At 42.1% G+C, this 144,179-nt stretch overlaps 2 protein-coding genes across 8 annotated transcripts; both read left to right on the top strand.

Annotated features, from left to right (window-relative positions):
- The first annotated feature begins 31,577 nt into the window (after positions 1–31,577).
- Positions 31,578–38,398, top strand: sgk1 (serum/glucocorticoid regulated kinase 1). Of its 3 annotated transcripts, none has more exons than XM_063040424.1 (13): positions 31,578–31,725; positions 33,514–33,592; positions 33,977–34,049; positions 34,144–34,193; positions 34,283–34,340; positions 34,436–34,519; positions 34,722–34,853; positions 35,167–35,279; positions 35,472–35,595; positions 36,175–36,270; positions 36,375–36,530; positions 36,872–36,961; positions 37,119–38,398. In XM_063040424.1, exons 1-13 carry the CDS (start codon positions 31,692–31,694, stop codon positions 37,284–37,286), a joined length of 1,257 nt encoding a protein of 418 aa, XP_062896494.1. In that variant the 5' UTR covers positions 31,578–31,691; the 3' UTR covers positions 37,287–38,398. The 3 variants fall into 3 exon arrangements, with proteins under 3 accessions (XP_062896494.1, XP_062896496.1, XP_062896493.1); XM_063040426.1 differs by having other exon boundaries at positions 31,621–31,662; XM_063040423.1 differs by lacking the exon at positions 31,578–31,725 and adding an exon at positions 33,041–33,263.
- A 37,314-nt stretch (positions 38,399–75,712) lies between these two features.
- On the top strand, positions 75,713–143,014 carry slc2a12 (solute carrier family 2 member 12). Of its 5 annotated transcripts, XM_063040422.1 has the most exons (8): positions 96,261–96,403; positions 107,567–107,750; positions 113,146–113,260; positions 113,703–115,031; positions 115,292–115,414; positions 130,144–130,276; positions 136,525–136,604; positions 142,556–143,014. In XM_063040422.1, exons 3-8 carry the CDS (start codon positions 113,164–113,166, stop codon positions 142,597–142,599), a joined length of 1,806 nt encoding a protein of 601 aa, XP_062896492.1. In that variant the 5' UTR covers positions 96,261–96,403; positions 107,567–107,750; positions 113,146–113,163; the 3' UTR covers positions 142,600–143,014. The 5 variants fall into 5 exon arrangements, with proteins under 5 accessions (XP_062896489.1, XP_062896488.1, XP_062896490.1 ...); XM_063040419.1 differs by lacking the exons at positions 96,261–96,403; positions 107,567–107,750 and adding an exon at positions 75,713–75,848; XM_063040421.1 differs by lacking the exon at positions 107,567–107,750.
- Positions 143,015–144,179: the final 1,165 nt, after the last annotated feature.

Genomic DNA, 144,179 nt, shown 5'->3' with positions numbered 1-144,179 from the left:
GAAAATGCTTCCGCTGTGAGGAGCTCTATGAAATGAAAATAAAAACATTTCCAGGTTTCCATCAATAGCTTCTATAAACAACAACTTGGCAGGTCAAGTGGCATCTGTGGGAGGAAAGGGGTTGTTGACATTTAAGTTCCAGATCCTACATCAAGACTCCTCAAGTTCATTTCCTTCCACAAATGCTGCTTGACCTGCTGAATTCCTCTGGCAGATTGCTTATTGCTTCGGAATACAGCATCTCTGGTTTCTTTAGTAGCTTCCTGAGGCTTCATTCATCAACTCTCCGGGCACAGCCAATGGGTGAACCCATACCCTCAGTATCACAGTCTTCACCAAGCTCAAGTTAACCATCACCATGACGAAATGAACATGGGTGACAATCCCACCTCTCCTCAGCCACCACCACTTCAACATTTCACAGGCACAAGCAGATACAAAAACACCAACTGTGAGCAAGAGCCTGCTAACCTTTCCATAAGATCACGGCAGATCTGGGTGTAAACTCAATTCTGCACTCCTGCCTATCCACAATTTCTTTTCACTCCCTTGCCTATCAAGAAAGGGCCTTAGGTAGACTCTATTTCCATTGTTCTTTAAGGAATAGGATTCCTTAAATTCGTTGGAGCTGGGGGAGGTAGTGGGTATAAGCTCCCACTATGACTAAATGCTCCCTGTGGTATGAGTAAGACCATCTCCAGGCCTCAATGTGAGACTTATCTACTAAGCCTGGTTGAACCATTTCTACTGACAGGAGAGGGGAAACGGTGGGATAGTGGTGAAGATGGGGCTCATCGGCTGTAGTTGGCAGTTCATTTAGGAGAAGGAAGATGCTGAACTCAAACCTCCGCTGCCTTGCAGCTATCCCCACTCATGGGGAAGGGTTTGAGAGTAAATCTTGACAAAACATCCTGAATCCCTAAGGCAACCCTATTTTGATTTCAATGCTAACTGGCAACGCCTGCGACATTGCTGGTGCCAAAATGTATCTGTCCCTGCCATTCAATTGGATTCATCAACTGTGTGGAGAGGGAGAGCTTGTTGCAAGGGCAACAGCTTGCTCTCCATATCATATTGCCCTGACTTGCATATTGATTGATGGCACAACTAGGAAGCAACATCCATGGTCAACCCAAACAACAGAGGGCCTCCAAGATTTCCAAAGACTCCCATCTCAATTTTTTCTTAAACGGGGAAGCCTTTAATATTAAACTATGACCCTTGTTGATCCTCCTTTAAGCAAAGCACACTCTTCACATCCACTCTGTTAAGACCTCTCAGGATTTTGTATGTTGCTAGATGAAAGGGTGCATTATATACAACTCCATTGTCTTAAATTAGAATTGTCAATAGAATTATATTTTATTTTTTTCAATTTTTTTTGCATATTTTTAAATGGTTAGATCTTTTAGATGGAAATTCTTGCATTCTGGAACACAACCAAAACAGTTACATTCAAACCAATGGGCACCACGTTCTCAGTTTACAAATCTTTACAGAAGAAAATGATTTCTAGGAGGTCAACCCCTTCATGAATTGAGGAAACCCTGCAAATGCAGTTGGAAGAAACTCATATGGAATATGTATGGACTGGCTTGGGATTTTGTGTCACTATGTAAAACATGAACAGTATTATTTTAAATAAATTGCCAACATGATGAGAATAACAAAGAATTTGAAAATCACTCTTCCTATTATTTCAAAATTTGCAAATTCTAGGGGTAGGTAAAAAAATTCTATGGTAGTAATTGGTAGTGTAACATAAAATCTCTTTGTGCTAAAATTAGAATGTCAGTAACTTCTCCACAAAGCATCCTCAAGATAAATGAAGCTTGAATGAATATTTAAAATTAAATCAACATGAAAGTTTATACCTTGTCTTTGTAGTATTTCCAAGTGTTAACTGTTTTCATGCATTCAACTTAAATCAATAGATGAGTGATCTACTGTAAAAGATTTCAGTCATACCTCTCCAAATTAATCTTTTTCTTTTTCAATCTTTTTATTAGTATTGTAATGATAAAGATTAACATAACATAGTAATCATACAAAGTTATTGAGATTACATTGTTGTAATTATCATATACAAGTATAAACCCAGTTAATACATGGATATTAAACCTCCCAATCTTACAGCATACAAATATATATAGACAAATTAACATGAAAAAGGAAAAAAAACAAAAAAAACTAAGTTCCAAAATAGACCAACGAAACTACATTAAAAAAAAGACATGGGCTGTTGTGAAACATTAAAAAAAAAGAACCATTAGTGTTGTTGACTGTGCTCCCCTCAACATAAACTAAAAAGAAATAGAGTAGGTTTGGAAAAGGTCAAATTACATCATATGAAAGTATTGAATAAATGTCCTCCAAGTCTTTTCAAATTTAATAGAGGGATTGTAGCGATGTGCTACACACAGCGCTAGAATAACCACACGGAGTCGGTGAGTTAGAGTTGCGATGAAAGAGGATTATTCAAACTTCGCGGCCCGCTTTAAAGCCTTCCCGTTCCCGCCCTTTTTGCTGCCGGCCCTCTGCCTGCGCGCGCTGTTTCGTGAGCCGGTTCGTGGGTGTCAGGAAGTGGGTCGCCACATAACCCCCCCCCAGAACCGGCGATACCTCCCCCAATGTCCACAGTCTGGATCGGCCTCTGTTTGGGAGGTCTGCCCCTGCGGTGCCTGAGCCTGGACCGGTTGCGCCAAGTCCACATGGGCCGGTTTGAGTCAGTCCACCGTGAAAACCTCCTCTCTCCCCCCAGTGTCCAGCACGAACGTGGACCCGTTGTTCCTGATCACCTTAAACGGCCCCTCGTAGGGCCGCTGTAGCGGTGCCCGGTGTCCGCCCCATCGTACAAAAAGAAACTTACAGTTCTGCAGGTCTTTGGGTACGCAGGTTGGGCTCTGTCCGTGCTGTGAAGTGGGTATGGGGGCCAGGTTACCGAGCCTCTCCCGTAGTCTGTCCAGGACTGCTGTGGGTTCTTCCTCTTGCCCCCTTGGGGCTGGTATGAACTCTCCTGGGACGACCAGGGGCGCGCCGTACACCAACTCGGTCGACGAGGTGTGTAGATCCTCTTCGGGCGCCGTGCGGATTCCGAGCAGGACCCAGGGAAGTTCGTCCACCCAGTTAGGCCCCTCCAGGCAGGCCATGAGAGCCAATTTCAGGTGACGGTGGAAGCGCTCCGCTAGTCCGTTCGACTGTGGGTGGTAGGCAGTTGTGTGGTGTAGCTGTGTTCCTAAAAGTCTGGCCATAGCCGACCACAGGCTGGAGGTGAACTGGGCGCCCCTGTCGGAGGTAATGTGGGCCGATACCCCAAAGCGTGCTACCCAGGTTGCGATCAGTGCTCGGGCGCAGGATTCGGAGGTGGTGTCGCTGAGCGGGTCTGCCTCTGGCCATCTGGTGAACCGGTCTATCATAGTTAGGAGGTACCGCGCTCCTCGTGACACTGGCAGGGGCCCCACGATATCCACATGGATGTGGTCGAACCTCCGGCGGGTGGGTTCGAACCGCTGCGGTGGAGCCTTGGTGTGCCGCTGCACCTTGGCCGTTTGGCACTGCATACACGTTTTGGCCCATTCACTGACCTGTTTACGAAGTCCATGCCACACGAACCTGTTGGAGACCAGCCGGACAGTTGTCCTGATGGAGGGGTGTGCTAAGTTGTGAATGGATTCGAACACCCGCCGGTGCCAGGCTGCTGGGACAACGGGGCGGGGTTGGCCGGTAGCTACGTCACATAGTAGGGTCCTCTCACCTGGGCCTACGGGGAGGTCTTGAAGCTGTAAACCGGAGACTGCAGTCCTGTAACTGGGGATCTCAGCGTCTGCCTGCTGTGTCTCTGCCAGCGCTGCATAGTCCACCCCCTGGGACAGGGCCTGTATGGTAGGTCTGGAAAGTGCGTCTGCCACGACATTGTTCTTTCCAGAGACATGCCGGATGTCCGTCGTGTACTCGGAGATGTAGGACAGATGTCGCTGCTGGCGGGACGACCAGGGGTCGGACACCTTAGTGAACGCAAAGGTAAGCGGTTTGTGGTCTGTAAATGCGGTGAAGGGCCTACCTTCTAAGAAGTACCTGAAATGCCGGATTTCCAGGTATAGTGCCAATAGCTCCCGGTCGAAAGCACTGTATTTGAGTTTGGGTGGTCGTAGGTGTTTGCTGAAGAACGCCAGGGGTTGCCAGCGACCCTCGATGAGTTGTTCCAGCACTCCACTGACTGCTGTGTTGGATGCGTCCACCGTGAGGGCAGTAGGAACGTCCGTTCTGGGGTGCACTAGCATCGCAGTGTTTGCCAAGGCTTCTTTGGTTTTAACGAAAGCGGTTGTGGCCTCTTCGTTCCAGGTAATGTCCTTGCCCTTACCCGACATTAGAGTGAACAAGGGGCGCATGGTTCGGGCTGCTGAGGGGAGGAAACGGTGGTAGAAATTCACCATACCCACGAATTCCTGCAAGCCTTTGACTGTGTTGGGTCGGGGGAAGTGGCGGACTGCGTCTACCTTGGCGGGCAGCGGGGTTGCCCCGTCTTTAGTAATCCTGTGGCCCAGGAAGTCGATGGTGTCGAGTCCGAACTGGCATTTGGCTGGATTGATTGTAAGGCCGAATTCACTCAGGCGGGAGTAGAGCTGGTGGAGGTGGGACAGATGCTCCTGCCGACTACTGCTGGCTATGAGGATGTTATCCAAATAGATGAATGCAAAGTCCAGGTCGCGTCCCACCGCGTCCGTTAGCCGCTGGAAAGTCTGTGCGGCATTCTTTAGAGCAAACGGCATTCGGAGGAATTCGAAAAGTCCGAACGGGGTGATAAGTGCTGTTTTGGGGATGTCGTCCGGATGTACAGGGATTTGATGGTATCCCCGGACGAGGTCTACCTTGGAAAAGATCCTTGCGCCGTGTAGGTTTGCTGCGAAGTCTTGAATGTGCGGCACAGGGTAGCGGTCTGGCGTTGTAGCCTCGTTCAGTCTGTGGTAGTCACTGCATGGTCTCCAGCCCCCCGTTGCCTTGGGCACCATGTGAAGGGGGGAGGCCCATGGGCTGTTGGACCGTCGTATGATCCCTAATTCCTCCATCTTCTTGAACTCCTCCTTCGCCAGTCGGAGCTTGTCCGGGGGGAGCCTTCGAGCACGGGCGTGGAGGGGTGGTCCCTGGGTCGGGATGTGGTGCTGTACTCCGTGTCTGGGCATGGCTGCCGTGAACTGTGGTGTCAGTACCGATGGGAAATCCGCCAGGACCCTGGTGAATTCATCGTCGGACAGCGTGATGGAGTCCAGGTGTGGGGCTGGCAACTGTGCTTCACCCAGGGAGAACGCTTGAAAAGTCTTGGCATGGACTAATCGCTTCCCTTGCCGGTCGACCAGCAGGCTGTGGGCTCATAGAAAATCTGCCCCCAGCAGTGGTTGGGCCACGGCGGCCAGTGTGAAGTCCCATGTGAACCGGCTGGAGCTGAACTGTAGCCGCACCGTGCGGGTGCCGTAGGTTCGTATTGTGCTGCCATTAGCGGCCCTCAGGGTGGGTCCCGGTTCTCTGTTGCGGGTGTCGTAACTCGTTGGAGGTAAGACGCTGATCTCCGCTCTGGTGTCGACCAAAAAGCGGCGTCCCGCCTGCTTGTCCCAGATGTATAGGAGGCTGTCCTGATGGCCAGCCGCCGTAGCGATTGGCAGCGGCTGGGCCTTGGCGTTTCCCGGGAATTTGCAGGGCGGTCTGCAGCGGCGGGCCTCCGTGCCCCACCGCTGGTGGTAGAAACACCATTGTTCGTTGGGCTCCTCACTCCCGTCGCCGGGTTTTGTAGGCTCTGCTGCCGGGCCTGGTCTGCTCTGTCGTTGGGCACGTGGCTTGGTGATCTGTGCGACGGATGCCCCTCTCTCTTTCCTGGCATTCCACAGCACATCTGCTCGAGCCGCCACCTCCCGGGGTTTGCTGAAATCTGCGTCGGACAGCAGCAGGCATATGTCCTCGGGCAGTTGCTCTAGGAATGCCTGCTCAAACATGAGGCAGGGTTTGTGTCCTTCAGCCAGGGCCAGCATCTCGTTCATTAATGCTGACGGCAGCCTGTCTCCCAAACCATCCAGGTGCATTAAGCGGCGTGCTCGTTCGCGCCGTTAGAGTCCGAAAGTCCTTATGAGCAGGGTTTTGAATGCTGTGTATTTGCTGTCCTCCGGGGGCAACTGTATAAACTCCTCAACTTGTGCAGCAGTCTCCTGGTCGAGGGAGCTCAGCACGTAGTAGTAGCGAGTGGACTCCGAGGTTATCTGCCGAATGTGGAATTGTGCTTCTGCTTGTTCGAACCATAAATGGGGTCACAGCGTCCAGAAGCTTGGCAGTTTTAACGAAACTGCGTGAACAGATGCAGCGTCGGTCATCTCTGGTCCAAATATCGTTTGGGCCGTCGGGGTCACCAATTGTAGCGATGTGCTACACACAGCGCTAGAATAACCACACGGAGTCGGTGAGTTAGAGTTGCGATGAAAGAGGTTTATTCAAACTTTGCGGCCTGCTTTAAAGCCTTCCCGTTCCCGCCCTTTTTGCTGCCGGCCCTCTGCCTGCGCGCGCTGTTTCGTGAGCCGGTTCGTGGGTGTCAGAAAGTGGGTCGCCACAGGATCATAAATAACACTTCTAATTTTTTCTAGAGTTAAACACAACATAGATTGAGAGAACCAATGAAATGTGGTGGGGGGATTGATCTCTTTCCAATTCAGCAAAATGGATCTTCTGGCCATTAGTGTAAGAAATGCAATCATCCCACAAGCTGAAGATGTTAAAAGATTTGGTTCTATCACTGGTAAACCAAAAATTGCAGTAATAGGGTGGGGTTGTAAATCAATACTCAAAGTGGTTGAAATAATATCAAAGATATCTTTCCAGTATTTTTTTAAAAGAGGACATGACCAAAACATATGAGTTAAAGAAGATATCTCGGAATGACATCTATCACATATAGAATTTATATGAGAGTAATAACGAGCTAATTTATCCTTGCACATGTGAACCCTATGCACTACCTTAAACTGTATCAATGCATGTTTGGCACATATAGAGGATGAATTAACTAATTGAAGAATTTTTTCCTATTTTTCAATAGGTAAAGTAATCTTAAGTTCCCTTTCCCAATCGGTCTTAACTTTATTAGATATGTCTGGACATATTTTCATGATTATATTATAAATGTTTGCTATTACACCCCTCTGAAAAGGATTTAAACCTAAAAATTTTCCCAAAAATATCTGATGAATATAAATTGGGAAAGGTAGGAAATACAGTATTGAAGAAATTTCTAATCTGTAAGTATCTAAAGAAATGGGATCTATCATTGATAGGTCTGATTAATGCTATCAAGATGATGATCTAAACTAAATTTTTATATTTATTTCAAGTGGAGCCAGTTTTTATTCCAAAATCCTTTTTTGACAAGGTTGATTTTAAAATCTCTTCATATATATGGCAGAATAAAAATCCCAGGATAGGTAAAAGATACTTACAGAAATTTAAAAAGGAGGGGGATCTGGCATTTCCGAATTTTAGATTTTATTATTGAGCAATTAATATTAGATATTTAAAATTTTGGACATGGAACTTGGATACAATTTCTAGTCCACATTGGGTAAATTTTGAAAGTAACTCTTTACAAGGGTTTTCATTGGGATCTATTTTAGGGACCTCGCTTCCCTTTTCTCTTTCTGAATTGCATTAACAAATGGTTAACCCAATAGTAAAACATGCTTTATGGATATGGTTTCAATTTCAAAAATTTTTTAGGTTGAATCACTTTATTCTTGCAAGTCCTATTTTATCTAGTTTGTCTTTTCAACCCTCTATCATGGATCAAGCCTATTTGGCTTGGAAAACTAGAGGTATATCAAGATTTTGTGATCTATTTTTGGATAATTGTTTCATGTCTTTCGAACAGTTATCTAACAAATACAATTTGCCTAGATCCCATTTCTCCAAATTAATCTGAAGAAAAAATTCTTTGAATCAAATTAATTTGATTGAATTAAAGATGATGCCTGCACATTACGCTCCTTCAGTCAACATCTTCTGGATAGCTCATGAAACCATGTGTTTCACTTCTTTTAAGTCTTTTGCATTTGTTTTTCATCTTGAATGCGATTCTGGAATTGTTGGAGTTGTGATTTGCAGTTTGGAGATTGTTTGGATGTTCCAGTGCTCTGCAGTCTCCAAGAGGATTCCAGGAGGCAGAGGCAGCATGCAGGAATCTCATGCAAGAAAGCTGCGAGCCAATGTTTGACTCCATTGCATCCATTAAAGCTTCCATTGTTCACCTATTAAAGCGATGAGAGATATTGAAATGCTGGCTGCCTGCCTTTTCATCACTAGTGAGATCTCTCTGCCGCCAGAGAGGGAAGACTGCCTTTTTTTTGCTGGTGAGATGAGAGGAAGAATGTTGCCCAGGTTTTCTGCATTTTGGTTGTGGACTCGGACTGTGGACATTTTTCAGTCTTATGGGTTTTTTTTGTATTCTGTGATTTTTGCCCTATCTTTCTCATTTTTTGTGTGCAGGGTAGGAGGATTTGTGGACGAATTGAGAGGAGGGATTTGGGGGTTGATGATTGTGCTGCTGTTCGTTTCTTTCTTGGTTTCATGGCTATCTGGAGAAGAAGAATTTCGGAGTTGTATACTTTGATAATAAATGAATCTTTGAAATGCTTAAAGGCTTTTTATATCTTTCTCTATCATATCCCTGTCATGAAAGCATTTTGGTCTTTATTGAGGTGTAGTTGTTGAGGCTTTGGTCTTTTTCAGTATCTGACTTGCAGTGATTAACCGTGGGTAAAATATTCAGATGAGAACTAAAATCACTCAGTCCTACCTTCTCTAATACAACTCTCTGGGTTGCTTATTTCTTTAACGCTCCCATTTTCACTCCGTGAGCAGATGTAGTGCTGCATATTATAAAGAGCTGAAATGATTTAAGAAATTCAAAATTCAAAGTAAATTTATTATCAAAATATATACATGTCACCATATTCAACCCTGAGATTCATTTTCTTGTGGGCATACTCAGTAAATTCAAGAAGCTTAACAGAATCAATGAAAGGCTGCATCCAACAGGATGGACAAACAACCAGAGTGCAAAAGACAACAATCTGTGCAAATACCAAAGAAAAAAAAGTACTAACTATACAATAAATATCGAGAACATGAAATGAAGAGTCCTTGAAAGTGAATCCATTAGTTGTGGAAACAGTTCAGTGATGGGGCTTGTTCAAGAGCCTGACGGTTGAGGGGTAATAATTGTTTCTCAAACTGGTGGTATGGGTCCTGGGGCAGATACAACACCTTCCTGATGGTATCAGCAAGAAGAGAGCATGTGCTGGATGGTGGGGGTCCTTGATGATGGATGTTGCTTTCCTCTGACAGCACTCTGTGTAAATGTGCTCAGTGGTAGGGCGAGCTTTGCCTGTGATGGACTGAGCTGCATCCACAGCCATTCAAGGAGATTGGTGTTTCCATACCAGGCTGTGAGGCAATCAGTCAATATACTCTTCCCCACACATCTATAGAAGTTTGTCAGAATTTTAGATGACATGCCGATCATCGCAAACTTCTAAAGAAGTAGAAGTTACTTTGAACTTCTGAAGCAAAAGGAAGGCTGCCATGCTTTCTTCATAATTGTATTTGCATGCTGGGCCCAGGACAGACCCTTGAAATGATAACACTGAGGAACTTTAAGTTGCTAAGGACCTCCAAGTTCCTCCTCTTGAAGTCAATAATCAGCTCCTTGTTCTTGCAGACATTGAGAGGCTGTTGTTGAGACACCACTCAGCCAGATTTGCATCTCCCTCCTATATGCTGATTCATCGCCATCTTTGATTTAGCATACGACAGCAAACGGAAATATGGAATTGGAGCTGTGCTTAGCCTTTCAGTCGGAGGGGTGCTAAGCGCCTAGCCTGTGGTACACCTGTGCTGATGGACATTTTGGAGGAGATGGATTTTGCCAATATGAACTGACCGAGGTTTTCAAGCGAGGAAATCGAGGATCCAATTACACAAGGAGGCCAAGGTCTTGAAGCTTATTGACCAGTTTTGAGGGGATTATGGTATTGACTGCTGAGTTGTCATTGATAATGTGCATCTTGATGTATGCAGCATTGCTGTCCAGATGTTCCAGGGTTGAGTGGAGAATGAACGAGATGACATCGGCTCTGGATGTTGTGCTGGTAGGTAAATTGGAGGGGATCCGAGTCGTTTCTCAGACAGGAACGTTCAATCAGCCAACCATTCAAAGCACTTCATCACACTGGATGAAACTGCTACTGGAGAGAGACACTGAGGCAGGTTACCATATTCTTCTTAGTCACCGGTATAAATGAAGCCTGTTTGAAGCAGGTGCGTACCTCAGACTGCTTAAGCAAGAAACTAAAGATATTGGTGTGCACTCCAGACCTCACTCAAAGCATCAGCTAGGTTTTCCTGCTAATGAAGACAAAAACAGGGTTAGATATGATAGTTTTCAACCAGCTGTGCTCATTGTTTGATTTTCCACTGGGAGTCAAATGTCATCCATCTGACCTTTTCTAGTGGGAAAAAATCAAACCAGGCCACATTGAACTCAGTTCCCCTAAGCCCACCCCTTACAAACGTTGGCGCAGGTACAGGTGCTTCCAAACCATGTCAGTTCATTAGCAGTATGTCCCAGGACATCAGGAAAAAGTGGAATGGAGAAATAGGCCTTTGCAGTAGTTTCCTCTCCCTCAATAAAAATCCCATACACTTCTCGTGTTAGTCCATTTTGAACTGAAATAATACAGTCAGTGGCCACTTTATTAGGTACACCTGTACACCTGCTCACTAATCCAATTAGCCAGTCATGTGGTAGCAACTCAATGCACAAAAGCATGCACCGTCACAAAGTTCAGTTATCCAGATGGACTTTTAAAAAGGCAAATTGGAATGTGTTTGATGATTAATGTGAAAGTAGGTTTTGATCTTTTGGTTTTGGTGGATATTGAGTTGAGTAATAACACCATGTGCTCTGTACCTATCATCAGATTGTTAGGAGACAACAAAAGCAAGGCTGTTCCCTGGCGGGCAGATGAATGTAAATAAGCTGTGAAGACATGGAATAAAACTTTTCAGAAAGTTAAGCAGTGTCACTCCTATTTGTCTTCATAAAATATTAAAGAGCTTAAGCCATAGTAAGAATGTTAGTGAGAAGGAAAAAGAAAATGCATTAGAGAATGTACTGGAAAAGAGCCAGGTAGCAGAAATTAAGGGTATGATACGGAAAAGGGGGGAGTTAGAAAACTTGATGCATTACCGGTTTTGTACATTGGGTAAAAGGTAGCTGTTATTAACTCTGAAGAACAGAATTATTAGCAAAAACATATATCAGTTTGGCCAATTCAAATAAAGATCTTATGGAGAAGCAGTTTTGGCCAGCAGTCCTCAGACTGCAGAGAGAAGAGAATGTTCCTGTTCTTGCCTGGATGTTGAGTTTACATTATCTGAACTTAAGGGGCTATTACAGTGCTGGTCAGATATCACCTGGTAAAGATGATATTTGTTATAATATGCTTACATGGTTATCGGATTTGAAACTTATGTTTTTGGAATTTTTTAATATAATATGGGTTGAAGGGCGACTTCCTCCTTCCTGACAGCAGTTTTTATCCAATGTTGAAACCTGTTAAGGATCAATCAGATCCATCCAGTTATAGACCTATTTCACTAACTTCACATGCATGTAAGATAATGGAAGGAACAGTTATAGCAAGGCTTCCTTATTTTGTACAAAATTAGTTGTATTCCTATCTGGATTTTGTAAAGAGAGAACAATGACCATGGACCATAAGTTTAGAATCTGATATTCATAACACTCAAGTTAATAAAGAATCAGAGCTGGCACTTTGCTTTGATGTTAAAAAAGCTTATGATGTGTTATGGACACAAGGGTTACTGCAAAAACTCGTTATTTGTTCTTTTTCTAAAAGGAACATTACACCCACAATTGATCTCAAACTATATGGTACATCTCTTAAACAAGAGTCAGTGGTAAAGTTTTTAGTTATGTGGATGGACAGGAGACTAACACGGAAAGTGCATGTGAATAAAATTCCAGGAAGTGTAAGAAAGCCCTTAATGTGCTCAGGTGCTTAGCTGGGTATGATTGGGGATGCAAGTAGGAGGTCACTTATACAAATGTATTTTGCAATAACGAGATCTGTCTTTGAGTATGGATGTGTTGTTTATGGGTCAACCTCAGCAGCGGTCTTAAACCACCTAGATAAGGTCCAAGCTCAAGCATTGAGATTACTTTGTACAATTAGATCATCCTCAATTTCAGCATTACTGGTACAATGGGTAAATTACCTTTATATCTACACCGGTTACACCTTGCAATGTTTTATTGGGTTAATGTAAGAGGACATAAAGTTGGTAATCCAATATTAGCAACATTAGGAGAGTCCGGAGAGCAATTCATTCGTAAGATCTTCAATTTTTGTGTGGATGGGAAATGAATGGGCACAAACTTGGATTATTTAATATGGAATGTGGTCCCAGTGTATCCCTTTCTGAAACTCCTCTATGGATTTTCCTTTAGCCTGTTGTTGATTTAGGCCTTCATGAAAAGATGAAGATTGATTGTATATCAGTGGTGCAGGTAGTTCTGCCATAATATCCAAAATATCATGGCAGATGCTATGGTTTCTTGTGTATTTATATGGATGGTTCAAAAGATCCAGTGACAGGTCATTCAGCTGTTTCTCTTTATGTTCTAAAGTTTCAGTTGACTGTTAAGAAAAGAATATCAAAGTATCAGTATTCATGTCTGAAATGGTTGATATCATTTTAGCCTCGAAACGGGTCAAAAAAGTATGCCCTGATTAAGTACTTCTATGCTCTGATTCATTTTCTGTTTGACACCTATTAAAACAGGTATTTGAAATTGTAAGCCAGACATTTTTCTAGAAATTGGGCAACACTTGTTGAGGTCGCAGGGTCTAGACCTGTGTATACATTTCTGATGGGTCCCTGCCCAGGTTGGGCTTGAGGGAAATGAGGTGACAGACATTCAAGCCAAGTAATCATTAAAATTAAGGATGTAAATACATTGATCCCTTTACATAAAGAGGAGGTAAAAGCTATAATTAAAAAGTTTATTTGATTGAAGTTGGGAAAGGAAAGGACAGCAGCTATATAAAATTCAGAGGATGATAGGAGCTCAACAGGAAGATGAATATAACAGGAAGGAAGAAGTTATATTTGGATGTTTACGTACAGGGCATACTAGGTTAAATAATTCCTTGTTCAGAATTAATATGCATTATACAGGCATTTGTAGGGAATGTACTTGTCAAGAAATGGTGTAGCATGTATTATTTGAATGACAATCCTATGAGGTGCAAAGCAAACATCTAATTGCTTAATTAAGATCTTTGTTGGGATATCACTGCCATCGTAATGTATATAAGTGAGTATTTGATTTTGTGATATTATTTGAGATTTTTTGGGGGGGAGGGAATTAAAGTGAGTGTCCACCATGTCTCTACTCCACACTCCACTTCGGTAAATGGTGGTAATGCACCTTATGTTGGTCTGCCAACCACCATTGAACTTTACAACTAGGAGAAGAGGTTCAGTTGTAGTCACACCAAATATCAGGATAGGAAAGAAGTGTGAACTTAATGACTTTGACCAAAGAAAAATTGTTGGTACCAGATGGGATGGTTTGAGAATCTCAGAAACAGCTGATCTCCTGGGATTTTCACACACAGCAGTCTCTAGAGTTTACAGAGAATGGTGCAAAAAACAAAAAAAATATGCAGTGAGCGGTAGTTCTGTGGTTAAAAATACTTTGTTAATGAGAGGGGTCAAAGCAGAATGGCCAGACTGGGTCAAGCTGACAGGAAGGCAACAGTAACTCAAATAACCACACATTACAACAGCGGTGTGCAGGAAAGTATTTCTGAATGCCCAACACGTCAAACTTTGAAGTGGATAAGCTACAGCAGCAGAAGACCACAAACATACTCTAAGTGGCCACTTTATTAGGTTAAGAAGGTACCTAATAAGGTGGTCAATGAATATAGTTTTTTTGTACGGGGAATAAACTGATTGTGTGACATTGTGTTCTGAACATGGTGGGAGTGAATTGGAAAGACATGAAGTTTTTCTGATTGTTCCTTGATAATTTTTAATGCTTTATTATTGAATGGTAAACGGTACAAAATAACAACTAATGATACTTTTATTACTCCAGGCGAAGAAGCAATGTGAACTCCGAAAACATTCCTCTTGCAAAATCCACACAAACAACTGCCATCCAGGTACAGTTTACCTTAAGTATTCAGACATCCCTTAAAGTTCAAAGTAAATTTATTACTGAAGTAATATATGTCACAATGTACAACCCTGAAATTCATTTTCTTGCAGGAATCCTCAATAAATTCATAATAGAATAATAACCATAATAGAATCAATGAAAGACCACACTAACTTGGGCATTTAACCAATGTGCAAAAGACAAACTGCAAATAAAAATAGAAAGAAAGAATAAATAAAATAATAAGCAACAAATAGTGAGAATATGAAATGAAGAGACTTTGAAAGTGAGTCCATAGGTTGTAGGAACATTTCATTGAATTGGCAAGTGAAGTTATCCCCTTTGGACTGTTCTGAATCTGGTACAGTGAAAATTCAACCTTTTCTAATTGGCTGAGCTCTAAAATTGGAATTTTGCTTCGACACTACCCTTTTTGCTTCTTTAAGACATTTCTTATTTTGTCAAAATGACAAATTTTATTTACTTGTCTAGCCTGTATTTCTGTTGGATTTAGCAGGTAGTTTTGTCTGATTATGTTCCAGTGAAGGGTTAACGGCTATTTTACAATGTTAGTGCTATCTGATTGTGAAATGCTGTTGCTGGAAAAACGATGAGCAAAAGCTGTCATAAAGACGGCAAATTATTTCCATTTGTCTTCGTCCTCCAATGTATGAAACCCCTCTATGTCCATCCCATCACTTCACAGGAAGTTTACTTTGTGAAAGTCAGGATTATCATTAGAATGGATTTGCTATTGGTGGCGTTCATGTCATGTATGTAAACTTGGAACTATCTGAGGGCATCATTCAGAGCTGCAAAATCATGGCTGTAACAATTGGCAAAATAGTATAATAGTTTTCACCCATAATTCCTCAGAATTGAAAATTTAGTCTTAATGTCTTCTCACGCAGCATAATTACCAGTTTTTGTATAGCAATATCCAAGGAAAAAAGGCAAGTGAGCAATTAAGCAGCTTTGCTTGTACTACACATATGTAATAGTTGGGAAATGAATACTCATCACTTTCTTCTGATGAACAGCCTTCTTCTGTTACATGCTGTGTATTGTGATGTGGATAAAGGTTTATTAACCTTTAGTTTATTGATCTCACAATGAGATATAATTCATAGCTAACCTTATTTAATTTTATAAAGTCTAAAGGTTAAAAGTTATTGCAAACCTTTAAGCAGTCTTTGAGAAGGAGCAAGGGTTCTGCCAATGCTGCATAATTTACTTTATCATTGAGATATGAGGTGATTAGACTCTATTGGATCCAAAGTTGACTTGGTAATAGGAAACAGAGGATGAGGCAACATACTGCTTCAATACTTGTAAGACCGTTATCAGGCCTGTACCACAGGGATCAGTGCTGGGGCTCTTACTATTTGTCTTATAGGTACACTGTATATTAATAACTTGGATATGAGTGTTTGATTAGTAAGTTTGCAGATGGCACCAAAATTGGTGGTGTTGATAATGGGAAGGATATTCTTGGGTTCTGAATGAATATTGATCATCTATTAGGTTGGTCCCGTGAACTGAATCCTGAGAAGTGTGAGGTGTTGCATTTCGGCAGGTCAAATAGGGTAGGACACAGTTGAGGAAATATAAGACTCAAGAGAGTATTGAGGAGCAAATCCATAGGTTTCTAAAGTTGGAAGCACACATTGATACAGGACACTGGCCTTCTCTGTCTGAGGCATGGAATAGAAGGACACGGAGATCCTGGTACAACTTTATAAATTGTTGGCCACAGCTGGAGATGTGTGCATATCTAGTGGACACACAGAAGATACAGTGTGATGCTCTTGGGAACACACAGAGCAGCTTTACCAAGATGTTACCACAGATGGAATGTTTCAGTAACAAGGACAGACTTGATAGCCTGGGTTTGCTTTTCTTTGTTTGGAGTGGGGAAAGCAGAGGGGGCTTTCACTAAAAGGTATACAAAATAATGAGAGCATAGATATATGAGTAGTGAGAAATGTTTCTCATTACATGTATGTCAAACACCACAAGTGTGTATAAGGTAGGAGTAAGAGCGCTGAAAAGATTTGAGCAATTTTGCAGGAGAGTGATATTCTTGAGGCTGGCAAAACTCTGGCTGTAAACATGCTAGATATTGCTATGTGGCTCTGCAGTGTACCTGGTCTGATCATTTACAACCTGCCAACATCCTTTCTCTTCACACTGCCTCGATGTACTTATGGCCTGGGCACTGACAAATGTGTGCAATAAAAAATGTAGTTCAGGGGGCCACTAAAACCATCTATTGTTAGGAGCTACATAAATATAAATGTCATTAGGTTCTGGTAAATTTATACCATTCCAATTCTCCTCTGTTCAATTTTTTTTTGCTTACAAAGAGCCTGTCGTGTAATGGTCAGATGGTATACATACAATATGGATCTGTCAGTGCTACTCATTCTCTCTTAACCTGCATGACAAATTCTTCACCTCTTCCATCGCCTATGTTAACTCTGTCATGGGCCTCCTGTTCACCTTCTGCATCCATGTGTTTCTTTTTATTGCAAAGCTATACAGCAACTGTGGCTCAGTTTGAGTTTTCCCATGATAAAGTACTGTGGCAGTTAGTGTAACACCGTACAGAGCCAGCAGTCCGGGTTCAATTCCTGTCACTGTCCAAAAAGAGTTCTACATTCTACCCAGGACTGTGTGGGTTTCCTCCGGGTGCTCCGGTTTCCTCCTACATTCCAAAGGCGTACAGGTTAGGGTCAGGTGGATGCTGTGTTTGTGCTGGAGGCATGGCGACACTTGCAGGCTGCTCCCAGTACATCCTCAGACAATGTTGGTCATTGAAACATTTTGCTGTTTGTTTCAATATTTTGATCTGCATGTTACAAATAAATCTAACCTTTAATCTTTGAGATTTTGGCATGTTTAGGTGGCATCTCCATTATTTAATGATGATATTTGGGTTTTGCAGCTTTATTAAAGGAAGACGTTGGAATGAGTGTAATTCCGTGTGTCCCATAAATGGTTTCTAACATGCAATTATGTATATAGGCTACACATTATTCTGATAACACGTCTGACCGCCAAGAATAATGCATAAAACAGGTGAAAACAGTGCTTTATTCGCTGAGGTCATGAATGGAACTTTGTGAGTCAAAATTGCTCTTTGCATCATCAAGAGTAGTTTTGAAATGACACGTTTGCACTACATGAATTATAAATTTCTTTCAAGTTTGACCAGATCATAGAATATTTTGCAATATAGTTATGTAAGGATGCACTTCAGGAAATGGAACCCCATCGATACAGTGGAAGTGAATCAACTGCTGATTTAAGTAGCAGCTTTGATCTGTTAGAATCCAGATACCTTTTATGATAAACCAAAACCTTCATGCAATATTTATATGATTTTGGGAGCGTACTTGTTTACAAATTTATTGGTTGCTATGGCAGCGCAGTTATCTTTGCCAGCAATTACATAAATTCATCTGAAGCTTCATTGTATATTTGCCGACCAGCAATATCGGGTTGGAGATTTTGCAAAGAAGATTCTCAGCTGAGGATTTGTATTGTTTTGGGCAGCAGGATTTTAAATTTGTCATGCTAAAAAGAGGTACTTCTCTTTTATTATTATTAATTCATAGTGGGTGTGGTCTTAATAAACATTCTTAGCAATCAGGACTGTTAGTCATGTCAATCACATGGTGACATCATTTTCTTTTGATCTCAAATGCAGAAATGAAAAATACATGAAAAGAAATGTTACTCCATACTTCTCTTGAGGATATACTTTGGGCAAGAGTGCAACTACTAGAGAAAGAGTAGCCTTTGGATTCCTACCCAAATAATTCACTATAACTTCCATTTCAACAATACCAGAGGAAAGTATTGCTAATGCAGGACATTTGAAATGAAACATGAAGATGATAAATACTTGATTTGTTAGAAAACATGTTTGGAGGAATAAAGCAATACTGCAGGTCAATGACTTATTACCAGAATGGGAAATAGTTGAAGGTATTTAGAAGCAGAGGAGAGAATGAAAGGGAAGGCCAGTCACAGGCTGAGAGGTGGCAGAGATTGAATGGCCAAAGGATTGGTGGTGTACGTTAACATAGATGATAACTGAATAAATCAAGGATCTTATGAAGAGAGTAGTTCACGGACATCAAAAATAATTCCTAGAGGAAATGCAAATGTGAATAGCAGAATCATTGTTTGAAATTATTGAAATTATTCAAGATTCCATATATTTTAATGTGCCTAGTCCAAAGCTGGAGGTGTTGTTACAGGCTTAAGTTAATAAGATAGGACGTGGTACTTTATGGTTTTCACAATTGCAAACAAGTATCTGATATGATAGATTAGATTAGATTCAACTTTATTGTCATTGTCATTGTGCTGAGTACAGATACAACGCCAATGAAATGCATTTAGCATTTGACCAGAAATGTGAAGAATAGTGTTATTTACAAAATAACTGCGAATAAAAAAAGTGCTACAGCACACAAATATAAAAGAACTGAGACAGTACAATACGGATGTAATACTGCTTAGCGCTGTGATGAGATTTTCAGCAGTGTCACAGTCTCAGGGAAGAAGCTCTTCCTGTGCCTGGTGGTGTGGGAGCGGAGGCTCCTGTAGTGCCTACCGGATGGGAGGAGAGTAAAAGGTCCATGGTTAGGGTGAGATACATCCTTGATAATGCTTTTCGCCCTGCCCAGGCAGTGCTTATGGTGGATGTGGTCAATTGGGTGCCGATAATCCACTGGGCAGTTTCCACCATACGCTGGAGTGCTTTGCGGTCCGATACGGGACAATTGCCATACCACACTGAGATGCAGTTGGTGAGTATGCTCTCAATGGTACAGTGGTAAAAGTCCGTCAGTATCCTGGGACAGAGGTGAGCTTTCTTCATGCTCTGCCGGAAATAAAGGTGCTGTTGCACCTTTTTGATTAGGCTGGAGGAGTTCAGGGACCAGGTGAGATTCTCGGAAATGTGGACACCAAGGAATTTGAAGCTTGATACACGCTCCACTACAGTTCCGTTGATGTAGATGGGGACATGAGTGTGGCTCCTAGCATGCCTGAAGTCCACAATGATCTCCTTGGTCTTCTGGATGTTAAGGGCCAGATTGTTGTCAGCACACCACACAGCCAGGTGCTGGACCTCATCCCTGTAGGCTATCTTTTTATTCCCTCTGATCAGACCAACCACTGTGGTATCGTCTGCAAACTTGATTATGGAGTTAGAACCATCTACAGGAACGCAGTCATAGGTGAAGAGGGTTACAGGGATCAGGATGAGAATGAGATAGAAGATTAAAGTGATGGTAACGTAGTGGTTAGAGAGACACTATTACACATTTTGTCATCGGAGATCAGAGTTCAGTTCCATTGTCATCTGTAATTTGTCCATACATCCTCCCCGTGGAATGCATAGGTTTTCTTCAAGTGGTCCGGTTTCTTCCCACAGTCCAAAGACATGACGGTTAGTTGGTTAATTGGTCCCATGATTAGGCTAAGGGGTTGCTGGGTAATATGTCTCAAAGGGTTGGCGGGGCCTACTCCACACTGTGTCTCAATGAATAATAAATACAAATTAGGGGTTGGAATTTTTGGCCTGTTCAGAAGAGTTAGAAATTTTAGAGATAGTTAAGGATTTTACAGAATATAAAGAAAAAAAACTTTTAAAGACTTGGAAGAGATTTGAAAACTACCTTTTAGAAATGGTGTTGAGGCTAAAAGACCTGGGAGATAAGGCACTCAAAATAGGTACAAAACACAGGCACAGATCTGCAAGCAAATCTGTTTTATCATTGAAATGTAGATTGTGAGTTTAGCTATGTGGGCAATTGCACTGCATCACCCAGAAATGTTAGCAGTGGAACATGTCCAGGAGGAGGTGGAGTCAAACTTCAGGTAATTACTTTAATTGGATTTAATGTCCTCTTTGGTGCATGTGGCTTGTCATCATTGTTGCATTGCTGGCTTGTAACATTGGGAAACGGATTCTCTTGGCTTTTCCTAAGTACAGGTAGGTGTGCTTTATAGTGGGTGTGTCTAATCAGGCAGTGCTGGTCCGTGATCACCCTGGCTTTCCTTTTCACGCATGATGTCGGTACAACAAAGCCAACTAACAATTGCGTGCCAACAAACTTTCAATATTGTGGTTAGCTTGGCAGCATGTACCCACATTTGGGGGTGTTATGTTTGTTGTGCCTTCTTTCAAGAAGTGAAGTCTCCTCTTGCTCTGTCAGTCAAAGCAAGACATGCTCACGTCTGTCTTCAGATTGAAGTTGTGTGGGTACCAGCAAGCTCACTGTATTTCTCATGCCATCTGACCTGTCTGGGATCCTCCACACTTTGTTCAAACACTGGGAAACCCACTGGTGCAAGTAATAGGGTTGCAGGCAAAAATAAACACCTAACAGAAAGGTTTAGGAGGAGCAATGGAGAGAAACTGTTTTCATAATAGCCCACATCAGCTTGCCAAGTTTTATTGTGTTATTTCTATAACTGCCCTTCACACTTTTTGTGTAGTAACCTTCGACACATATTAAGGTTCATAAATTTACCTCAGATTTTCAGGATATACAAATGTAGGGAAGGGAATTCAGGCCAATTATATTTAGGCGAACACCCAGCTGGTGCATCAAGCAGTTCCTCCACCCGACAGAAAATGTATCTCCAAATAAAGGAGGTACAATTTCTGTTGCACCTCTCACTGCTTAAATGAGTGCAATTCCCACCATATCACTTTGTAATCAGTTTACAAAATCCTGATGTTTCAATAAATGATGATTGGCATTAAGGACCCAGTTGCTTCATAGACCTAGTTTGGAAAAGGTAAGTCGATGTCACTTCCTCATCTACCATCTCTGTGGCTTTTTTTTGCCCCATTGATGTTTTGCCTGGCAAGCACCAGTTCATGAAGAAGTCCTACCTCCACAACCTTCATGTAGGATGAACAGTTTGGGTAGGGTGTAATCTGGGAGGGCACTTTGGGATCTGGGATTTGTCAGATTCGCTAGGGGCTAGAGGAATTAGAATCTGAGACTTGAAAATATGAACAAGGTCTGTCAAGGAAAGAGGGAGGATAGGAAGATCAGGGATGGGACATTTGGCAGGGGTAACATTGGAATATGAGATCAGTAGTTACTCAATGGTGATGAAGAGCATTTGTTCTGAACAATGATCTTACACACTCAGCCTAATTAGATCTGGCGACATGAATTCAGAAATCAATTACCTTGTCCTTTCTTTGACAAATTTTCCTGATAGTTTACTGTTCATTTCTGCTTCAGAACAAGAGAGGTTGCAGCTATAGGAGGACCTTCCCAAACTAGGGATTGTACAACATTTTACACCCAGGTCTGAATGAAAGGTCATTGATCTGAAACATTAATCGGTTGTTTCAGCACAGACCCTGTCCGACCTGCCGAGTATTTGCAGCATCTGTGTTTTCTTTTTTGCTTCAGCAACATTGATGTTGGGTATGAAAGCACTCGTTTAGGACTACACTTTACTCAGAGTCTGGTGGATTGAAAGAGAAGTGTGATAGTGTGGTTGTTGGTTGCAGGTATCTGCAGGTTGTACTGCTGTGAACCTGATGGTGGGGGGGGGTGGTTGCAGTTCAGAAGCACTGTTTCTATCAGGGTGGGTGTATGGAATGAAAAATGGAATGTATGTGGGGGGTTGGAAAGTTACGACGTGTGGGGAATGGGGCGACAATAAAATTATTAAAGCAAAGGGTATTGAGACAAGATCCATATGTTAACTTTCAGTCAGTTATCAAGGCACAACAAAGAAGAAGACATAGGAAAGTAGGACAATAACGTCTGGAGAGATTTACAATTGAGTTTTGAATGATTAAATACCTCCAGTACCTAATAAAATGGCCAATGAGTGTATGTTTGTTGTCTTCTGCTAATGTAGCCTATCTACTTCAAGGTTCGACATGGTGTGCATTCAGAGATACTCTTCTGCACACCACTGTTGTAACGCATGGTCATTTGAGTTACTGTCACCTTTCTGTCAGCTTGAACAAGTCTGTCCTTTCTCCTCTGACCTCTCTCATTAATAAGGCATTTTTGCCCATAGAACTGCTGCTCACTGGATATTTTAATTGTTTTTCACACTATTCTCTGTAAACTCTAGAGACTGTTGTGCATGGAAAACCCCAGGAGATCAGCAGTTTGAGATACTCAAAGCTCCCCATCTAGCACCAACAATACTTTCAAGTTCACAGTCACTTAGGTCACATTTCTTCCCCATTCTGATGTTTGGTCTGAACAACTGAACCTCTTGACCATGTCTGCATGCTTTTATGGATTGAGTTGCTGCCACATGATTGGCTGATTAGATGAGTGCATTAACGAGCAGGTGTACCTAATAAAGTTGCCACTGTGTGTATTGTGCAGCAAAAAAGGTTCTGAACTTTATTTTGAATATTTGGTTGCTGTGTTACAGAACATTGGTTAATTACTTTTAGCAAATAAAGGGATAGCTTTTTATTTAGCTGATGGTTTTAATTATCTTTTTTTTGGAGACTGAGAGATTAGAACATACCAGCATGCTTTGTGATCTGCATACACGTCAGACAGTCTTTTTCCCACAACCAGCTGACCTGCTGGACTCTTTCTCATGGCATGTGAATACGTCACTTTCCCACACTTTACATATAGTCAGACACTTTCCCATATCTCATGAGCACACTGACACTCTCCCATATCATTAGGACATGTGGTTAATGGAATTATTTTTAATATGGAATAAATTAATATAAGAAGATTGAAAACAATCTTAAATATTGTTTACAAAATGTATCAAACACTGTGAACTTGTCACACTGTTTACCTGATATTTTTAAAAAAACTCAGGGTCGGATTTCAACAGAACCTTTTGAAAGTCATGGGTACAGGCAATGATGCGGGGTATTCGACCAACATGCCAGTCATTACTTTGCACAAGAGATTTTGCAGATGTTGGAAATCTTGTGCAACACACACAAAATGCTGAAGGAACTCAGCAAGTTAGGCAAAATCTATAGAGGGAAATAAACAGTCTACATTTTGGGTCAAGACCCTTCATCAGGACAGGTAATTTCTTTGGCCTTTACAGATCATAACGCTCATCCCTGTTGCCACTGCTGACCACTAACTTTCCACAAATGTCTCTGACTGGAACTTACCTGAAAGCTTGTTGCCTCTCTATTGACCTTCCCTGTTATCTCAAAATAAGTTTGGGATTGAGAATGGGAAGAGGGCAGAACAATGAGTTGGATCACAGTTTCCATTTTCATGTTAACTTTCCTACAACCTAAACACTCAGTTAAAAATATCAACAATTGTGATGCCAGATCATAAGACATGGAACTAAAATGGAAGAATCCTGCCTTTGGTACTGGTGCATTTGTTACCAGAGTGACCATTTGCTTTAGGCCATAAACAGCTTCAAATTCTCAGGCTAGTCCCTATCCCACCTCATCCCAAAAAATCCCACTCTCCCTTCTAATCCCAAACTGATCCCACTGTTTCCTCTAATCTCCCAGCTAATTTAAAATGGATTCTCTCACAAATCCCTAAGCAATCCTATGTTCCCCTCACATATCCCAAATTTATCTCCCTGCTCCCACTAATCCTAAACTGTTTTCACTGCTCCCCTCTAATGCAGAATTTATACCTGCACTCCTCACACTTTCATGAAGCTTCCCCCCAACTCCCACACCAATCCTCTGTCTCTCCCACATCAATCCATTACACCTCCACATAGATCCTAATTTCAAGCCCTCCCCCGCCGAATGGACACCAGTGATCCTCTCCATCCATAGACACCAACTGACCTCCAGTGTTTCCCATCATCTATTCCCCACTGAACACCAATGATTCCTTAATCTATAGACCCTATGATGATCTCCAGTGACCCTCTTGATCTCTCCCCCATTGAACTCTTGTGATTCCTTGATCTATCCCCAATACTGATTTAGTGATTTCCCCCTCCATCTTCCTCCAACATCTCCAGTTTTGCTCTATATCGATCACCCCTTGATCTATTCGCCACAGATCCCTAGTGATCCTCACCATCTATTCCGCAATGGACTCCTGTGATCCACTCAATTTATAGAGTCCTTTGCTAATCTCCAGTAGTCCATCTGATTAATTCCCCCACCTCTCTGGTGATCTCCTCTATCTATCCTCCCCAGGCCGATCTGCTGATGCCTTCATCTATCCCCCACCACACTTGTTTCCAGTGCTCGCCATCATTACCCTGAGTTCAATTCTGACCCCATTCTCTAAGGACTGTCTGTAAGTCCTCGCCATGGAATGTGTGGGTTTTCCCCAGGTGCTCCTGTTTCCCCCCACAGTCCAAAGATGTATTGGGTACATTAACTGATCTTAGTAAATTGTCCTGGGATTAGATTAGAGTTAATAGGAATTGCTGGGGCAGTGTGGATCAAAGAGTCAGAAGGGCCTACTCCACCCTTTTTGGCTAAATAAAATAAATAATAATAAACCATTCCATGATCATTCTTCACCCCCAGTAATTACTAACCTTCTGATCAATAACCACATCATTCTGCACCCCAATAATCACTACCCTTCCAATCAATAACATCATTGCTGCACCCCAATAATCACACCCTTCCAATCAATAACCACATCATTCTGCAGCTCCAATAATCACTACCCTTCCAATCAATAACATCATTGCTGCACCCCAATAATCACACCCTTCCAATCAATAACTACATCATTCTGCAGCCCCAATAATCACGACCCTTCTGATAAATAACTGCATCATTGCTGCACCCCAATAATCGCTAACCTTCCGATCAATAACTACATTGTTACTGCACCCCAATAATCACTACCCTTCTGATCAATAACCACATCATTCTGCAGCCCCAATAATCACTACCCTTCTGATCAATAACCACTTGTTAATAAATGCAGCTCAAGGTGTACTTTAGGTGGTAGAGCTTCCTGAGCAAGTGCTGTACAGCGTGTGTAGGTTTCTCTATACAGAAAGCACTGCATTAGTGCACCCTGTTGTTATTTACACTGGACGGGGTTATGAGCCTGCACTCCCTCAAGTTTTCTATTCACGGCTGGGTCTTTTGCTCAATAAGACCAGAAGGTATAGGAACAAGATTAGGCCATTTGGCCCATCGAGTCTGCTCTGCCATCATGGTGGATCCAATTCCCTCTCAGTCCCTATTTCCCTGTATCCATCCTTTCACATCCTGACTAATCAAAAATCTATCAACCTGTGTCTTAAATATACCCAATGACTTGGTCTCCACAGTCACATGTGGCAACAAATTCCACAGATTCACTACTCTCTGGCTAAAGAAATTTCTCCTCATCTCCATTCTAAAAGGACACCCCTCCATTCTGAGGACGTGTCCTCTGGTTTTAGACTCCCCCACCATAGGAAACATCCTCTCCACATCCACTCTATTGAGACCTTTCAATATTCGATAGGTTTCAACGAGATCCCCCCTCATTCTTCTGAATTCCAGTGAGTACAGGCCCAGAGGCTTCAAACGCTCCTCATATAAGCTTTTCAATCCCAGAGTTATTTTCGTGAATCTCTTCAGAACACTCTCCAATGTCAGAACATCCTTTATTAAATAAGGGGCCCAAAACTGCTCACAATACTCCAAGTGAGGCCTCACCAGTGCCATATACAGCCTTAACATTACATCCGGCTTTTAAATACTAGCCCTCATATTCCCTTTCATATTGAAACAAAATGAGCACATCAGAGTCTCCCTGCTGCACACTTACACCACTCATCTGTTTGCAGCTGCAGTAGATAATATAAGTATTTCAGACTTGGGAGGTTCCTCAAAGAAAGCAGTTGATCATAGCAAATGTATTTGTAGAACACCAGCACACCGCTTGAATTGCGACCTGCTTGGATCTTACTGGCAATGTAATCTGAATCCAACTTGCCACTGAGCAAGTTAAATATAGACTCTATACTTGATCATTTCTATACATTTTCAGTTGTGCCTCATCCTGGACTGTTACACATGCAGTGTCCAGGATGTGCTGAGATATTTGAAGCCCAGGGGAGGCATTGTGCTTCCTGTGTAAGGGGTGGGAAGGATGAGGAAGTTGTTGGAAGCAAGTTTATTGTATGTGTGATAGAACTTACTTTTTATTGGAAACATTGGTTGAGGAACAGGCACAATGATTGCGTTCCAAATAAAAATGTTTCAAAATAATGCTCTTCTTTGTTAGAAATTTGACAGGATTTGGTATGGTACCAAAGACTTGCACATTTCTAAGTAGAGTAGAGAGTATTCTGAGCAGTTGCTACTCACCCCATGCACAGGGCTGCAAGAAGCCTCAATGGGTTGTAAACTCAGCCAGTTCCATTACAGGCACAACCCTCCCCACCACAGAGTACACCATCAAGGGGTGATGCCTCAACGAGGCGACTACCATCACTAAGAACTCTCACCTTCCAGGACATGCCCTCTTCTCATTACTACCTTAGGAGCCTGAATATCCATACACTCAGTGGTTCAGGAACAGCTTCTTCCCCTCTATCATCAGATTTTTGAACAGTCATTGAACCCATGAACACTACCTCATGATTTCAATTTTTTGAGCACCACTTATTTATTTTGTAGTGTATAATAGTTTTATGTTGCAAAACACAAAACTCACCCCATATTACGTGGTGATCATAAACATAATTCTGATTCTGAATGTTATGGGAGAGAACTGAAGTTGGAGAAAATGTTTAGGCAGGTTTTAGTGGATAAATATTAAAAGCGTGACTTTAAAGGGAATGATACCTCTTTCATTACATTAGGCAAAATCATTGAGAAACAGCTTAGATGGTCATGAGTTTTGATGTGGAAATGAATGATTTGCCAATCTTAATTAGAATAATAAATTCTGTTATTGTTTGGAAATTAATCTAAGGTTTCTAACTGGGTTAACCTTTTGGTAGGAAAGGGCTCAAACAGAAGAGATTATTGAGCAAATATCATGAGTTGTTCTCAAAGTTCTTCCACCTTGTATTCTCTGTGGGTATTTCAGTTTTATAAGTAGACAGCAAGTGTCACCAATTATCCAATGTCACCTCACATCAATGCCAAGCTGGTATCATGATGACACATTTAACATGTAAAATAAAAGACCAACAGCACCAACTCTGCTGCAAAAGATTCACGGATTCTAAGCTGTCATTTTAATTTTGGGTTTATGAATGACTGCAGTTTACTTTCTCGCCACGTTCCTTTACTCCTGAAAGCCACCATTTGTGCGATGGTAACATAGAAACATGGAAAACCTACAGCACAATACAGGCTCTTCAGCTCGCAATGCTGTGCCGAACATGTACTTACTTTAGAAATTACCTAGGGTTACCCATAGCCCTCTATTTTTTTAAACTCCATGTACCTTACCAAGAGTCTCTTAAAAGACCCTATTGTATCTGCCTCCACCACCATCGCCGGCAGCCCATTCCACGCACTCACCACTCTCTGCGTGAAAACTTACTCCTGACACAAGGTTACAAGTGCAACAGCACAAGTCTACTGCCAGATCTATCATCCCTCTTTACTTCCTCCTATAAAATGAGCTGCCTGGGTGTTTCTGTCCTGACTCCTCCAAGTCAGCGGGCTGTTAGATAATAATCCATTCAAAGGTATCTAAAGTATTTACCACTTGCTTTCCAAACCCATCTTCAACCTTTTGAATTGAAACCCACAATGCACTCCACTCATGCCAACTCTCCATTGGATCTAGCAAAATAGGAGGAGGAGCGTTGGGGGGTGGGGTGGTGTGTGGACGTAAAATGAAAGAGTGACCTATGGCCTGATATTCTTCCAGCCGGGACAGTATGTGGCCCTCCTGTATATAATCACTCCATCATGGAGAGTAAATACCATACAGAAACATAGACAAAGGAAGGTTAGTGGGGTAGCAAATTCAGAGATACAATCACAGTGGTTCTATGGAGTAGTTGTAGTGTGTGTCAGTCTGGAGGTGGGTATCTAGGCCTTCCCTCATTAGATGTTAGGAGTGGTATTAGTACATTCAGATCAGTTTGTTGTCATATAAACCAGGGTACAATGCAATTCCTTACAGAAGAAACTGTGTAGATGGCAATTACAAATACAGCAATAAAGATTTGTTTTATATGTCACATATACATTGAAACATACAGTGAAATGTGTCATTCATGTAAATGAGCAACACATTCTGATGATATGCTGGGTGCATATCACCACAATTCAAGCATGCCAACAACTCACCAACCCTAAACCTAACTCACCAAACTCACCCAACTCACCAACCCTAAACCTAACTCACCAAACTCACCCAGCTCACCAACTCTAAACCTAACTCACCAAACTCACCCAGCTCACCAACTCTAAACCTAACTCACCAAACTCACCCAGCTCACCAACTCTAAACCTAACTCACCAAACTCACCCAGCTCACCAACCCTAAACCTAACTCACCAAACTCACCCAGCTCACCAACTCTAAACCTAACTCACCAAACTCACCCAGCTCACCAACCCTAAACCTAACTCACCAAACTCACCCAGCTCACCAACTCTAAACCTAACTCACCAAACTCACCCAACTCACCAACTCTAAACCTAACTCACCAAACTCACCCAGCTCACCAGCCCTAACCCTAACTGTACATCTCTGGAAAGTGCAAGGAAACCGTAGTACCAGGAAGAATGCCACGAAGTCTCAGGGAGAACATTCAAACTCATTACAGACAGTGGCGGGTATTGACCCATGATCAGTGATCGCTGGTGCTGTTAAGCCTTGCGCTAACTGCTATGCTGCTGTGCCGCCCAAATACAGCGAAATACTCAAAAATAATAGAATGGTGGAAGGCACAGTAGTTCAGATGGAGGTAGTGCAAAAAGAATGCTGAAGAAACACAATGCAAGAGGCAGAGTGAAGGGTTCACCGATGTGGGAGCACCACTGGGAAGGGGATGTGAAGGAGATGATTAGTTCAGAGGTCTGATAGCAGTGGGAAGTTCTTGATTCTGCTCATCCAGACTTTTAAGCTCCTGCACTTTCTACAAGAAGGTAGAGGAGAGAAAAGGGAAAGAGTCAGTGGCAGGCATCTTTGGTTTCCTGATGCAACTTATTGTGACCATATACAGGGTGGGCAGTATGTGATCAGCCTCTGATAGACTAGCAGCATTAAGTCAGAGAAAGAATTGATTAGCATCCTGATTCTCATTTACCTCTCAACCAATATGGCTGAAAAATATCCCACAGTCACAGCTCTTCTGCAATTGGTGCTCTTATTTTGTCTTTGCCACATTTTAGTCAGAAGCTTTCAGTCCTGCTGAAGAAACCATCTAACAGAGATTACCTTTTACCTCTTTTCAGTTAAATTTGTTTGAATATAATGAGCCACATGTGTTTTGTAACCTGTGGTTTAAAACAAAATGTCAATTCAATGTAAGGCATGGTATTGGTAATTGATAATTGGTTTATTATTGTCACATATATCCAGGTATAGTGAGAGACTTTGTTTTGCAAACCATCTGTACAGAGAATTTCATTACAGCAATGTATTGAAGTAGAAGAATGGAAACCCCAAATGCAGAATAAAGTGTTATAATTACAGAGAAAGTGCAGTGCAGGCAGACAAGGAAGTTCAAGATCTAATGAGGTAGATCATGAGGTCAAGACTACGTCTTATCATACTGGGGAACAATTCACTGGTCTTATAACAGCAGGGTAGAAGCCTGTCTGGAACCTGGTGGTGGGGGCTTTCAGGCTTTTGCTTCTTCTGTCTGATGGGACATGGGAGAAAACAGAATGTCCATGGCCTTTGTTTATATTGACTGCTTTACCAAGACAGTGAAAAGTGCAGACAGAATCCATAGAGGAGAGGCTGGTTTCTGCTATAGAGACAAATTTGCTGTGTTTCATTTAATTCAATATGACAATCTGTCTTTCATTACCAAAGGACTTCATCTGTTCATGGTAAAACCCGCTACATATGGAATGAAGTGGCCTCTATTCTTGTTCTCTCCTACTCACTGTAAAATTGTAATAAATTATATAAATTAGGGGATCTTGTGAGAAAGGATGTCAAGCTACCAAAACTTTTAGTTTATTAAATCAACTTTGTTCATGTGACACATCTCTTGTGAGAATTCAATCTGTTCTAGTGCGATTTAAAAAAAATTACACTTGTTTGCAAGATTGCCAAACATATCCAATGGACAATAGCACAGTCTACAGTCTTGGAGATATCCACTTCTCTCGTTTTACACATTGCATAAAGACTTCAAGCATTTAGAATGTAATATTTTATATTCAAGATTCAGCTTGGTCCTCTGTTGATGCTGAACTGGGAATACTCATCAGAATGTTAAAAGCACCATTTCGGCCTCTTAAAAAGAGGCTGCTATTCCTTTCTTCACTCCCTATTACTGAATTAAATATTGCACAGGAGAACGTTACCATGGAATGCTAAACCCAGAAAAGAGAAAGCCGGGGAATGGCAGCGTCCCACTCTGCGTAAACCATTCATTATTCACCAAATCGAATTCAAAATAAGATGAAATGTTTTATGTTAAGGTCTTATTCCATGCTGGAGTAAGGGCAAACGATGGTTCATTGGAGAAAAATGTTGCCCGTATTCCCATTTCTGTATTTTTACTAAGAAACTATTTGGACGACATTCCTTGGTCTCGGCCGCCTAATATACGTCTTATTAAGAAGAGAAGTGTATTTACTATGATTGACTGCTCTGGCACACAGAACGATGCATGTGTATACGCTGCATTTAATTATAGAAAGTAAAAATGTGGTAAGGCAGAGCGGATAAGATGCTGCAAGTCACAAGTAGCATTGTGAACTTCGCTCAGCTCCCGGCCGACTGTCTTCCTCGGAGGAAACCTGTGGTGGAAGCCAGGAATTAGCAGGGGACGCCTCCTCCGCCCTGGAGCTATCCGGTCCTTTGCAAGCAGTCTCAACAAGTCCCTTCCACGCAATTACTTCGGTGCCTGAAGTCCCGGAACTGGACAGAGCCCAGGCGCCACCAGAGCTTCTCGTCACTGACTGGTGACGCTCAAACGCACCTCGACCATCGTTAATATACTCTTCTCCCTCTAAATTAGAATAATTGCGCCCAACTGGCACTTCGAAAATGTTGTAAAAAGTAAATAGTAAATGCGATTGACATGTCGAGGTCAAGTACATATATTACAGGAGTGCCGTTTCCAACCGTGTGACAAAGCAAACATACTCCTTACGTTGTGGAATTTATAGGCGACGGACAGTGATAAGTTATCTATATCCATTAAAATTTAATTAAAGGCACTTAGACTATATATTGAAGAACACTCCGCCCTCGGGCTCTCCGTCAGTTCTTAGAGGATCAGGTAAGGGCTGTCCACGAGTGGATTCGAACATGAAAAATTTGACAGAAAAGACTTCATTCACAGGTTAGATATCTTTCGCTGCTGGGGGGTGCACTGACTTGTAACTTTACTGTTAACATGAGAGGCGACCCTGGCAGTGCTGACTTTGAATTGGTGAAGGAGATGGGCTCGCTGAGCAAACTCACAGAGCCCTGTCTTCGACTGGCCAGTGTTCTCGGGTCTGATCTCGGTTTATGATTTACTGGCACAGAGCTGCTTGTAATTCGGCCGGATACTGGAAGCCAGTGATATCCATTCAAGGGTCCGGAATGTCAATAGTCGTAGTAAATGTTGTAGAAGGAAATCCATTTTTAAGGTGTATTGATCGTGTGTGTGTGTGTGTGTGTGTGTGTGTGTGTGTGTGAGAGAGAGAGAGAAAGAAAGATTTGCAAATAGTTCACATACTGAATTGTTGGTTTATTCGTATTTAGTCCGCAATTCTAATTTATTCAAGAGATGTATATTCGCTTCGTTACCAACATTCGGAAAGAATGGAGAATGGGAATTTTCTAACTCCCTATTAGTGAAGCATTCAGTTAATATCATCTTTCTATCACTGATATACCAGTGACGGTGCTTAATGTACAGATTATTCCCGGGGTGAATTTATCCTGATACCTATCGCTACGTAGACACATTTCCAGACTGCGAGAGTGGGAGCAGTATTGTATACACGAAGGGCGAGCCTTCATGCAGCGAGACTGGCATTGAATGCTCCCCCGATCCGGGGCCAGTGCGGTCGAAAAATGCTAATCTGAATCTACAGACTGATTCGAACTCTCTCGGACACGGGTAGTGGAAGGAGGAGCAGTCTGGTTGTAATCAGGCATACTTTTTTGCTTGATTTAGGAAAATCACTACCAAATAGTGATGAGAAACCTTTTCCTCTTGCGAAATAAAATTCTTCCATCATTACTGCCCGTGCCATGACGCATCTTGTTAAGTTTATGCCTAAATCTGCTAAAAATGAAATGCCTAAATGATGTTCCCAGAAGTTGTTTCTCTAAGGAACGGTGCCAATGAACAATTGGCACAAATACGCGTTTGCCCTCGTTTTACAAACCTGCTCGGGCACTTCTCGCCAGAGGTCTGTGCATTACGTTTGCACGGAGGTGCTAGGAGATGAACAGGTGGGGGTGTGGAGTTAGGGAGATGTTCCTGGGAGCCCCTCACGGATCGATCGATGATTTGCAGCTGCTGGCGACTGTTTCAATAGTGACGCCGAGTTCAGGGAGGAAGCGGAGGGCGAGAGTTATTGACAGGCTGAGTCAGAGCGGCCAGGACCGCCTAGTACTGTTACATTGCTCACATACCAACGCCCCCAGACAACCCTCTTGCCTGCATATATATACGTGTGTCTCCAGAAAACTCCGCTAGTCGCCAATCTCTCTCTCACACATGCATACACTGTGAAAGGATCGTACAAAGATAGTGCAGAGAAACCAAACCCAGTCTTTTAATCCCAAAATAAAGTAATCTTTTAGCCATGACTGTTAAATCCAACTCCTCGGCATCTCTTCTGACGTACTCCAAAATGAGAGGGATGGTCGCGATACTTACCGGTAATATTGGCTTTCAAATCACCAGTTTACTGGCTCTTTTATGTATAATATCATTTTTAAAAATGAAGTTGCAGAGTATTGTAAGATTACCAGGGGAAGTTTCTAAATCCACTCTGTAGGCAGCTAACTGTTAATAAATTGTCATTTAATCGCAAAAGGAAACTGCAGCAAGTTCGACTTTTGCTCATTTTTGTAACTTTCTAAATGAACCCTGTTCTTGTTAGTCTAAGTATTTTGGTTTTAATTGCAGCTTTCATGAAGCAGAAGCGAATGGGACTGAACGATCTCATCCAGAAGCTCGCTGCCTCTCACTCCTACGCTTGTAAACAGTAAGTAACTCTCGCCTTTCTTGCACTGACCACTCGTTGCAGGGATGTCGGGTACAATATGCACAGGAGCTGCCGTTAACAGGGAGCTGATCTGAGGTGTTTGTAATGGTAATGGTGGGGGTTGAAGTGAGGATATGTTTGGCCCGGGTTTGGTCAAACCCGTTCCCCAGTAAGATCTCCGCACCTGGGCCTCGGACAATAGCGCGCCTGTCTTGCACCGAGACATCTCCGGCTAATCTCTCCGGGTTGAAACAAGGCTTTGTTCTTACTGAAATCCCAGAAACTGATTTGTTCAAGAGCTTGGTGTTTGTGGGCAGGTTCTGAAGACGGCTGGCGGCCTCGGGGCCAATTTCTAACGATTTGGTAAATTGTGTCTTTGAACAGCTCAGAAGTCCCAGCCATGTTGCACGCTAGTCCAAAGGAAGCTGAAACGAATGGAAACAGCCTGTCTCCTCCGGTGAGTGTAACCGATAGCAATGAACTCGATTTGTATTTGTGGCTCGTCCTTCCAGCAATGTTTAACTTTTTCCGTGATCTGATTTCTCCCACAGCCCAGCCCAACGACAGCGCAGATCAACTTGGGGCCCTCCTCTAACCCTCAGTAAGTATCAGTATATTTATTCATTGATCTCTGCTGTTTGCCGTGGAGAACTTTAGCCTTTCCTGACGGTTTATTTTCCTGTCCTGCAGAGCCAAACCAAGTGACTTCAACTTTCTCAAAGTCATCGGCAAAGGAAGCTTCGGAAAGGTTTGTGTCCCGCCTTTCTGCTCAAAAATCAGATTGCAAACATTAAAACTTTCTTTGAAAAAAATCTCAAGCTCCCTGGTTTTCCCCTTCCACAGGTCCTGCTCGCCAAACACAAATCTGACGACCAGTTTTACGCAGTAAAAGTCTTGCAGAAAAAGGCCATACTGAAGAAGAAGGAGGTAATGGCATTGAGGCTGGTTGGGTGTTCTGCTGCCGCTTGCTGCTGAGTGGGGCTTCAAGGGGAGCATGGGGGTGGGGGAGAGATAATGCACAAAATTGGGCGCAGAATTCCCGCTTTGCTGGACAAGAACAAATGTTTATGCCCATTGTTCTTTTGAGGTTGGCACTCACTTTTTTTTTGGTGGGGATGGTCTATTTCAGGAAAAACACATCATGTCCGAGAGGAATGTCCTGCTGAAGAATGTGAAACACCCTTTCTTGGTCGGACTCCACTACTCCTTTCAGACAGCTGATAAGCTCTACTTTGTCCTGGACTACATCAATGGAGGCGAGGTAAGCCACAAGGCCGGATTTCCCATTCCAAGTACTAGCCATCTCCACCTCCAAGATAGAGCAAGGGGAGGGTGGGAGATTTATAACGCGATTGGAAGGACAGACTGAGGGACTAGTAACTCCAATTAGATGATAAAACCAATAGAATTAGGCCTCTTGGCCTTCAAATCTGCTCCATCATTTCATCATGGCCCCATTGGCTGAGAAATGTAAAATTAGTAGATGGGCAGGGTGTGCAATAAAACTTGTCTTTACTGGAAGAGCAGCTGGATTGTACTTTCATTCACACTCATCAATTTCTTTGTTTTTGCAGTTGTTTTATCACCTGCAACGTGAACGCTGCTTCCTGGAGCCGCGAGCCAGGTTTTATGCTGCTGAGATTGCCAGTGCTCTGGGATACCTCCACTCCCTCAACATTGTTTACAGGTTGGTAAAGGCTTGCATTAGGATAGCCGACCTGCTAGTTTAAGCATCTTGAGATGGGGCATCATTTAACCAGCAGAGCTTTGCTCCGTATTTTAAACAGAGATGCTATTCAAGTCACTAAACTACAAGATGTTTCATGGGATGTTGATCTGAATGGATTGTAAGCAACGCTTTTTCTTGTTTTTCTTGTAGAGATTTGAAGCCTGAGAATATCTTACTTGATCGCCAGGGCCATATTGTGTTAACTGACTTCGGACTATGCAAAGAGAACATTGAATCAAATGACACAACGTGCACTTTCTGTGGCACCCCTGAGGTAAGTGTAACATGAGGCATTTTTTATGGATTCTCTTCATACTCTTTGCTATCCCAACTCCTGTTTAGATATAACTAGTTTAGTTTCCAGGGGCAGTCGTCAGCATTGCTATCTTGGGGAGGGGAGAAGGGTGCCGAGAGATGAATGAGATGACATTGTTGCCAATGGGGTCATAGGGGTGCGAGTTTAACCCCTCCTGAGGCTGCAGTATCGCTGTTTTCCAGTTGCGTTCAAGATCAGTGCTCAGCCAGCCTTCGTTTATATTGTGCTTTTCCTACTGCTGCCAAACGCAGATCTTCCCCAGTTGCCAGGAAAGATCTGATCCAGCCTTAGCAGCTGTGTGCACACACTCACGCTCATACACACCCAACTGTATTTGTTTCTGTTGGTATCATGTAGCAGGGGACAGATAGGACTAGGATGAAAATACAGAATCGATTCTCCTAAAGTGACAATATTTAAACAAATTGTGAAAGTATCAATTAGAGAAGATTCCTCAGTCTTTACAGTATTAGATGTATTCGCTCCTCATTACAAAAATAAATAATTTCAAATTGATTTTCCTTTATTTCCTGACAGTACCTGGCTCCTGAAGTTTTACACAAGCAGCCCTATGACAGAACAGTTGACTGGTGGTGCCTGGGGGCAGTTCTCTATGAGATGTTATATGGATTGGTAAGTTCCATAAAAGCAATATTAACCAAAAATAATGATCCTTTCATTTAACCATTTTGGATAATTGGAAATAAAATATTTTTTTGCCTTGCGTTTTGATGCAGCCTCCATTCTACAGCAGGAACATGGCGGAAATGTATGACAATATTCTGAACAAACCACTACTGTTGAAACCAAATATCTCCAATGCTGCCAGGGACTTGCTGGAGGGTTTGCTGCAAAAGGACAGAACAAAGCGGATGGGTGCAAAGGAGGATTTTGTAAGTAATTGGTTATTGCTTTTGATCAAATTGTTTTCCTATTGGCTTTTGGAACTATGGGGAGGCTCTTCACTGACATTATTAAGTTTTATATGTGTATAGTTTATTTTATATTGAGGCTCTAATTCCCTTTATTCTAGGTTATTTAATTATGCTTGTCCTAAATCATATCAAATTATACTAGGCAGTTTCATTAAAACTTCTCAATTAGCAACATATTTTAAACATGACCATTCGTGCTCCTGCATTTTAAAAACCTCGCCACAGAATTAAATAACTTTAGTCAAATTAAACTTCCATTGAAGGTCCATTTGCTTGACTGTATTCTGCTCTTTCAACAGATGGATATTAAGGCTCACATCTTCTTTTCTCCAATAAACTGGACTGACTTAAATGCCAAGAAATTGACGCCCCCATTTAACCCAAATGTGGTAAGTTGCTAGATGCTCACTGAAATGCTTCACAGTAATAGTTTTGTGTGATTTTCACAAATCAGTACATATTTGTAACTTTCATTTTAAATTGTAGAACCACTTCAAGAATAACTTCTAGGATTGTAATTCTTTTTACTGTTAATTAAAATTCCAGAGTGGACCTTCTGACCTGCAGCACTTTGACCCGGAGTTCACTGAGGAGCCAGTTCCGAACTCGATTGGCCGGTCTCCTGATGCAGCTCTGATAACTGCCAGTGTGAAGGAAGCATCTGAAGCTTTTCTTGGATTTTCCTATGCTCCACCCATGGACTCCTTCCTGTAGTGACTTGTCTGATGGTCGTTTACCTTAGCTGAGATCTTGTTTGGATTTACCAAGAAATGAGACTTAACTGGAAGGAAAACTACACATCTCATTGGCAGCTGCCTGGCCTTCACTTCCATTTTGGAGATGGTGCTGAAGTCTTCAAGGAATACTTGCTACTCAGTGTGTCTGGGAGAAAGTTGTGGCAGTACTGTGTTGCTGCACACCGGAAGCGAGTTCATCAATCAAAGGGGCGGAATAAGAACTTGCTGTCATCCCATTATTTCAAGAATTTTTATTTCAACATGACTTGAATAAGGATGATGGTTGTCTGAAGACTGTTGCTTCAGCTATATGTGCCTTTTGCAATAAGCAAGGTTGTAGGCATTGGAGTGTCAAGTTCAACTGCTGTGCCGCAACAAATGGAGAGGTGAACACTGGTGAAAGTATGGTTTTGTAACAGCCATTGAACCTAATACTTGTTCTTTGGTTTAAACTTTGGCTTCAGTAATTCTGATTGACACAGCAAGGACGAGGAAGATGAGATGAACTGTAGATAGTATCCCTCTAATTTAATTTCCCTCCCCTTCCACAATACACACGAACAAAAAACACATACACAAGCACACAGGGACATGCATGAACATACACATATGCTCACACGCCAACCTGAACACAGATATGCGTGTGAGTACACAGGCACATACATGCGTACAAATGCAAACATGCACACATGCAAAATCTGAAATGGTTCACTACAATAAGCTTGAATCATTGCTGCTATAGATAGAATTGTAAATTTTGTTTCGAGGACCAAAATGCCCTAAATATGGAGTCTTGTCTTATAATTTCCAACTAGCTTATATGTGTGAGAAATCCCAGATGTGCATAAATTAATTGTTTGTCTCCATTGCATTCCAGATTTTAATGGTTGTCTCATTTCAGCTGTGCATATGTAAAGAAATCTGTATGATGTGATCTGTTGCTGCACTAGTTTTAATGTGTATATTTAAGATATTATCAATAATGTAAATGGGTTTACTGTATAATAGACTATAATTTTAATTTGTTTTGAAATGTACACATTCCTGAACTAAGGATGGGTTTGCAATAAATGTAAAACTATTTAAAAAAAAGTGTTGTTCCCCAGTTTTATAGTGAAGTATAAATGATTTATCATTGTTTCAGCATACTTCTCATCAACAAAATAACAAGTTGGCTACATCCATTCACAATCAACAAATTCACACAATCTCATGGTAACCAACTTAACTTAAGGCACTTACCTGCTTTTCCTGCATCAGAAGGCCACTCTGCTTTTGCATTCCACCAATATGTTATTGATTAAGGCAAGAGTTTTGGCTGTGGGACAGATTGCACATTCTGAAGCATAGATGATTTAGAGAAACATTGTATCACTCACCTCTAGAGGGGAAAACTAAATATGAAGTTTTAAGGATATATGAAGAGGTCTGATAAGGGGATTCCAGTACTGTACTACGATGATTGATGATAGTGCAACAGGAGTACAAAGAAGGAATCAGAGGTGCAAGTTTAAAAAATAAAAGTTATAATGATGAGCACAAAACTATTAGATTGTTACAAAGCAAGCTCTGTGGTTCATTGCCAGTTCTTTGGGGGAAAAATCTGCTCTCTTATATGTTCTGGCCTACTTGTGATTCGAGACACACCTGTGTGATTGATTCTGCATTGGCAAAGGCATTTAGGGATGGGCAAAAATGTTGGCCTGTCCAGCAGCACCCAAATCTCAGAAAATGTATAATTAAATAATTACCCCAAAATTGAACCTGTTCTGTTCAGAGGTTGTGAAGGTAAAATAATTGTCTTCAACGAGTGAAGAGACTTAGTCTTCTTCCCCTGCCCCCGCCCCACCCCAATAAAGTTAAAGCAGGGAAAAGTTAGAGATAACAGGACATTAAGAAAATCACAAATTTTGGTCTAAGTTAATCAAGAGCTTATTGTCAAATTATGTGTTGATGAGTCATATTGCACTATTTACTTCCCAAGTTGCAAGAATCCATACTGCCACATCAACCCTCATGTGAGGATAGGTTCCGATCTTGGCAACACTTAATAGCCTCGGGGATGTTGAGCTATGTTGTCTTTTGCTGAGACCAGCAAAATGTGTAAGGATAAAAGTAAAGTTGCAATCACAACTTTAAACTACTTGTCAATGTGTAACACACAGCATTCCGTAGTACTATGGAATGGTAGAATATCAAATAGAAATATCAGTGCAAATGCAGTCACCAGGAAGGGAAAGGTCTGATGAAAGACTTTGGTTATGGGTAGAATGGCTGGAACTTGGAATTTCTTAGCGGACTAACTTTGCGCAAACCCCTATAGCATCTGGCGACTCTTAACTCTGTCTGAGAGATCGACGTCAGAAAGTTCTTCAAGAGGGTGAACCCTCACAATGTCTCAGGCCTCAACAGTGTATTTGGCTGAACTGAAAACCTGTGCTGATCAACTGAATGGAGTGTTTAAGAACACCTTCAACCTCTCACTGGTGCCCAAGAAGAACAAGGTGAACTACCACAATAACTATTACCTGGTAGCACTCACATATATTGTAATGAGGTGCCTTGAGAGGTTGGTTATGGCCAGAATTAACTCCTGCTTGAGTAACAACCATGACCTGCTGTAATTTACCTACTGCCACAACAAGCCTACAGTGAATGCAATCTCTCTGGCTCTCCACTCTGCTTTGTAGAACGTAGACAACAGCTAAAGATATATCAGGCTGCTGTTTGTTGATTACTATTTGGCATTCAATACCATCATCCCCTCAATATGAATCTTAGGCCTCTGCAACTGGATCCTTGGTTCTTCCTCAGTAGACTACAAGTTGTGATGAGGAGGTATACAGGAGTGAGATAGGTCAGCTAGTTGAATGGTGTTACAACAACAACCTCTCACTCGGTATCAGAAAGATCAGGGAACTGTTTGTGGAGGTCAAGTAGGGGAAGTTCGAAAATATGTACCAGTCCCATTGAGGTGTCAGCAGTGGAAAGAGTGAGCATTTGTATCTCAGAGGATTTATCCTGGGCCCAACACATTATTGTGTTGATGAATGAGCAAGCCAGCAGATTTAGCATGTCACTAACGACTCTTGCAGCTTTCTATAAATGTACAGTGGGGAGTATTCTGACTGGTCATGTCAGAGCCCGGTATGAAGACTCTGATGTACAGGAGGCTGTAGAGGGCTGTAGACTCATCCAGCTCCATCACAGTCTCAACCTTCCCCACCACTGAGGACATCTTCAAGAGGCAACGTTTCAGGAAAGCACTACCATCTGGGCATGCCTTCTTCTCATTACTACTGTTAGAACGAGATACACAAGCTTTAAGGCCCGCACTCAATGATTCAGGGACAGCTTCCTCTCTAACCACTAGATTTCTGAACAGCCCATGAGTACTACCTCACTATTCCATTTATTTGCACTCTTTATTAATTTATAGCAATTTTATGTTTTTGTTCTGTACTGCCACAAAACAACAAACTTCATGTCATATAAGACATTGATAATAAACCTGATTCTGATTCGGAAAGGCTCGTATTCGGTTATATTTTCCAGCATCTTTGGAAGCCATGATGAACATTCCAATGAACAATATTCTGAAATGCCATCTTTGAACCACTCAAACAGTTGCAGACTACTAAATGTATCATTAATTTATGAGCTTCAGTGTTATCGACATAACATGTTCACAGCCTGATCAGGGGATTATCTACAGCTACATATAATCCATTAATCAAATTGATAAGGAAAAACCTTAACCAGAAAAACATCCAGTTGATCAGTGGGCTCCAGAATTTAAGAGTTCATTTAAAATGATTCCTCTGATCATCTTTTCTATGGATTTTGTGCTTTTTGTATCATAATTGTGTAAATATTATTTATGATACATGGGCCGAATCATCAATAAAGTGATGCTACTGGTATATAGCTGCACGGCATAGACTTGGGTGAGGCCTCTTCCTTGAGTTCTCCACATTGATCAGCTCTGTATTTGCAGATGGCACCAGAACAATTTCATTGATAAAACATGTGCATAAGTTATCATATAAATAAATTATAAAAATATCCTTTTTATGATTTCTCACTGAACATAGAAATACTCTGAAAACTACAGTTTTGTTCAACCACGAGGACAGTCACATCAAGTAAACATTTAAGGACAAAAATGTAAATAGTGGATCTTACAATAATGAAGAGTAAAATAAAGTGAAAGAAAACATGTATTGTGAGGATTTCTGGGCTAAATAGCCTGTTTTTGTAATGTGCAACTCTGTAATATATATTCAGGATGCAATCACTTAGTCTAGTTTAGTTATCTGCTAAAAAGTTTTATACTTCTTAATAATATGGTAAACAAATAACAAATATTTCTTTGAGCCAAAAACATACATTGACAGATAATTCAACTGATGGGATCTTCCATAGATTCGATGATTGCTGTGCTCCCAAAATAATAAAACATTGTGTTTTACAGTCAGTAATTTTTGCTAAATGTTTTCAGTTATTTTTGACATAGGTGACAGGGTAATAAAAGTAGTTTTTATTTCTTTTGGAACTTGACACTGCAAATACGTCTGTCCACTGAGGAAGTTCCATCTTAGCTCACCAAAAAAATACACTCAAGCAAAAAATACTTTATAGATTGGTAATTAATAATATCCAGCAATAAGGCTAGATCTATGGGATGAAAACATAATGAATTTAATTTAAATATAGATACAAAGCAAACAGTTTAAGGCTCTGCCTTAAGTAGCATATTCAAACCAGGAAAGCTCCTTAATCGGAACATACTAAAATGTAACTTCAACACTTGTTTCTGTATCTTATAATGGAAAACAGCAGCAGGTACATATCCTCCAGCAACAGCAGATTTATTATACCGATTCATTTAATGCATTTTCATTTAAGACAGGCCAAGCCAATGAGAATTTTTTTTAAATACAGTAGTATTAAATGGAAATCATATAATGATTCAGTAGCTGTCATAAATGTATAAGTAAAAGTAACAAATTTAAGCACATTTTAAATTCTGTTGGGAGTCAAACCTATATTTACAAATATATTAAAATCACCTGGGTAACATTTTCCTGAGTGCCTAATCTGCATTGAATGTCTCTAATAATTGTGATTGGAACTCCAAGCAGCAGAGTCAAATCAATTAGGTCATGGAAAAGTTAGTCCATCATGTGGCACCTGTTTGCCATTGAGTGTTCATTATTGGGCAGGCTACTAATTCATAATTGTCCATTCAGAATGGTTGCCAAAGACCAACTTCAAGTTGGGCACCCTATCCCAAAGACTGTGGCCTTTTGTCCTTGACTCACTCAAGAGTACAACAATGTGATTGAAGGTATGTTGACTTCCATCCAATACATATCAGAAATCTACATTAATTGTAATTTCCAATTGGGGATTACTATACTAACCTTATTGTCAGTCAACAATAGGATTTGATCCTTTAGTCTCACATGGAATGCACGAACCTCTCTATGTTATCACTATCTTCTCTTTTGACTGGGAAATATTTAAAACTTGAGGTAATTTATAATACAATACAAACTAAACAATCTTTACTAATAATTAACAATGCATATTTGGAGGCAGACTGTAGGTTTTCTGAGCTAATATTGCCATCTTGTGGTCTTCTGATTACTCAGCCTCCTATGAAATTTTTTTAAAAACTGTATACATTGGAAATGTCTCACACACACACCAACCCCCCCCCCATCCATCCATCTCCCACCACCCCAGCTTCCAACAGACTTATAGACTCACAGAAATTGAGCCTTTAACTTCCCCTGTGGATCTGTAAACTCTCAGATTTGCAGACCCAGGGCTTCAGCCATTGTGTCTTAAATTCTGGACTTCCAATCAACTTTCGAGCTTCAATTTCCAATATCAACCCCAGGACTTCCCAACAACAATGAATGAGGACCCCCATACTCCAGGCCTTGAACTCTGGACTTGCTGATGATGGGATCCTGAACACCAGGCTTCAAACTTCAGTCTTGCTGAAATTTGCCCCTAGGGGCTGAGCGGCTCTTGTGCCTCCTGCCCACATGGAACTCTGATCCGGGAGCCCACAGATGGCTCACTGACCTGGCGGGGTCACCAGCCGTCATCCTGTCTGATCTGCTAACTTGACATCTGACCATTGATGTCCTTTGACATACATCCACATTACAGGACTTCAAACATGGAGGCCTTATCGCCAGGCAGACCTCTAATTACCCCACAGCAGTGTCCTTAAACCCTCACCTGACTGTCAAATCCAATCTCTGTCCACAAAACCATCCATATGAACCTAAAAAACAGCAAAGTCTGAGCTACGACATTAATGGAGACCACAGTTTGGTGCCATCTTGACCAGAACTGTCAAATAAATGACAGATAGGATACTTAGTAATTGTGGACTTAGAAATATGATCCTGTTTGAAATAAAAGCAGAAAATATTGAAAACGCTCAGAAGGTCAGACAGTGTCAGTGGAAAGAGAAACATTTAACACTCAGCTATAATGAAGGTCGTAGATCTGAAACTGACTGCATTGTTTTCTGCGGTAATGTGCCTGACCCTCAGAGTTTCAGCATTTTTGGCTTTATTGCAGATTTGCAGCATCAACAGCTTTTAAATTTTAATGGCATATTTGATAATGCACTCTGAGGTAAAATGACATGAAATTTCACTAGTTCCTGGTCATTCCAATAACCCTGAAAATTTGTGGTCGTTTGCTTTTCCCATAATGTAATGTCAGTTTCAGACATGCATTCTAATCCCATTCCAGAGCACAGCTGCTTGTAGCACTCTGAGCAAGATGAATCCATGTTAACCCAAGAGTGGCCACTTCTGCTGTTCATTATTCTTCATAAGTTCCCAATTATAGCCATTTAACACTGTTGTTTTTGAAAAAGTGCTTGTGAGGATTATCAGTACTTGCAACCAAAGCTGTTTTATTAACTAGCTGGTGCTCTTGACAAGATTGATCTAATAAATAACCCCTCTCAAAATTCCACTACATGGTGAGCTTCATTGCACATGGGGCTTCACTTCACTCAGGTGCTACTGAAGGTTGCATCTGAGGTCTGTAACAGGAATGATCATTAAGTCTGGCAAGAATGAGTGTGAAGCACACCTATAATTTCTGTGCACTCTAAACTGCTTCACTAATGTATTGCTAGGATAATGGTATTATGATAGAGGCTGCATTGGGAAATTGGTTCTAATTTTAGGTGAGTTGTCACAGGCTACATTGCTATTTTGTATGTACCTACTGCTCTAGTGGCATTGACCTTGGCAGAAGAAAAGCAAACGAAGGAGAATAAATCTGTCTCCATTCGTTTGTCCATCCTGTGCCATGCCTTGTAACATGGGCGATCATGGTCTTTCTTTGACCACGATTGTTCTTAGCAATTTTTTCTACAGAAGTGGTTTGCAATTGCCTTCTGGGCAGTGCCTTTACAAGGTGGGTGACTCCAGCCATTATCAACACGCATTAGAGACTGTCTGCCTGGTGTTAGTGGTCGCAAACCCAGGACTTATGATGTGCACCAGCTGCTCTTATGACCATCCACCATCTGGTCCCATGGCTTCACATGACCCTGATCAGGGGGCAAAGCAGGTGCTACACCTTGCCCAAGGTTGGCCTGCAGGCTAATGGAGAGAAGGAGTGTTTTACACCTTTGGTAGTGATGTATCTCCACCCCACCACCATTATAAAGGACATTAAAGACTGAGAACATTAGATATCTGGACTTCTGTGGATTCAGTGGTTCTGGTGGGGAAAATGAAGCACAGATAGTACAGTTATTGAATGTCACAGTGGAAATCAAGAAGACATATGGCTTACTCCTGCTTCTATTTCTTGTACTCTGAATAGGGTGGATGATTTTGATAGCTCAATCCTGGCCATTGGTATCTCTCAAAACTGACCTGAAACATCAAAAGTGTTTCTTCTTGCATAGATGCAGGAGAATCTTGACCGACACATTTCTACGATAAGCCAGCCAGTGGTCGAGAGGCATCTGTACCGGACTTCAAGGCGAGTGGTCCCGGGTTCAAATCTGGCCAGCTCCTTGCACGCTTTCTATCTGTGCTGGGTTGAGTGTCGAGCTAGCAACTTGGTCTCAGTAAAAAAACAGAAAGGTTGCCACCTAATGTGTCACAAGACATGAAAGAAACAACAAAAAAATTTCTACTACCCTTCTGCAAGTGATATTGTCACCAACCCAAGGGTAAAGTGTTCAAGCTGCAGGAAAATAATTAATGAATATTAAGTGTTTAATTCACTCAGAATTAAACTGAGATCGGAGACTGGAAATACTCAATTTAGTGAATGCTGTATTAGCACCATCTAGTGGAAACTGTGTGGAATAAGAGGAGTGAAAGACCTTGGTAAGACCTCATTGTTCTGTTCAGTCCAGTCTCCTCTGAAGAAGTAATTTAACCCAATGTCACTCCCCTCCCTCCTTCCCTAGACTTCAGTTTTATTTTAGGGTAAGTACAGAAATGAGACAAAGATGCCCTGTTTCTATTACATTCAGCATTGTGTTCATGAATGCATAGCTCTGTGAATTCTTCCCTGTTAAATCCAAATGTTGATGGTTGGATCCCAGCTGTTATTACCAAGCATGCTGCTGTGTGGAAGATTTGTTGTCTGACACAGGTTGCGTGACTTTACAAGCCGCCCTCTCAAGCTCTTGCTTGTTCTCTACTACTAACTTTTAAAGAATTATTCATTTAGTTTCCATCCCTATTTGCCCTTGAACTGAGGAGGCAGTTAAGAGCAGATTGCACTGCTAGGTCTGGTGTTACATATTGGTTAGACCAGATCAGGACTGAAGATTTCTTTTCCTGAAGACCATCAATGGACCAGTCAGGGTTTTTCAACAATCCAGAAGTTTCACGACCACCGTTAATAAATAAACTATTTATTTCAACGTTTTGAATTATTTAACTACTTGATTTTAAATTCCTCAGCTGTCATGGTGGAATTCAAATCTGTGCCTTGGGATCTTTGAATCAGAACTGCAGCTGCTTCCTTTCTCTCTTGGCCATGCCTTGGCACTGTGAACATCTCTGTGGGTTCTCAGCCGATTGATGAGGGCATGGAGGGGGCCCGGAGATTTTGTCACCAATGGGGCAGTAGTTTTTGAAATAGTTTGTTTTTACTGTCATTTATACAGGGTTCTTTGTGCTCCCCTGATGTGTGAACTCGAGGTTCTCAATGCTGTCCTAAAACTTCCTCCTTTGAACAGTTATGGGCCAGGGATTTTCAGAAATTGTTGTCTATGATATATATTTTCAGGGAGTGGAGGTGATCTTCACTGCATGACAACTTCAATGAAAATGCAGGGAACAACACCAGTTGCTAAACATTGCCAGCTTTGACTCATTAAAGCCTCTGATTTCATCAGTCAGCTACTTGCAGAAATTGGTATCTATTTTACAATGGCATTCAAGCTGCAATACTAACCAAAGGTTTAACAACACATTTAATTTGACTTCTGGTCCTGTAAATTATTCTCTATACAGTATGTGTTATTCATTTCTAATGTGAGAGAAGATAAATACATTGACTGAAATGGATACTCTCATTTAATGAAGTTAGGTTACTTGTGCATGCATTGTGTTGATGGCTTATGCTATAAAACCCATCCAATATATTTGTATTTTCAATTTTGAGAGGCTATTTATGAACACCTGAAATTTAAGACTATCAATACAGGGCCACAAACATGTCAAACAACTCCTCTGGTTTGTGATCTGACTGATTCCAGGGTTTTCACTTGGAAAAGTTTACAGATATGAATGTCACTTTCCAATGAATATTGTGAATGAAGCATTTGATTGTACAGTTTACTGCACTCATCATCATCATCAGGTGCCATGCCCGGTTTGAGCTTTGACTGCCATGGCCCACACACCCCTGTTTCGGGTCAAGTGGATCAATTCATTGGTATTCATTTCCAATTCTCTGGCTGCTGTCTCCATCATCATTTGTCTTTGTCTTCTTGCTTTCTTCCCTACTGCACTAGTACCTTTAAAATGCATGACAACATTTAGACTAAGACTTTATAGTTATGATTGGGTTGGCATTTGTGCACAAATATAGCAATGTATTGGAGGGATGGAAAGGTCAGCAGAGAGGTTGGCATGGCTCTGCTCGTAAAGTATGGCATGAAATCAGTAGAAAGATGTGACATAGGATCAGAAGATGTTTAATCCTTGTGGGTAGAGTTAAGAAATTGCAAGGGTAAAAGGACACTGGTGGCAGTTATATACAAGCCTCCTGATAGTAACTGGGATGTGGACCATGGATTGCAACAGGAAATAGAAAATGCATGTCAAAAGGGCAATGTTATGATAGTCATGGGAGATTTCAACATGCAGGTCGATTGGGAAAATCAGGTTGGTAATGGATCTCAAGAGAGTGAGTTTGTTGAATGCCTAAAAGATTACTAGGAGATCAGCTATAATGGATTGGGTGCTATGTAATGAACCAGAAGTGATTAGGGAGTTTAAGTTAAAAGAACCCTTAGGAACCAGTGATCTCAATATGATTGAGTTCAATTTGATAGAGAGAAAGTAAGGTCTGACGAGGCAGTATTTCAATGAAGTAAAGGAAATTCCAGTGATATGAGAGAGGAGTTGGCGGAAATGAATTGGAAGGAGATGCTGGCAGGGATGACAGCAGAGCAGCAATGGCGAGAGTTTCTAGGGAAAATGAGGAAGATGCAGGATAGATATATTCCAAAAACAAAGAAATACTCAAGTGGCAAAATAGTACAACTGTGACTGACCAGGGATGTCAAAGTTAATGTAAAATCAAAAGATTTTCCAACAAAGCAAAAATTAGTGGGAAGACAGAGGACTGGGAAGCTTTAAAAACCTTATGAATCATTAGGAGGGAAAAGATGAAATATGAAAGCAAGCTAGCAAACAACATCAAAGTGGATAGTAAAAGCTTTCTCAGATATGTAAAAATAACAGAAAGATGAGAGTGGATATGGGCCCACTAGAAAATGAGACTGGAGAAAAAATAATGGGGGACAGGGAGATGGTAGGTGAATTAAATGAGTATTTTGTATCATTCTTTACTGTGGAAGATATTAGCAGTGTGCCAGATATTGATGGGTGCAAGGGTAGAGAAGTGAGTACTGTTACTATTACAAGGGAGAAGCTGCTCAAAAAGCTGAAAGACGTAAAAGTACATTAGTCACCTGGACCAGTTGAGTTGCACCCTAGGGTTCAGAAAGAGGTAGAGATTGTGGAGACATTAGGGATGATTTTTCAAAAAATCATTGGACTCTGGCATGGTGCCAGAGGACTGGAAAATTGCAAATGTCACTCCACTCTTTAAGAAAGGAGGAAAGCAACAGAAAGGAAATTATAGACCAGTTATCCTGACCTCAGTGGTTGGGAAGATGTTGGAGTCAAGTGTTAAGGATAAGGTTATGGAGTACTTGGTGACAAAGGACAAAGTCAGCATGGTTTCCTTAAGGGAAAATCTTACCTGACGAACCGGTTGGAATTTTTTGAGAAGATTGCACATAGGAGAGATAAAAGGGATGCAGTGAATGTTGTATATTTGGACTTTCAGAAAGCCTTTGACAAGGTTCCACACATGAGGCTGCATACCAAGTTAAGAGCCCATGGTATTACAGGACTGTTACTGGTGTGGTTAGAGCATTGGCTGATTGATAGGAAGTAGTAAGTGGGAATAAAAGGATCCTTTTTTGGGTGGCTGCCAGTGGCTAGTAGTGTTCCGCAGGAGTCGGTGTTGGGACCACTTCTTTTTATGCTGTATATCCTTGATTTAGATAGCTTTGTTGCCAAGTTTGCAGATGATACACAGATTGATAGAGGGGCAGGTCGTGTTGAGGAAACAGGTAGGCAACAGAAGGAATTAGGCAGATTAGGAGAATGGGCAAGAGAGTGGCAAACTAAATACAATGTTTGAAACTGCATGATTGTGTACTTTGGTAATAGAAAAAAATGTGCAGACTATTTTCTAAGAGGGGTGAAAATCCAAAAATATGAGATGCAAAAGGACTTGGGATAACTTGCAGGGAGAGTCAGTGGTGTAGAAGGCAAATGCAATGTTAGCATTCACTTCAAAAGGTCTTGAATACAAGAGCAGAAATGTGATGATGCTTTATAAGATGCTGGTGAGGCCTCACTTTGAGTATTGTGAACAGTTTTGGGCTCCTCATCCAAGAAAAGATGTGCTGGCATTGGAGAGGGTTCAGAGGAGATTCACAAGGAAGATTCTGGGAATGAAAGGGTTATCATATGAGGAACACTTGAAAGCTCTAGGTCTGTACTCGATGGAATTTAGAAGGATGGGGGGTGGATCTCATTGAAACCTTTCGAATGTAGGAAGGCCTAGACAGTAGATGTGGAAAGGATGTTTCCCATAGTGGTGGACTCTAGGACAAGAGGGCACAGCCTCAGAATAGAGGGGCATCCATTTAAAACTGATGTAGAGAAATTTCTTTAGCCAGAGGATGGTGAATTAGAGGAATTTATTACCAAAGGTAGCTAAGGAGGCCAGGTCCTTGGGGGTATTTAAGGCAGGGCTTGATAGGTTCTTAATTGGACACAGCATCAAAGGTTACAGGGAGAAGGCTGGGGAGTGGGGCTGAGGAGGGGAAAATAGATCAGCCATCATTGAATAGCGGAGCAGACTCGATGGGCCAAATGGTCTACTTCTGCTTGTATATCTTATAGTCTTATTAATAGACATTGCTCCCACTTCTGCACCTAGGAAGGAGGGGGAGGATTTCCGCAATTGTAGTGTTTTGAATTTTAAAAATGATGGATCTTTAACCAAACTGATGGATTGGAACTGTGGGCTCAGAAAACAGGAGTGGGGATTTGAATTTTGCCCCATATTCCTGGAGCTTCCACCTTCAATGTATCCCACTGATTAATCACATTCTTAACTAACTGAATATCAGTTGTGAAAAGGAGCAGAATCCACTGTTGCCCAATGCCCTCAAACTTTCTGAGACACTTGTTTGATGCCAGGAAGCAGATGGCTATAGGAGGTTCAGGTGAAGGTGAGTTTCAGTAACCATGGTCAGTCAGTAGGCTGCAGGCCCCACAGGTGAAACCTCCTATGCCCTGTCCTCAGTGTAGTATCAGACAATCAGAGGGCACTACAGCACAGAAACAAGACCACTAGCCAATCTCGTCCATGCAAAACTGTTATTCTACCTAGTTCATCAACCTGTACCTGGACCATGGATCTCAAAACCCCTCCCATCCATGTACCATCCAACTTTTCTTGTATGTTGCAATTGAACCAGCATTCACCACTGCAGCTGGCAGCTCATTCCGCACTCTCTCCACCCTCTGTGAAGAGTATCCTCTCGGGTTTCCTTTAAATATTTCATCTTTCAGCCTTAATCTATGTTCTCTACTTCTAGTCTCTTTCAAACTCAGTGGGGGGGAAAAACCTGCTTTCATTTATCCTATCTCTACTCCTCATAATTTCTTTTATCGTTAGACCATGAGGCAGAGCAGAATTAGGCCACTCGGCCCATTGAGTCTGCTCTGCCATTGCATCATGGCTGATGTATTATCCCTCTCAACCCTATTATCCAGCATTCTCCCTGTGACCTTCGATGCCCTGACTATCAATCTCTGCTTTAAATATGCTCAGTGACTTTGCCTCCACAGCTGTCCATGGCAATGAATTACACAGATTCACCACACTCTGGCTGTGCCCTCTAGTCCAAGGCTCGCCAATGAAAGAGACATCCTCTCCACGTCCACTCCATCTAGGAAGTTGAGTATTTGGTAGCTTTCAATGAGATTCCCCTTCATTCTTCTAAACTGCAGCAAATACAGACCCAGAGCCATCTAACACTCCTTGTATGTTAACCCTTTCATTCTTGCAATCATTCTTGTGAACATTCTCAGGACCCTCTCCAATGCCAGCACATCTTTTCTTAGATAAGAGGCCCAAAATCGCTCAAAAATACTCCAAGTACATTCTAAACAATGCTTTATAAAGCCTCAGCATCAAATCCCTGTTCTGATGTTCTAGTCCTCTTGAAATGAGTGTTAACATTGAATTTGCTTTCCTCACCACTGACTCAACCTACAAGTTGACCTACAGGAAATCCTGCACAAGGACTCCTAAGTCCCTTTGCAGCTCTGATTTTTGAATCTTCTCACCATACAGAAAACAAACCCTGCCTTTATTCCTTCTACCAAAGTGCAACACCATACACTTACCTATATTATATTACATCTGCCACTTCTTTGCTCATTCTCTTAATCTGTCCAAGTCCTTCTGTAGACTCCCTCCTTACTCAACACTATCTGCCCCTCCACCTGTCTTTGCATTGTCTGCAAACTTGGCTACAAAGCCATCAATTCCGTCATCCAAATTGTTGACATTTAACATGAAAAGGGTGGTCCCAATACCGACTCCTACGGAATACAACTAATCGCTACTATACTGAATAAGGTAGATAATCTTGTGGCGCAGTTAGAGATTGGCAGGTATGATCTTGTGGACATTTCTGAGTCCTGGCTGAAAGAAAATCATTGGGGGGAGCTTAACATCCAAGGATACATATTATATCGAAATGACAAGCAGGTAGGCAGAGGGAGGGGTGGTTCTGTTAGTAAAAAATGAAATCAAATCCTTAGAAAGAGGTGACATAAGATTGCAAGATGTAGAACCCTTGTAGGTAAAGTTAAGAAACTACAAAAGTAAAAAGTCCCCAATGGCAGTTATAGACAGGCCTCTAAACAGTAGCCAAGATGTCTACAGATTACAACAGAAGTTCAAAAGGGCATGTAAAAAGTACAATGTTATAATAATCATGGGGAATTTCAACATGCAGGTTGGAAAATCCATTTGGTGTTGGAAGCAAGGAAAAGAAATTGTAGAGTGCCGACAAGATGGCTTTTTTAGAACATTTTCTGGTTGATCCCTCTAGGGAAATGGCCATTCTGGACTGGGTGTTATATATTGATCCAGATTTGATTAGGAAGCTTAAGGTAAAGGAACACTGAGGAGACAATCATATAGTCATAGAAAAGTACAGCACAGAAACAGGTCCTTTAGTCTATCTAGACCATACCAACCCATTAAAACAATCTAGTCCCATTGCCATCTCTACCCCTACTCCCCACATACTCATCCAAACTTCTCTTAAACGTTAAAATCGAGTTTGCATGCACTACTTATGCTGACAGCCTGTCCCACACTCTCACGACTCTGAGGGGAAAAAGTTTTCCCTTCTATTCTCCTTACGCTTTTCACCTTTTCATGCTTAACCCATGACCTCTAGTTGTAGTCCCACCCAAACTCTGTGGGAAAAGCCTGATTGCATTATTTTGTATACCGCTATCAAATCTTCCCTCAATTTTTTACATTCCAAGGAATAAGATTCTAACTTGTTCAATCTTCCCTTATGACTCAGGTCTTCTAGTCTTGCCAACATCCTTGTAAATATTTTCTGTACTCTTTCAATCTATTTATATCTTTCCTGTAGTTAGGTGACAAAAACTGCACACAATACTCCAAATTAGGCCCCACCAATGTCTTGTACATCTTCAACATTACATCCCATCACCTCTATTTGGACAAGGGTGGTTAATTTTTGTCCACTGGCATTTCACACAGGCTGCAGTATAATCACACATGTCCACAGAAACTTTAGTTCAGTTTCTGTGAGACATTCCGGCCTAGATGCGAGAGACCACGTATGGAGTCAAAAACAGTCCGTCTCCAATTTGCGGCACTATGGTGCAAGGGCAAGAAGAGAAACCCCAGCTTCCTCAAACTTAAAGTCAGTCACCTCAGGCGTGTGACTGCTGTTTGGTAAGCTGGACCTCTGGGTTAGCTGCCACACTGGCATAGTCAATCCCTATGTGTATGGCCTTGACAGCTGGCTGTGAGAGATATTCAGCCACAACATTATTTTTACCCTTCATATGTGGTACATTAGTTGCAAACTCTGATATTTAGGATAGTTGGCATTGCTGCTGTGTGGATCAAGGGTCTGATATTTTGGCCACTGCATGCACAAAGGGGTTTGTGGTTGATGAACACTGTGAAACGGCGACTCTCTAGAAGAAAACAAAGATGGCAGACAGCCAGTTAGAGACCGAGAAGCTCACGGTCAAATGTGCTATACTTCCTTTTGAGGGACGAAGCTGCTGGCTGAAGAGGTTAGTGGCTGCCGCACGCCTCCGCCCAACTGTTCGTGCACAGCATCCACAGCATATTCTGGAGTGTCAGCAGTGATGGCTATAGGTGTATTGGGGAGTGGGTACACCAGCACGGTCGCGTTGGAAAGAGCTTGTTTGTAGTAGTGTGGGGTGGTGGGAAATCCATAAAAGTGGCTACTTTTCATCGGAGGATTTCGCAGCTTCTGTGGAGATGCGATGGCCAAGAAAGTGATTGGTTGACAACCCAAACTAGCATTTAGCAGGATTAATAATCAGCCCGTGTTACCTTAAGTGCTTGAAAAATGTGCAGAGATCAGATACTTATTTGGATGCACTGGTGACAAGTATGTCATCCAGGTAAACAAAAAGAAATCTAAGTCTTTTACTACAGAGTCCATCAGCTATTGGAAAGTTTGTGCTACATTTTTCAGCTCAAACGGCATGTGCAGATACTCAGAGGTCAAATGGGGTTATCATGGCCATTTTGTGAATCTCCTCCAAGAACAGATGTACCTGATGGTAGCCCCCAGCTGGACTGATTTTGGAAAAATTTAACTTTCAAGCTAAATATACATTGCCAAGTCTTTCCATACTGGCAAACTCAGCCTTCACGGTTGCCAGCTTTTCTGAGTCCAATCTATGCAAGCAGGCATGAACTGGTGAGCCAGTTGTAAAAAATGTGGTGCTCAACCCCATGTTTTGTGACTGTAGTGGAGAATGTGACCCTGGTGATGTTTGGGAATTCACTCAGCAGTTGAGTAAACTTGCATGCAGTGGTGCATGTGCTTGACAGGATTGTTGTGGGGAACTTTCTGGGGGAGCAGGGTAACAACACAAAGTTCTTGACATTGGCAGTTCTTAAGATCAACTGACAGTGTATAACACCCAGGGAAAGGTTTCACTGCTAATGTAATGGTCTTTCTGTAGAAGCAGTGTTTGGGTTATGGTTAGAGATAACGGATGCTTTGGAATGTGAGCCATTCAACGATGGGAGGGTGTTTTCATGCTATGTGCCTGACACCAGGGTGATCTGGGTCTTTTGTTCAGTGGGAGATGAGAAGACAGGATGCTGGAGGGAGGAGATCCTAGGACTCGACCTGGAGCGGAGCCATGATCTGACAAAGGCCAGGGATACTGAAGGAGGATTGGTGAAGGGGAAACTGTGAGCTCCAAGTTGTGCACATTAGACTGTTTTATTAAAATAAGCCCTTTCTTTTTTTAGCTTCTTCTTCACTAACCCTGTAGTCAAATTAAGAATTATAAAGCTAAATCATTTCATTGTATGCAGTGTACTGCCGGTTATTTCCTGGTACTGATTTGTAACGGTGACAAATCACACAGCATCCACACAAACGGGAGTTTCGGTTTCGGCGTGGACTCGCATCTCAATCTCAGGGCACACACAAATCTGCACCGAGCAGAGGTCAAGCCACCTTAGCCTGGACAATGTTCCACATGTAACATCACCCACTGAAGCAGAGAATCAGCCCTCGTGCCCCATAGGTCTGGATCCTGCTGACAGTGGTGGCCTCCAGCGAAGTTTCAGCGCTCTTTGCCTTCTTGTCAAAAGGCGATGCTGGCAGCTCACTCACTTGAGCACCCGTGTCACATAAGAACCATCGCCCTGAAAGGGTGTCCATAATGACTAGTAGATAACCATGGCAGCTGGAACCCCTGGTGTTCAGACCTCTGTTATCCCGATGCAGCTTCAACAGTGCTAGCGCAAAGTGGGCAGCACTTCCTAGCATTCGTACCAAAGCAAGCATGCTGAAAACACAGGCCTGGCATTGGCTGTTTCACAGCTATGGGTGTCCTTATACTGGGGGCCTTGCTGACTGGGCTTAATGAGGTAGAGAAAGGAGGAGGAACTGCCCAGCTGAGTGTAGGCAAACAGTCACTTTAGCAAGCTCCCTATAGTCCTTCACGGGTGCATTAGCAAGGGCTCTATGAAATTGATCAGGCATTTGCTGATTGAAGAATTCTTTAAAAATAAAGCAAGGATGGTGATCTCCCAGGAGAGACAGCATGTGGTCCATTAGCTCCAATGACTTAGCATCTCTGATGCCGGGCAAGAAGAGCAACTGCTTGACACGCTTAGACTCTGGTAGCCCAAAAGTCTGCAGGAGATGAGTTTTTAGTGATTGGTCTTTATCGTGATCAGACGGGTGTTCTAGTAGACTCACCACTCTCACAGCCGTAGAGCTGTTGAGTGATACTACCACATGGAAATATTTGGTGTTGTCGACAGAGATTTCTTGCAGAATGAACTGGGCCTCTGCTTGTATAAACCAAATAATGGCACTCTGTTCCCAAATCTCTGGCAGTTTCAAAGCGACTGCATTGGCTGACCCACCATCAATGGTTGTGAATTCTGTACATTTCCACCAATTACATTACCCTACACTACTTCTGATGTCAAGCTCACCGGCCTATAACTTCCTGGTTTATCTTTAGAGCCTTCCTTAAACAGCAGAACATTAGCCACCATTAGCAGAACATATGATAGAATTCATTCCAGAGTTTGAGAAAGCAAGCTAAAGTCAAACGTATCAGTATGACAGTGGAGTAAAAGGTATTACAGAGGCATGAGAGAGGAGCTGGCCAGACCTGGTTGGAAGAGAACACTGAAAGGGATGATGACAAAACAGCAGTGGCCAGTGTTTCTGGGGGATATTCAGGAAGTGCAGGAAAGATACATCCCAAAGATGATGATGTATTCTACAGGGAAGGTGAGGTAAGCACGCCTGACAAGGGAAGTTAAAGACAGCATAAAAGTAAAAGAACGGGTATATAATTTATCAAAAATTACTGGGAAGGTAGAGGATTGGGAAACTTAAAAACAACAGAAGGCAACTAAAAAAGCCATAAAGAGTGAATTATGAAGGTGAACTAGCCAATAATGTAAGAGAATACAAAAAGTTTTTTTCAGATACATAGAGTAAAAGAGAGATGGGAGTGGATATCAGACTGCTGGAAAATGATGCTGGAGAGGGAGTAATGGGAGACAAATAAATGGCAGAAGAACCTAGTAAGTATTATGCATCAGACATCACTATGGAAGACCGTATCAGAATGCCGGAAATGCAAGAGTCAGGTAGCAGAAGTGATTGCCATTGCTATTTCTAAGGAGAAGGATGCTTGAAAAGATGAAAAGCCTGAAGATAGAGAATTCACCTGGACCAGATGAACTACACCCCAAGGTTCTAAAAGGGGTAGCTAAAGAGATTATGGAGGCATTAGTAATGATCTTTCAAGAACCACTAGATTCTGGAATGGAAAATTGCAAATGTCATTCCACTGTTTAAGAAGGAAGGGAGGCAGAAGAAAGGAAATTATAGGCCAGTTAGTCTGACTTCTGTGGTTGAAAAGATGTTGGAATCTATTACTAAGGATGAGGTTTTGGGGTTCTTGGAGGCACCTGCTGTATTATATGCCCTCTCTTTTGTTTTTATGCTGTCTTTATCTTCACTTCTCAGCCATGGTTGCCTCATCCTCCCTTTAGAATACTTATTATCTTCAGGATGTGCCTATCCTGTGACTTTGGAATTGCCCCCAGGAACTCCAGCCATTGCCCTTCTGCCATTTATCCCTGTTAATGTCCCCTTCTAATCAACTTTGGCCAGCCCCTCTCTCATGCTTCTGTAATTCCATTTACTTCATTGTAATACTGATACATCTGAGTTTATCTTCTCCTTCTCAAACTGCAGGGTGAATCCTAACATATTATGAGCACTGCCTCATAAGGGTTACTTTACCTTCAGCTCCGCACTCAAATCTGGTTCATTACACCAGGGGTCCCCAACCTTTTTTGCACTGCGGACCGGCCGACCCGGGGGATGGGGGGTGGGGAGGGTTGCCAACAGACAAGAGTAGCAGTCAACTATGTTGTGTTTACCCCGAGGAAGACTACCATGACCATGAAGCCTTGCGCGGGCACTAGTGCGCATGCGTGTACATGCTGATTTTTTTCTACAAATCGTTTTTGACGATTCCATTTGGGGGGGGGGAGGGGGATTGTTGATCACGACCGGAATATAAGTGATAAGTGGCTAATACACTCAACTTGGTTTCTAAAAGGGTTTATCTGATGAATTTAATATTAAACACACACCACATATTAATGCCAGGAAAATATAGTGATAAGTCAATTATCAGGGGAGGACAGGGGAGCTTGAAGTAAGTGTTGAATGAACTTCCAGTAGAAGTGGTAGAGGCAGGTTCGCTATTATCATTTAAAGAAAAATTGGATAGGTATATGGACAGGAAAGGAATGGAGGGTTATGGGCTGAGTGCAGGTCGGTGGGATTAGGTGAGAGTAGCATTCGGCACGGACTAGAAGGGCCGAGATGGCCTGTTTCCGTGCTGTAATTGTTATATGGTTATATAAGTCACTTACAAGTCAATAGCATCATATCATTTTAAGTAATGTTTGGATATTAAACACACAGCACATATTTTCCCCATATGAACATATAAGATCATTGCAACACACCAATATCGCTGAATCAGTGGGAGCCCTGGACTTGTTTCCCTGCAACAAGACGGTCCCATCGAGGGGTGATGGGAGACAGCGATACTCGAAGGGGGTTCCTGATGTTCAGTCTATTCCACAATTTAGTTTTCGTTGCATTCATTGCAGAGATACGTTGGAAATAGAAGCAACGTTTTCAGTGCTTTCGTGGCTATCTCAGGATATTTAACCTTGACTTTGATCCAGAATGCTGGCAGAGATGTTATGTCAAACATACTTTTCAGCCCGTCGTCATTTGCAAGCTTGAGGAGTTGATCTCCTTCCCGCGCTGACATGGATGATGCGCGGGTAGTGACCTCACATGCGTAATGGCTCAACAGTGGGCGTGACAGGGAATGAGGAAAGGTGCAGCTGACTCATCGCCAAATCTTGTCGCTTCCTCATGGCCTGTAGCACATGCTTTGCGGCCCGGTACCGATCTACGGCCCAGTGGTTGGGGACCGCTGCACTACACAGCACCCAATCCAGAATTGCCTTTCCCTTGATGGGTTCAGCTACAAGCTGCTTTAAAAGGCCATCTCATGGCCAGTCTGCAAATTCCCTATCTTGGGATCCAGCACCAACTAGATTTTCCCCCTCTACCTGCATATTGAAATCCCTCAAAGTTCAAATTCAAATTTATTATCAAAGTACAGTATGTATACCTTGCATAACTTTGAGAATCACCTTCTTGCAGGCACTCACAAAACAAAGAAACACAAAGGAATTCACTATAAAACACACACACGAGACCACCACATATCCAATTTGCAAAAGAGGACAAATTGAACAAATAGTTTTTTTTAAAAAAAAGTAAACAGAAACACATGAAACGTGATGTGTAGATTCCCTGGAAGTGAGTCCACAGCCATGGGGCGGGCGAGGCGAGTGAAGCCCGTCCAGGAGCCTAATGGCTGCAGGGCAACAACTGCTCCCAAACAGCGGCATGGGACCCAAGAGTCTTGCACCTTCCACCCAACAGTAGTAGCGAGAAGAAAGGGAGACTGTTGAACACAGGCAGATGGCATTGAACACTTGTTCTTCTTCAATGATTTTGATCGTGCTCAACGCTTTAATTGGAGTGGAGTAGTGGAGCTGACTATGGGTTTGCTTTCCACTACCAGTCCTCGATGCAGCATCCACTCTCAGTGATGGCCGCCCAGGCTGTTCTTACACTGTTGTGCGTCTAATTTGCCAAATCCCATAGGAGAACACAAAAAATGGAAGATAGTTTAGTAGTTTCAAAAGTACATCCTTAAAAGGGAAATTACAGGTTGCAGTCCGCAGTGATCGCAGTTCAGAAGGAGATGTATATCTACTAGAGTACTTAGTAGTTTTGTGAGCAGTTTGCAAAACATCGCCTTTGGTTGCCAGAGCCATCTTGCCTCTCCTTAGGTTCCCATGACTGTCATTTCATTGCCCTTATCACATGTCTTTTCTATTTCCCGTTGAAACTTACATCCCACATCCTGGCCACTGTTTGGGGGCCTGTATTTAACACCCATCAACGTCATTTTTACCCTTGCAATTCTTATCTCTACCCTCAAGGATTCTACATCTTCCAATCGTATGTCACCTCTCTCTATGGATTTGCATTCATTTTTTTTTATCAACAGAGCCATCCCACCCCCTCTGCGTACTTGCTGGGTGCTCTTGATATAAGGACATCTCCCCTCATCCTCCTGTCCTCCAGAGAACAAAGTCCTTACCTATTCTTCTTTTACCTATAACACTGGTCAATGAGCCAAGAGTTCCCTTCATGACCCCATCTATCTGGGACTCCAATTTCAAGGATTTATGGATCTGCATTCCAAGGTCTCTTCATTCCACCACACTCCTGAGTGCCCTACCATTTGTTGTGTAAGTACTATCCTGATTGTCCCTCCCAATGTGCAACACCTCTCACTTGTCTGCATTCAATTCCTTCTGCCATTTTTTCCCATTGGTCCAGATCCTGCTGCAAGCTTTCATACCAATCCGCGCTGTCCACGACGTGACTATGTCTTGGTGTTATCCACAAGTTTGTAGGTCCAGTTTACCACGTTATCATCCAAATCATTAATATGAATGACAAACAGCAATGTATCTAGCACTCGCCCTGCAACACACCAAGTAGCACAGTCCCTCCAATAAGAGAGGCAACCATCCACTACTGTTCCCTCTCATTTCTTGCTAAGCCAGTTTCATCCATAGTGTCCTCACTGAAACTCAACACCCTTCTCTGTTGCTGGACCTTGGACTTTTTGATTGAAAGACCCCAGTCAGTCCAAGTTGTCTGCAACAACTCAGGAGGTAGAGGGGCTTGTCAAATGATAAGTGAACAATCTGTTTCTCAATATGAATAAGACAAAAGAGATAATTGTGGCCTTCAGGAAGGCACAGGTCGACCACTCTCCATTGGAGATCAAAGGCTCTGCCATGGAGAGAGTGACGAGCACAAAGTCCCTTGTTCTGCTCATAATGGATGATCTAACGTAGACCCACAACACCTCCACAATAGTCAAGAAGACACAACATTGTTTGAGGAGATTGAGGCCTGCAAGGCTTCACATCCCCATTAAGACCATTAGACATAGGAGCAAAATTAGGCCATTCAGCCAATCGAGTCTGCTCCACCATTCCATCATGACCGATCCCGGATCCCACACAGCCCCATACTCACCTTCTCACCATATCCTTTGATGCCCTGACTGATCAGGAAACTATCAACTTCCACGTTAAGTATACCCACGGACTTGGCCTCCACTGCAGTCTGTGGCAGAGCACTCCATGGATTCACTTCTTTCTGGCTATATATAAAAAAAAATCCTCCTTACCTCTGTTCTAAAGGGTCGCCCCTCAATTGTGAGGCTGTGCCCTCTGGTTCTGGATGCCCCCATCATAGGAAACATCCTCTCCACATCCACCCTATCTAGTCCTTCAACATTTGGTAGGTTTCAATGAGATACCCCTGCATTCTTCTAAATTCCAGTGAGTACAGGCTCAAAGCTGCCAAATGCTCGTATGTTAACCCCTTCATTCCCAGAATCATCCTCGTGAACTCTCCAATGACAACACATCTTTTCTGAGATATGGGGCCCAAAACTGTTGACAACCCTCTAAGTGCAGCCTGACTAGTGTCTTATAAAGGCTCAGCATTACCTCCTTGCTTTTATATTCTTTTCCTCTTGAAACAAATGCCAATATTGCATTTCCCTTTTTTTAATATATACCACAGACTCAACCTGTAAATTAACCTTCTGGGAGTCTTGCACGAGGATTCCGAAATCCCTCATTACCTCTGATGTTTGAACCTTCTCCCCATTTAGAGGATAATCTGCACTATTGTTCCTTTTACCAAACTGCATTATCATACATTTCCTGAAACTGTATTCCATCTGCCACTTTTTTGTCCATTCTTCCAATTTGTCTAAGTCCTGCTGCAATCGCATTGCTTCCTCAGCACTGTCTACCCCTCCACATATTTTCGTATTATCTGCAAACTTTGCCACAAAGCTACCAATTCCGTTATTCAAATCATTGACAATGTGAAAAGTAGCAGTCCCAATACTAACCCCTGAGGAACACCACTAGTCACTGGCAGCCAGCCAGAAAAGGCCTCCTTTATTCCCATTCACTGCCTCCTGTCTGTCAGCTAGAATCTTTCCTGTAACATCATAGTATTTTACCTTCTTAAGCAGCTTCATGTGTGGCACTTTATCAAATGCCTTCTGAAAATCCAAGTAAATGACATCCGTTGCCTCTCTTTGGTCCACATTGCTTGTTACTTCCTCGAAGAACTCTAACAGATTTGACAGACAAGATTTTCCTTCACAGAAACTATGCTGACTTTGGCCTATTTTATCATTAGTTTCCAAGTACCTTGAAACCTCATACTTAATAGATTCCAACACTTTCCCAACTGTTTAGGCTAACTGGCCTATAATTTCCTTTCTTTTGCCTTCTTCCCTTCTTAAAGAGTGATGTGTCATTTGCAACCTTCCAGACCTCCGGGACCATACCAGAATCAAGTGATTCTTGAAAGATCATGACCAATGCATCCGTTATTTCTTCAGATACCTATTTCAGGACTCTGGAATGTAGTCCATCTGGCCCAGGTGATTTATCCGCCTTAAGACCTTTCAGTTTGCCTAGCACTTTTTTTGTCATAGCAATGGCACTCACTCCTGCTCCCTGAGACTCATGGACCTCTGGCACACTGCTAGTGTCTTCCACAATGAAGGCTAATGCAAAGTATTCATTCAATTCATCTGCCATTCCTTTGTCCCCCATTACTACCTCACTATCATCATTTTCCAGTGGTCCAACATCAACTCTCACCTCCCTTTTACTCTATATAACTGAAAAAACTTTTAGTGTACTGCTTTATATTAGCCTGACAAAGGGTCTCGGCCCGAAATGTCGACTGTACCTCTTCCTATAGATGCTGCCTGGCCTGCTGCATTCACTAGCAACTTTTATGTGTGTTGCTTTATATTATTAGCAAGTTGCCCTCGTATTTCATCTTTTCCCTTACAGGTTTTTTTGGTTGCCTTTTGTTGGATTTTGAAAGCTTCCCAATCATCCAACTTCCCACTCACTCTTGCTGCCTTATATACTCTTTCCTTGGCTTTTATGCGATCCTTAACTTCCCTTGTCAGCCATGATTGCCTATCCCTGCCATTTAAGAACTTCTTTTACAAAGGGATATATCTATCCTGCACCTTGTGAACTATTCCCAAAAACTTCAGCCATCTCTGCTCTGCCGTCGTCCCCGCCAGTATCCTCCTCCAATCCACCTGGGTAAGCTCCTTTCTCATGCCTCTGTAACTACCTTTATTCCGTTGCGATACTGATACATGTGACTTGCGCTTTTCCCTCTCAAATTGCAGCATGAATTCAATTGCATTATGATCACTCCCTCTAAGGGTTCCTTTACATTAAGTTCCCTAATAAGATCTGGGTTATTACACAACACCAATCTAGATGGCTTTTCCCTGAGTAGGCTCAGCACAAGCTGCTCTAAGAAGCCATTTTGTATGCATTCAACAAACCCCCTCTCTTGTGATCTGACACCAACCTGATTTTCCTAAGCTCCTTGCATATTGAAGTCCCCTATTACAGTTGTGTTGTTATCCTTATTACACGTCTTTTCCAGCTTCCTTTGCAATCTCAACCCCACATCTTGGGTACTGTATGGAAGCCTATATATGATTTCTGTAATGGCTAGAATTTCCTTTCCAGCAACGTTTGGCTGCATCATTGTGTGGTATGTAAGCTACAAGGCATCGGACCACAAGACCCTACAGAGGACAGTAAGGACTATCGAGAGGATCGCTGGGGTCGTCTTCCCCACCAATTTGTGAAATTTAATGCAAGTATTGTAGATGAACAGCCCAAACGTGGAAGGGGACTTTACCACCCTTCCTACAATCTCTTTGACCCACTATTGTCCAGAAGGAGGTATAAGAACTAGAACTGCCAGACTAGGTAACATCTTCTTTCCACAGGCTGTGAGACTAATGAATACTCTGTCCCACCGAGGTCTCATCACCAGGATAGTGAGTTGTTTACTGACTACCTGTGTTGCACACTACGTGCACCTTGAATCATATTTTATTAACTTACTTATGGTAGTATTTTGTTTTATGTGGTGTGTGTGATATATGTTGAAAAGCACTATAATATTGGTTAGACATGGCCTACCATGCACAAAGCCTAACTGACTATCCCAAATGAGATCCTGTCTCTCCAAATAATTATATATCTTGTCCCTGAGGATACCTTCCAATAATTTACCCACTACTGACCTCAGGCTCACTGCCTATAATTTCCCAACTTATCCTTGGAGCTTTTCCTTAATGATGGAGCATTAGATATCCTCCAGTCCTTCAGCACCTCACCCATGGTTAAGAGCATTTTAAATACCTCTGCCACATTCCCTGCAACTTCTGCACCAGTGTCCCACTCAGTCTGAGGGGCACCTTGTCTACTGATCCTATCTTCTTCACAGATCTTGCTGAAGACTGTTCTTTTGTGCCTGGGAGAGAGCTGACCCTGGTGAATCCCACTCTCTGTCATGGATCTAATTGTCCTGCTTTAGAGAGGATATTTGGAAGCATATACGGGGTAGAATTTCCCAGATCTCAGTCACTGGAGTTTTGGACGGGGTGGAATTGTTCTGTGTCTGTTCAGGGCCCCATACCTGTAAGATTCCAACTCTGATTTCATTCAGAAACAGAGGCCAGATGTTGCAGAGATTTTAAATGAACGAATCATCAGCTGCTTCATTAATAACTTCTATTGCATTGATATCCATATGTCCTTCAAGAATGCAGCAATGTGAAGAACTTTTAGATTTCTTTTCAATGAATAGCTCCACCTACCACAGACACAAATGAGTTCAAATCCCATCAAGTTGCTGGAAAAATTGAATTCAACTCATCCAGTACTTCAGTATTTAATCTTTTGACTCTGTCTGTAAAACTCTCGAAGTTCATTGGCAACATAAGCCAACCAACACCAGTCTCCTCTCTCAGGCCAAGATCCACAGCACCGGGGCACAAGTTGCACTCAATTAGTATAGCTATCTAGGTCAAGCTGAACAACACCAGGTCTGTCATAGCAAGGGATTATTGGGCAGATAGAGGAAAGATTCAAAGATATTTTCAGAACTTCTGGGATAAAGTTGAGCATCTCTATTAATGGGAATTTTTTTGGCTTTAACCACTGAAATTTTAGATGGAGCATTAGGATCAAGTAAATAACCCAAAGTTTATTTGTCATGAGCACACAGAAGCCAAGTTTAAATATGGAAAGGGGCACTTACCAATTACCCATCCTGTGTTGTGCCTCCTGTTCTACTTGTGTTCTCACCAGCCACCTCTGATATCAGAGAACTAAAGTGGAACTATTCCTTTTCTTTTTCAATCTTTCTATTAAGCTTCAAATTAACAAATGTAACAATAATAATAACGATACAAAGAAATCGGGATTACATTAATAACGGTTAACATGTACGAGCACAGATTCCAAGTAACAAATATAGTTCAGCCTCCCAATCTCATAGTAACTAACCATGAAAAAGATATTTTATAAAGAGAAAAAAAGCCATAAACTAAAAAAATTTCGTAATTTTTTTGGATTGAATTAATTCTTCCCGTCAAGTTCTATTATATCTAATTTTTTTTCTTTCAACCATCCAGAATTGATCAAGCTTTTCTTTTATGGAAAACAAAGGGAATAACATGTTCTCATGATTTATTCATGGATGATTGTTTCATGTCTTTTGAATAGTTGTCTAATAAATATAATTTGCCTAGATCACACTTTTTCAGATATTTACAGATTAGAGACTTCCTGAATGCTACTTACCTTTCCGATATCCCATCAAATTGGAGTTACAGAAAAAATTGTAAGTTTAAATCCCTATCAGAAGAGTTTAATAGCATTTATTTATGATTTAATTATGAAAATACACTTAGGTACTTCTGATAAAATTAAGAATGAATGGGAAAGAGAACTTCAGATATCCTTACCTACAGAGAAATGGGAGAAAATTCTTCAACTAGTCAATACTTCAATGTGTGCCAGACACGCTTTGATACAATTTAAGGTGGTTCATTGGACCCATATGTCCAAGGATAAGTTAGCTCCTTTTTACTGCCATATTAATCCTGTTTGTGATAGATGCAATTCTGAGGTAGCTTCCTTGACACATATGTAAAGTGGAACTATTTCAACCCCTATGGATCAATGAAGAAAGTGACTCAGCAAAAAATTAAATAAATCTGGAATAAAATTATGGTATCAGCAATGATCATGAAATGACCATCTTGTTCATTAATGTCCTTCAGGGCAGAGGGTCTGCTGCATTTACTTGGTCCACTCTACAAATGGTTCCAGAACTACAGCAGTACCCTGAACTGGACAAGGAAACTTCTGAGTTCAAGGGCAGTTAGGAATAAGCAGCAATTGTTGGTCATGCCAGGAAATGATTAAATTATTGTTGATTCTTTGATAACATTAAAATTATTTGCTTTGTCAGTTTGCCTTTCGGAAATATTAGGCACCTGAATGTTTATTCAATAAAATGGAGCTGATTTCCAAGATGAGCTTTTCAGTGCTGCAATACTGCAGAGGGGAGTGGTAGTGCCTGTGCCTTTCAAATTTATGTTGATAGACTAAAGACATTTACTGACTTTATCTTGTTTATCAGGTAATCCTTTGCACAGCAGGTGACTTGATGTCCTTTGAACTGATGACATTGGTAATGACTTTTACCCTTAGACTGTATTTTTGAACAAGACAATTGTAAATAACATTTTAACATTTCTGCAGATATGCATACTGGAGGCAAAATCAAATTTCCTCTTTCCTTGGAAATTACTTGGTCCTGGAATGGAACGATTTAAATTGTGATTTAAATTGTGAATTGAAATTGTGAATTAAATTAAATTGTGAATTGAAAGCTCAACATACTGATAGCGTATTTGTAGTTTCACATGCGTCTCTGGACCCAGCTTTGAGATATGAAAAGGATTGAAAGTATGCAATAATTTTTCTGGAGAGGCTATTGGTTTAAGAGTGAAAAAGAGCCCTAAATGGGAAGTGGATCCAGAAAATACCCACTTGAAAGTCTGGAGTTTAGTTCTAATGTACTGATTACCATATGTTAAACTATCCTGAAGATGGTGAAACAATGAATTTACTGCCTTATTGATTGAAGATGTAGGTCTGAATACTGTGTCAGCAGCTGGTGATTTACAATTTAAGGTATTAAATATAACTGGAAAATGAATGTGGTTCTTTGATATAGTCACCTTGATACTACCCAGTTCTGGGAGACTGGGAGCAGTATAGTGCCTGTTCTGGGAGACTAGGATCGGAGCAGCACCTGATGTATCACATGTACAGGAGATGGAGGTACAAACTGGAGCACAAAGAGACAGAACCCAAAATAACAGGGGCACAAACTGATCTCACCTCAGTGACAGAGCCAGCTGCCCTACTGAGGAACCTACTCCCTGGGAGAAATCATGGGGGAAAAAAAGCCTACCCTGGTGGGCACCACAATTGGCAGGAACAAATTGGGTTAAAGGGCTTGTTTCCATAAGATATAGAAGCAGAATTAGGCCATTTGGCCTATCGAGTTTGCTCTACCATTTCATCATGACTGATCCAATTTTCCTCTCAGCCCTAGTGTTCTGCCTTCTCCCCATATCCCTTCATGCCATGACCAATCAAGAATCTATCAGCATCTGTCTTAAGTATACATAAAGGCTTGACCTCCACAGCTACCTGTGGGAAAGAATTCCACAGATTCACCACTCTCTGGCTAAACAAATTCCTCCTCATCTCCATTCTAAAAGGACACCCCTCTATTCTGAGGTTGCATCTTGTGGTCTTAGACTCTCCCACCATAGGAAACACCCTTTCCAATTCCACTCTCTCAAAGCCGTTCACTATTCAACAGGTTTCAATCCTGGAATCATATGCGTGAACCTCCTTTGAACCCTCTCCAGTTTCAGCATATCCTTTCTGAAATAAGTGGGGCAAACCTGCTCACAATACTCCAAGTGAGGCCTCACCAGTGTCTTATAAATTTTCAACATTATGTCCTTGCTTTTTATATTCTAGTCCTCTTGAAATGAATGCTACCATTGCATTTGCCTTTCTCACCACAGACTCAACCTGTAAATTAACCTTCAGGGAATCCTGCATAAGGACTCCCAAGTCCCTTTGCATCTCAGCTTTTTGTATTTTTTTTTCTCCATTTAGAAAATAGCCAACTCTTTCATTTCTTCTACCAAAGAAGAAGTATTCTTCTACCAAATACAGAGCTGGCAGTCTGTATTACTCAATGACTCTATGACTCCCAGTACTTGAGGCCAAAAATGGTGCTAATGTTTACAAAAGCTGTGGGCCTGCGGCTCAGGATGAATGACAGTTCACGGTGTTAGTAACTTCGAACTTCAAAACATCACTCATTTAATATGTGTGAAAAACACTGTGCAATGTGTGTCTACTTTGGAATATCTTGCCAAGGTCAAGGGGGTATAACTTTATTAGAAGAGTGTGAGAATTTGGACTGCCACACCTCTGCAGCTATCAGAGGTGGTCCTGATGGTGGTCCCACAGTTTGCCTGAATAGTTGGAAAGCAATGATCGCCATGCTTCTGTCCTCAGTATTCTGCCATGAAGAGACAAATTCTCAATCACCGATGTCAAAGAGGTGGTTGGTAGATGTTTCCTTGTGCTAGACTTAATGTAATACAACACTCCTCTTTGGCTTATCAATGTATAGACCTTGCCGTGCAGAATGAGCAGCTGACTGCCCTTCAGCAGCACTCACTCTGCTGCTGGTGACGTCCTGGGTGTTGACTTCAGATGCATCATCAATGGGGCTGGATACCTAGATAGTGGAGACAGCAGACTGGACAGCATCTCCAAACTTCTGACGATCATTGTAAACGATCCCAACCTGTATGGCATCTTCAGATACCTGCAGATGGAGCACAGTGGTAAGTCACCTGGTCAAGACCAGGTGGCTAAGGATGGTCCCACATAGACTTCCTCCAAGGTTGAAGGCATTCACTGTCAGGTCTACAGTGTCATGCTGGTGTTCTTCTCTGACCACTGCCTCCTTTGGACCTCCTATCACCTACAGGAGGACCAGAAGGTAGGCAGGGGATATGGAAGTTGAACGTAAGACTGCTGACCCAGGAAAATATCAGAGAAGTTGACAAAGACTCCACAGATTAGAGAACTATGAAACTCCTCTTTAATCTTCATTGTACTTGTAGGAAACAAAAGAGACTGTCAAGAGGTTTTTCATCATCACCAATAGTGTTCAGAAAGCTGTACAGGGTCAAAGGAAATGGTGTTATCTCCAGGTGCACTTGCAGCAACTTCCCCTTCTGCCGTTGAGGGGCAGTCTCCAAAAGCGGAAGACATGGCAGGTTTTTCTCTTCAGCTCAGAGTTCTCCAAGATAATCTTCTGATCCAGAGTCTGCTGAATGGAACAGGATGAGATGTGCACACTGTACTTATTCCAAGTTATTAACAAAGGAAGCTCTCAAGATGGCACTGATAAATGGCAAACACGAGAAAACTTGCAGACGCTGGAAATTCAAAGGAAAACACACAAAAAGTAGGAGGAGCTCAGCAGGTCAGGCAACACCTATGGAGAAGAGTAAACACTTGATATTTCAGGCCAAGATCCTTCATCAGGACTGATAAATGGTGACGTGCTTTCAAGAGCATATTGGACACACCCAAACCAAAAGTTGTAGATGAACCAGGAGATCCATAGTCTGCTGAAGGCTAGATCTGTAACATTCAAGACTAGTGATCCAGAACTATACAAGAAGTCCAGGTATGACCTATGGAAGGCTATTTTATAGTTAAAACCCCATTCTCATTGAAGTTAGAGATGAAATTGGATGCATTTCAGCTCTGGCGGGGTTTGCAGGCCGTTATTTCCTACAAGGTGGAACCTAAAATCATGAATGACTGTGATGCTTTACTCCAAGATGAGCTAAACGCTTTTTATGGTCACTTTGAAAGGGAGACTAAAATTACACGTGTGAATCTCTGCAGTGTCTGGTAACCCTGTAATCTCTGTCTTTGAGGCTGATGTTAGAACATCTTTCATGAGGGTGAACCCTTGCAAGGCATCAGGCCCTAACCATGTACCTGCTAGGGCACTGTCAGTAAGACCAAAGAATTGATTGTGGATTTCAGGAAGGGGAAGTCAGGGGATCACATCAATCCTCATTGAGGGATCAGCAGTTTCAGGTTTCTGGATGTCTGAAGATAAATTCTGGGCTGAACATATTGATGCAATTACAAAAAAGACACAACAGTGGCTAGATTTCATTAGGAGTTTGAAGAGATTTGGTATGTCGCCAAAACTTCTTACAAATTTCTATATATATACTGTGAAGAGCATTCTAACTGGTTGCTTCACCATCTGGGTACAGAAGGGCTACGGCACAGGATCAGGAAAAAAAACTGCAGCAAGGTTCAATCACAGCCAGTTCAATCATGGGCACCAGCCTCTCCAACATCAAGGATATCTTCACAATGCGATGCCTCAAAAAGATGGCATCCATCATTATGGTCTTCCATCAACCAGGATATGCCCTCTTCTCATTACTACCATCAAGAAGGAGGCACACGAGCCTGAATAGTTGTGTATATATATTTCTTGCTGTAATTTATAGTATTTCATGTTATGTATTACAAAGTACTGCTGCCAAAATGCAACACATCTCATGCATATTGCCAGTGATATTAAATCTGATTCTGATTCTCTGCAATTCTCAGCCTTAGAGATGATGACAGCCCAGTAGCATCCTTGCAGACAGCCATACTGAGGATCTGCAGTTGCTTCTGTGCCTATCCATATGACAGAAAGACCACAGAGGCCACAGCCTTCTGATATTTCCTGTCCTCTATCAGGGAGCTTTTAGATGACGGTGAGTGGGGGAGTCTGGACTAGTCATTAATCCTAGCAGAGCTAGCAGCCTCAGCCTACTCCTTAAATTTAATGACTGTCCATTACATCCATGGAACAATGGATCTACATGGACATCCACTGTGCAGTTCCAAGTAATGTGCAGGAAACAGATAGCTTTCACGTCGAGTAAGATTTAAGGCAGCATTGTCCATTCTCTGCTGTCAGTGGGCTGCACAGAACCCTTTGCAGATTCCATCAGGAAGGACCCTGATAAAAAAAGGGGCAACTATACCAGGTAATGGGGCACTTAGGTCAAATCCTCCCTGGACTTGGACGAAATCAACATTTAATGTTCATATCCATAGTCAGTCCACAGATTGCTCAGCATCTGCAGCCCTGTATTCAGAGGCCAGAGTCAATTGTAGAAAGAAGGCGACCATATTCTTTGGCAGCTGGTTCGATCAGTCCACTGTTCCCTTCACCCTGATGTCTGACTACCTGAAGGTGCTGGAGATCGGGTTTGGAGGGCCCAAGGTGTGTAAGAAGAAATTAGCTGGAGTGGACAGGCAATGTTAGGCAAAAAGACTGGGATCGTGGAACTGCACTCCCTTTCAATAACAGGTGCAGGTATTGCCCATTCCATACTCCTCCACCCTAGTAGTCCCTCAAACCATCATCTGGTTCATCTGGGGATCCACAATGGAATAGGTCTGATGAGTCACGATAACAAGTTAGTTGACAACGATAGAAAAAGAGCAGCCAGTGTCACCTCTGGAACCAACCTGGTGAACCTCCTCTGCACTGCCTCCAAAGCCAGTATATCCTTCCTCAAGTATGGAGACCAGAACTGCACACAGTACTCCAGGTGCAGCCTCACCAGTACCCTGTATAGTTGCAGCATGAACTCCCTGCTCTTGAATTCAATCCCTATGGCAATGAAGGCCAAGGTTCCATTTGCTTTCTTAATAACTTGTTGTACTTGCAAGCCAACTTTTTGTGATTCATGAACAAGCACTCCCAAGTTCCTCTGCACAACAGCATTCTGCAATCTTTCACCATTTAAATAGTAATCTGCTCTTCTATTATTCCTTCCAAAGTGGATGATCTCACATTTACCAATGTTGTATTCCATCTGCCAGACCATGGCCCACTCATTTAACCTATCTATATCTCTCTGCAGACTCTCCACATCCTCAGTACAATTTGCTTTTCCACTCAGTTTAGTGTCATCAGTAAATTTTGCTACGCTACACTCAGTCCCCTCTTCCAAATCGTCAATATAAATGGTAAACAGCTGCAAGCCCAGAACCAACCCCTGTGGCACCCCACTCACCACTAACTGTCAACCGGAGAAACACCCATTTATACCAACTGTCTGCCTTGTATTAACCAATCCACTATCCATGCCAATACACTTCCTCCGACTCCATGCATCCGTATCTTATTTATAAGTCTCTTGTGTGGCACCTTATCGAATGCCTTCTGGAAATCCAAGTATAGCATATCCACCTGTTCCCCTCTATCCACTGCACTCATTATGTCCACAAAGAACTCCAGTAAGTTTGTCAAACAGGACCTGCCCTTTCTGAATCCATGTGTGTCTGTCTAATAAAACCACTCCTTTCTAAATGTTTCGCTATTTCTTCCTTAATGACAGCTTCAAGCATTTTCCTGACTACAGATGTTAAGCTAACTGGCCTATAGTAGCCCATCTTTTGCCTACATCCTTTTTTAAAAAGTGGTGTGACATTTGCTGTCTTCCAATCTGCCAGGATCTGCCCAGAGTCTAGAGAGTTTTGGTAAATGATTGCCAATGCGTCTACTATAACCTCCACCAATTCCCTCAGCACCCTGGGATCATCCCATCAAGACCAGGGGACTTATCTACCTTCAGGCCCTCTAGTTTGCCCATCACTATCTCTTTAGTGACAGTGATTTTATCGAGGCTCTCACCTCCCATTTCGTCCATAACATCATTCTTTGGCATATTAGACGAGTCCTCCACCATGAAGACTGACACAAAATGGTCGTTCAATGCCTCAGCCATTTCCTTATCACCTAATATCAATTTCCCTTCTCATCTTCCAAGGGACCTACATTGACTTTAGCCACTTTATATATTTATAAAAACTTTTGCTATCTGTTTTTATATTTTGTGCTAATTTATTTTCATACGCTATCTTCCCTTTCCTTATTTCTTGTTTAGTTGTTCTTTGTTGCTTTTTAAAGTTTTCCCAATCCTCCAGTCTCCCACTACTCTTTGCGACTTTGTACACGAGCTTTTAATTTGATACTATCTTTTATTTCCTTAGTTATCCAAAGCTAGCTCTCCCCGCACTTACTGTCCTTACTTTTGACTGGAATATACTTTTGTTGAGCACTGTGGAAAAATTTCTTTGGAAGTATTCCACTGTTCCTCAACTGTTCTACCAAATAGCCTGTGCTCCCAATCCATATTAGCCAACTCCTCCCCCTCATCCTGTTGTAGTCTCCCTTGTTCAAGCATAATACACTAATTTTAGATCTAACGATTTCATCCTCCATCCGTATGTGAAATTCAATCATATTATGATCACTCTTTCCAAGACATCCATCAATTCTGTTGACCAGCACATTCTAAGCTGCACAAGTGTGTACTGACCAATGCACTGAAGCTTTATGCAGCCAATACAAATGTTTTGAGGGGAAAGACTGTAGTCTATGGGCTTTCTACCACTAGACAGTCAGGGGCTAAGCCCTTTATAGAAACTACCAAACACTCTAAATTTGTACCTCCCTAGGGGTCTACATGAGTGGCAGTAGTGCTCTCAACACAATGTGCAAATTGTTACCCGTGCTGAGGTGGGGTGATGGTGACCAGAGTTTACCGGAGTGATGGTTAACTAATGGCACATAGTGTACCACAGCATCTTATGAGACTGGGAAGAAACGTTGGCTTAGAATTACTGTGCATCTTCTGCTTCCTTCAGCTCTACCTGTGAAAATCACTTGCATATGCAGTTGGATAGTGGCCATTCAGCATTTAATCTCTCCGCTCTGAGTTTGGACTGGAGCCTCTAGCTGCAAAGGATGCTTGCACCAACTATATGACTTCTGCAGTGGTCAGACGCGGGATCATCTCCTTTTACAAGTGTTGTGTGAGTGATTGCTGTTGGTTAATCTCAGAAGGGCTATATAACCACTAACTGCATCCTTCTGCTCTTTTTGTGAAATGCCCCTAATCTCAACAGCATAGAAGATAAAGGGGAGATTTGATAGAGCTATTATGAGGGGTATAGGTAGGGTAAATGCAAGCAGGCTTTCTCCATTGAATTTGGGTGAGACCAGTTACACTTGCATTGACAAATTCTTCCTTCATCACTCATAAAAGATGATTCTTGCATTTATTTAGAAATTTTGGCAACCTCTACTTGTCAGACGACATTTATAGCCATTGAAGTAGTGGCCGTATGATACTTGGCAGGGAGCCTGTTGTTAATGGGCTTCTTTCTCTGTTGTGTGAATCTATGGAAACTCTGACACTATGAGCTACTTCCTATAATAGTTATTGCTGCAAATAGGAAATATGTGCAGAGTAAGATCCCACAATTAGAAATACCATAATTTCTAGTCAATCAGCTCTGCCAGAAAAAGCAGGATCTCCCAGTGGCCACCCATTTTAATTCCACTTCCTGTTCCCATTTCGATATGTCCATTCATGGCTTCCTCCACTGTCGTGATGAGGCCACACTTAGGTTGGAGGAACAGCACCTTGTATTCCGTCTGTGTAGCCTCCAACCTGATGGTGTGAACATCGATTTCTCAAACTTCCAGTAATGCCCCACCTCCTCTCCCTCACCATTTCCCATCCCCTTTTCTCTCTCTCACCTATCTCCGTGCCACCCACAGCCTCCCTCTAGTGCTTCTCCCCCACTTTCTTCCATGGTCTTCCATCTCTTTCACCAATCCACTTCCCAGCTCTTTACTTCCTCCCTCCCCCTTCAGATTTCACCTACCACCTTGTGTTCCTCCCTCCTCCCTCCCCGCCCACCTGTTAAATATACTCCTCAGCTTTTTTTTCTCTATTCCTGCCGAAGGGTCTCGGCCCGAAACATCGACTGTACTCTTTTCCTAGATGTTGCCTGGCCTGCTGAGTTCCTCCAGCATTTTCTGTGTTGCTCTAACTTCCCTCTCCAACCCTAAACCACCCCTATAAGCAAAGAAAATAATTGCCTGAACCACAACCTCAACAAAAACCACAGCTTAATACTACTTTGAATTATAAGTGGACTGAAGAAATAAAAAGTAAGAAGAGCCTGAAATGCATCCTCCTCAGAACTGAAAGTCGAATCCAGACATTGTACTGCTGAGATAATGTCAATGGGATGCAAACCCCAAACCCCTCAGAGCCAGTGTATTTGATTGACCGTCAGCAGAGTGGGACCAATAGGTAATCCCTCCATCCATTCATTTCTGGCATCACCTTTACTGCTACATTGGAACAATGTAACAATCCCTGAAAAAATACCATAAAATAGATCACCTGGTCTAAACTCAAATAAGAGAAAACCTGCAGATGCTGGAAATCTGAGCAACACACACACAAAATGCTGGAGGAACTCAGCAGGCCAGGCAGCATCTCAGAAAAGAGTATAGTCGACGTTTTGGCCCGAAATGTTGACTGCTTACTCTTTTCCTAGATGCTGCCTGGCCTGCTGAGCTCCTCCAGCATTTTGTGTGTGTTGGTCTAGTCCAAACTTCCTTGTTTGTGAGGGCTTGCTGAGTGCAAAGTTCTTACTGTTCCTAGCAATTAAACATCAAAAGTGCTTAACTGGCTGCTGGTTATTCTGTACAGATATTGAAAAGACATTTCATAAGTGAGTCTCTCTTGTTCCTTGATTCTTTTCTTCAGCTGGTAAGGGCTGCCATTAGAATTTTTCCGATTAATTTTTCAAGAATTCCTGTCCTTTAATGTCTTCTTCCATGTATACCCATTCTTTTTTTTTTAGAATTTTAAACATTTATCTCTAACACAATGTCAATTTTAATTAGGATTATAACTGCTATTCTGATTTTATTGCATTAAGCTAAGTTTGCAGGATCTATACAAGGTTATTAAAATCATTGCTTGTGTCTAAAGGTCACCCCTAAAGTTTTGATTAGAGAATTATCAATGCCCTTTTTATACAAGTTGTTTCACTAAAGTTTGGCTTGCATGAAGTAATTGATAGTCAAATGGGGCCTCACCTTGGTGAGTAATAAAGGTGCATTCTGAAAACTTGGCAGAATTTGTTGATGTCAAATAACGTGCAACTTCTGAAACAGAATCACATCATTCAGAATATTTTTGACTTCCGCCTCACTCAAAGTTTACGTGTTAAATGGAGATCTGAAGAATTATTGTGTACGGCACTGGTGAGTAAAATGTCTAGAACTACATACTGTATGCACCAGATCAGTATGTACTGTATCAGGATGAATAATTCCAGCTCGGATTAACTAATGATATTGAAAAATATAAAGCAGTTATGGGAAAAGTACAAGAAGCAGAACGTGAGGGAGATAAGTGTTGAGCAAAAAGTCTGAAAGGCCTGTGAATGGAACATTGGACTTTGTTTGAAATAACTCCCTGTTTCATTAGTCTCTTGTGTGAATAAAGAAGTAGATTTTGCATTTGACTAAATCCTGAAGTGTAGAGCTAGGAATGCAATCTAGCTTAAATAATTTTTTATTAACTCAATGTACTGTAATTACCTCTTCTATAACTGAGTCTGGAACCTAACTTTTGAGACTTTTTTTTTGTGCCTGAATTTTGCTCAGAAGTGAGTCATATAAAGGAGTTGTGTGCTCAGCATCTTAGTCTGTTTTTTTAGACCAGTGTGGGATGTAGCAGTGTACGTTGATACTTTAAGAATCTCACAGGAGATAATGCAAATTTCCTCATTCTCTTGCCCCTTCTCCATGTTCTCTTGATTATTATATCCAATATGAGATTTCCTTACTGTATTAATGTATACAGTATTTATGATTAAATAATAAATGTCCTGGGAAGAGTCAGAGAACACTACAAAACAGAAACAGGCCCTTTGGCCATCTAGTCAGTGCCAAACAATTAATCTGCCTAGTCCCACCAACCTGCACCCAGACCATACCCCCCTCATCCATGTACCTATCCAAATTTCTCTTAAATGTTGAAATTGACCCCGCATCTACAACTTGCGCTGGCAGCCCGCGTCCACATTCACACCACCCTCTGAGTGAAGAGGTTTCCACCTTTCATCCTTAACCCATGATTTCTTTAGCCAGAGGGTAGTGAATCTGTGGAATTTATTACCACAAGCAGCTGTGGTCAGGTCATTGGGTGTATTTAAGGTAGAACTTGATCATTTATTTTTATTGGATATGGCACCAAAGGTTATGGGGAGAAGGCTGGGGTGTGGGGCTGAGGAGGGGAAAATGAATCAGCCATGATTGAATGGTGGAGCAGAGTTGTGGGCCAGATGGCCTAATTCTGCTCCTATGTCTTATGATCGTATGGTCTCTAGTTCTAGTCTTACCCAACCTCAGTGGAAAAAGCCTGCTTGCATTTACCCTATCTATAGCCCTCATAATTTTGAACACCTCCATCAAATCTCCCCTCAATTTTCTATGCTCTAGGGAATAAGGTCCTAATCTATTCACCCTGTCCCTATACTCAGGTCCTCAAGCCTCAGCAACAACTTTGTAAATTTTCTCAGTACTCTTTCAATCTTATTTGCATCTTTCCTGTAGGAAGGTGACCAAAATTGGGCACAACACTCCAAATTAGACTTCACCAATGCCTTATGCAATTTCAAAATGACATCCAAACTCCTGTACTCATACATTTGTAAACTTCTCACCTTAGGCTCATAATGAGTTATCTGTTACTGTGACTGCAGACTAACAGCAACATAACTCCACATTGCATGGGAATAACAATCAGGGCTATTATCAGTTAAAAACAGGTTTAGGGTGGATATGATTCGGGTAAATGCAAAAGCACAAAAGTTTGAATGTTTATTCTAAGGGAAAATAAGACAATTACTTGTTTGAATATTGACTTACCCATGCAAATTTACCATTTGCTAGGAGGAATAATTTGGCTCAAACCAGTTTAAACTTAAATTGAAATTGTATTGACAAAATATTTTAAACTATAACAAACAAAACAAAGGGTCCATCATCTACTCTATTTCTGGTAGTTTTAAAGAAAAAATCTGTGTAAACATCCAAGGAAAAAGGTATCAAAGTTTCTCCAATATCTTGTGCTAGCTGCTAGCTGAAATTTATCTGTACATTCTCTGCGAAACCCATAGTATGCATAAGGGTTTTCCAACATCTGTATCTGTCCTTCCAAATGGGGTTCTGTGAGCCCCATGTTCTTCCACCATGTTCGCTGTCTATGTTCACTTCCTCTGTCTTTCTCCATCCTTCTCCAAACTCCTTCGATCCCACGCCCTCTGTTTAAAAAGAAAATGGCTCCCAGTTCTTTTTCCACGCTTTCTCAAGAAAATGTTCATAAGACAAATCCTATTAGCTAATTACAGAAAGCCTAACTTAATCAGCTGAATATTTATTTCAAACAGCAGAAATGAGATACTCAATGTTACTAAAGGAACAGTGCTGCCGAAGGGTTTCGGCCCAAAACGTCGACTGTACTTTTTTCCAGAGATGCTGCCTGGCCTGCCGATTTCCTCCAGCATTTTGTATTTTGTTGCTCGGATTTCCAGCATCTGAAGATGTTCTCTTGTCTGTGATTGAAACACTTTTTATATAGTTTGCATTTTGAGATCTGCGGAAAATAAAATGCCTAATAGCATAACTATATTAATAAAATAAAGCATGGTCCTTAACCAAGGCATTATACGTTGATTTATGAAGACCAATGTACCAAAATCTTTCCTTACTGTCCTATCTGTGACGGCATTTTCAAGAAATCAAGGATTTTTATTCCTATATCCTCCTTTTTCACCGCACTCCTCAGTGCCCAACTGCTCACCATGTAAGATCTACAGTAGTTGGTGCTCCCAAAGTGCAACACCTCACACATGTCTGCACTAAATTCCATTTGCCATTTTTCAGCCCATTTCACCAGCTGGCCCAGGTCCTGCTGCAAGCTCTGATAGTCTTCCTTGCTGCCTACTACATCCCCATTCGTGGTTTCATCAGCAAATTTGCTGATTCAGTTTACTACATTATCGTCCAGATCATTGACTTAAATGACAAACAGCAATGGATCCAGCACTGCTCCCTCCAGCACAACACTAGTCACAAGTCTCTAATCGGAGAGGCAATCATCTACTACCGCCTTCTGGCTTCCAAATACACCTTTGCCAGAAAACAACCTGTGTCAATCACATTTAACTGATCTGTTCTGATGCCACCAAAACTGGCCTTTCTCCAATTTAGAATCTCAACCCAAGGACCAGACCTATCCTGGTGTTTTATTCAGGTGTTCTATAAAAAAAAATTCCTAGGTCAGCATTGTGATTCATGATTGCAGAGGTGACTTGTGGTACGTGTGCTTCTTCTGATGACTTTGTGAAGTTAAATGCACTTGACTAATCATGGTTTGTTCTGCTTTCCTGTTTCAATCAAGCTGTTATCATTTAGCTCAAAGTCTTTGATAATCAGTTAAATGTGTGCTCTTGTAATGTCCTAAAAGTGTATGCTCTGATAAGGCAAAATCTGCTGTTCTAAATTATTAAAGATCAGAAGATTTTCTTGTTTGTAGTTTCACTTGGAAGCATGGAGAATGCATCTTTCACTTACCCCAATAATTTTACAGTGCATTTATCAGGCAGTACAATTAAGAAACATTGGATAAGAATGCAACTGGGCTTAGTTTTAATGCTCCCCATGAGAACCACCACAGCTTGCATGTTAACCAATCTCTATCTCATCTGTATCTCTGGTCATTGCAGGACTGACAAATACAACTGGATCCTGGCTGTCCCCATGCTCTTGCCTTCAATCTTCCGAAAACCTAAGTTCATTTGAAACTTTATAAGCCAGGCCCCATTCAGTCAGCACTTCCTGTCTAACACTGGCTTGCATGCCCGTTGTGTTTGAAGTTATGTACACTTGTATTTCTGAGTTCTTTCTTGCAGCTTCCACCCATGATAAGCATCAGCAACTACCCCAGGGACTGAATCATTTGGAACCTGCTCCATTTCTGACAGTTTTGCTCACTGCAGAGCAGACTCGATGGGCCAAATGGCCTAATTTGGCTCCTATGTTTTATGGTTTTTCTGTGCATCTTGGTGGTATCAAAGTCATACTTATAACATCTTTCATGAGCAAATTGTGATTAGCTATCACCGCAGACAGCGAGGAGGCAGGCAGAGCTGAAGCTGGTTTGGGTATGAGCCATGCTGGGTTTTTGCAAGGCACAATGTGTTCAAGCCACCAGATCCGCAGACAGATTTTGTATTGCTACCAGAGATGGAGTGAGTGATTTGGAGAGGAATCGATACGGAAGAGTTCTGATGCTCATCCACCTAACCCGGGTGTGAGGCTGAATCGCTCCAGGCACTGAGCTGACGTGGTGAGATTGAGAACAGCTTTGGGCGGGGCGGCCTAGCGTATGGGGGCGCCTGGATCTGGGTCTGGGCAATTTAAACAGCGGCACAGATAAACTCGGGTATGGAGGCGTGGCAGGGGATTTTGCTCGCTCTCCTGTGAATGTTCATTTCTTTCTCCGTGGTGCCAAGACTGTGAACTGAGCCAGCTGCTGTGTGTTTCAGCCCCGCTAGTGTGAAACTGGGGACCGAGGCTTGGCTTGGGCCTACCCCAGCTGCTCCAGGAGAGGAACTGGGACTCAGTCTGGCTCAGGATGCTGTTGGCCTGCTTCTATTGTTGGCATGATGTGTTACTTTTCCCTCTTTCTCTGTGCAGTGGTTTTTAGTCTTTTTTTTAATTGGGTTATTCGAGTTTCTTGTTTTGTGTCTGCCTGTAAGCAGTCAAATTTCAAGGTGTATAATTTATATATTCTTTAATAATAAATGTGCTTTTAATCTTGAATCTGAAATTAAATTTATTATTAAAGTACATATATGACTCCATGTACTATCTTGAGATACACTTTCTTACAGCCATATACAGGAAAATAAGGAAATGCAATAGCATTCGTTATAGCTGGGGGTGGTAAAGGGGACAAGCTCACACGACCTATTAAATGCTCCCAATGGTGTGTGCCTCAAATAACCTGGGACAACCAAGTCCAAGCCTTCCACCATCTTGAAGGACTAGGAGAGCAGGCACCTGGAAGTATCACTGCAGACTCTATGGGCTAAATGGCCTAATTCTTCTCTTGTATCTTGTGGTTTTATGGTCTTTTCCGAGTAACACACTCTCCTAAGATAGAAAAATATCTGGATGAAGACAGAGTAACATTGGTAACAAGAGTGGTCATTTAGCTCTCAAGGGTAAGACCGTAGTTGAATTATCCATCTTAAATCCTAAAATGATTTTTCATCAAGGAAAATTGAAAGAAAGATTTTGATAGTTTTTGCTCCCTTTGTATATACGTATAATGTTTCCTTCCATCAAATATGTAAATCATGGCTCTTCATTTCAGTGTATATTTATTTTTTGGGATACAGCACGGAATAGGCCCCTTTGAGGTGCACTGCCCAGCAACCTCAATTTAATCCTAGCCTAATCATGGGATAATTTATAATGACCAATTCACCTACTAGCCAGTATGCCTGTGCACTGTGGGAGGAAAGCTGAGCACCCAGAGAAAACCCAATCTTTTCAGTGAGGACAAACAGACTCCTTACTCCTTCCGCCACCTCCAACGGGATCCCACCATTAAGCACATCTTTCCCTCCACCCCCCCCCCCCGCTTTCCGCAGGGATCGCTCCCTATGCGACTCCCTTGTCCATTCGATTCGTCCCCCCCATCCCTCCCCACTGATCTCCCTCCTGGCACCTATCCGTGTAAGCGGAACAAGTGCTACACATGCCCTTACACTTCCTCCCTTACCACCATTCAGGGCCCCAAACAGTCCTTCCAGGTAAGGCGACACTTCACCTGTGAGTCGGCTGGGGTGATATACTGCATCCGGTGCTCCCGATGTGGCCTTTTATATATTGGCAAGACCCGACGCAGACTGGGAGACCGCTTTGCTGAACGCCTACGCTCTGTCCACCAGAGAAAGCAGGATCTCCCAGTGGCCACATATTTTAACTCCACATCCCATTCCCATTCTGACATGTCTATCCACGGCCTCCTCTACTGTAAAGATGAAGCCACACTCGGGTTGGAGGAACAACACCTTATATTCCGTCTGGGTAGCCTCCAACCTGATGGCATGAACATCGACTTCTCTAACTTCCGCTAATGGCCCCACCTCCCCCTCGTACCCCATCTGTTACTTATTTTTATACACACATTCTTTCTCTTATTCTCCTTTTTCTCCCTCTGTCCCTCTCACTTTACCCCTTGCCCATCCTCTGGGTTCCCCCCTCCCCCTTCTCCCTGGGCCTCCTGTCCCTTGATCCTCTCATATCCCTTTTGCCAATCAACTGTCCAGCTCTTGGCTCCATCCCTCCCCCTCCTGTCTTCTCCTATCATTTTGGATCTTCCCCCTCCCCCTCCAACTTTCAAATCTCTTACTCACTCTTCCTTCAGTTAGTCCTGACGAAGGGTCTCGGCCTGAAATGTCGACTGCACCTCTTCCTAGAGATGCTGCCTGGCCTGCTGCGTTCACCAGCAACTTTGATGTGTGTTACTTAAATTTCCAGCATCTGCAGAATTCCTGTTGTTCCTTACAGATGACATCAGAATTGAACTCTGAACTCCAATGTCCTGAACAGTAATAGCACCACGTTAACCACTACGCTACCATGGCACCCAATCTGCCTGTCATAGCATTCCCATTAGCAATAAATTCTATTACTTATTATTAGTTTTCCTTAATATTTAGGAAAAAAAATTTCAGAGTGGGAATCTGAATACAGAGCTCAGATGTATTCATGCCTCTGTGCAGAGAGACTGTGCCGACTGCTTGCCTGCTATGTGTTGTTTCTGACTGCGTCCACTATATCCTGAAGTGCAAAGGTGAACTGCCTAAGGTTGTTCTACATATTGGTACCAACGACATAGGTAGGAAAAGGGAGGAGGTTCTGAAAACAGACTGCCCGGGAGTTAGGAAGGACGTTGAGAAGCAGGACATCAAAGGTAGTAAACTCAGGATTACTGCCTGTGCCTCACAACAGTGAATACAGGAATAGAGTGAGGTGGAGGATAAATGTGCTCCTGAGGGATTGGAGCAGGGGGAAGGGATTCAGATTTCTGGATCATTGGGACCTCTTTTGGGGCAGGCGTGACCTGTACAAAACGAACGGGTTGCACTTGAATCCGAGAGGGACCTGGCAGGGAGGTTTGATGAGGCTGTTGGGGAGAGTTTAAACTAGAATTACTGTGGGGTGGGAACCAAACTGAAGAGACAAGTTCTCTATTTGTTGGATCACAAATAGAGAAAGCTTGGAGACAGTGCGAGAGGGAGGATAGGCAAGTGACAGAGAAGGGATGCGCTCAGACCAGTGGTTTGAGATGTATCTATTTTAATGCAAGAAGCATCATGAACAAAGCGGATGAGCTCAGAGCATGGATCAATACTTGGAGCTATGATGTTGTGGCCATTATAGAGACTTGAATAGCTCAGGGGCAGGAATGGTACTTAGAGTGCCAAGATTCAGCTGTTTTGGAAAGGACAGGGAAGGAGGCAACAGAGGTGGGGGTGTGGCACTGCGGATCAGAGATAGTGTCATGGCTGCAGAAAAGGAGGAAGTCATGAAGGAGTTGCCTACTGAATCTCTGGGTGGAAGTTAAAAACAGGAAAGGGTCAATAACTCAACTGGGTGTTTTTTATAGACCACCCAATAGTAACAGGGACATCGAGGAGCAGATAGGGAGACAGGTTCTGGAAGGATGCAATAATAGCAGGGTTGTCCTGGTGAGAGATTTTAATTTACCAAATATTGATTGGCATCTCCCTGGAGCAAGGGGTTTAGATGGGGTGGAGTTTGTCTGGTGATGTTCAGGAAGATTTCCTGACACAATATGTTGATAAGCCTATAAGCTCTACTTGATCTGGTATTGGGAAATGAACCTGGTGAGGCGTCAGGTCTCAGTGGGAGTGCATTTTGGAGATAGTGATCACAATTCCATCTCCTTTACCATAACATTGGCGAGGGATAGGAACAGACAAGTTAGGAAAGCACTTAATTGGAGTAAGGGGAAATATGAAGCTATCAGGCAGGAACTTGGAAGCTTAAATTGGGATGGATGTTCTCAGGGAAATGTACAGCAGAAATGTGGCAAATGTTCGGGGGATATTTGCATGGAGTTCTGCATAGGTATGTTCCAATCAGATAGGGAAAGGATGGTAGGGTACAGGAAGCATGGTGTACAAAGGCTGTTGAAAATCTAGTCAAGAAGAAAAGAAATGCTTACGAAAGGTTCTAAAAACTAGGTAATGATAGAGATCAAGAAGATTAAGGCCAGCAGGAAGGAGCTTAAGAATGAAATTAGGAGAGCCAGAAGGGGCCATGAGAAGGCCATGGTGAGCAGGATTAATGAAAGCCCCAAGGCATTCTACAAGTATATGAAGAGCAAGAGGATAAGACGTGAGAGAATAGGACCAATCAAATGTGACAGTGGAAAAGTGTGTATGAAACCAGAGGAGATAGCAGAGATACATAATTAATACTTTGCTTCAGTATTCACTACGGAAAAGGATCTTGGCGACTGTAGGGATGACTTACAGTGGACTGAAAAGCTTGAGCATATAGACATTAAGAAAAAGGATGTGCTGGCGCTTTTAAAAAGCAAGTTGGATGAGTCTCCAGGACCAGATGAGATGTAGCCCAGGCTACTGTGGGAGGCTCTGGAGGAAATTGCTGAGCCTCTGGCAATGACCTTGGCATCATCAATGGGGACGGAAGAGGTTCCGGAGGATTGGAGGGTTGCAAATGTTGTTCCCTTATTCAAGAAAAGGAGTAGAGATAGCCCAGGAAATTATAGACCAGTGAGTCTTACTTCAGTGGTTGGTAAGTTGATGGAGAAGATCCTGAGAGGCAGGATTTATGAACATTTGGAGAGACATAATATGATTAGGAATAGTCAGCGGGGTTTTGTGAAAGGCACGTCGTGCCTTACGAGCCTGATTGAATTTGTTCAGAATGTGACTAAACACATTGATGAAGGAAATCAGTAGATGTAGTGAATATGGATTTCAGCAAGGCATTTGATAAGGTACCCCATGCAAGGCTTATTGAGAAAATAAGGGGGCATGGAATCCAAGGAGGCCTTTCTTTGTGCTGCATGGAGGTCGGTGACCAGTGGTGGGCCTCAGCGATCTGTTCTGGGACCCCTTCTCTTTGTGATTTTTATAAATGACCTGGATGAGGAAGTGGAGGGATGGGTTAGTAAATTTGCTGATGACACAAAGGTTGGAGGTGTTGTGGATAGTGTGGAGGGCTGTCAGAAGTTACAGCGGGACATCGATAGGATGCAAGACTGGGCTGAGAAGCGGCAGATGGAGTTCAACCCAGATAAGTGTGAAGTGGTTCATTTTGGTAGGTCAAATATGATGGAAGAATATAGCATTAATGGCAAGACTCTTGGCAGTGTGAAGGATTAGAGGGATCTTGAGGTCCGAGTCCATAGGACACTCAAAACTGCTGTGCTGGTTGACTGGTTAAGAAGGCATACGGTGCATTGGTCTTCACCAACCATGGGATTGAGTTTATGAGCCGAGAGGTAATGTCACAGCTATACAGAACCCTGGTCAGACCCCACTTTGAGTACTGTGCTCAGTTCTGGTCACTTCACTGCAGGAAGGATGTGGAAACTATATAAAGGGTGAAAAGGAGATTTACAAGGATGTTGACTGGATTGGGGAGCATGCCTTATGAGAGAATAGATTGAGTGAACTTAGCCATTTCTTCTTGGAGCGATAGAGGATGAGAGGTGACCCGATCGAGGTGTAGAAGATGATGAGAGGCATTGATCATGTGGATAGTCTGAGGCTTTTTCCCAGGGCTGAAATGGCTAACACAAGTGGGCACAGTTTTAAGGTGCCTGGAAGTAGGTACTGAGGGGTTGTGAGGGGTAAGTTTTTTTACGCAGAGATTGGTGAATGTGTGGAATGGGCTGCCGGCAAAGGTGGTGGAGGCAGATACAATAGGGTCTTTTTAAGAGACTCCTGGATATGTATATGAGCTTAGAAAAATAGAGGGCTATGGGTAACGCTCGGTAATTTCTAAAGTAAGTACATGTTCGGCACAGCATTGTGGGCCAAAGGGCCCGCATCATGCTGTAGGTTTTCTACGTTTCTATGTACATAGAACTGTTTTCCAAGGCACTTGATTATTTAGTTTTATTTAGCGATACTGCACTATAACAGGTCTTCCTGGCCCAACGAGACCCGATTATAACCTACTAACCAATATGTCTTTGATATGTGAGAGGAAACTAGGTGACCCAGAGGAAAAGCCATGCAGTCGCAGGGAGAACATAGAGGTCCTTACGGACAGTGGCGGAATTGAACCTGGTGCCTGGAGAACAACAACATTAAGTTAAACACTCTGCTACAGTACCACGCTGTATGCTACGTGCCGGTCTTTGCCGCATTTTGTACCCAAATCAGGTGTAACTTTTCTCTGTGGAATGAATTGTTCCGCCCAGACTACGATCTGGTGTCCTAGGGCCTTCCTTAGATTTAGTTTGCACCTTTCATCTGACACCTCTAGTGATTTCTTGAGGGATAAAATTGGTCCTTGAGAGAATCAGAGTGGACAGCTATGTGCGGAACCAAAAGAGATGGGGGAGATTTTGAACAATTTCTTTTCTTCGGTATTCACTAAGGAGAAGGATATTGAATTGCGTATGGTTAGGGAAACAGGTAGGGAAGTTATGGAAACTATGATGATTAAAGAAGAGGAAGTATTGGGGCTTTTAAGGAATATAAAAGCGGATAAGTCTCTGGGTCCTGACAGGATATTCCCTAGTACCTTGAGGAAAGTTAGTGTAGAGATAGCAGGGGCTCTGACAGAAATATTTCAAATGTCATTAGAAACAGGGATGGTGCCAAAGGATTGATGTATTGCTCATGTTATTCCATTGTTTAAAAAGGGTTCTAAGAGTAAACCTAGCAATTATCGGCCTGTAAGTTTGACGTCAGTCTTGGGTAAATTAATGGAACGTATTCTTAGAGTTGGTATATATAATTATCTGGATAGATGGGGTCAGATTAGGAACAGTCAACATGGATTTGTGCATGGAAAGTCATGTTTGACAAATCTTATTGAATTTTTTGAAGAGGTTACTAGGAAAGTTGACAAGGGTAAAGCAGTGGATGTTGTCTATATAGACTTCAGTAAGGCCTTTGACAAGGTTCCACATGGAAGGTTAGTTAGGAAGGTTCAATCATTAGTTATTAATATTGAAGTAGTAAAATGGATTCAACAGTGGCTGGATGGGAGATGCCAAAGAGTAGATAACCGTTTGTCAGGTTGGAGGCCGGTGACTAGTGGTGTTCCTCAGGGATCTGTACTGGGTCCAATGTTATTTGTCATATACCTTAATGATCTGGATGATGGGGTGGTAAGTTGGATTAGTAAGTATGCAGATGATACTGATATAGGTGGCGTTGTGGATAATGAAGTAGGCTTTCAAGCTTGCAGAGAGATTTAGGCCGGTTGGAAGAGTGGGCTGAAAGATGGCAGATGGAGTTTAATGCTGATAAATGTGAGGTGCTACATTTTGGTAGGACTAATCAAAATAGGACATACATGGTAAATGGTAGGGCATTGAAGACTGCAGTAGAACAGAGGGATCTAGGAATAATGGTGCATAGTTCCCTAAAGGTGGAATCTCATGTGGATAGGGTGGTGAAGAAAGCTTTTGGTATGCTGGCCTTTATAAATCAGAGCATTGAGTATAGGAGTTGGGATGTAATGTTAAAATTGTACAAGGCATTGATAAGACCGAATTTGGAGAAATGTGTACCGTTCTGGTAACCAAATTATAGGAAAGATGTCAACAAAATAGAGAAGATTTACTAGAATGTTACCTGGGTTTCATCTCCTAAGTTACAGAGAAAGGTTGAACAAGTTGGGTCTTCATTCTTTGGAGCGTAGAAGGTCGAGGGGGGACTTGATAGAGGTATTTAAAATTATGAGGGGGATAGATAGAGTTGATATGGATAGGCTTTTTCCATTGAGAGTAAGGGAGATTCAAACAAGAGGACATGAGTTGAGAGTTAGGGGGCAAAAGTTTAGGGGTAACACGAGGGGGAACTTCTTTACTCAGAGAGTGGTAGCTGTGTGGAACAAGCTTCCAGTAGAAGGGGTAGAGGCAGGTTCGATATTGTCATTCAAAGTAAAATTGGATAGATATATGGACAGGAAAGGAATGGAGGGTTATGGGCTGAGTGCAGGTTGGTGGGACTAGGTGAGAGTAAGCATTCGGCATGGACTAGGAGGGCCAAGATGGCCTGTTTCCGTACTGTAATTGTTATATGGTTACATGGTTATATCTGGTGTAGTGGTCTGTGATAACTAAGATATTCGCTGTGTTGCTGGCATCAGGTTCTACTTACAAGAAATCCATACACACCAGATCCAGGGGCCACACACTCTGCAAGTGAGACAAGGGAGCTGCCCACTTCGGCAGCTTCTTCCACCATATGCATCGAATGTACAACTTGCAGTATTCTTCAGCCTCCAACTTCATTCAGGGCCAGTAAGCCCGGTCTCTGAGCAATCCATAGGTCTTTTCAACCCCCAAGTGTCCAGAATTATCATGAAGTGATTTCAACGCAATCCTCCGATATTTCTCCAGCAGAATCAGCTGGCATGCCGAGGTCAGTCTGGGAGTGATGTGAGCCGGTATAGGATCGGGTTCCGCAACCCCAACCGAGGCCATTCTCTCAGTAATGGAGTCACCACCGCATGTTTTGTCTTCTCTGCCTGAGCCATGGCTCCCTTTTCGACTTCTGACAAAATGGTACCAATGCCCAGGTCATCTCGCTGAGCAGATGCCACTTCCCCAGAACTCAAGTCTGGCAGCTGATTTGTCTTCAGAGCAGTCAGGTTACAGTAAACTTGGGGAATGGAGTCATCAGAAGCCCCCAATTGATCCATCGCTCAATCCTGCCTCTCCTTTCCCTCTGCCTTCACAGTGATGGCAAACTGACACATGGCCCTTACCCCCGGGGCAGGAATGCTCTCCCACTCCTTGTCCCTGACCAGTCCATCATGCACCCGTCGGGACAAAGCATTAGCATCAATGTTCCTACTTCCCGGCCAGTACTTCAGGCTGAAACCATAGGCAGACAACGCCACCAACCACCGATGGCCTGTGGTATCCAGTTTCACTGAGAGATAAGGGCAGATACTAACTCAGAATTCTCACTCTTCACTGGGAGACGGGGACTAATTTGACATTCCAAATCCGACCACTCCTTCCCTCACTCCTCAGAAACAATAGAACCCAGTCTTTGAAATCTCTGCCCCCAGCCACAGGAAACTCGACTTGTGATTCGGCCCGCTCCGCCACCGCTACATCAACGCTGGTCTGCATTAAAACAAGAGCGGCGCCCGCCATTTTATCAAACCGCCACCCACAATCGCAATTTCAACAGTACTTAACAGGCAAATTAACAATTCACCCAGAGTACGAATATCTACCCCACTGGTTTAATGCTCAGGGTAATCACAGAGCATCCAACGAAATCAATCCTGAATGATGCCCTCACAACTGTAACTCTAAGTTCGGCTAGTGGCTTAATCTAGGGGAAGATGGCCCTCGGCCTGGCCAAACTTATGAAATCTCGTTTGGGTGGACGCTGCGTGATGTGTCCCCTGTTACAAATCAATACCACAAAATAACAAACAGTACACAATATGCGATTAAACGACAGCTTTATAATTCTTAATTTGACTATATGGTTAGTAAAGAAACAAAAAAGGAAAAGGTCCCATTCTCATGAAATAGCCTAATGTGCACGATGAAGCTCACAGTTCCGTCCATTCGTTCCTCATCGACCTCCTCCGAGTGTCGTCGAACCTCGGACCCGCGCTCCACGTCCACTCCGTCCAGTGGTCTATCAACTCTCTATTCGCGTCTTCTCTCTCCATCTCTCACCGACAAGACCGTAAACCCCTTCTCTCAGACCCATAAGAAAGAACAACATCCCTCTCATTGGATAGCTCCACATTCCAAAGCCCCCGTTATCTCTAGTCATAACCCAAACATTGCTTCTACGGAGAGGCCATTACATTAGGACTGAAACCTTACAGCGCATTACATTAGAATGAGTCTTTTTAGTCTAGAACATCTAAAAGGTCCTCTTTTTCAAAATGCATTGTTTCCCTTCCAGCACTATCAGTGCTGTCCTCACCTATATTTAGTCCATTTCCTGCACATCTGCCCTCACCACACTGTTGTAGCAGGCACAGTGTTCCCTTTGTCTTTACCTACCACCCCACTAGCCTTCGTATCCAGGTCATCGTTCTCTACAACTTCTGACATTTCAACGGGATCCTACCGTCAAGCACATCATTCTCCTACCCGCCCTTTTCTTCACGTTCCATAGGGATTTCTCTCTTAGTGACTCACTCACCCCTCCTGGCACTCATCCCTGCAGCCAGCTGTAGCTAATTGCTACACCTGCCCCTACAACTCCTCCCTCACCACCATTCAGGGCCCCACATGGCCTTTTTAGAAGAACCTGAACTTCACTTAAAAGTCTGCTGGTGTCATTTATTATCTCTAGTGTGTTCTCAGCATTTCTGAGACCCAACAGAGCCAACCATATGATTAATTATTTCTGCTCTGTTACTTGATAAAGAAACTTTAACGCATTTGATCCCTCACACAAAATGTCAATATAAACTTATGTAATCGTCTCACTGGGCTCGTAGCCGGACTTGGCTTGATAGCTAACTCAGCTAACAGCCACGGGAATCAGCGATGAGAAGGCCACCTTTATGAACAAAATATGTCTAGAGTCGGTATGATTTGGGGTTCAACCAAGCAGGAATGTTGGGATGTTCCGATCAACGGAATCAGGATTTCAGCGAAAGCTGTGTAAGTACTGCCCACAGTTATCAGTTACAAAGAAATAACAGGTTGTACACTGCATAAAATTATAAAGAAAATATATTTGCCAATTTCAACTGTATCGAACGGCTAATAGGAAATGAAAAGAGAAAGAAAGGGCCCATTACAGTTTAACCAGTCCAATGTGCACATAACCATTGGAGCTCATACTGGAGTGTTCGGGAGGATGTATCTCTTACTCATGCAGAATCCAGTTGAAAACACCCGCCACATTTTCAAGCTCCCCTCAAAGACCATCTAGAACAAACTGGCTCTCTCTCTCTCTCAGGAATATTGCCTCCTTGGAGTCGTTCATCGGCACAAAGCTCTTTTTGCAATAGGGACTCTCTATCCAACAGCATTCTGTGGTATATTCCCTTGTGCTTCCACCAAAAGACCCCAAACCAGACTGCTGTCCTTCAGAAAACTCTTCCCTACAGCTCTCTAAAACCTTTTCTCACATCCCACAATCCCGTTGGCTAACTCACATTCCTAAGCTGGACAACTTGTATCCTTAACTAAGCCGAAGCCAAAACACACTCTCCAGCATGGCACACTGCTTTGACAGAAAACTGCTAATATACACAACCTCACAGCATCGCAGTGGAAATCTTAGCCAGGTGTTACACTTATTTCTTTCAACAACGCAAAAAGGCAGTATCTACCTCAGGTTGTTTGGTGGCTATGATTCAGTGCCCTGGTACTTGCATAGGCCACATTTCAGAAATGTTGATACATCAGGATGAAAATCAGAATTTGCTTTTTTATTTCTTTTTTTGAGCACAAAATATACCAGTTTCTGGAGAAGAGGCTCAAATAGTAGCAGTGGCATGAGCTCTGCCACAATGAGCTTCCCTGACTGCTGCTCAGTCAGTTCTGGATCAGCTCACATAGAGTCTTGCAACACTTTCAGCTCAGGACCCCTCTATGAAACACACACAAAATGCCGTAGGCACTCAGCAAGTCAGGCAGCTTCTAAAGAGGGGAATAAACAGTTAACGTTTTAGATCAAAGCCCTTCAAGAGGAAGGGTGATATCACATTTCTGTGAAATGTATGAATCTAGTTGGCACCTCCAGTGCAGAAGCTCCAACTTGTTTCCTGTGTCCTTTGCTTTTATTCATTATCAGAATGAGGGCATTGCTGGAAGAGCACTTAATTATTGCACATCCCTTTCAGAAGTGGTGCTAAACTGCCTCCTGAAAAAACAGTCGTCTGGTCCATTGGATAGGAAAGTTCCAGGATTTAGACACTGATAATGTTCAGCAGAAAAAGTGTGTAATTGTGTGTTATGAAAGAAGTTTAACTGCAGTTTAAACAATCCCATCTTTGAAGGGATCGCAAGTGGCTTCTGTTAAAACTGTAATCGGTCAGTGCCCCTTCCAATGTGTAGCTTTGTTTCGGTCTTCCTGTTCTCTATTATCCAAATTTCAAGTCATTCCACCTGTACGGTAGGTTTCACCCCCATTTTCAGGCAGGCCACAGTTCACCTCTTATTAAAATGGAGGCTGGATTTCAAATGAGCCCCAAAATCCTTCAGAAAATTTGACACACAATCTCTGCAGGACTTTCCATGCAATTCCACAAGTGATCTCTCAGAAAATAGATTTGGTGGAATAATTATCTCATGGACACCACCTGCAAGGAGAGCATCAGTAAACATCCAGAATTGTTTAAATGAGCAAAGCAATTATTTTCACTGAGGCTAGTCTTGTCATATTTCTGCATGGCTACTCTTTCCTTTCTCCCTTTAACTAACAAAGCATGAAAAGTGGTTCTCCACACAATGACAGGAATAAATCCAAGCTTAATCTCACAATTTAAACAAATCCTTTAATTCACCATTTATTTTAGTTGTGTAATGTCTCAGTGGCAAGCCTGCATTTATTTTCAATCCCCAATTGCTCACTTCAGCGGACATTTAAGCTTCAAACATTGAAATGAGTGTTGAATGACACATGAGCCAGATTAACCTTATTGACAGCATAACTGACATAAGCATTTTTATCCAGATGTATTTAATCAAATGACAGAATTAATATTCCACAGACTCCGCAATGGAATTTGACTTTGTTTCAGGATTATTAATCAATGGTCTTGGATTATGTGTCCTGTGACAGAATCAAGTAGTTGATGTATCCCTGACTGGAGCCAATTTATTTCAACCCATACAGCATAAGAGGAGGATACATAAACTAATTGTCTGATCTGGGTAAATAATTCTTGCTTTTGAAGAGACTCAAACTGCCTTTGTGACACAGACTCTGAGATTGGTGATATTTGGTTTTCTCTGCTGTGTCAGCAATCTAAGATCAACTGGGGAAAAATAACTGTGCAAGATCCTTGAATTAAAGAACGTTGTTAGATTTATTTTCATCATTAGCAACAGAAGAGGTAAGAATAAAATCATATCAATGGATCAAGACATAGACACATATGCCTCTTCTTGATTTATGGCTTTGGCATTAAAATCCATTTCCTGGCTATCAGAACAGTCACCTCTCCTGATCCTGCCTTAGGTATACAAATAATACTTTCCAATTAACAGCTCATTGCTGGAGTGAAACTGAACTCGTTAGTAAGGCTTTCACGAAGTTTAATTGCAAATATCGGAATGTTTCTCCTTTGATGCCAATTGATTTGAATTTACCAGGCATCCTTACTGCCACAGTTGGTCAAATTGCCTTGATCTCAAGGACAGACACTCTCATCAAAGAAATCCTACTCTTTGGGGCATACTTGGGCTAAATCTCTGATGGGAACTGCAGCTTCGTGAAATAGACAAATGCCAAGGACTAAGGAGCTGGTGGTAGACCTGAGGAGAGCTAAGGTACCGGTGACCCCTGTTTCCATCCAGGGGGTCAGTGTGGACATGGTGGAGGATTACAAATACCTGGGGATACGAATCGACGATAAACTGGACTGGTCAAAGAACACTGAGGCTGTCTACAAGAAGGGTCAGAGCCGTCTCTATTTCCTGAGGAGACTGAGGTCCTTTAACATCTGCCGGATGATGCTGAGGATGTTCTACGAGTCTGTGGTGGCCAGTGCTATCATGTTTGCTGTTGTGTGCTGGGGCAGCAGGCTGAGGGTAGCAGACACCAACAGAATCAACAAACTCATTCGTAAGGCCAGTGATGTTGTGGGGATGGAACTGGACTCTCTCATGGTAGTGTCTGAAAAGAGGATGCTGTCTAAGTTGCATGCCATCTTGGACAACGTCCCCCATCCACTACATAATGTACTGGGTGGGCACAGGAGTACATTCAGCCAGAGACTCATTCCACCGAGATGCAGCACGGAGCGTCATAGGAAGTCATTCCTGCCTGTGGCCATCAAACTTTACAACTCCTCCCTTGAAGGGTCTGACACCTTGAGCCAATAGGCTGGTCCTGGACTTATTTCATAATTTACTGGCATAATTTACATATTACTATTTAACTATTTATGGTTCTATTACTATTTATTATTTATTGTGCAACTGTAACGAAAACCAATTTCCCCCGGGATCAATAAAGTATGACTTTGGCTATGACTATGAAAATAAGTTTCAGTGGGCAGTTATAGGTGAATATCAAAGGACTAGCATTGATACCTTTGCTGATGATTGAGAGATTATTTACCAGCCATGTTAAATATGGGGTGGCACAGTAGCATAGTGGTTAGTACAGGGCTTTACAGTACCAATGACCCGGATTCAATTCCCACAGCTGTCTATAAGGAATTTGTATGTTCTCTCTATGACCGAGTGAGATCATCTGGGTACTCCAGTTTCCTTCCACAGTCCAAAGGTGATAGATTAAGTGTTCTTGTAAATTGTCCCATGACTAGGCTAGGATTAAACCGAGGGTTGCTGGAAGGTGTGGCCCCAAGGGTTGGAAGGGCTAATTCGGCGCTGTATTTCAATCAATAAATACATAAGCACATTTGCACTACCTGAGCACTAAGCTACTTACCAGAATGTTGAGTAGATGCCAGTGTTATCTTCTTCATCTTCTTGTTTTTCTCTGTGTGCAAACTCTGACTTTGAAGCCACCCTTAAATCATTTCCTTTCTCCATTTATAATTTCTTGCTGTGATGGTGCTTGGAATAGAATGCCTGTTTGAAAGTTGATGTCCAGTGTCATAACTGTACTGGAACAGACTGACTGGAGAAGTAGCCAGTTCTGTCCCACTTTTCTTCAGTTCTGTAGCTGGGATGCTGTCTGGTCCTGGAATCTGTGTTGTCTCCAATGCTCTCAGCAATTCTTGATACAATATGAAATGAATTGCTTTTGCTGAAGATTGACTGCAATAATGAAGAAAGATGAGATCAAGCATCTCCACAACACTTTGGACTAAGTGTGCCACATGTGACACTTTCTTCCTTATTGCTACAGTACCGGTGTCAAGGAAAGCCCCAGTGGCAAAGTGCTGAGCTGTCAAACTTTTAAAGATGTGTCCTTTGTATTTACATTAAAATGGCATTTGGTAGTGTTTCAAGCCTCATGGAAAAGCAGGCAATTATTGTGGACACTTATGGCATCTCCCACCTGGCAACTTCATTGTATCGTACACAACAGAGTATGCCCTTTGCCAAAAGAGTCCATGCCAACCATCAAGCGCCCGTTCACATTAATCCTGCACTACTCCCATTGATTATTCTTCCCAAATTCCCATTAACTCCAGCCACATTTCACCACATGCCCACACACTCAGGGAAATTTACAATGACCAACTTGTGTATCTTTAGAATGTAGGATAAAATCACAGTAGGTGGAAATCCGCAATGACTCACAGAAAACATGAAAACTCCACATAGACAGTGCCAAAGATCAGGACTGAATCCTGAATCCAGGTCACTGGGACTGTGCTATCCATGCTGTAAAGTGTCTTGGAACCAAGAAACTGCGTCTAGCTTGCAAAGTTCTAAAATGCAGGTTCCTTTGCACCTTCAGTGGATTCAGCACCTTGTCCCATCAGTGTTGCATTCATTCTGCCCTTGTCCACACCTCAATAGTTGAAAGAACTATTGTGGTTTGCAGTGTAATTTTGCTGAAATCATAACTATGAGGAAAGACGCTATTAATTCAGGAAGACTGCTCAGCAAGTGAGCATGGATGCAAGTACCCTGATTTGGAGTTTTGACAATTCCTTTCCTCCCACAGATGCTGCTATACTGGTAGATTTTTCTCCACTGAACTATTTATTTAATTGTCTGTACACACCCAAGTTTGGAATTGGTACAAATAATACGGTTTTGTTTTTAGAACTTTTTAAAACACCATCAAAAAGATCACCAAAGCTAGTCTGACAATTTTGTGACTAACAGAGCTACAAGGAAGCTGTACCTGTGAGCTATAAAAAGCTCCAAACCCTTCGTGAATCATTAGAAGGTCACTATTGTCCAGTCAAAGCAAAGCCACAGTATGTATGGAGCAGTTGCTGAGAGGTTGATCATTGCACACCTGATTTTTTTTCTCTCTATTTAGTAACTTATTGTTTCTTCCTTTGGTTTCTTGCTGTATGAAATCCCGTGTTGTAGCATTCAGTTAAGAAACTCTGCTCTCTGCCCAGCAGTCTATCATACCACCTTTTATTTTACTCTGCCTTGTTTTGCATTTCACTTGCCCAGTCAGTGCAAGGTAACTGTAGCAACCAAAATGGCAGATTGCCAGATATAATTTATGCACAGTCTAAGCAGGAAGTATGAGGGCTAATGAAATCTTGGTTGAAATTACAATGCTCTTTCAAACTCAAATTAGTTTATTTGCAGCTGGTGCACTTCAGTGCTCAGGTAAAAGAGCTTTTCTTCTGAACTTCGAGCAGGGAGTGAATGCGTTGACCTACAGGTAAAAACACTTCTTTGTAGTAACTGATTCTAGTTTTGAACATTTGTTGTTGCTGAAATACTGCCTCAGAGTGTTGATGTCAGTAAACCAGGAAGGAATGGAACAGATCTTGAGGGAGGCAAACTGCTTCAATGGGCGTGAAGTTCAGCAACAAAGAACAAAAATCTATATCTATAAATATAGATTTAGATGCAAGGTGTCTAGGTCAGAAATCAGGAGAAATATTTAACACCAGAGGCTGTGAAATGGAAAAGCAGAGTTAATAATTCACAGAATTGGTATTCAGGCATAAGTGTGCATTTGAGTGAAAAGTAGTTATGGCACAGTTGAAGTTTGGAAAGTGAAACACTTTGCTGTTTGTTTATCTCCCAAGGTGTACATTATGCAATATTTCAGGCTTTGAAATAAATGTTTGGATGCCTCAAATGGAAATCATGATTCTAGGTGTGCAGCTGTATAATTCTGGTGCAAATGGAGGGAAAGGTGATGTGGACACAAAAAACCCACGACTGGGATCTGAACCAATGCTTATTAAAGTGACTGCTTTTTAAAATAAGCATATCTTTTTTATTTTCGTGGGACTCCTCACCTCCTAGGCTGTTCAAGGACTCCTTCCCTAACCCCACTTCCTATTCTCTCAAATACATATAGATTCACAACTCTAATCTACTCGTTGTAGGAGCTAACAGCTTTCTACATGTTGGAAACTCATAACATGTTTTCCCCCCGATTTTCCAATGATTAGTTTAGTGATGCATACTTCTAGCAGGTGGGGCTTTCTGCATTTCCTTAAGGAGGCCTCACAGGAGAGATAGCCAGTATAAAAAGGTGAGGAGGAAGTGGTGGAGCAAGAGCGGGTGGGTGATAGGTGAATCCTGGCAAGAGGAGTAGGTAGGTAGGTGGGAAGGGAGAGAATGGGAATGATGTAAGAAGCTGGGAGGTGATGAGTGGAAATGTCAAAAGACTGAAAAAGATGGAAACTAATTGAAGAGGACAGATGACCATTCAGTAAAGAGAAGCAAATGAGGAGGAAAACCAGAAATGGGAAGTGCAGATCAAGATGGTGGGGGAGGGGAAAGAGAAGGGACAATAGGGCTTGTGGGATAAGAGAAAGCAAAGAGAGGATAGAGTGAAGTGCTTACCAGAAGTTAGGGAAATCAATTTTCATGCCATTAGATTAGAGATTACCACAGCAGAATAGGAGTTGCTGTTCCTTCTGTTCCAATAGGTGTCCAGCCTTAACTTGGCAGTAGAGGTGGCTGTGAACAGACATGCTAGTGTGGGAATGAGAGGTGGAATTAACATGGATGGCCACTGGGAGATCTTGCTGCTAAGGTGGAGAGAGTGAAGGTGCTAGGCAAGTTGATGCCCCAATCTGGCTGGGCCTCGCCGACAGAAAGGAGACCACTTTGGGAGCACCAGATGCAATAAATGACACCAATTAATTCCGGTGTGAAGTACAGCCTCAGCTGGAAGGCCTGTTTCTGATTCTAAATGGCAATGTGTGGATTTGTGGAGATGTGTAACTCGTAGAAATTATTCAAGGATAAGTGCCTGGAGGGGGATAGGTAGGTAGGGATGAGTGGATGAGGGAGTTGTAGAAGGAGCGATGCCTGTGGAAAGTGGAGAAGGAAGGGAAAGAGATCCTGGTGGTTGAATTCTTTTGGAGATGGCCGAAGTTGCAGAGAATGATATATTCTATCGGGAGGCTCGTGGGGTTGTGGGTGAGGACACAGGGAACTCTATTATTGAATACTTGTAGGACAGATTGGGTATGGGCAGACGTGGGAAATAGAAGGGATGTGGGTGTAGTTTCCTTTGACCGTCATGGGGAAACCACATTTTCTGAAAAAAAGGGGACAGCTCAGATGTCCTGAAATGGAAAGCTTCATCGTGAGAACAGATGCTCAAAGTTCAAAGTAAATTTATTATCAAAGTACATGTCTGTCACCATGTATAACCTTATGATTCATTTTCTTGCAGTCGTACTCAGTAGATCTAAGAAATATAATAGAATCAATGAAAGACAGCACCCAACAGGACAAACAACCAATATGCAAAAGACAAAAAAATGTACAAATACAAAGAAAAAGAAAGAAATATTAAGCAATAGATATTGAGACCATGAGACCATCAGACCGGCGGGAAGAGTATAAAAAGAAGACAGCTTTATAGATCGGGCGCTAGAGTAGAGGTAGAGAGAGTAGGAGGGCTTTGGCTCAACAGGGCTTCGGTGATAATGGGTCGAGGCGAGGTAGGTTAGCTATGAAGAATAGAAACAGGAAGTATGTCTGTGAGGCCAGTGTTCTGTACTGGGTGTCAGATGTGGGAAGTCTGGGAGACTCCCAGCCTCCCAGAAGGCCACATCTGTGCCAGGTGCATCGAGCTGCAGCTCCTTAGGGACTGCATTAGGGAACTGGAGTTGCAGCTCGATGACCTTCGTCTGGGAAGGGAAAGTGAGGAGGTGACAGAGAGAAGCTATAGGCAAGTAGTCACACCGGGACCTCGAGAGACAGATAAGTGGGTAACAGTCAGGAGAGGGAACGGCAAGGGTCAGATACTAGAGAGTACCCCAATAGCTGTCCCTGTTAACAATAAGTACTCCTGTTTGAGTACTGTTGGGGGGAACGGCATCCCTGGGGGAAGCAACAGTGGCTGTGCCTCTGGCACAGAGTCTGACCCTATGGTTCAGAAGGGTAGTGAAAAGAAGAAGGCAGCAGTAATAGGGGACTCTATAGCTGGGGGGTCAGAGAGGTGATTCTGTGGACGCAGGAAAGAAACACGGATGGTAGTTTGCCTTCTAGTTGCCAAGTTCTGGGATGTTTCTGATCGCATCCACGATATCCTAAAGTGGGAAGGTGAACAGCCAGAGGTCGTGGTGCATGTTGGTACCAACAACATAGGTAGGAAAAGGGAGGAGGTCCTGAAAACAGACTACGGGGCGTTGGAAGGAAGTTCAGAAACAGGACCTCAAAGGAGGTCATCTCGAGATTACTGCCTGTGCCACACGACAGTGAGTATAGGAATAGAATGACGTGGAGGATAAATGTGTGGTTGAAGGATTGGAACAGGGGGCAGGGATTCAGATTCCTGGATCATTGGGACCTATTTTGGGGCAGGCGTGACGTGTACAAAACGAACAAGTTGCACTTGAATCTGAGGGGCACCAATATCCTGACGGGGAGGTTTGCTAAAGCTATTGGGGAGAGTTTAAACTAGAATTGCTGCGGGGTGAGAACTGAACTGAAGAGATGGAAGAAGGGGCTGTTGGCTTACAGATAGAGAAAGCTTGGAGACAGTGCGAGAGGGAGATGATAGTGAAGGGACGTGCTCAGTCTAATGGTTTGAGATGTGTCTATTTTAATGCAAGAAGCATCATGAACAAAGCGGATGAGCTTAGAGCATGGATCAATATTTGGAGATATGATGTTGTGGCCATCACAGAGACTTGGATGGCTCAGAGGCAGGAATGGTTACTTCAAGTGCCAAGCTTTAGAAGTTTTGGAAAGGACAGGGAAGGAGGCAAAACAGCTGGGGGCGTGGCACTGCTTATCAGAGATTGTGTCACGACTGTAGAAAAGGAGGAAGTCATGGAGGGATTGTTTGCTGAATCTCTGTGGGTGGAAGTTAGAAAAAGGAAGGTGTCAATAACTCAACTAGCTGTTTTTTATACACCACCCAATAGGGACATTGAGGAGCAAACAAGAAGACAGATTCTGGAAAGGCGTAATAATAACAGGGTTGGAATGGTGGGAGATTTTAACTTCCCAAATATTGATTGGGATCTCCCTTGAGCAAGGGGTTTAGATGGGGTGAAGTTTGTTAGGTGTGTTCAAGAAGGTTTTTGACACAATATGTAGATAAGCCTACAAGAGGAGAGGCTGTACTTGATCTGGTTTTATGAAATGAACCTGGTCAGGTGTCAGATCTCTCAGTGGGAGAGCATTTTGGAGATGGTGATCACAATTCTATCTCCTTTACCGTAGCATTGGAGAGGGATAGGAACTGACAAGTTAGGAAAGCGTTTAATTGGAGTAAGGGGAAATATGAAGCTCTCAGGCAAGAACTTGGAAGCATAAATTGGGAACAGATGTTCTCAGGGAAATGTGCAGCAGAAATGTGACAAATAGTTGGGGGATACTTGGCATGGCATTTTGCGTAGGTATGTTCCAGTGAGGCAGGGAATGAATGGTAGAGTATAGGAACTGTGTACAAAGGCTGCTGAAAATCTAGTCAAGAAGAAAAGAAAAACTTATGAAAGGTTCAAAAACTAGGTAATGTTAGAGATCTGGAAGATTATAAGGCTAGCAGGAAGGAGTTTAAGAATGAAATTAGGAGAGCCAGAAGAGGCCATGAGAAGGCCTTGGTGAACAAGATTAAGGAAAACCCCAAGGCATTCTACAAGTATGTGAAGAAGAAGAAGAGGATAAGACATGAGAGAATAGGACCAATCAAGTGTGACAGTGGAAAAGTGTATATGGAACCGGAGGAGATAGCAGAGATACTTAATTAATACTTTGCTTCGGTATTCACTACGGAAAAGGATCTTGGCGATTGTAGGGCTGACACAGAGGATTGAAAAGCTTGAGCATATAGACATTAAGAAAGAGGATGTGCTGGAGCTTGTAGAAAGCATCAAGTTGGATAAGTCTCCGGGACCGGATGAGATTTCCTGGCTACTGTGGGAGGAGGGAGAGGAGATTGCTGAGCCTCTGGCGATGATCTTTGCATCATCAATGGGGAGGGGAGAGGTTCTAGTGGATTGGAGGGTTGCGGATGTTGTTCCATTAACCAAGAAAGGGAGTAGAGATAGCCCAGGAAATTATAGACCAGTGAGTCTTATTTCAGTGGTTGGTAAGTTGACGGAAAAGATCCTGAGAGGCAGAATTTGTGAACATTTGGAGAGGCATAATATGATTAAGAATAGTCAGCATGGCTTTGTCAAAGGCAGGTTGTGCCTTATGAGCCTGATAGAATTTTTTCAGGATGTGACTAAACAGATTGATGAAGGTAGAGCAATAGATGTAGTGTATATGGATTTTAGCAAGGCTTTTGATAAGGTACCCCAAGCAAGGCTTATTGAGAAAGTAAGCAGGCATGGGATCCAAGAGAACCTTGCTTTATGGATCCAGAATTGGCTTGCTCACAGAAGGCAAAGAGTGGTTGTAGACGGATCATATTCTGCATGGAGGTCGGTGACCAGTGGTGTGCCTCAGGGATCAGTTCTGGGACTCCTACTGGTCGTGATTTTTATAAATGACCTGGATGAGTAAGTGGAGGGATGGGTTAGTAAATTTGCTGATGACACAATGGTTGGAGGTGTTGTGGATAGTGTGGAGGGCTGTCAGAGGTTACAGCGGGACATTGATAGGATGAAAAACTGGGCTGAGAAGTGGCAGACGGAGTTCAACCCAGATAAGTGTGAGGTGGTTCATTTTGGTAGGTCAAATATGATGGCAGAATATAGTGTTAATGGTAGTGTGGAGGATCAGAGGGATCTAGGTGCCCGAGTCCATTGGACACTCAAAGCTGCTGCAGCTTGACTCTGAGGCATACGGTGCATTGACCTTCATCAACTGTGGGATTGAGTTTAAGAGCTCAGAGGTAATGTTACAACTATATACAACCCTGGTCAGACCCCACTTGGACTACTGTGCTCAGTTCTGGTCACCTCACGACAGGAAGGATGTGGAAACCATAGAAAGGGTGCAGAGGAGATTTACAAGGATGTTGCCTGGATTGGGGAGCATGCCTTATGAGAATAGGTTGAGTGAACTTGGCCTTTTCTCCTTGGAGTGGTGAAGGATGAAGGTGACCTGATAGAGGTGTGTAAGATGATGGGTCTTTTAAGAAACTCCTGGAAAGGTACATGGAGCTTAGAAAAATGGAGGGCTATGGATAACTCTAGGTAATTTCTAAAGTAAGTACATGTTTGGCACAGAATTGTGGGCCAAAGGGCCTGTATTGTGCCATAGGTTTTCTATGTTTCTATATAGAGTCCATTAAAATTAGTCCAAAAGTTGTGGAAACAGTTTAGTGATGGGGCGAGTGAAGCTATCCCCATTGGTTCAAAAGCCAGATGGTTGAGGGGTAATAACAGTTCCTGAACCTGGTAGTGTTGGGTCCTGAAACTCTTGACAAGTATTTTGTGTTGGTTGTGATGGTGGAGGAAGTATTTAATATACTGAAGAGATTTGCTATGGATGTAATAGGACACAATTGCTATCATTAAGGGGGAGTTGCTGAGCAAACTAGTAAGCCCAAATGTAGACAAGACCCCCGCTCCTGATGAAAGGCATCCCAGTGTACTGAAAGACGTGGTGGAAGTTATAGTAGAGGCTTTTGTAATAGCTCAGCAAAACTTACTGGACTCTGGGCAGGTCCTGGCAGATTGGAGAATATCAAACGTGACATCAATGTTTTAGAAAAAAAGGGATTTTGGCAAAAGGCAGGTGACTATAGGCAATTAGCCTTTACATATGAAGCCAGCAAAATGCATGAAGGTATCTTTAAGGAAAAAAAGTAGTGAGAAATCTAGATACTAGGTAGACACAAGATTCATGAAGGGCAAACATGAGAAAATGTACAGGTGCTGGAAATTCAGGCAACACACACAAAATGCTGGTGGAACGCAGCAGGCCAGGCAGCATCTATAGGAAGAAAGGCAGGCCCTTTTTGACAAATGTACTGAAGTTGTTTCAAAAGTTCAAAGTAAATACCCTGAGATACATATTCTTGCAGGCACAAAGCAATACAGTAGAATCAATGAATAAAACACACATAAACAAGATAGATACAAGAACATTTTTTCTACCGGTAGGTGAGTCTAGAATTAGGGGGCATATTCTCAAGATTTGGAGGAATAGATTTAGGACAGAGATGAGCAAGAACTGCTTTTTGCAGGGATTAGTAAAGCTGTGGATTTCTCTACTCAAGAGCAGAGGTTACCTCATTTATTATATTTAAGATAGAGTTAGATTTTTTTTGGCGTAGTGGGGGAATAGGTAGATAGGTGGAGCTGAGTCTATCACCAGATCAGCCATGATCTTATTAAATTGTGGACCAGGTTCAATAGGCCAGATGGCCTACTCTTGCTTCTATTTGTTATATTCCTATGTTGTTATGTGATACTTTCCATTTTCATACCAATATGTCTGTCCCTGGTCTCTTTTACTGCCACGTTGATGCTCAGGTGCATATTAAAGTAACAGTGCCTCTTGTTCCACCTTTGTAGTCCCCTATTTGATGGCATGAACATTACTTTTTTCTAACTTCAAGGAACCACTCCCCTCTGGGTCCATTTATTTTCCCTTATCCCACCAGCCCTAACACCCCTTCTTATTTGGTTGAGTCGGTAGTGAAGAAGGCGAATGCAATGTTGGCATTCATTTCTAGGCGAATAGAGTATAGGAGTAGGGATGTGATGTTGAGGCTCTATAAGGCACTGGTAAGACCTCACTTGGAGTAGTGTGGGCAGTTTTGGTCTCCTTATTTAACAAAGGATGTGCTGACGTTGGAGAGGGTACGGAGAATATTCACTAGAATGATTCCGGGAATGAGAGGGTTAACATATGAGGAATGTTTGTTCGCTCTTGGACTGTATTCCTTGGAGTTTAGAAGAATGAGGGGAGACCTCATAGAAACATTTCAAATGTTGAAAGGTATGGACAGAGTGGATGTGGCAAAGTTGTTTCCCATGATGGGGGAGTCTAGTACGAGAGGGCATGACTTAAGGATTGAAGGGCGCCCATTCAGAACAGAAATGCAAAGAATTTTTTTTAGTCAGAGGGTGGTGAATCTATGGAATTTGTTGCCACGGGCAGCAGTGGAGGCCAAGTCATTGGGTGTATTTAAGGCAGAGGTTGATAGGTATCTGAATAGCCAGGGCATCAAAGGTTATGGTGAGAAGGTGGGGGAGTGGGACTAAATGAGAGCATGGATCAGCTCATGATAAAATGGCGGAGCATACTCAATGGGCCGAATGGCTGACTTCTGCTCCTTGGTCTTATGGTCTTATTCCCTTCCCACGTTCTCTTGATGTTGGAGGACCTCATCAGATCAGGCAGTGTTAATGGAGGGAAAGGGGCAGTTGAAGCTTTGTGTCAAAAGTTTTCTTCAGGAATAGAAAGAAAGAGGGAAGTAGGCCAGTATAAAAAGTTTGGAGGAAGAGCTGGAGTGAGAACCCATCATCCAAACATTCTTCCTACTGATTCCCCTCCTCACCTCCTTCCCTTTATTCCATGGTCTCCTGCTTTTCCTAACAGAATCCATCTTCTTCAACCCTTTGCCACTTCGAACTATTGCTTTCCAGCTTGTTAAAGCATTGTCACTTCCCTGCACGGAACCTGGCTTCACCAATCACCTACTAGCTCTCACATCGCCCCTTCCCCCAGCCTCTTTATACTGGCTTTCCTAGCTCCTTCTTTCTAGCTCTGATGAAAGCTCTTGACACAAAACTTCAACTGTCCCTTTTCGCTTCCTGGCCCACTGAGTTTCTTCAACATTTTCCGTGTTGCCCCGTATTTCCAGCATCTGAAGTCTTTTTTGAGTCTTCAGTCTTTCTGAACAATGAACTATGTACTTCATACAACATAGAACATGGAACAGTACAGCACAAGAATAGGCCCTTTGGCCCATAATGTTGTGCTGAACCAATTAAAATAGTAATCAAATGGCCAGCCAACCTAATCTATTCTGCTTACATAATGTCCATATCCTTCCATTTCCCCGCATTCACACACCAATCTAAATGTATCTTAAAAGTCCCTATTGTATCTGCCTCTACCACCATCTCCAGCAGAACATTCCAGGCAACACTTTCAGTACGCTGGATGAACTCAGCAGGTCGGGCAGCGTCAGTTAGAAACGATGAATTGACGTTTTGGGCCGGAACCCTTCGTCAGGACTGAAGAATGAAAGATGGGGAAGGATTCGAAGAATGCTTGTAGCTTCAGTTGAAAGACCAGTAATTTGAAAGACAAGGGGGTGGGGGAGGGGAAGCTTTGATGTCATAGCCCTGAAAACAATGGGTAGTAGAAGAAGGAGGTGGAACCATGAGGGAGCTGGGGGTGAGGGCAGAGTGAAATAGGGATAGAGGAAGGGAGGGGGAGGGAATTACCGGAAGTTGGAGAATTCTATGTTCATACCAAAGGGCTGGAGACTACCTAGACAGTGTATGAGGTGTTGCTCCTCCAACCTGAGTTTAGCCTCATCATGGCAGTAGAGGAGGCCATGCATGGGCATATCTGAATGGGAATGGGAAGCAGAGTTGAAGTGGGTGGCTACCGGGAGATCCTGTCTGTTGTGGCGGGCGGAGTGGAGGTGATCGACGAAGCGGTCCCCCAATCTGTGTCGGGTTTCACCGATGCAGATGAAGCCACACCGGGAGCACCGGATGCAATAGATGACCCCAACAGACTCACAAGTGAAGTGGTCTCACCTGGAAGCACTGTTTGGGGCCCTGAATGGTTGCAAGAGATGAGGTGTAGGGACAGGTGTAGCACTTACGCTTACAGGGATAAGTGCCGGCTGGGAGATCAGTGGGGATGGACATGCGGATAAGGGAGTCACGGAGGGACCGATCCCTGTGGAAAGCGGAGAGGGGAAGATGTGCTTAGTTGTGGGGTCCTGTTGAAGGTGGCGGAAGTTGCGGAGGATAATGTGCTGGATCCAGAGGCTGGTGGGGTGGTAGGTAAGGACAAGGGGAAATCTGTCCCTTCGTGGTTGCAGGAGGATGGGGTGAGGGCTGAAGTGCGGGAAATGGAGGAGATGCGGGTGAGGGCATCTTATCTCTTGCAGCCATTCATGGCCCCAAACAGTCCTTCCAGGTGAGACCACTTCACTTGTGAGTCTGTTGGGGTCATCTATTGCATCCGGTGCTCCCGGTGCGGCCTCCTCTACATAGGTGAAACCCGACACAGATTGGGGTACGCTTCGTCGAGTACCTCCACTCCGTCCGCCACAACAGACAGGATCTCCCGGTAGCCACCCACTTCAACTCTGCTTCCCATTCCCATTCAGATATGTCCATACATTGGCCTCCTCTGCTGCTATGATGAGGCTAAACTCAGGTTGGAGGAGCAACACCTCATATACCGTCTAGGTAGTCTCCAGCCCCTTGGTATGAACATAGAATTCTTCAATTTCCGGTAATTCCCTCCCCCTCCCTTCCTCTATCCCTATTTCACTCTGCCCCCTCCCCCAGCTCCCTCATGGTTCCGCCTCCTTCTTCTACTACCCATTGTTTTCAGGGCTATGACGTCATTGCTTCCCCTCCCCCACCCCGTTGTCTTTCAAATTACTGGTCTTTCAACTGAAGCTACAAGCATTCTTCAAATCATTCCCCATCTTTCATTCTTCAGTACTGACGAAGGGTTCCAGCCCGAAACGTCGACTCATCGTTTCTAACTGATGCTGCCCGACCTGCTGAGTTCATCCAGCGTACTGAGAGTGTTGCTTTAATCACAGCATCTGCAGATTATTTTGTGTTTACATTCCAGGCACCCACCGGTCTCTGTGTATAAAACTTGCCCCTCACATTTCCTTTGAATTTAACCCCCTCACCTTAAGTGCATGTCCTGTGGTATTAGAAATTTCAACCCTGGGAAACGACTATCTGTCCACTCTACTGGTGCCTCTCATAATGATATAAAACTCTATCAGATCTCCCATCAGCCTCCACTGCTCTGGAGAATACAGCTCAAGTTTGTCCAACTTCTTGTTATAGCACATGCCCTCTAATCCAGTCAGCATCCTGATAAACTCTTCTGCACTCTCTCCGAAACTTCGGCATCCTTCCTATAATGGGATGACCAGAAATGTATGCAATTCTTCAGATGCTGCTGAACTAGAGTTTTATAAAGTTGCAACAGAACTTCCTGACTTTCAAACTCAGTGCCTCGACTACAAAGGCAAGCATGTCATATGCCTTCTTAACCAGCTTATCGGAATCGGAATCGGGATCCGGTTTATGATCAACATGTCATGAAATTTGTTAACTTAGCAGCAGCAGTTCAATGCAATGCATAATATAGCAGAAGAAAAAAGTAACAATAAATAAATAAATTACATTATATGTATAATGAATAGATTAAAAATTGTGCAAAAATAAATAACATATATTTAAAAAGTGAGGTAGTGTTCATTGTTTCAATGTCCATTTAGGAATCAGATGGCAGAGGGGAAGAAGCTGTTCCTGAATCGCTGAGTGTGTGCCTTCAGGCTTCTGAAACCTCCTACCTGATGGTAGCAGTGAGAAAAGGGCATGCCCTGGGTGCTGCGAGCCCTTAATAACAGACACTGCCTTTCTGAGACACCACCCCTTGAAGATGTCCTGGGTGCTTTGTAGGCAAGTACCCACGATGGAGTCGACTAAATTTACGACTTTCTGCAGCTTCTTTCGGTCCTGTACAGTAGCCACCTCCCCCCCACCCCCCGCCCCTGCCAGACAGTGATGCAGCCTGTCAGACTGCTCTCCACAGTACATCTAAAGAAGTTTTTGAGTGTATGCGTTGACATACCAAATCTCTTCAAACTCCTAATGAAGTAGAATCGTTGTCTTGCCTTCTTTATAGCTGCATCAATCCCTACGTGGATTTTGGAACTTAGGCATCACTTTGTTATCCCTGCGAGGACTCTAGTATTTAAGTGACGACCACTCGACTTCTGGAATCTTCTGTGACTGTCACCCGTGACATCACCTTTGTGCCTCTCGGGCTAGCAGGATCACTGGCAATGATCCTGGCAGCTCCGTGGTCACTGATTCTGGTAGCCTTGTAGTCACCAGCAATGGACCCGACATCCCCGCCCAGATCATTGCCACTGACTACATGGACACTTTCAGGGAACTATGAACTTGAACCCTAAAATCCCTCTGCTTATCAACACTGTTATGGCCTCACTCTATGGCTTTGACCTAACAAGGTGCAACACTTCATGTTGGATGTGGAATCGATATGGGTAGAGCTGCGTAACACTAAGGGGCAGAAGACGCTGGTGGGAGTTGTGTACAGGCCACCTAACAGTAGTAGTGAGGTCGGAGATGGTATTAAACAGGAAATTAGAAATGTGTGCAATAAAGGAACAGCAGTTATAATGGGTGACTTCAATCTACATGTAGACTGGGTGAACCAAATTGGTAAAGGTGCTGAGGAAGAGGATTTCTTGGAATGTATGCGGGATGGTTTTTTGAACCAACATGTCGAGGAACCAACTAGAGAGCAGGCTATTCTGGACTGGGTTTTGAGCAATGAGGAAGGGTTAATTAGCGATCTTGTCGTGAGAGGCCCCTTGGGTAAGAGTGACCATAATATGGTGGAATTCTTCATTAACATGGAGAGTGATATAGTTAATTCAGAAACAAAGGTTCTGAACTTAAAGAGGGGTAACTTTGAAGGTATGAGACGTGAATTAGCTAAGACTGGCAAATGACACTTAAAGGATTGACGGTGGATATGCAATGGCAAGCATTTAAAGGTTGCATGGATGAACTACAACAATTGTTCATCCCAGTTTGGCAAAAGAATAAATCAAGGAAGGTAGTGCACCCGTGGCTGACAAGAGAAATTAGGGATAGTATCAATTCCAAAGAAGAAGCATACAAATTAGGCAGAGAAAGTGGCTCACCTGAGGACTGGGAGAAATTCAGAGTTCAGCAGAGGAGGACAAAGGGCTTAATTAGGAAGGGGAAAAAAGATTATGAGCGAAAACTGGCAGAGAACATAAAAACGGACTGTAAAAGCTTTTATAGATATGTAAAAAGGAAAAGACTGATAAAGACAAATGTAGGTCCCCTGCAGACAGAAACAGGTGAATTGATTATGGGGAGCAAGGACATGGCAGACCAATTGAATAATTACTTTGGTTCTGTCTTCACTAAGGAGGACATAAATAATCTTCCAGAAATAGTAAGGGACAGAGGGTCCAGTGAGATGGAGGAACTGAGTGAAATACATGTTAGTAGGGAAGTGGTGTTAGGTAAATTGAAGGGATTGAAGGCAGATAAATCCCCAGGGCCAGATGGTCTGCATCCCAGAGTGCTTAAGGAAGTAGCCCAAGAAATAGTGGATGCATTAGTGATAATTTTTCAAAACTGGTTAGATTCTGGACTAGTTCCTGAGGATTGGAGGGTGGCTAATGTAACCCCACTTTTTAAAAAAGGAGGGAGAGAGAAACCGGGGAATTATAGGCCAGTTAGCCTAACGTCGGTGGTGGGGAAACTGCTGGAGTCAGTTATCAAGGATGTGATAACAGCACATTTGGAAAGCGGTGAAATGATCGGACAAAGTCAGCATGGATTTGTGAAAGGAAAATCATGTCTGACGAATCTCATAGAATTTTTGGTGGATGTAACTAGTAGAGTGGATAGGGGAGAACCAGTGGATGTGGTATATTTGGATTTTCAAAAGGCTTTTGACAAGGTCCCACACAGGAGATTAGTGTGCAAACTTAAAGCACACGGTATTGGGGGTAAGGTATTGGTGTGGGTGGAGAATTGGTTAGCAGACAGGAAGCAAAGAGTGGGAATAAACGGGACCTTTTCAGAATGGCAGGCGGTGACTAGTGGGGTACCGCAAGGCTCAGTGCTGGGACCCCAGTTGTTTACAATATATATTAATGACTTGGATGAGGGAATTAAATGCAGCATCTCCAAGTTTGCGGATGACACGAAGCTGGGTGGCAGTGTTAGCAGTGAGGAGGATGCTAAGAGGATGCAGGGTGACTTGGATAGGTTGGGTGAGTGGGCAAACTCATGGCAGATGCAATTTAATGTGGATAAATGTGAAGTTATCCACTTTGGTGGCAAAAATAGGAAAACAGATTATTATCTGAATGGTGGCCGATTAGGAAAAGGGGAGGTGCAACGAGACCTGGGTGTCATTATACACCAGTCATTGAAAGTGGGCATGCAGGTACAGCAGGCGGTGAAAAAGGCGAACAGTATGCTGGCATTTATAGCGAGAGGATTCGAGTACAGGAGCAGGGAGGTACTACTGCAGTTGTACAAGGCCTTGGTGAGACCACACCTGGAGTATTGTGTGCAGTTTTGGTCTCCTAATCTGAGGAAAGACATCTTTGCCATAGAGGGAGTACAAAGAAGGTTCACCAGATTGATTCCTGGGATGGCAGGTCTTTCATATGAAGAAAGACTGGATGAACTGGGCTTGTACTCGTTGGAATTTAGAAGATTGACGGGGGATCTGATTGAAACATATAAGATCCTAAAGGGATTGGACAGGCTAGATGCGGGAAGATTGTTCCTGATGTTGGGGAGGTCCAGAACGAGGGGTCACAGTTTGAGGATAGAGGGGAAGCCTTTTAGGACCGAGATTAGGAAAAACTTCTTCACACAGAGAGTGGTGAATCTGTGGAATTCTCTGCCACAGCAAACTGTTGAGGCCAGTTTATTGGCTATGTTTAAGAGGGAGTTAGATATGGCCCTTGTGGCTACAGGGGTCAGGGGGTATGGAGGGAAGGCTGGGGCGGGGTTCTGAGTTGGATGATCAGCCATGATCATAATAAATGGCGGTGCAGGCTCGAAGGGCTGAATGACCTACTCCTGCACCTATTTTCTATGTTTCTATGTTTCACATTTGGCCGGGTTAAATTCCATTTGCCATTTCTCTGCCCATATCTGCAAATGATCTATATGCCATTGTATTCTCTGCCTGTCTTCTGTGCTATCCACAATACTACCAATCTTTGTATCATCTGCAGTGTGGGTCAGTGTGGATATGGTGGAGGATTACAAATACCTGGGGATACAAATTGAGAATAAACTGGACTGGTCAAAGAACACTGAGGCTGTCTACAAGAAGGGTCAGAGCCGTCTCTATTTCCTGAGGAGACTGAGGTCCTTTAACACCTGCCGGATGATGCTGAGGATGTTCTACGAGTCTGTGGTGGCCAGTGCTATCATGTTTGCTGTTGTGTGCTGGGGCAGCAGGCTGAGGGTAGCAGACACCAACAGGATCAACAAACTCATTCATAAGGCCAGTGATGTTGTGGGGATGGAACTGGACACTCTGACGGTGGTGTCTGAAAAGAGGATGCTGTCTAAGCTGCATGCCATCTTGATCAATGTCTCCCATCCACTACATAATGTACTGGGTGGGCACAGGAGTACATTCAGCCAGAGACTCATTCCTCCGAGATGCAGCACAGAGCGTCATAGAAAGTCATTCCTGCCTGTGGCCATCAAATTTTATAACTCCTCCCTTGGAGGGTCTGACACCTTGAGCCAATAGGCTGGTCCTGGACTTATTTCATAATTTACTGGCATAATTTACATATTACTATTTAACTATTTATGGTTCTATTACTATTTATTATTTATGGTGCAACTGTAACGAAAACCAATTTGCCCCGGGATCAATAAAGTATGACTATGACTAGACTTCCTAACTTGCCCATCTACACTTTCATCTACACCATTTACAGTATATAATCAGCAGCACTGATCACAGATCTCCAGCTAGAATACGTCCAAGTGACCCACTGTCTTTTATGAGGAAACCAGTTCTGAATCCAAATGGCCAATTCACCATGAATCCTATGTATCTTCTGGTTGAGGGAACTTGTCAAACTCCTTACTAAAATCCATGTAGACAACATCCACAGCTCTACCTTCATCAATCATCTTCTTCACCTCATCAATAAACTCAATCAAGTTAGTAAGACATGACTTGCCCTGAACATATCTCTCCACCTCTCCATCTAGTTGGCTTTCTCTAATTAGGCTATGGTTTTCCAAATCATTATAAATCCTGTCCCTAAGAATTCTCTCCCGTAATTTCCATACCACTTACATGAGACTCACCAGTCTATAGTTTCCAGGATTATCCCTGGTTCCCTTCTTGATTGATGGAACAGCATTAGCTGATTTCCAGTCCTCTGGGAGTTCGTCCGTGGCAGGAGAGGACACAAATATATTGGTCAAGGCCTCAGCAATCTCATCTCTTGCCTCTCTCAATAACCTGGGGTGTATGCCATCAGGCTCTGAGGACATGCCCCTTAATGCTCTTTTAAAGACCCAGCACTACCTGCACCTTTACCTTGAAACACCCTAACATATATATAACACTCGACGTTTACCTCTGTATCCTCCATGTCCTTCTCATTGAGAAATGCTGTTGCAAATCCCTCGTTAAAGACCTCATCCACATCCTCCGTATCCAAACAAATGTTCCCCCCTTTATTCCTAAATGGTACCACCCTCACCCCAATTATCCTCATGTTCTTGGTGTACGTATAAAATGCCTTTGGATTGTCTTTAATCCTACTTGCCAAGGACTTTTCAGGACCCAACCCCCCCCCCCACCCCACCCCCAGGCCTTCCTAATTCCCTTTTTGAGTTCTTTTCTAGCTGCTTTATAATCCTCAAGGGATCTGCTTGATCCTAGCTTCCTAAGTTTTACATACATTTCCTTTTTCCACCTGACTAAATTCGTCACTTCATTCAACCTCCAAGGTTCTCTTACCTTGTCGTCCTTCTCCTTTCTTCTGACTGGAACCTGTCCTATACTCTGTGTAGCTGGTCCTTAAATACCTTCCACATGTCAGAAAACAGTTGTTTCCAAATAACTCATCTAGTTCCCGCCCAACGCTGTTGTAATTTGCCCTGCTCCAATTTAATGCTCTCTCAGAAGGTTCATACTTATCGTTATCTATAGCTACTTTAAAACGAAAGGAATGGTGGTCACTGTTCCCTAACTGCACACTTGACTTCATTCTGTTCTTTACAGCAATTTATATATGTGAACATGGAGTTGGAACTTGAATTGGAAAATGAAAATAAGTCAACTGAGATTCAAAATGATTTTTCATTTACTCGCTTGAACCAGCCTACAACAACGAAAGGTAAAAAGAGTTTTGTGATAAATTCCTCTCTACTGACTCAATTGTCCACCCCTCTGCCACCATAACTTTCCTTAATCTCATATATAGATAAACTAACCCAAGCATGTTGTGGACTAGGGTACAATCTGAATTTCTGAAGGTCTATTAGCAACCTAAAGATTTAAAGTAACCTCAGATTTCCCCTTGTCTAATGCATGCTCAAACATACTAGATCTGGGTAGTAGCTTACTTCTTCATTTGAAATATCATGTGCAATTCACCGAGCCCTGTGCTTTGACATCTTTCAATGACTTTACCAAATTGAATGGTCAATCTAATTTGCTTGGTTTGGTATGGATTACATAGGTGCAGTTCTTCAAGGCATTAAATGATTCCTCAGTATTTAGCTTAATGGTCATAGTTTGGACCATAATTTTCATTAATAATTTGTGTTTTATTCTAGGACCTTTCAGCTTTCTTCTCATTGCCGCATCTATAACTGCATCTGTAAGTGGACTTATCTTTGGCTATGAGCTTACAAACATTTCGGGAGCTCTTCTGCAGTTGAACACCGACTTCAATCTTACCTGTGTGCAACAAGAAATACTCGTCAGTTCCGTCTTAATTGGAGGAGTAATAGGTTCCTTTGCTGGTGGATACATCATTGATCGATGGGAAAGGAGGATAGGAATCATTGTAACATCTTTGTGTTTTATAGTCGGCAATATCATTATGTCTTCCTCTTCTTCCTACATGATACTTGTACTGGGCCGCATCATCGTGGGAGTCGCTATAACTTCAAGTGTATTTTCAGCATGTGTATACCTGTCAGAGATTGCACCACCTGAAAAAAGAGGCATGGTGGTTTCTCTGATTGAATTCATGATTGTTATTGGCGTTTTGTTCGCATATATTATTAATTACAGTTTCTCAAGCTTTTCAGAAGGTTGGCGGTGGATGTTTGCTATTAATCTCATTCCAGCTGTGCTGCAAATCATTGGTATGTTCTTTGTTCCACAAAGTCCTCGGTTTATGATTAGAAAAGGATACGATGAAAAGGCAAGTCTCATCCTGCAGAAAATTAGATCATATTCCAATGTTGACAATGAACTGACAGCCATCAAATTGTCATTGAGCAATGAGAGCAATTATACATATTGTGATGTATTTCGGGCAAAGAACAACATGAGACTACGAGTGGGAATAGGATTTGGTCTCGTTTTTTTCTTGCAAGCTTCAGGCCAACCAAATGTTTTATATTATGCATCGACTATCTTAAGATCAGTTGGCTTTGCAAGTAACACAACAGCGACATTAGCCTCAGTTAGTGTGGGGGTGGTAAAAGTGCTTGGCACACCTTTAGCAATGCTACTTTTGGACCGAGTAGGACGCAAAATATTTCTTTACATTGGAAGTGCTACTATGATTGTAATGTTGACCATTCTGGCAGTGGTGGTCCATAAAATTCCAGTGCAATTCACAGATGTCTGCAAGTACCCCAATCATACTGATCACTGGCAAGATAATGTCACATCTACAATACCTGGTTATAATTCAACAATGGTCAGAACATTTGCCGAGCAAGTTACTTCACTGGAAAATGGAAGCGATTCAATCGCAAATCAAAGCAATATGGGAAATACAACAATGCCATATCAATCCTCCTCTCCATTCACAGGAAGTTCGAAGAAGAATGGAGATGGGAAGGAACAAGTATCTCCTTTGCTGAAATGGCTGTCCCTTGCTTGCTTACTTTTATATGTTGCTGCTTTTTCCATAAGTTTTGGACCAGGTAAGCAGCTCAGTGTTGAAATTAGTCTTGCAAGGATAATGTTTTTAGTAGGAAGCTTGATAAACTGTATTCTTTCAACTTTGTTGGTTCAATGTATTGTAATATAATTATTACATTGTAATAGATCTGAGATGAATTCGATTTTCTGCTTATGTTGAAAATTGGTTGAGACGTTTCCTTCATGTTAAAATGATGTGCAGCTATATGTGTAAAATTATTGTGAACAGTATTTAACACAATTTTCTTTTTTTTAATTACAGTGGTATGGGTGCTGCTGAGTGAAATATTTCCAATAGGGATAAAAGGCAGAGCTACATCATTCATAGGATTCTTGAACTGGGCATTCAATTTGCTCATTGCTTTAACCTTTCTCTCTGTAACAGGTAAAGAAAAGCTAACTATTAGGACCTGGCCTAGATTTTTACGTTGATAATTATTGTAGTCATAGTTTGAATTTTTAATTATATTGTTTTGCAAATTACTTTACAAGTCAAACAAAGATGGACGTGAACTTGTGTAATTTCCCTGTTTGCCCATGCTTGCAGCAAGGAGCACTGGCCCAGTCAACAGAAGAATCAACAAACAAGTGTTAAGATTGGTACAATGAAAATAGGAGCAATACAAATTAAGTGAATTTAGTTGAAATTTATGTCTGGCCTTCCCCCCCACCCCCATCTTAAACAATGATACAATGCTAGTGATTTTCCAGTCCTCCAGTAGAATGCATGTAGCCGGAGCAGTTTGTAAAATGGTGTTCAAATCATTAGGAATTTCTTCCTTGACTCATAAAAGTTTGGAACACCTGTTATCTGGCCCTGGATGTTTACTACATATCAATGCTAAACCCATCATATTTCTCTCTATCAAATATCATTTTAACTTTCTTCATTCTACAAACTACATTCAGCATATGATTTTCTGATGCCCCTTCATGGACAGAATTCAGATGTATGTACATCACTATGGCAGTTCGGACACTGTGGGTCTGTAAGCTTATATTGAGTTATGCCATTAATTTATCTTTGAGTCTAATATTCCCTCTCCATTTTTTAAATTAGTTTTCTCTTCTCTTATTGTCACAGCTTCTTTGGTTTTTGATAGGTTTCTCCAGCAGTTACATGCTACTGCTTTTTGTGTTGTTCAGCTCCTTTTATTGCAGGGTTCCCAGTGTGAGCTACCACAATCTAAGCTTTCAGAGAACAGAAAGAAAACCAGTGGGTGACAGTCAGTCAGATCACACTCTACATTCTCTCTTCTCCTGCTGGTAGCATCACACTTGCAAAGAAGGAGAAGCAAATTCTTTGATTTAGCACTGGATTGGTGCAGATGGATTTTCTAATTCTCAGTCTAGGCTGTGACAACAAACCCAATAATGCAAATGCAATATCTCAACCAGTGGTTAATTGTAATGGAGGATGATTTTTCATAATCTCCCCAGAGGTGAAATGTGATGCTACTGATTAAGAGAGAAAGCTGCAATGTATTGTAAGTCCAAAACATAAAGCAAATCGAAAGAGAAACATGGAGCCAAGAATAAGGTGTAACTCTTCATTTTACTTATTGGTGCACAGATATGACATGGTAGTGTAATAACGTATGGCATTCACATAAATTTACTTATAACCTGTAATGCATTACTTAATGAATGCTTAATCATACAATATATTTATAATATTACTGAAATATTAAATACACTATATATATATTTTTATATGTATATACACACACACACACACACACACACACACAGATTCCCAAGCTCCGGAACCTGGGCCTTAGCACTCAGATCTGCAGCTGGATCTTCAACTTCCTCACAGACAGGACCCAGGCTGTAAAAATAGGGGACAAGCTCTCCTCTACAATCACTCTGAGCACCGGTGCCCCACAAGGCTGTGTACTCAGCCCCCTGCTGTACTTACTGTACACCCATGATTGTGTAGCCAAATTTCCATCGAACTCAATATAGATGACAACACAATTGTAGGCAGTATCTCAGGTAATGATGAGTTTGAGTACAGAGAGGAAATTAAGAAACTGGTGGAATGATGCAAAGTCAATAGTCTATCCCTCAACGTCAGCAAGACGAAGGAATTGGTTGTTGACTTCAGAAGGAGCAGCGGACCGCACGACCCAGTTTACATCGGTGGTGCGCAAGTGGAACAGGTCAAAAGCTTTAAGTTCCTCGGGGTCAATATCACAAATGACCTGACTTGGTCCAACCAAGCAGAGTCCACTGCCAGGAAGGCCCACCAGCACCTTTACTTCCTGAGAAAGCTAAAGAAATTTGGCCTGTCCCCTAAAATCCTCACTAATTTTTATAGATGCACCGCAGAAAGCATACTTCTGGGGTGCATCACAACCTGGTATGGAAGTTGTCCTGTCCAAGACTGGAAGAAACTGCAGAAGGTCATGAACACAGCCCAGCACATCACAGAAACCAATCTTCCATCCATTGACTCACTTCACACCGCACGCTGTCTGAGCAGTGCTGCCAGGATAATCAAGGACATGACCTACCCAGCCAACATACTTTTCATCCCTCTTCCCTCCAAGAGAAGGCTCAAGAGCTTGAAGACTCATATGGTTAGATTTGGGAACAGCTTCTGTCCAACTGTGATAAGACTGCTGAACAGATCCTGACCTGGTTCTGGTCCGTACCCTCCAAATATCCGGACCTGCCTCTCGGTTTTTTTGCACTACCTTACTTTCCCTTTTCTATTTTTTATTTATGATTTATAATTTAAATTTTTAATATTTACTATTGATTTGTACTCCAGGAAGCGCGAAGCACAGAATCAAATATCACTGTGATGATTGTATGCTCTAGTATCAATTGTTTGGCGACAACAAAGTATAAAGTATAGTATGCTATGTAATACAACAACTGCAGACTTCCACAGCATTGTAAATTCTAAAATGTCCCATTCAGGCCTAAAGATTTAATCACTGTGGAAGACTTCTTACTCTTGTGGGATAGTGTCTTTCCTGATGGGGGTAGGGGGGGGGCGTCACTTGCTTAACAGGTGAGGCTCATGTCTGTGAAACAATCTTGGGTTCTGTGGCCTCCTCTGTGGTTAGTTGTAGCAGATGACTCTGGAACTGCAGGAAGTTCAGACAGCTCTGGCCACCTTTTTCTCTAACAATTGGCTCTTCTCACAACTTATTGATATGTCATCTCCAAATGACATCAAACACAATCTTCGCTGTGTAGGAGAGTGGTCCAGTTCTGTCTTTAATTTTTCCATGTACCCGCTTTTGATCATCTCTATAGTCCCTTGCAAGGACTGCTTGACCAGGAGTGAAACATTGAACCTTCTTGTTTGAGGAGCCCTCAGTTTTTTCTCATCTGTTTGTCCTTCATACTCTTTCTGAGACTGGGTTTGAGGAGATCCAAGCATGAGCGCATGGGACAACCCAGGAACAGTAAAGCTGGTGAGTTGTTGGTTGTGGAATGCGCTGCATTGTGATATGTAAGGAGGAAATCAGTGAGCTTTTGATTCAGTGTCAGTGTAGTGTGTTCTGCCGACATTGCTTGCAGTGCATTCTTCAGGCTCTAGATAAAACATTCCACTAAGGCATTTGTAGCTGAATGGTACAGTGCAGATGTTATATGTCTTATTGCATTCATTTTCAGGAATGACTGAAACTGTTCCACAGCAAACTGTGGCCCATTGTCACTAAGTGTTCTGGAACAAATAGTCATAGTCATAGTCATACTTTATTGATCCCGAGGGAAAATGGTTTTCATTACAGTTGTACCATAAATAATTAGATAGTAATAAATTCATAAATAATTAAATGGTAATATTTAAATTATGCCAGGAAATAAGTCCAGGACCAGCCTATTGGCTCAGGGTGTCTGACCTTCCAAGGGAGGAGTTGTAAAGTTTGATGGCCACAGGCAGGAATGACTTCCTATGACGCTCAGTGTTGCATCTCAGTGGAATGAGTCTCTGGCTGAATGTACTCCTGTGCCCAGCCAGTCCATTATGTAGTGAATGGGAGACATTGTCCAAGATGGCATGCCACTTGGACAGCATCCTTTTTTCAGACACCACCGTGAGAGAGTCCAGTTCCATCCCCACAACATCACTGGCCTTACGAATGAGTATGTTGATTCTGTTGGTGTCTGCTACCCTCAGCCTGCTGCCCCAGCACACAACAGCAAACATGATAGCACTGACCACCACAGACTCGTAGAACATCTTCAGCATTGTCCGACAGATGTTAAAGGACCTCAGTCTCCTCGGGAAATAGAGACGGCTCTGACCCTTCTTGTAGACAGCCTCGGTGTTCTTTGACCAGTCCAGTTTATTGTCAATTTGTATCCCCAGGTATTTGTAATCCTCCACCATATCCACACTGACCCCCTGGATGGAAACCTTAGCTCTCCTCAGGTCTACCACCAGCTCCTTAGTCTTTTTCGCATTAAGCTGCAGATAATTCTGCTCTCACCATGTGACAAAGTTTCCTACCATAGCCCAGTCTTTAAGAAGAGGTTTCTCAACACGTCAATAGTATGCAAGGCTGTAGTGGAGGCTACTGGAAACATTCTGGCCATTTTGTAGCTGCATTCACTACTACCAAGAAGTTTGTGCCTATGAATTGTCTGGACGAGTCCACATGAATCTTTTGCCAGAGCAATGCAGGCCATTCCTGGGAATGGAGAGGCATTGCTTTGGGCATCTTCTGGGTATGTTGGCATCCCAAAGAGTACATGGCAAGCTGTTTGATCTGCTAATCTATCCCAAGCCACCAGTAGAGCTACTAGGACTTGATGTTGTTCAAGCCAAAACTTTCATTTTTACAGTATCAAGATGACTGGCATGTAGCTCCTCCAACAATTTAGCTCTCAGCTTTGATAGTACAACAACTCTCATTCCCACATAAGGCAACACCAGTCAAGGGCAAGTTCATCTCTGAACTGGTAAAAATTGGGGAACTGGAGTTTCTGCTACACATTCCCTGCACTTTGAGTAGCCATGTAGACATGAGACAGTGTGGGGCCTTTTCTGGTTTCCCTTTGGATCATCTCTGCTGTAATGGGGAGACTTTTGATTTGCATTAGAGAGAATACGTCAAGAAGAGTGTCCTCCTTTGTAAGTTTTTCAGGTATTTCTTTTCCCAAGAGTAAACAGGGCAAATAATCAGCATTTCCATGACTAGTCAACCTCCTGAATTCAATCTTGTAATTGTATCCTCCAAGAAACAGAGCTGATCTCTGCATTTATGCTGCTGCTGTTAGTGGCACAGCCTTCTGTGGATTGAAAATAGACACTAGTCAAGTCAAATTTATTTACAAAGCACATTTAGAAACAACCCATGTTGACTAAAGTGCTGTAATTCTATAACAGGTAGCTAAAATCACAAATACAAGAAACACAGATATAAGCAACAAGGCACACAGCTTATAGGCACAAAATAAGCAACACATGAGCACAAGCCAAAAAAAATCAGTCACATCAGGAAGATTCAAACATTAGTGAATAAAGGTAAGTTTTGAGCCTGGATTTAAAAGAGTCAATGGAGGGGGCATATCTGATAGGGAGGGAAATGCTGTTCCACAGTCTAGGGGCTACAACAGCAAAGGTGTGGTCACCCTGAACTTAAATTTAGATCGTGGGGCAGCCAGGAGCCCCAAGTTAGCCGACCTGAGGGACCTGGAAGTAGAATAAGGGGTTAGAAGGTCTGCGATATAGGAGGAGGCCAACCCATTTAGGGCTTTAAAAACAAACAGGAAAACCTTAAAATCAATTCTAAACCGTACTGGTGGTCAGTGGAGAGAGGCCAGGATAGAAGTAATATGGTCCCTCTTCCGGGCACTTGTCAGGAGCCTGGCTGCGGCATTCTGGACCAGTTGACACTAGTAGTTGATGATCATTAATGAGAGTAAACTCTCTCTCATACAAGTACTGGTTGAAATGTTTCTCTCTCCAAACCAGACTCAAGGTCTCTCTGTCAATCTGAGTGTAATTTTTCTTTGTAGTGATAAGGGAATATTGTGCAAAGGCTACAGAGCATTGACTTCAATTATTCCTAGCATGTAATATGATTGCACCTATAACATAATGTGAGGCTTCACAGGCAAGCTTTACTGGACAATGTAGATCATAATGCGTGAGTATAGTGTCAGCCATCACCATTTTCTTTACCTTTTTGAAAGCCATTTCATGTTGCTTTGTCTATTGGCATTTCTTCCTGATTAGTAGAAATGAGTTCAAGGAGTAGAGCACAGCAGCCAGATATAACAGGAAACTGTTATAGTAGTCGACAATCCTAAAATCAATGACACATCCTTTGGACTTGGGGCATCCACTGCTGCATGAATTTTCTCAGTAAATTAGTGTAAATCTTGTAGTGGAGTGACCACAGTAGGTGATGCCTAGTTTAAAGAAATCACACTTGATGCATTGTGCACTGAGCCCATAATGTGCTAATCTTTTTAACACTGTCTTGAGATTTTGGAGATGTTCCTTGTCATCCTTACCAGCAACAATGATGTCATCCAGGTAACATTAAGTGACTGGGCAGCCTTACAGCATCTGGTCCATAGTTTTCTGCCAAAGTGCAGGTGCAGATACCACCCCAAAAATAAATCTATTATAGCAATAAAGCCATTTGTCAGGAGTATTTATGGTGAGAAACACTTCGGACTCTTCTTCCATCTCCATCTTTAGGTAGGCCTCAGCTAAGACCGCTTTGCTGAAGTATTTCCCTCCAGAAAGATAATTTTTTATCCAGGGCAGAGAGTATTGATTTACTTTTGGTACTAAGTTGATGGTGACCTTGAAATCACTACAGACCCTGACAGACCTATCCCTCTTGGTTGTTAGGATCAATGGTGTAGCCCATGGGTTTCACTCAGTCTTGGAAAGAATTCCTTCAGCTTCCATGCAATCTAGCTCATTGACTACTTTATCATAGATGATATAAAGAACCAGACAGGCTTTGTAAAATGTGGGTGTGCCATTTTCATTTAACACGATTTCATCCTTGATAGGTTTGAGTTTTCTAATGTCATCCTTGAACATTGTTGTGACATCAACCAGTACCTTTCGTAATTCACTTTCAGTTGACTCTAAAGCAGGGGATGAGGCATGCAAATAGTGAATGGTTGTCCAATTCAGTAGTAGTTGTCTCAGACAATCATGGTCCCACAATGCTGGTCCTCCTGTTTTGACACATACAAGGTCAATGTGGCTTGTTGGTTGTTGTACTTCACAGTTACGAATGTCATTCCCACAAGAATTATCTTTTCTCCAGTACAAGTCCTTAGTTGGATATCTGCGGGTTTCAGTTCCGTATCTTTGAAATGGCATTCAAATTCATTTTCTGGAATGACTGAAACAGTTGAGCCAGTGTCCAACACACACAAAATACTGGAGGAACTCAGCAGGCCAGGCAACATCTATGGAAAAGAGTATAGTCGACATTTCGGGCTGAGACCCTTCATCAGGACTGGAGGAAAAAAAAGATGAGGGGTCAGAGTTAGAAGGTGGGGTGAGGAGAAGAAGAAACACAAGGTGATAAGTTGAAACTGGAAGGGGAGGAAGTGACGAGAAGAGCTGGAAAGTTGATTGGTGAAAGAGATACAGGGCTGGAGAAGGGGGAAGCTGATAGGAGAGGACAGAAGGCCATGAGACAAAGAAAAGGGGGAGACGCACCTGAGGGAGGTGGTAGGCAGGTACGGAAATAAGGTAAAAAAGGGAAAAGAGAATGGGAAATGTAGTGGGGGGTGGGGGAGGGTCATTACTGGAAGTTTGAGAAATCGATGTTCATGTCATCAGGTTGGAGGCTACCCAGATGGAATACAAGATGTTGCTCCACCAACCTGAGTGTGGCCTCATCATGACAGAGGAGGCCATGGACTGCCATGTTGGAATGGGAAGTAGAATTAAAATGGGTGGCCACCGGAGATCCCTCTTTTTCTGGTGGATGGAGCATAGGTGCTCGGTGAAGCGGACTCCCAATCTATATTGGGTCTTACTGATATACAGGAGGCCACACCAGGAGCACTAGATACAGTAGATGACCTCAGAAGACTCACAGGTGAAGTTTCACCTCAGCTGGAAAGACTGTCAGGGGCCCTGAATGGTAGTGAGAGAGGAGGAGGAGGTGTAGGGGCAAGTGTAGCACTTGTTCCACTTGCAAGGATAAGTGCCAGGAGAGATATCAGTGGGGAGAGATGAATGAACCAGGGAGTCACATAAGGAGCAATTCCTGCAGAAAGCAAAAAGTGGTGGGGGATGGGGGAGGGAAAGATCTGTTTGGTGGTGGGATCCTGTTGGAGATGACGGAAGTTATGGAGAATTATGTGCTGGACTATTTTTTCCAGTCCTGATGAAGGGTCTTGCCCCAAACATCAACCATACTCTTTTCCATAGATACTGCCTCACCTGCTGAGTTCCTCCAGCATTTGCTTGGATTTCTAGCCTAGCATCTGCAGATTTTTTCTTGTTTGAGCCAGTGTCCAATCCCACTTTTAAATAATTTTCCTGTCACTTCTGGTGTAAACCATATTGCTTGTCTTTTGTTAGTTCTGACAATGTAAATCTCAGGGCTATTCGGTCCCTTATCACTCTCAGCATCATCAGATCTTTCATCAACATCATTTTTGAAACTGCAACTTGATTTTTTCTCTTTATCTCATCTCTGTGCAGTCCGTTTATTTTTGTCTGCCCAACATGCTTTTTGTATATATGTACTACTTTGTTGCATTTTCTGCCAGTTTCACCTTTAGGCTTTATAAGGCATTTGTGAGATCACACTTGGAGTATTGTGTGCAATTTTGAGCTCCTTATTTTAGAAAGGATATACTGACATTGGAGAGGGTTCAGAAAAGATTCACAAGAATGATTGCAGGAATGAAAGGGTTACCATATGAGGAATGTCTGACAGCTCTTGGGCTGTATTCCCTGGAGTTCAAGAGACTGAGGGGGACCTCATAGAAACATTCCAAATGTTAAAAGATTAAATATGGCAAAGTTACTTCCCACGGTAGGGGATTCTAGGACAAGAGGGCACGACTTCAGGATTGAAGGACGTCCATTTAGAACAGAGGTGCGGAGAAATTACTTTTGTTAGAGGGTGGTAAATCTATGGAATTTGTTGCCATGAATGGTTGTGGAGGCCAAGTCATTGGGTGCATTTTAGGCAGAGATAGATAGGTTCTTGATTAACCAGGGCATCAAAGGGTGTGGGGAGAAGGCAGGGGAGTGGGGATGACTGGAAGAATTGGATCAGTCTATGATTGAATGGTGGAGCAGACTCAATAGGCTGAATGGCCTACTTCTGCTCCTATATCTTATAGTCTTTAAACCTGCACTGGTGTATGTGAGCACCTGCCACAAACGTTATACAATTTGCTCACCCAGGGTGGTTTCCCTTTTTATGTAGCAATTTTGTTCACGCTCACTTTCACCCCTGACTACAACTCAATTTCATCCCTGGCTGCTGCTTCCATTGATACAGCAATTTCAACTGCTTTTTTAAATGTGAGTTGTGCTTCAGTCTAGAGACATTTTTGAATGCTTTCTTATAAAATTCCACAAACTAAACAAGCTCTCAGTGCATCATTAAGCCCACCACTGAACTGACAATACTCAGACAAGTTCTTCAGTTCAGCTACATACACTGAAATGTCCCCTTCCTTTTGATTCCACTTATGAAACCTAAAGCCTTCTGCAATCAATAGTGGTTTCAGTTCTAAATGTTCCTGCAATATTTTCATGGTATCAGCAAAGTTCATTTCAGTTGGTTTGGTTGGAACAGTGAAACTTCTAAGCAAACGGTATGCTCTTCTACCAAATGCACTCAGTAAAATTGGCACTTACTTCTCATTGGCTATTCCATTTGCTTTAAAATACTGCTGAATTCATTCAGTAAACATCATCCAGTTTTCTGTTGTGTAGTTGAATGCATCTATCTTTCTGATGTAACCAGCTATTTCTTATTTATTTATTATTATCACCCGGTACACTCTGTTTAGAACCTGTGAATTTTGTCTGTTTTCTGCCTTTTTTTTAAAACTCATCCGTCTCTATCTCCCCTTGTGAAGAAAGTGTGCTGCACTTTTTTAAAAATTTAAGTATCTTGCTGTGCTTCAACAGGTAGGTAGTCGTCTCAGGTTTGGTTTAAAACTTAGTCATTGCCATTGTTATGTTTTGTAAGTCTGAAACATAAAACTAATCAAAAGAAAAACACAGAGCTGGGAATAATGTGTATAGTCTTAATTTTACTTATTAGTGAGGCAAGCAAATACGACTTGGCAATGTAATGATGTATGCCATTCACCTACTTTTACATATTACTCAAATATTGTTGAAATATTAATTACACACAAAAGCGTGCCAGAGGGAACTATTTTCCATGTAGACTGAATACCTGTAACCAGTGAGATGTCACATCAACACTGATCAGTTTGAACTTCACAAAGTCCATTGTTTTTACAGAGTTCATATCAACAGAAAGCAAGCAGATTTGTGCTGTCATTCAGAGCAATAATGCGGCAGAACTGCAGCATGAGGCTGGCAAATACAATCGAAGTACTTGTCAAACGAAGCATCAAACTGGTCTCCATTTCTGACCACTGATCTGCTAATACTGATCAGTTTACTGCAGCGGTAACCTGGAGCAACATTCACGTAACACACAATGAGCGTTACAGTCCTACTTGCACATGGGGTCTCCCTTTTTTTGTATCTACTTTGTATCTACTTAAACTTGTCTGCCAGCATGTTGAAATGTACACCTCCCCATCCCCGGAATTATTCCTAACAGCTCACTTCACCACAGGTGAGCTTTGTACAGATGTAACAAGTTAGAAAAAAAAAACAAGTAACAAAAATGTTACCTCAGAATACAAGAAGTAGAAACTGAGGCGGACCATCCAGCACTTACGAACCAGCTCAGATATTCATCAGTGTCACGGCTAATTTTGTTCCTCAGTGCCATTTTCCAGCACTATCCCAGTATCTCCTAATTGCTTTTTATCCAGAAAACTATCAATCTCATATCTGTTTTGAATGAAGAGTGACCGTGCTCCCACAACCACCCTCCAAATTCCACAGTTTCACCAACTCTTCAGTAAGGATATTTCTCCCTGCTTTCCTAATGGACCCGCACATTATTCTTTTAACTCTACTCCCTGTCAATGAACCGCTCATTCAGGGCAAACAGCCTCCCTCTGTCCAGTTTGTCAAGCCTTGCAAGAACCTTGTATACTTCAATGAGATTGCCTCTCATTCTTCTAAACTCAATAGTCCCTGTCTGCTCAATGTCTTCCCACATGACAAACCTATCATCCCTGGGGACAATCTAATGATTTTACTAGTAATTGATCCAAAATTCCCAGTAAAATAGAACAGAGGACATAGAACAGTACAGCATAGCTTTATATAGGTTGGCACAAAATTATGGTCCCTTTGGCCAATCTATATAAACCTAGTTCATGATCAATCTAACCCTTCTCTCCTAATCAGTCCATAACCCTCCATTTTTCTTACATGTGCATTTCTAAGATACTTTTAAAATCCACATAATATCAGCCTCTGCTACTGCCCCTGCCAGTGCACTCCAGGCACCTACCACTCTCTGTGTAAGAAACCTACTTCTGATATCTCCCCTAAACTTTCCACCACTCAACTTAAATGAAATGTCCTCTGATACTGCCCATTGTCGCCCTGGGAAAATACTTCTCACTTTTGTTACATCTCCATAAAGTCCACACTTCAACTACAAACAATGTGCAATTTGGCTAAGTCAACTGATGATTTAAATTGGAATAAAATATTCAGCTACATATCACAATATCTATAATATTTGCAAAACTCCATAAATATCCAAAGTCCCTTTTTTTCAAAAAAACCTCATGAATATTTTGAACACTTGGGGATTATAGTAACAAATCAACGTTTGCTGTTTTACAGACCCAGAACATGGTGTACTGTGATACATCACTCTGTGTGACAACGCTGTAGATTTGTAGCAAGGAACTGATTGACTTTCTGTCCAGCTCATGTTACCAAATGAGATCTTGGCTGAGAGAGTCAAAACATTTTATCTTCCAGTTGTAAAGCTCCAGATGTAAATGCCAGATAAGCTGGAACACAGAGTTATATTGTTATAGAACTGGCATTTACAATTATATAAATTATCTGCTCATGGCTTTTAAAAGTGAATCAGAATCACTGGCGTATGTGGTGAAATTTGATGTTTTGCAGCAGCTGTACATTGCCATACATAATAATTAAAACTATAAACTACTATTAAAAAGTACAGGTTGAATACCCCTTATCCGAAATGCTTGGGTCAGAAGCGTTTCAGGTTTTCAAATATATAATAAGATAGCTTGGGATCACCGTCATTTCCGACTCTAAATTTATGTGCTACCGGTAATCAATCTTTGTCTTACACATGCTCATCACACATAGGTACTGATACAGCCATTTAGCATGTTATATACTCATCAGCGACAATCTTGGCAAACTCATTAATGAATTTCATGAACAGCAGATTTTTTAAAGACTTACCAATCTTTAAAACTTTAATGCTGTGCCTTTTTAAAAATTTCTGCAACCAGCCTTCTGAATATTCACAATTTCCTTCAATTTCCAGCTCATCGTGATAGATCTTTGCTTGTTTCATGAATAGCATAATGTTTACTTGAACACTGATGAATCTACCCTTTCAATACACGATCAAGATCTTTTTCCACTTCATGCAGTATATATCTATTTTTCACTGACTTCTATTAATTATATATGTGAGGTCACTTCTCAAAACTGTTTGTAGTGCGCAGAAACCTGTGCATCACCTGGGAACCTTCTCAGTGCCTTCTGGAATTTTCCATTTGTGACATCATATCAGTGCTCAAAATAATTCTGGATATCGGAGGTTTTCACATTTTGGAATTCTGTATAAGCGGTACTCAATCTGTATAGATATTTTAAAAATAAATTCCATAAGTAGTGACAGTGAGTGCAAAAATATATAGTGAGATAGTGTACATGGGTTCATTGCCCATTCAGCAATCTGATATCGATGGAGAAGAAGTTGTCCCTGAGATGTTGAGTGTGCGTTTTCATGCTCATGCACCTCCTTCTTGATGGTAGGATCGAGAAGAGGGCATATCCTGGGTGACAGAAGTCCTTCAGCTTTGAGGCATCTCCTTTTGGAGGTATCCTGGGTGCTGGGGAGGCTAGTGCCCATGATGGAGCTGGCAGAGTTTACAACTTTCTGCAGTTTTTTCCAATCTGTGTAGTGGCTGCTCTGTACCAGGCAGCGATGCGACTAGTTACAATGCTCTTTGCGGTACATCTATAAAAACTTTCAAGTGTCTTTGGTGACATAGCAATTCTCCTCAAACTCCTAATGAAATGTAGCTGCTCTTGTGTCTTCTTTGTAATTGCATCAGTATGTTGGGCCCAGGATAGATCCTCAGAGAAGTTGACACACAGGAACTTGAAACTGCTGATCCTTTCCACTTCTGATCCCTCGATGAGGACTGATGGGTGTTCCCTCGACTTCCCCTTTCAAAGTCCACAACTCCTTAGTCTTACTGATGTTGAGTGCAAGGTGGTTGCGGCAACACACTCCACCAATTGATTTATCCCTCTCTTGTACGCCTCTTCATCACCGTCTGAAATCTGCCAACAGTAGTTGTGTTGTCAGCAAACTTAGAGATGGGAGTTTGAGCTGTGCCTAGCCCCACAATCATGGCTGTACAGAGAGGAGGACAGTGGGCTAAGCACACATCCTTGAGGTGCAACAGTGTTGGTTTCAGCAAGCAAATGCTATTTTCAATCTGCCCTGACTGTGGTCACCCAGTGAGGAAATCAGAAAACCAGAGGGAGGTACAGAGGATCAGGTTTTGGAGCTTGTTGGTTAAAACAAGAATAAATGCAGATAGAGAATTATGCAGCGATGCGCCCCATGATTCCTTTGTATCCTCCCTACACTTCCCATTAGATGATTGTCCTGATCACGCAGAATCTACCAATCAACAGCTGAATGGGTACATGGAAGGAAAACAGTGCTGATCTCAATGATCCTTGCCTAATACTGCTTAATAAAAGCTCTTTAAAAGTACAATTTTATCATTAGTTTGTAGAGTGCCTGTACTGTTTACTGCAGCTGATTGTCAAAGTGCACAGCACTGCATCCCCTCCCACACTTCTGCAGTGTAGCTGGATATGCAAATTGACCACTGTCCTGACTTTCAACTATCTTAAAAAAATTACTTAATTTACTGTAAGGTCCCTTTTGATTCACTAAGATACAATGACTTTTATAGTTGTTTTTCTTTTACACATCATGTATTTATAATCTCATGGTCCCAGCTGGGCTCTATATCAACTGTTGGAGGTAAACTTGAACGAAAGGGAACTGGAAATGTAAGACAATATTTCCACGTGACATTGAAGTATCTCCAATCCCTTTACATAGTCATTTTTGTTTCAGAAAATTACATGTAAGAGACTATTGGCTTCCTCATTGAAGAATATTTCTTTGCACTTCAAAACTAACTTTTCATAATTTTGAGTGTTTTGAGGCACTTAAGCACAATAAGACAGCACAGAATCCAAATTCCTAATGTCTGCATTTATAAAGGTCACATCTGGATCAGTTCAGTTGCAAGTGAAGGGAATCATAGTCTAGCAACTCAAACATTCAGTTAGCAAACTCTTCCAAGAATCTGTGGATGCCGGTTGAAATGAACCTTCCAAGCCTGGCAACAATTAATTTTTTTAGGAGGTAAACTTTAGGGGGGATTTAGTAGGGAAATTGAGCTGTGAGACAATCTTGTTGTAAGCTTGCTGGATGGGGGATTGGGCTGAAGGTGTTGAGTAGTCGATGTTTTTATATTCTTATCAAATAAAGATTCATAAACCAGCATTAATTAACTATTTGTTCAAAATATAAAAATCTCTCAAGTTTTAAAAATGACTTTTATAACTAGCTGAAAGGAATTAAGGGTGGATTTGCATTGTAACAGTCACTCTTGTCTAATTATTCTGACATTGCTGTAGTGACAATCAAGTCCATTATGAATTCATCATAAAATGTCATTTCAAAATGAAATATAACTTGCATTATTCTTTGCTGGTTCCAGAATCTATAGGCCTGATGTGGACGCTTCTGATGTATGCAATTCTGAGTTTCGCTGGACTGATCTTTATCTTTTTCTTTATACCTGAGACTAAAAATCAAACACTTGAGGAAATATCTGAGCAACTGAGCCAAGGGTAAGTTATAATGAAATACTTAACATATAATCTGAGTGGAGGATGTGATCAAACCATCCTCAGTACAGGCTAACAATTCACCTATTGGTTGATAAGATCCCTGTAAAATTTGCAGCACAAAAATGCCAGGCAATCACCATCTCCAACAAGAAATTGCAACAACCTATCTTTGATCGACATTCAGTGTTGTTACCATTGTCAAGTTCCTCATATTCAACATCTCCAGCGAGCAGGAACTCAATTGAATCAGCTGAGTAAGTACTGAAGCTACAAACACAGGGCAGAAACTGGATATCCTGAGGCAAGTGATTATCTCCCTGCAGCCCTAAAAACAAGCCACTCACCATTTACAATCAGGACTGTGACAGCATACTTCATGTGAATGTAATTTCAACAACACTCAAACTGTTTGACACTGTCCAAGACAAAAATGTCCATTTGATTGATATCTTATCAGCCCTCCTAAACATTCATGCTCTGCGTCAGCAGCAGACAGTATGTAACCTCTTCATTGCAGTTACTCCCCTTCACACCTCTGAAAACGCTTCACAACTCTGATGTTTTCTAACTCCAAACAGAAACCTAATTTCTAGAAAGGCCCAGGAGAACAGGCCTTAGTTACACTTTATACTTTTAGCGAAGCACGCACGTGTATCGTGGTGGCGTGATGACATATGCAATTCACATACTATTACATATGACCCATAATGAATTACTTAAACAAACAAGAATGCTTAATCAAACAACATATTTACGATATTACTCAAGTATGTCTGAAATGCACAACACTACCCTCGCTTAGCTATAAACTCCAACTTAATTTAAAATGCATCTCAGCTCATATATACAGTATATTATTATATAATGCAACTACTATATAGACTCCATAGCACAGTAAATTTTAAAATGCCCCATCCATTCAGGCCTAAAGATTTAATGGCTGTGGAAGACTTCTTACTCCTGTGGGATAACGCCTTTCCTTACAAGTGGGAGGGGTGGGTCACTGCTTGGGAGGAAAGGCTTGTGGCTGTGAACCAATCTCACGTTCAGGGGCCTCCTCCATAATAGTCATTGGAGTTGACTCTGGGACTGCAGGAAGCAGTTCTAAAAGCTCTGGACCTTTTCTTCTGGAAGTGTTGGCATCCCGAACAGTGCATAGCAAGCTGCACTGAATGATGTGGACCATATTGTGTGAGCACAGTGTCTGACATCACCATTTCCTTAATCTTTTGGAAAGCCACCTGACACTGCTTGCTCCATTGTAATTTCTTCCCGATCTGTAGTAATGAGTGGAGCACAGTAGCCAAGTTTGGCAGGAACCTTTTATAGTAATTAACAAATCCCAAAAAAGGACTGCAACTGTAATATGTCCTTTGGCCTTGGGGCATCCACCACTGTTTGAGTTTTCTCAGCACACTTGTGTAATCTTTGTGCGTTGATGATGTGACCTCAGTAAATGATGCTTTATTTAAAGAATTCACACGTTGTGTTGTGCTGTGGGCCCATAACCTTCTAATCTTTTTAACACTTCTTCCATCTCCATCTGCAGGTAGGCCTTACCAAAGTTCACTATTCTGAAGTGTTTTCCTCCAGAAAGTTTTGCAAATATATCCTCTATGCTGGACAGAGGGCATTGATCTACTTTCAATACTGGGTTGATGGTGATCTTAAAATCACCACAGATCCTGACAGACCCATTCTTCTTGGCTACTGGGACCACTGGCATTGCCCACGGCACCTCTCAAACTTGGCAAGAATTCCTTCAGCCTCCATGTGATCAAGCTCACAGATTACTTTATTACTTCCTATTGGTATAAGGAACCAAATGGGCTTTGCAAAACTTGGAGTGGCATTTTTATTTAAAGCTATTTCACCCTTGATATGTTTGGGTTTTCCAGTGCCATGCTTGAATAATGCTGTGGCATCATCCAGTACTTTTCTTAATTCAGTTTCAGTTAACTCTCTTGCAGGGGTTGTGACATGCAACTGGTGGATGGATCTCCAATCAATTTGTTTTGGTCTTAGCCAATCACATCCCCACAATGCTGGCCCTTATGGTTTTACCACGTACAAGACCAATGTGGCTTGTTGTTTGTTTGATTTCACTGTGACAAATATCGTTCCCCTGAGAATCAGTTCTTAGTTGGACGTCTGCAGACCTCAGTTCAATATCTTTGAAATGTCATTCAAACTCATTTTGTGGAATGACTGAAACAGCCGAGCCAGTGTCCAATTTCATTTTAATTCATTTGTCATTCACTCTTGGTGTAAGCCATATTGGTTGTCTCTGGTTTGTTTACATATTGCAAATTTCAAGGCTACTCTCATCACTCTCATCATGGTCAGATTTTCTCATCAACAGCGTGCAGATCAGTGCTCTTCTCGAAATTGCAACTTGACTTTTTATCTTTATCTCTTCCTTATGCATTCCACTTATTTTTGACTGCCTGACATACTCTTTGTATGTGTCCTACTTTGTGGCATTTTCTGCAAATTTAATCTTTAAACCTGCATTCAAAGATCCAAGGTACATTTATTATAAAAGAATGTATAAATTATACACCTTGAGATTTGTTTGCTTAGAGACAGTCACAAAGCAAAAAACCCAAAGAAACCAATAAAAAAATGAAGGCCATAACCAGTGCACTGAGAAAGAAGAAAAACACGTACACACACACACATATCATGCAAGCAATTGGAGCAAATAACAGCAATCTGAACCAGATTGACTCCTTATACCTGCTCCCCAGAGCAGCTGGAGTATACCTAAGCCTAGATCTTAGTTCAGCATATTAGTGGGACAAAAATGCCACAAAACTCACACAGATGACACCCACCAGAACAGTTCACAGCTTTAGCACCGCAGAGAGAGGAATGAACATTGTGGGAGAGCGAGGGAAATCAACCTGGCCCTCACCTCTGGTCCTGACACTCAGGTTTTCCAGTCTACCTGGAGCAGCATTTAAATTGTCCAAACACTCATTCTAGGAACCAGATCCCGGTACAGCGACACACCCGGACTGCACAGCCTGAAGCCGTTCATACACCAAGCTGAGAACCTGGCACAAAAATAACACATCTGTTCGGCCGGGCAGGATTTTGCTTAGATGATGCAATTTGGTTCATGCTCACTTTCAATCCTGACTGCAACTGAACTGCGTCTCTGTCTGCAGTCTCCATTGATTCAGCTTTAAAACTGTTCTTTTAAATTTAAGTTGTGCTTCAGTTAGGAACCAATTTTGAATGCTTTCTTGTAAGGTTCCACAAACTAAATGATCTCTCAGTGAATCATTAAGTCCTTCAATGAACTCCAGTGCTCAGGAAAGCTCTTCAATTCAGCCATGTATGCTGAAATGGACTCCCCTTCCTTTTGATTCCACTTATGAAACCTAAAGTGTTCTGCAATCAAATACAGTTTTGGTTCTAAATTATCCTGTATAACTTTGACAATATCAGCAAAGGTCACTTCAGCTGGTTTTGTTGGAGCAGTCAAACTTCTGAGCGAACTGTATGCCTTTAAACCCAATGTTCTTAGCAAAACAGACATCAGCTATTCCATTTCCTTCAAAGTACTGCTCAATTTGCTCAGTATATAAAACCCAGTTGTCTGTTGTGTAATCAGAGATGTCAATCTCTTCAATGTAGCCAGCCATTTCTGCTTTTTAAAATATTATCATTATCACCTGGTTCTCACTGCTTATGAACTGAGAACTAGTTAGTTTTCTGCCTTTTTCAAAACTTGACCTTGTCTTCCCTTCCGAAGAACCTATGTTGTTCTGCTTTTCTTTTAACTCGATTGTCTTCCAGTGATTTTTTTTTTAAACTCAAGCATCTTGCAGTGCTTTGATAGGTAGGTTGTTGTTTCGGTTTTGTTTAAAACTTCCTCATTGCCACGGTTATGTTTTGTAACTCCAAAACATAAAGCTGATTGCAACAAAAATATGAGAGTCCAGGAGATTGGTCTTAGTTTCATTTTTACTTTTAGCAAGACATGCACATATAAGGATGTAATGCTGAGGCTTTATAAAGCACTGGTGAGGCCTCACCTTTAGTATTGTTAACAGTTTTAGGCCCCTCATCTTAGAAAAGATATGCCAGCATTGGGGAGGGTCCAGAGGAGGTTCACAAGGCAGAGATTGAAGAGTTCTTGATTGGACATGGCATCAATGGTTACGGAGAGAAGACTGGGAACTGGGATTGAGGAGGAATAAAAAGAAAGAATCAGCCATGATTGAATGGTGGAACAGACTTGATGGGCCAGATGGCCTAATTCTGCTCCTATGTCTTATAGTCTAATAGTCTATGTAATGTGATGGTGTGACGACCTATGCCATTCATGTACTATTACATATAACCCTTAATGAATTATTTAAACAAACAAGGAATGCTTAATCAAACAACAGGTTCACAATATTACTCAAATATTACTATGATATTAAGTACACAACACCAACCAACATTTGAAAACAGGTGCTTGGGTATACTGCCACCTATAGGCTCTCTTCCAAATTGCAAACCACTCTGAATTAGAAGCAAATTGTCTTCCTTTCATAATGTGCATCATCGGGTCTAAATCCTGAAACACATCAGCATCATTGATAAATGAATAACATTTATAACAAATTATATTCTCATTAGAAAGATTGATATACAGTGAAGAAAAACATTAATAAAATCTATCTAATTATTTTCAGTTGATGGGTTGATGATGACATAACTTCAACCTGATTTACTTAAGACAAAAGTAAACAATTGAAGAATGTTAATCTCAGTTTGAATACACAGATTAATATAACGGAGGAATTGAATTATGACAGGAAGGTCAAATTCAAAAAGGTCCAATAGCACTTATATCCACTGTGCTTTAAGAGTTTGGTGAAGAAACATGTTAACTCCTGCCTGGGAAGCAACTTAGATCTGCTCCAATTTGCCTACCATGACATCAGATTAACAGCAGATGCCATTTCATTGGCTCTTCACCCAACCCTTGGACATTTGGATAGCAAAGATGCATACATCAGGATGCTGATCGACTGCAGCACAGCCCCTCAAATTAATCAATAAGCTTTAAGGCCTTGGCCTCAATACCTCCTTCTGCAATTGGATCCTCGATTTCTTCACTTGCAGATTGGCAAAATCAGTGTGTGAGAAAATCAATTCAGATGGGTTACAACATCTCCTTCACAATCTCCATCAGTACAGGTGGACCACAAGGCTGTGTGCTTAGCCACCTGCTCTGTTCACTTCATCCTTATGACTGTGAGGCCAAGCACAGCTCCAGTGCTATTTTGCTGATGATACCGCTGTCATTGACTGAATCAAAGGTGGTGACGAATTAGCAGATAGGAGGGAAATTGAAAATCTGCTTTAGTTGTTCCAGAACAACAATTTCACACCCAATGTCAGCAAGACCAGGTAGCTGATTATTGACTTCAGGAGGAGGAAACCGGAGGTCCATCAGCCAGTCCTCGTCAGGGGATCAGAGGTGGAGAGGGTCAGCAACTTCAAATTGCTCAGTGTTATCATTTCAGAGGATCTATCCTGGATCGAGCACACAAATGCCATTACAAAGTAAGCAGAGCAGTGCTACTACTTCCTTATAAGTTTTCAAAGATCTGGCATGAGATGGCGGAGAGTATATTAACTAGTTGCATCACAGCCTGGTATGGAAATACACTTGAACAGAAAATCCTATAAAAGGAAGTGGATACAGCCCAGTCAATCACAGGTAAAGGCCTCTCCACCACTGAGCACATCTACACAGAGTGCTGTCACAAGAAGGTGGCATCCATCATCAAGGACTTCCACTATCCAGGCCATGCTGCCATCAGGAAGGTGATACAGAAGCCTCAGGGCGCACACCACCAGATTCAGAACAGTTATTACCCCTCAACCATCAGGTTCTTGAATGAGAATTCACTCAACTACTTTCGCCCCCATCACTGAACTATTCCCATAACCTTTGGACTCAATTTCAAGGGCTCTTCATCTCATGTCCTTGATAGTTATTGCCTTTTTTTTCCTTTTGTATTTGTAATTTGTTGTCTTTTGCACATGGGTCATTTGTCCATCCTGTTGGGTGTGGTCTTTCATTGATTCTATTGTTTTTTTTTGTATTGATTATGTATGCACACATGAAAGTGAATCTCAGGGTTGTATATGGTGACATACATGTACTTTGATATTAAATTTACCTTGAACTTTGAAAAATGCATTCTAACAAGCATGAACTATTAAAATTTTTCCAGGTACAATATAACTGGAGCTTGCTGTACTATGGAAGGCGTAAAGAAGCTGATCCCTGAACGACTTCGGAAACGCAAACATGGTGAGAACTCCATCTGGGCTATTGATATTGAATACCACACAGATGGCTTGGAAAATTATTTTGGTGATGGTTCTCTGTGACACACAGTTCAAAAATATTTTTTGGAAGTGATCGTGCACTGCTCTTCTATCTGTTTGGTTTTCATTCATAACTGCAACAGAATTCTCACTTTTCCAGAAGTAATAGTCTCCAGATATTGGTGATGGAGAACCAGGAACAGGCACAGGCTATTCAGACCTTCAAGCTTGCTCCACCATTCAATATAATTGTGGCCATTCATCCAAATTCGATACCCTCTTCCAGCTTTCTCCCTATATCCCTTAATCCCACAAAAATCTCGTTATTGATTATATTTAATGATTCGACTTCAATTACCTTTCATGGTGAAGTTTCTTTGGGAGAAAAATTCTCTCATCTCTATCTTAAGTGGCTTTCCCCATATTACTCAATAATTTTGAAATTGTCTGTGATGTAGGAAAGAAGGCACCTAATTAGCACCAATGTGTAACAGCCAGCAACCATATAAAAGATACTGCATTCAGTTTTACTATAACTAGTGGAAATTTTGCATGTTCCTCTCTTTAACAAACAATGATTAAAATCTTTACAGTACAGCAGAAGATGATGCTGTAAAAGATGTTACTTCAGAGACCCTGCCACTGCATTGTTTTTCCAGTTGGTAGATGATATTTGTTGATATTAATTGTATTATGTATCTATAAACAAATGAGCAATAGCATGCTCAAAATCTCCAAGCCAAACTATAAGAACCAGAATCAGATTTAATATCACCGGCATATGTCATGAAATTTGTTAACTTTATGACAGCAGTACAATGAAATACATGATAAATAAATACTGGAAAAATCCCTAAGGTACTTTAAGTATATATATGTCTATTAAATATTTATGTTAAAATATGTAGTGCAAACTAACAGAAATAAAATGGTAGAGAGGTAGTGTTCATGGATTCAATGTCCATTTAGGAATCGGATGGCAGAGGGTAAGAAGCTGTTCCTGAAACACCAAGTGTGTGCCTCCTACCTGACTGTAACAATGAGAAGAGGGCGTGTCCTGGGAGGTGGGGATCCGTAATGATCTATTGATCCGGTGGGGATTTATCGACTTGGCCAGAGTTCCTACCCATCTCTTTAGTGCACTTGATCTCTGGTAGGTTCATGCTTCACTTATAGCTCAGTCCAGGTACATTTTGGAAAGGGCCAGAGAGTTTGATAGAACGTAACCTGTTGAATCGATGATGTGCTCCACTATAGTGCAAGTATGCCTCCTTGTGTAGCAGAAATAGCCTGTAACAAGGACACTGCTCTAATGGCTTACCAGAACCATGCCCTGGTTATTATTTTCCGTGTATTATTGATGGGAATACTCTTTCAGCTGAGATGAGTATACCATTTTCCTTGAATACTATCTGCATTAGTGCAGGTTTCACTAGCTCAGTTACTGTACACGAGGCTCTTTAAATGTGCTGGAAAGTGTTCAACTTGTTTGCTATCTTTCACCACTGGCATTTGAACAATAAAGACCCACCACCCCCAAGCTCCCTACATATCCCCTGGCATTATGGAGAAATGGCAGGTCGGTGGAACTGAGTCATCACCTATGACGTTATTGAATAGTGGGGCTGGCTTAACAGGCCAGATAATTTACTCCTCCCCCTGTATCGTATGTTCTTATGTTATGCCTTGGTGAGTATCATTTATAGTACACACTGCTGTGACCTTTTCCAACTGGGTGACTTCAATCAGATCGATACCCAATAATCCCTTGTTTTTCCATAGTCTCACTTATTTGAATCACAAATCAGTATAAAGACATTCAATAATGAGAATTTCCAAAGTTAAACATGATATGTTATGCTTTATTGATAAACCAGATTCAGATTCACTTCTTTATAACAGCACAACTTGATGATGTGCTGGGGTCAGCTCGCAAGTGTCGTCACACATTCTGGGGCCACTTCAGCATGCCCACAAAGCTCGGCAGAACAATACAGAACACAACAAGTAACAAAATACCATCCGCAAAACAAGCCCCTTTCCTCCCTACCACGCACCCACCCACACACACCATCCTCCAGCCCCAGGACAGGACACTGGGCCTCCAGCGGACTCGTGGACAACTGGCCTCCAACCTTTTCAGTGGACTTCGACTTACAGATTTCCGATCAACCTCCTGGCTTTGATCTTCAGTACTGACCCCAGGAGTAGCTGATGATGGGACCCTGAACTCCACACCATGAACACTGGGCTCACTGACTTACTTACCTAGAGACACACCAGCTCTTGTGCCCCTGCTCGCATAGACATCTGATCCTGGGATCTACCCAACCTGGGGACTCGCTAACCTGGTGGGCCGTGGGCCATGAGCCATGAGCCCTCAGCCTCACGAGTTCTTATTCACAGCACTTGCCAGCCCAACATGCATGGATGTCCTTCATTACAAGTCCATATCACTGGCCTTCAAGCATGGAGCAATGGACTAGACACCAAATGCCGTTCATCCCAGCGGACCATCAAATTAATCAAAATATTTTTGTAAGTAACCTGTCAAATTTTCTCTTAATAAACGAAATGTGTTCTAACAAAGCAAAAACAACTTTCACCGTGGGTGAATTTACTTTATTGAATTATTTTGTACCATTTTACCTCAATTGACTCTGCTTCAACAAGTGATGTGGCCAGCCACATCACTACATTCTGAGCATGTGCTATCCTTCACTACCAAGTACTTCTACAGACACGCGGATTCATGATTCTTGTTTTTTTTCAAGAAGGACTTTCAAACAAATTGGAGAATGAATTATCAAAAGATACATTTTTGGAATGATTCACTTTAAACTTCAACTTTTCTGTTGTGGAGTGCCAAGTGAGAGTGGGCCTGTGATTAACAGCAGCTGTGGTTTATTTGCTTTCCTTTTGGCAGTGAAGAGAGTTTATCTTTTTCACCAGTCAAAGGTTCGAAATTCAATCACTGTGCCTTTTCCATTTTTCGGTTAAGTGAAAGAAAGGAAGGTTTTCATTTAAACAGTATGTTTGATGCTCTGGAAACACTTGATACTACAGTTCAGCCAAAAAATACTTTTAAAGTTTGATTTTGCTGGCAAACAGAATGCCCAGTTTGCACAAAGGATTGGAACAATTAGCTACTTATCTGATATTTTTGGTGTTTGTTGAGAAGGACATGCTGGTTTCAGCATCATACAACTTCCTCTCATTTGAGTTTAAGTCTTTACTCTCACATTCTTTGTGTTCATGTGAACTGGCAGATTGTTAGGAGCCTTCCAAAGTCTCATCAAAGGGCAACAGCAATGACAACGCAGCCCTCTCAGGGTGAGTGCTGTATTGTATTTAAATATGACCTCAAACCTTGAAGCATGATTTTGACCTTCAAATTCCGGCTCAACGATGAAAATAATGGTGTTGATTCCAGAGGAACTTTTAAATTAAAAATACTCAAGTCTTCATAAACTATTAAGCATGTCATGAATTTATTTATTTTCTTGAGAATTTATTCTCTTTAAATGCTGCTCAAGTATTGAAACTGCTCTAATTGCTTTGAGGCCAAAAGGGCTTTCAATGGGGAAAGAGATGGTGAATGTGATTATGTTGCACATAGGAGGCTACACATGGGTTAGGGTGAAACAATGCCCTGGAAGAAATGTCCCATTCTCCAGTCCACTCCTTCCTCCATAATGCTCCCCACAACTCTGTATCAAGAAAGCACTGTAATCCTCAATTATGCAATATCCAATCCTATCAAGTACCAAAGAAATAAGGTAATAGATTATAAAGATGAAAAGGAACTTAATTGCAATTTAGAATTTGCTGGTTTAAGCTGATGACTGTGTAACAAGTTTCTTCACCCTGGTTCTGGCAAATATATTGTTTATTGTCCCTCTACATTTCTCATCATCTATGTCAATATGTCCTTCATGAAGTATCTCATTTTCCTATCTGACCACGAACTGAACTTTGAGGATCATAAGAATGTTACCTACGAGGGTGTCTACCTATTCAACATTGCCCAATTCCAGAATTTTTCCTTAAGTTTGATGAGATATTTGAGATATATCTACCGTAGTAAGAGTTATGGTCCGGGTGCAGGACAATTGGACTAGGCAGATTAATGGTTCAGCATTGACTAGATGGGCCAAAGGGCCTGTTTCTGTGCTGTATTTTTCTATAACTCTTCTGTAGTCTATCTTGGAATGATCTGCTGAAATTTTTTTACAAGGTGTGCATGCAGATCTGCAGATGCTTATCTTAGAGGGCAATGCCTATCAGGAAGATGAAACCAAAGAATATCTTTTACCATTTATGTTTAGAAATTGCACATCTTTTGTAATCTTTTATTAAATAGTATTTAGGATGTGCTAGCATTCAAATGGTCAGCAAACAAAAATATTTTGATTAGATGAGAATTTCAGCCTTTTAAATTTTATTTTGGTAAAATATGGTACTATTTGTAGTTTGGTTCCTGCCTCATCTTTTCTGAAGTTTGGGGAAGGCAGGAGAATGGGGATGAGAAGGATAATAAATCAGCCATGATGGAATGGCAAAGCAGCCTCGATGGACCGAATGGCCTAATTCTATTCCTGTGTCTTTTGCTCTTATGGGTTAGATTCCAACATAATATTTTGAGTAACGAACATTGCCGTTTTATATAGGTGTGAAGAATTTCTAAATAGGTGTGAAGAATTTCTAAAATGTGACCAGGGTAGTTTTCAAGGACAACACATACAGAATGTTGGAGAAACTCAGCATCTATGGAGGGGCATAACCTGCTAATATTTCATGCCAAAACCCTGATGAAGGGTCTCAGCCCTAAAATCAACATCAACAGGAACATTAACAGCGGCAGGGCATGTTGAGAAAGCAGTCATTGAAGCATAATTAACTTTGAGTTTATCATGCTGAATCTTTACAACAGTGAACTTCCATAATGGTTCACCTTCAACTGGACAATTTTTCATTTTTGCTTTGTTTCTTTGCCTTTACCTGTCTCATATTCTTATGTTTCCTTATCTCTTTTTGTGGCATGTGTACGTGATTATACATTGACTTAAATAATTCAGCTTGGATTTTCTGATTAGGGCTTCATGTGATCACTAGGATTCTTCAATCTGAACAATTATGCAATCCACCATTGGTTACCCTGTTAACATATAGAGGCTACAGCTCCATTTCAGTTTCTACATGTGACACAGTGCAAATAACTGCCACACACGATAAAATCCAGGCCTGTTCTCTGTAGTAGGGTTTGAACTACAATCCACAGTTGGCACCTTAGTCTCTTGGTAGACTCAATATCTATGTTCCAAGGATGCAGTTACAGACAGAGTAGAGCTCTAATGTTACATACTGTAATTATTAATATATGAGCATAAGCACTTGCATGATTCTCACTTTAGCTGTCATCGCCTGTCCTCTGTCTTTCACTGTTCTAAATCTTGAAGATGACGGAATGCAGTAATCTTGATCTTAGTAAGTTTTTAATATGCTGCATTGGATCTGGAGTAACAATTATTTCGTTCTTCTTTACACTTGTGTACTGGAAATGACATTAAACAATTATGAATCTTTAGTGATTGTTATCACTCTGAATTCCACATGAGGTGAAGGAGACTATCAAATAATTTAGGCTGCAGTTGTATCGAAAGTTAAGATGTTTCACTACATGAGGACAAGATTCCATGTGAGAATTCAAGTTACTCTCCACACAACTGTAGTGGAACATAAAATGGTAGAAGGGAATGGAAATAATAATACTGGTGAACAGGCAGAGGGATGGCAGTTGTGCACAGATGAAGCAATTCTAGCTTTTGGAGGCTCTTAACTGATATAAACAATTTCCTCAGACTCTGGATTGTTTACGCAAACAGGCTGACTAAAGGTGTCGTACTAACTTCTGCAACTCTGTTTTTCACCCAGATGAAATGGTTGAAAATATGTGTGAGGACTTGGAGGAAGATTAGACCCTGCCCTTCTGACTTCAGCCCTGCAGGAGAGCCTCAGCCACACCTATTCCATCATTTCTGAGTGCCTGCCAGAGAGAAACATCTGAGGTGTTGCACACTAGTGATGGGTACTTTCATGGTAATTCATAACTCACAAGTAGCCAGATGGAAAAGGAAATGGAAGAAAAGGATAAAGACAATCTATTAATAGAAAGGTCGGAGGTATCAAACCTTGGCTGAGGAGCATTGGATATAGTTCTCACAGTCACTGATTTGAAACCACAATTTTGATTATTGAGAAGGGACTACAAACTGTTATGCAAGATGCACAACTTCTGGACAATATGCATCAGCACAAGAAGAAATATTGAAATGTCTTTATATGCCATTATATTTACTACTAGATAGAATAATAAATAAGAAAGATCCTTGGAAGTGATTTCATCACTGGCGACTCGGAAATCATTTGCTACCAAAGAGGCAGCTTACACAGCAAAGCAGAGGTATTCACAAAGCTCATTACAGACCAGCCCAAAGACACAAAAAGAAATCAAGCTTCGTTGGTGCATAGCTCGAGAAATCTATGCTTAAACGGCAGAAAGCAACTGTTCAGTTGTACAAAGTCTTAGACTCCGTTTGGAGTATAGAGTTTTGCTTTGGGCAGAGCACCACAGAAGATAATTTTGCACAAGTTTAAATGTAAATGTATCAGAATGATATAAAAAAAATTATAGGCAAAACGTTAGCTTTGGATATGCTCACCAGATTAGGGTCATTAATGGAGAGTCAGAGTTGGGTCTGTTTTCCTTTCTCTACAGATGCCGCTTTACTTGAGCATTTCCAGCTTTTAAAAACGCAAACACGAGGAAATCTGCAGATGCTGGAATTTCAAGCAACACACATAAAAAATGCTGGTGAACGCAGCAGGTCAGGCAGCATCTATAGGAAGAGGTACAGATGATGTTTTGGGCTGAGACCCTTCGTCAGGACTAACTGAAAAAACAGATAGCCCTTACTTATCTCTTCTTTCAGTTAGTCCTGACGAAGGGTCTCAGCCCGAAATGTCAACTGTACCTCTTCCTAGAGATGCTGCCTGGCCTGCTGCATTTCCAGCTTTTTCTGTTTTAATCCAAGGTTTTAAGGGCCACATCATAAGAATTGGTTTGTATTCTTTGAGTTTAGAAGATTGAGGGTGTACCTAATTGAAGTTAACACAGAGGTACAGAAATAACTAATTTTTCATGGATTATGCAGAACAAGACAGAGTAAATGAAATATTGGAGCCAAACCATTTAAGAATGAGGCATAGATGCATTTCTCATACAAATAATTGTGGAAGTTAAACTCTTTCCTCATCCTGCCCATCCCCCTGCAAAGAGAGGGTTGTAGATGTCAGGACTGAGGAAGATGTATATTTTTTTCTCTATCAAGATATTATGAGAAATGAGTCAAAGAGAGAGAAATTGAGTTAGTACAAATCAACTCTAATCAAATTCAGTCCTGAAACAGGCTCAGGGACCAACTGTTTTACCTCTCTAACTCATGGAGTACATCTTTATAGAAAGGGGATTTCTGCTCGTAGAAGTTTGATATTTCCT

This window comes from Mobula hypostoma, chromosome 2, assembly GCF_963921235.1.
Source record: "Mobula hypostoma chromosome 2, sMobHyp1.1, whole genome shotgun sequence".
In the NCBI taxonomy this organism is placed as follows: Eukaryota; Metazoa; Chordata; class Chondrichthyes; order Myliobatiformes; family Myliobatidae; genus Mobula; species Mobula hypostoma.
Note: the sequence above shows the minus strand (reverse complement) of the source record. Positions and strands in the feature narration are given on the sequence as shown.

Bases quoted from the DNA above. Each gene is read 5' to 3' on its own strand.
- sgk1 (XM_063040423.1), top strand. From the start codon at position 33,188: ATGACTGTTAAATCCAACTCCTCGGCATCTCTTCTGACGTACTCCAAA. The intron at 33,593-33,976 runs GTAAGTAACTCT...GTCTTTGAACAG, and splicing joins CACTCCTACGCTTGTAAACA to CTCAGAAGTCCCAGCCATGT. The intron at 36,271-36,374 runs GTAAGTTCCATA...GTTTTGATGCAG, and splicing joins ATGAGATGTTATATGGATTG to CCTCCATTCTACAGCAGGAA.
- slc2a12 (XM_063040418.1), top strand. From the start codon at position 75,729: ATGTCAAATAACGTGCAACTTCTGAAACAGAATCACATCATTCAGAAT. The intron at 115,415-130,143 runs GTAAAGAAAAGC...TGCTGGTTCCAG, and splicing joins AACCTTTCTCTCTGTAACAG to AATCTATAGGCCTGATGTGG. The intron at 130,277-136,524 runs GTAAGTTATAAT...AAATTTTTCCAG, and splicing joins TCTGAGCAACTGAGCCAAGG to GTACAATATAACTGGAGCTT.